At 50.5% G+C, this 116,427-nt stretch overlaps 1 protein-coding gene across 1 annotated transcript; it reads left to right on the forward strand.

Moving 5' to 3' along the window:
• The first annotated feature begins 9,212 nt into the window (after nt 1-9,212).
• On the forward strand, nt 9,213-111,797 carry ABLIM3 (actin binding LIM protein family member 3). The gene is given in 24 exon segments (XM_067566544.1): nt 9,213-9,933; nt 63,290-63,430; nt 68,911-69,094; nt 71,914-72,026; nt 74,506-74,532; nt 78,076-78,202; nt 79,669-79,762; nt 86,033-86,120; nt 89,440-89,498; nt 91,071-91,142; nt 91,641-91,796; nt 94,533-94,562; nt 95,622-95,751; nt 96,739-96,837; nt 98,710-98,760; nt 101,404-101,538; nt 101,874-101,938; nt 102,711-102,858; nt 105,981-106,010; nt 106,927-106,985; nt 107,810-107,870; nt 109,247-109,254; nt 110,637-110,717; nt 111,627-111,797. Coding segments are annotated over 24 exon segments (2,085 nt in total). The 5' UTR covers nt 9,213-9,920; the 3' UTR covers nt 111,741-111,797.
• The last annotated feature ends 4,630 nt before the right edge of the window (nt 111,798-116,427 follow it).

A 116,427-nucleotide genomic window follows, 5' to 3' on the forward strand; every position in this document is an offset into this window, starting at 1 on the left:
CAGAGGAGCCTATATCCTGCAGTATCACAGTCCCACAGCTGGCACTCGGCCGCTGTTATCTGCAAAACTAATAAACAGCCTTGGGACAACCTTTGATTGCAGTTCCCAGCGCTGCTATGCACAAAAAAGACGTTAATGAGTTTTGGAGCACAGCCCCTCGTTGTGTAAGTTCTCCTTGATTTGGGTAACTGAGCAAAGGGTCTTTACTGCAGATCCTTTACATTTCCCCTTAAATTATCCACATGCATTTAGTATTGACTGGCATCACCAGATTGACAGTCCTAGAGGCTGACGTCCTCTGTTTAGCTCCCCAGGGAAGGTACAGCTTGGGCACGGGCTGCCCATTGCTGATGTGTCTGAACCCTGACCTGGATGGACTGCCTCCCCAGCGGAGAGGAGAGTTGTGCCCCTGGCTCTGATCTGCTGACGCTGCCAACACAGGGTGAATTGAGGGGATGCATTCCTTGGGGGACCCCACACAGGTCACATAGCCATAACCATCAAACAGCCTTAGATGCCATCTGCAAGGGACACTGTGAAGGTCCTTGCTGGTGGCCCAGAAAGCTGTGATCTGTAATTTCACCCATGGAGTACTGTGTTTGGAGAGCAGCACTAGTTAGGCAGACAGCCTTGCAGGTGATTGAATGATATGAACACTAGGCTAGGTGCCAGGAGCTCCTGAGTGTCGCTGTGGCCCTTGCTTTGCCCCTCACCTGCAGCTTCCCCATCTGCAGAATAGGGATAACAAGAGTCCCCCAGCCAGGGGGGTTGGAAGATTCATTTGTTAATATCTGTAAAGCTGTTTGGAAGACGAAAAATGCCAAGTGCAAATATTATTACTTTCTCTGAGGCATTCATTGTTCCAGCCAATAGATGGCAGCAACTATTGTGCCAGAAACCTCTCCAGTCTTAACAGAGAGCAAACCAGGATAACGTGGGTACATGCCTCCTATGGTGCATCCCCAGAGACCATAGAAATTAGCCACTCTCCATGTTAGAGCTGGGCTGAGGGCTGGACCACAAGAGAGAAAAGCAGACTGCAGCCCATTAGAGAACAAGGCCTGCCTCAAGGATGAGACAGGGTTATGACTATCAGCTGCCAGCGTGCAGCTACCACAGAGACACAGCCATCCACAGGGAGAGATTGAGGTTTCTGGAATGGAGAAGGGGACCACATACTTTCAAAATTCTGCAGCGAGTGAGCAATCAAAACTGGCCTTTGCCCTTCTCTTGTGCCTTTCTACCCAAGATCTTACCGTGCTTCGCACACATGAATTCAACTAGATCTGGGGGAGCAGCCACTGAGAGGTGGAGGAACTTGTCCAAGATCACACAGCCAGTCAGTGAGAGGCAAGAACCCAGCTCCCAGTCCTTTGCTTTAATAATGAAACCCTGTTCTCTCAGTGTGATCATTCCAAGCCAAAACCAGAGCTGTAATAATACACTAACTGCAAAACACAATTCACCAACCAGCCAGAGCCCTCCCAGTAAACAGCCTTGTAATTCATGCTATGCATCTCAGAAGGGGAAATATTGTGAGATTATCGGTTTGGGGATCCCTGCAGCTGTAAAAATATTTTTAAAAGAGTCAAATTCAGGGAAAGGTTTATGACATAGTGAAATAGTATCCTGAGCTTCCACCTCAGAGCATCTGGCCATGGACACAAGTGAAATTATCTTGGTCTCAGATTAGCCCTGAGAGGACATTTGTTCTTAGTGGACATCCCAGTTCAACATGATGCCTGCTGCAAACACGTGCTAAAAAGCATTTGCTGCTAACTCCCTAAAGTCATTTTCCATACCATGAGATAAGAGTGACCATAAAAATCTAACTCCTTTCCATAGGGTTTGGTGTTTTTATGTCTCTGCTTTAAAAGCACTGCAGGCTGCTAACACACCAGGCAAACATTGCACAAGATTTTTCTGCAAAGATTTGTTCAAATGTTGTCAAAATATTGGAAGGAAAATGGCCAGAAATGTCAATCATTTTCATCCCATAGGTTTGAACAGGAATAATTTTTATATGAAAATTTTCATGAAAATCTTTATAAAAAATGTTCATTTTCAAAATGCTTCATTTTTCCTTATTTTCTTTTCTCCTTTCTCACCTTCTATTTACCTTTCCCCCATGCCTTCCTCTCTGTTCACCTTTGCTTTTTTCATTTTGCTATGGGTGGAAGGGGGGGTGGTGAAAAATGCTAAACTTAAAATCAAAAACAAAAAACCTCAATTTATAATTTTTCAGTTTAATCCAAAAAAAAAAAAAAAAAAAAAGGAAAATTTAGACAAAAACAACTGTTTTCACAAAAATTTCCAATTGTCTACATTTTTGGACTAAACGTTTTTTTTAAATATAGCAACTTAATATGATTGAAGTTTAATTGTGTTAGTGAATTTTAAATCTCATGCTCAAATTGTAACTAGAATCAAATATCATTGTTGCTTTCCATGAGCATTAACATGAGAAATGTAAGAGTGATACTCAGTCAATCAGGGAGCCCAACAACATCACATGACTTATACGATCAATCACACCTGAGAGAGAGAGAGCTCAGATTTCAAAGTTAGAACATCAAGCCGAAAGGAAAAGGAAAGTTCTGAAAAAATTCATTGAATGGTTTTTGCCTAACCAATAATTTTGACAAAACCACCATACCTTTGTGAGCATTCTTCTGGCAGACGAAGAGGCAACATTGGCTGAATAAAGTATTCTTTGTACATGAATTGCTCAGGTCCCGTCGCTAGAATTCTAGGAGGAAATTTGGTTTTTCTGTCCAACTACTGAAATGCAGTGATCTTAATTCTCCTGCACTGGCCACTCAGCTCTGGAGGCCTGAGTTCAACTCCTGCCTTAAGACAAAAGAGTAAATCAGTTCAGTTCTATTGCCTACATACGCCCACATCCCAGAACTATCAAATAGTGTCACAATCTGCTCAGGAGGGGCCTAAATGGAAATAACAGGATGTTGTGAGTCATGACTGAGGTTTACTGACAGAGCTGTGGGGGTATCTGAACTAGAACAGCATGAGGAGGGGATGCTGCAGATCAGGACTGGGTGTATAAGAGGTGAGGGGGGAAAGGAAGGACTAGAATAGCAGGAGGGATGTGCAGGTCACCGCTAAGGTGGGCAGAGCTGGTGGGAGAGGAGGAAAGCTCTGCAGTGCCTTCCAGCCCAGTATTTGGCTAGTGCTAATTGTTCCTCACATTCAGAACTGAAATCCACCCTCAAAATTGCAGGAACCACTTTGAGTTTGAGTTTCCCAGTGAAACAATCTGAGGAACAGAAGGAAAAACATGGACCTGTGATAAAGCCATTCCAGCAACATAAAAGAAGAAATGTTTGCCAAGGCTAAATTGCTCTTACTGTGCTATTCCCTACGGGGGACTGGGAAAGACAAGGGAGAAGAGTCAACAAGCCTCTATGAAAGGAGAGAGTCCTGAGGTTGTTTTACAAGAAACTCTCATGGTTGGTAGGACCATCCATTGATCATGTATTGGGATCCAGACCTCATGGGTGGTGGGAGGGTGCTTGCTTCTTCAATCATTGCTGCAGGGAAAGTTGAAAGGGAAAACAAAAACCAAAGCCAACTTCTGTGAGCCGAATGGCCTGATACACAGTAGGGCTCTTAAAAGCAGATCGGATACTTCAGGGGCCAGAATCTCAGCTGCCATAAATCAGCAGAGCCCCACTGACTTCAGTTCCCCAATGCTGCTTTACAGCTGATGATCTGACCCCAGAACTGTTCTGCTTCAGAGCCTGGCTTTCACAAGGCAGGGTGTGTAACTACACATGCACATTTTTTGCACTGTAAATTGTCCACATAGGCTATGGTGTCTATCACCTGGAGAAACACATGCGTGAGTAAAGTTGCACACACACAAGTAGTGAAAACTCAGGCCCAGAGTGTCTGACCTATGATCCAACTGCTAGGGAGTCCTAGCCTCAGTGCATGCCCCAGCGTGGTGCTGCTCCCAGAAGTCTGTGCTATCAGAGCCGATAGAATTTGGAGCAAGACACCAGAAATGTTTAACAGCTGTGGGGACTCCTGTGAATTCGCAGTGTCACTCCATTGGGTTCAGTGCATTTACCCCAGGAATGACTTAGCCCCTAGTCTTTAACATGGTTAATTTTCTGTCCCATTCTCTCCATTCAAGCACAAGTGGATATTTGTCCCTGCAATAGGTTTATTCCTTTCTTAGGGATTTATGTGAGCTCCCAGCCTGGCCATTCTGAAATGCTGATCATGCAGTGGGCAACCCTAGGGATTGGTCCTGGGCAAGGCTATTAACTCTACCAGAAAGGCTGATGAAAACTAGACACTGAGAGGTGAATTATTTGCTGCTTTGCGCTCTCTCTTCCCCCCAGGCAACCCCATCTAATTAAGCCTCCCAATTCCCTGTTGGGTGGGTCTGTGTTATTAGCCACATCTTAGATACTGGGAAGTGGAAGGACAGAAGTCGTCACCTGGCAAGGCAGCTGTCCTGGCTCCCACTCTCCTGACTTCCTCTTTGGGGAACACTTCCACAGTTTCACAAGAATATTTATGCTGGGATGTTGGAGTGTTTATTAAGATCTGCCTCTCACAACACTGCTCACCTGGGAAATGTGTTCATTCGGGTGGCAAGGCAGCCGGTCAATTTCAAAGCTCTATAGCTCCTTCCCTGATTTGAATTCAATGCATGGAGGCTAAATTCCTTTAGAAGTGCTGTCCCTTTAATCACGTATGTATTCTCTGTGTTGCAGAATGCTCATAAATAGCTGTGCAAAGCTATTGCTCTAGCAAAGTCGCTCAGAACTGAACTCCAGCAATGCTTGGAGCAGGGCCCGCCCACAGCCATTCCAGACAGTTTGAGTATTTTTTCCCGCTAAACACTTAACCAGCACTAAAATTAATGTCTGAAAATGTGAGTTTGCTTGAAAATAATCTATCATTTGATTATCATTTTAATGCACGCAGCCAGAGGAACATCTGCCCCGTCTCTTTGTGTTTTCCTCCTCTCGATGTTGGGAAATGCTGGCAAGGGCTATTATGCTGCCGTGTAGGCTGGAACAAAGCCAGACCACTGGCAAACAACGTATGGGTGCTGCAATTGGGAAATGGGAGTAGGGATTTATGCTGGCTATGCTGCCTGCCTCTACCATAGCTGCCCATGCCCTTGGCTGCTACACTAAACCAAAGCATCTCAGCCATGTTATTCCCCCTTGTCCTGACTGCTAGCTTATCCATGAACTCCAAAGGCCAGTTTCTGATCTCAGTTTCATCTCGAGTGTTCCACTGATCTCAAAGGCGGTGACTCTGGGTTTACACTAGAAAGCAGCCTCTGGACATCGCACATTTTCCAACTGACTTACAAGCAGAGTTTCTCCAAGCTGAAATTCCACCAGCTTTTAACAGGTCAGGACATTTCTCCTTAGCAATTTAGTTCACCCTGCTCTGAAGGCAATGCGGCGGCACAGATGTCACCAAGGGCATCAGATTGATGGTATTTAGATTTACACACACTTCTATTAAGAAAGAGTTCCTATCTCTGCTAACTCCTGGCACCCTGCCCCCTTCCTAGGCCAACACAGCAGCAAAATATGTATTTAATATCTCCCACACAGCTAGGGAACATAAACAGGCCTTGCAGTGTACCTGGAAAGGCAATGAACCAGGGCTAGTATGGACCAAGGGGTGAGAGAGAAAGTTCCAAAGCTGAGGGGCCCTTCTGGAGAACACTCTGGCAAACGCCCCCTATCTCTCACCATAGCTATACACCAAGCAAAGCTATGTGAAAAGGGCTGTTAAGTTTGCCAAGTCAAGCATTCAAACGTTAGCTTTAATTCTGCCATTTCCTATCTGTGCAATCTTAATCTGGTTTAAAAGACTTGCCCAGCATCACACAGGAACTCTGTGGCAGAGACGGGCAGAATTCAGTTCTCCAGGACAGCGTTCAACAGCCTGACCCACAAGACCACCCTTTCTTTTCCTGCAGTCCCCTGCCTCATTCACTACACACTTCCAACTTCTGCACCAAATGAAGCCAGGACAGCCAGCTTCATTTGCTACACAACCCCGATTCATCCCTTGGCACCATCCATGCAGTGCACTGAATGAGGCAGGCGTCTTGTGGGAAAGAAGTGTATGTGATCGTGTAATTAAACATTGTATCATAATGCATAGGCACAAGGGAGCCAAATTAAGGTGTCACAGGCAATCTAATTCCTGGCATTTCCTAACATTTGAGTGCTTGGCTTTGTAACCTTCATGTTCCTTTAATATAGGAAATTACATACAAAAACTCAGGATTTAAAAAGAGCAAACTGAAAAAACAGCAATTCCATTATGTGGAACGATATTGGTGCTCATCATAGGTCATCAACAGTGGGACCTTTAGCTCCACAGTACAGACGTCTGCCACTGGAGCTAATGGAGTAAGTGGTAGCAGTTATCCTCTAAAGGGACCAGTCACTAGAGGGAGATGAGACACCCATTTTGCTAATGGGCTTCCCAAATATTTGCTGTCAACAGAGGAATGTTGAAACTCCGAAATCCTGGACTCTGTTCCAGGCTGTGGAAAGCAGTGCTGTCTAGTGGTTCTGGCTCCATCCCTCTGCAGACTGCACCTATTCCACCCACCCTTGCTCCTCTTCCCAGCATTTGATTCAGGCTGCCAGCTTCCCTGTGATGTACACCTTGTACAGGTTGCAGGACTGCTATTAGCAGGGCAGGCTTCTGTACTCGATGTGGACTGGTTACAGAGATGCTTTCCCAGAGAGACACACCAGATGTGCTCATTATCACAGCCTCTGTGCTATCAGGAATGGCTGCTGCAAGTTCAAGGTATGTTACATAGAGCGCCCCCTACTGACTAAACATTTAGCATAGTAATATATTTTACTACATCCTCCTATTCCTGGTTGCCATTGAGAACACGCCAGAGACGGTCTCCCCTATCTGACACAGCAGCCTGCAGCTGGGGGGAGAAGCAATTGCAAAAAAAGGTTCTACTCATCCCCTCTGCCCTGGGTGGGGCATGCTCAGTACAGATGGAACATTTGGACAATTTAGTTGCCCGCCTCTAACAAACCACTAAATATGCATATGCAAATGGTGAATTTTAGCAGCATGTCACTCAGACAAATCTGAGTGGATTTTCACAAGGACAGTAAAACACACTTCTCTGACCCTCCCTTGCCAAATTTCAAGCAATGTATTTTGCCCTAACCTCATTGTCATAAACAGTTGAGCCATTTTTGCTGAAACTCCTCCTCGTTCAACCTCCCCAAAAAATCAGACCAAACCATAAAATTGGGTTGAAAATTTCAATCCCATTTGGCAAAGTTATAAGTAACTGAAAACAGACTCTTACGAAGGAAGCTATAGGCATAACAACCAGCTCAAAGATCGACAAAGTGCAAGGGACAGAACATAGAGGCAAAGTGGTCAGAGCGGTGATAGACTCCTGGCTTACTAGCTACATTGCTTTCTTGTTTTTAAATTAATCCCTTCTCTCCCCTATGCCAATTTCCAACCTCAGTTCCAGTGTCCTGAACCCCCCTCCCTCTGTGGAAATGAACAGATTGCTCCTAAGATACTCAAACGAAATAGACACAGAGGATTTAGCCAGTTGGTTTGCAGTACAATCATAGGTGCACACATAATTCACACAACCCGCTACCTGTCTTGTCATGTCACCATAAACATCTGCTTCCCCAAATCAAATAGAAAAATGGCCCTGCCTGTGTGGGAGAGATGCAAAGCCTGTCATGCTGCATAAAGAAATCCCTTTCATTAGATGTGAGATCATTGCTTGCTTCTTTGAACCTTGTCTGAGATACTCAGAGTCTCCTTGGGTGGGACTGCCACAGAGCACGTCTTGGTTCATAAATCACAGCTGACTGAACCCCATGAGCAGCTCTGGTGGGTGTCACTTTACTCTGGTAGATACAGAGTTACTAACTAAACAAAGAGTGAATGGCTTTGAAGTCCTTTCCAAAATCCTGATCTGATGCCTGCAAAGATGGCGCCTCTCTGATTTCCAGGGAAGAGCATTCTTTCCACCCGCACAGCCAGGTGTGATATACACATTCCTTCCGTTCCCTTACAGCCTTCTTCCAAATCATTCCCTGACATGCTGATGTCAGCAGAGCTCCCAATTTCCAAATGTGGGACACAGTGGGAGGAAAAGACTTACTACCAAAGGTCAAATCCCGAGGTCCTTAATCCAGCAACTGAAGCTGGAAGGACCAAGACACTAGAAAACTCTGAGTGCGAATCTTAACACAAGAGAAGAGCCATTTCTTTAGCATAAAATAGTATTTTCTATAGCCTCAGTTCCCTGAGCAGCATTTCTGGGGTAGATCACTTACTACAGTGCAGGAGAGATAATACCAGGCACTTTTGTATGGGCCAAAATGGAAAAGCCTCCTTTCTAAGGAATGACAAGCAAGAGGTACAGGGCTAAAGGCAGGATGCTCACATACTTTTGGGAATAGCCAATAGTGACTCCTTTTTCCATTTAAGATTATGCTTGGAAAGATTCGATTTTTACTGGCAAATGTCGAGTTCACCGTACACACACAAACCCAGGAAAATATTTCCATCAATAAAAACTGAAATTTACAGAGAGGCAAAGCAAGAAAAAATGCTGCTTGGGAACCTAGAGTTTGATTTTAAGGATACTTACTTTGTATAGTTTGACATGCAGTGCTGACAATTTGTGTTTTAACAATTGTAAAGCTTTCACTTTTTAAAATGGTCTCCTGTTATTAAATTATCTGTCTGACCCACCCTGTTGTCTGACCCCCCTGTAACTTCCCATAGCTGTGAAAAATTAAATAGATAAAAATAAATAAATGCTTAAAACGCATCATTTTGCACAACAGTGAACATTTAAATCAAGCAAAATGAAAAAAATGCTTAAAAACAAACACTGATGTTCTCCCAGGAGATTGTGAATAGACACAAATCCTATTCTGCCACGGCTATTGAAGAAGAGATTTTGAGGATCTCAGTCAGCCCTCCCTGGCAGTAAATGTAGTGGGGCCGGGATGATCGGGAAAGGTGAAAGTTGGTGGGGTTAGTGAGATGGGGAGGTGTGAAATTTACAAATGGATACACCTGCTGGCTTGCCTGCTTCCTTCAGCTTGCAAACTGAACGCAGTGCATTCAACAAGCATCGGCACAGTTCAGCCAGCAGATGGCAGCTCGAACAGCCCATTCGCTACCAGCCAGGCAAACCCTGCCCAATGTGGCTAATTTCCTCTCTCTTCTCTTCCTTTTCATCACAATTTTCTGTCTCAAACCCAGCCCTGCCTTAATGGAACTCCTCCTGCTGCACTTGGAAGAGGCTTCTGCTGATAAACTTGCCTGAGAGGAGGTGAGCGCTAGGTGGGGTTCCCCTTGGATAGATTCAATAGCGATGTGAACTGTGGGGGGAACAGCTTCTTCTTCTGATAAGCAAGCTCTGTGCGTGTCCCCCTCCCCTTTCTGTGGTCCACACCCCCCTTGAGTTATAAGAAGAGCTTTAGCTGGAACTGGTCTGCATTGCATGACAACACTCTCCATAGAACTCAGCCCTGAGCAGGAGTCAGCCATCTGCCTCTGGGTGCTTCACACCGTGGATCTGTTGCTGGGAGGAGAGCGAGACAGAGTACCCTGCCCTGGTTTATTCCCAGGCTTCTGGCTTCTTTTTTCCCCCCACCCCTGATTTTTATTATCTGCCTGCTCAAGATTAAGAGCAAAGGCAGGCGCCTCGGGAGATAATAACGTGGGACCGCGGAGACTCCTTGGCACGAATTAGATGGGAATCACATGGAAATATTTTTCCTAGGAGCAAAAGGCAAAATCCCACTCCCATATAAAAAGAAAGAAAGGATTGAAAGAACAGCTTTGCCCCCTTTGTTGAATGAGAAGGACAGAACAGGATCAGCAGCATGAGCACTAGCAGTAAGTACGGCTCTTCCTTTCCTTTGCTATGGGAACAGGGGCTTATTTTGCATGGGGTCTGGCAGAGAGGAATAGGAAGAAAAATGTCACATCAGGGTGGACAAGCCCAGTGGGTTGGAAATTATTTTTTCCCTTTTTGCTTCCTGCAAGAAATGATTATGTTAGTCTCTTTTTTTTTTTTTTTTTTTTTTTAAAAGATGACTAATATGCTCAAGCCCCATGTCCACCTCCTTTAATGACTTTTTGGACAGCAGTGCAGGGAATGTATTGTCTGTGTGCAACATGGTTTGAAAGATCTGTGCAGGCACACACACACACTCTGCTGTGCAATAGATCGCTTGTGCCACCGCCTATGTATAAATAGACATGGATCAGATCTAGCTGACAGGAGTGCAGAGTTTGATCAGAATGAAGAGAGATCTAGGAATGACCTAATCAAGCAAAGTGTGTTCAGCACAGAGACATATGTCCCCTCCCCTATCCAGGTTAGTGGGTATCTAGTGTGTGTGTGTGTGAGAGAGACAGACACACACTACGTAAGAATTGCTAAATAAGCAGAGCAGATCTAGCAAATGTGCGGCATAAGATCAGTACAGGCATATACTAGCAGTCTGGATGGCTCCCTATTTGTTTTACTTTGATTTCAAAGTCTTGAGGGATTAATTTTTGTGCTTGCACGTTTTTCTCTATGTTGTTGTTGTTAGCAGAGCTTTGGCCCATACCACTAAACATGTACCCAAGACCATCTGTACCCAAATCAATCAATGCAAAATACCAACTGAGGTTTTGTCTGGTCACCAGACTAGTGCTGGTCTTCCCTCCGGTTGACTTTAGTTCTAAGGGTTCTGTGCATGGAGAACTCCCACTGACAGAGGGAGCAGCAGCCCAGTGACTTCTGGGCTGTATCTCAGCCCTGTATCTTGCCAGCCCTGGGTTTCTCAATACCAGGGGGGGTGGGGTGGCTCCAAGGCAGAGCGTGAGGGAAAATTCCTTGGCATGCTTCAGCTGACAGAACAGGTGATCCCAGATTTATTGGACTGTGTCATAGAGGAGTAAACTTTCCATGTGCCGTCCCTATGAGGCACACCTGGTACATGGGGTGCTTATATGTTGGGGGGGGGGGGGGGATGCTCACAGAGGACACAGCCACTGGCTGGATGCAAGATAACAAAAGGCACCCACCCACTATGCCTTGCTAGGTGATCAACTCCAGGGCTGGCGAATCAATGGCCTGGAGGGATGGGGATTGTACTCTTTTGCTTTGTGGGATTTCAGGGATTAGGGTGATCAACTGAGAATACAAAGGGGCTGGATTCATGCAGGAGAGACTGGGAAGGGATTTTGCCCTGACAAGAATGTTGACAAATGCGTAACAATTCCTCCTGGTTATTTGCTTCCAGCTTTTAGCCACCAGCTCGGGTGCTGATAATCACTGTTTGTGGAATCAGTGGTTTTTAAAGATCCAATTGCGCCACTAAGCTCCCACGTGTGCAGAGGGGCCAGTCAAACCCAAAGAGCAGAATTAGCCCCTCGGTGACTGGGGAGAGAAATGTGCCATGTGGGAGGCAGCAAGATCAAATGGCTAGAGCAGGGGACTAGGAGTCGGGAGCCCTGGGGAGTAGTCCTGATTCTGCCACTGACCTGCTATGTGACCTTGGGCACCTCACCGTGCCGTGCCTCAGTTTCCCCATTTACAGGAGGAAGCTGGGGTAATAATGCTCACTGACCTTGGTAAAGTGCTTTGTGATCATTGGCTGAAAGGGGCCATGTGATGGTATTCTTATTCTATGGATGTTCATGTGGTATAGTTATTATGGTTAATGAAAGTTTGGAAAACCAAACCTATCCAAGTGTTCATCAGTCTATCCTCACCAACGGATTCTGAGCCCCTGACCTGAGCACAAAGGGAATTCTACATGCTATCCATTTTAGTGTATCCTTTGCCATAGTGCTGCTGTTCGTGGTAGCACTGAGAGGCCCCTGCTGTGCTGTGCCAGGCACTGCACAAACACTGAGGAAGAGACCGTCTCTTCCCCAAAGTGTCTACAATTTACTATTAACCTCACAACTCATTTAGGGCCTGAAAGGACTGAGTACGCCTGGGTCTGTTATCGTGGCATGTCGAGGGCTGGAAGTGACAGGGAAGGGTGGGGAAGACGACGACTCTCGTTCAGCTAAATCCATTCATTTAATAGGCTGAGGAGAGGGCAGAAAAGAAGGGGAATTGCCCTTGGTAAATGCTTCCAGTCTAAGCCCTGGGGGTGTCGACTACTGTGTGCCTGGGAAGGGGAGTAATAAAGAAAACACGACTCCTCTAGGCCCTGCATAACTCAGCCATGTGGATCCTGACCATTGCCTGAGATTCCATCGAATTCCACAATCCTCTATCTGACAAACCGGGATCGTGCCCTGGTGTCTTCAGTCCCTTCTCAACCTAGTCCTAAAAATGCTGTCTCTGGATGACCCAGGGTACTTCTGGCCAAGAGCACTGGAAGGGGCTCCATTCAGGAGAGGCTGTCCGTTGAGAGACTCCCCGGTGCCGCTCCTTAACTGGAGAGATGAGTGACGGAGGAGAGCCTCTCCCAGAGGCTGTGTGTGCTGCCTGCTGGCACGCTGCAGCTTTTTGCCCTCCCTTTCCAGCCCCAGTAGTCTCATGGTGTACATGCTAGTGTTGGGGTCAGGCAGGTCAGGGCCCACCGCTCTGAGCAGCTGATCATGGAGAAGTACCCGTGAAGTGTTTCCAGTGCGCATTGTCCAGAAGGGAAGAAAGCTGGGTTACTCCCAGAGCAGTGCAAAGCACTGCCAGCCTGTGGTGGGGAGGGGAACCCAAGTCTTGCACATGGCACTGCAGCGCACTCCCAGCAGGATCAGGAACCGAATGGGGTCTCTCTCATGAGACACACCAGTGTCTCTAACTCGTTGTTCTCCTTCTAAACCGTCCTCCTAACTTTCCTTTGCCAGGAGGCCTACAAAAAACTTGACAATGGTCCTGCTGCTGGTGTGCTGAGACCCTGCCTATCCCGCTGACCAATGTTGTTTCCTTGTACTCCCGTCTGTCGGTATCTCTCTGTTGTCTTATACTTAGATTGGAAGCTGTTTGGGTAGGGACTGTCTTTGTTCTGTGTTTTGCAGAGTGCCTAGTGCGATGGGGTCCTGGGCCATGACGGGGCTCCTGGGTGCTACGAAAATACAAATAACAGATCACTTATGCAGCCCAAAGACATAGGGCCAGAACCTCAGCTAGTGTAAATCAGTGTCGCTCCATTGACTTTAGTGGAATTCTGGCAATTTACACCCATGCAGGAAGTGGCCCGTGATTTTCTATAACTCCCCCTCCCTCCTTCATTTCTAAACGGTGCATGCTAATAACAATAAGATCCTGCCTGACACCAACAAGACGCAAGAAATTCAGAGCTGAGGACAGCTGCATTGTCCCTAACTCATCCTGTTGTACACAGCCATTGAGGAGGTCTCCAGCGAGTTCAGCACAGGATTTTCCATGCTCTGTCCATACATCTGACCTCCACCATACAGGTGCATATCAGCACTAAGCGCGTGGAATTGTACTCCGCCTTCTCAAAGTGCCAGTCGGTGACAGGCTGCAGCGTGGGGAGGGAGGAGTTTTGCCTTGAAATGGAACCTGATTTTAGATGTGCTATACACACCTCTCTCCCTCCCAGCAGAAACAGCCCGGCATGGAAAAGCTGCACCTAGTCCGCTGAGATGAATGAAAGACCCAGAGCTCAGTTACAATTGTGTGTCCTGGCTCTGGGAGGCAGAGATACTGGGGTTTGGGGCCAGAGATTGCTGTTGCATGTGGAAAGGGTCTTTGTTCTTTCCTGGGCAGGATGGGTTCCTGGGGCACACAATGAACATTCAGAGTGTTGGACCAAAGACTGCAGTGTTAATATTTACATTTGTTCAGCTATTTATACCTCTTACTCTAGCTAGCGCCACTAATTGGTTACAAATGGATTCACAGGGTTATAAATAGTTACATCAATGCCTCTGAGCATTTCTATTGAAGCTGGATCGCTTGCTGCAAACCGTTGCCAAAAAGAGCTCTCTCTGTGCAGCTTCTAAAAATCTCTACAGGTTACTGGCCATAAATGCATTCCTAACGTACAGATAGGCTGTGCTCGCGCCCAGGACTGGGGAGTCAGCAGGAGGCAATCACCCCACTTCTGTGGGCAGCCATATGGGAAAGGCCAGTGATCGCATGCATTGTCTTTCTGCTTCGTGAAGGCACAAGGGCCAAGATTGGCCAACTGCCCGGGGGATTTGGACGTACAGTTCTCATTGAAATTAATGGAAGCTGTGTGTCTAACTCCCTTAGGATGCTTTGATAGTCTCAGCCAGCTTTCAGTGCCTAGGGTCTGGGCTGCGGGCTTGGTCTCCAAAGCCAGTAGCATATTGGCTTTCCAGACAGAATGCACGTGAGCTGAAATTCTTACAGCTGGTCTTTCAGACCAGCTCTCTGGGGCAAGAGACCAGATCCTGGTCCCAGTGAGATCTTCAGGGGAACCAGGGTTTGACCCTTGTAATTTAATGCAGTAGCACCAGTGGGAAACACACCTTCAATCTTTTCAGGGGTTCCCAGCTAAGCAACGGTGAAGGTGTCTAGAGATCAGGTCCCCAACCATTTCCGTTGCCCGCTTACTGAGCCTCAAGTGTATTTCAGCCCGGTGAGATGGGAGTACTGTGATGACATGGCGATGAAAATATTGCAATGTCATGCTACAGCTTCCTAGGAGGATTGTTTGTTCCACTTCTCGCAGCTCTGAGTCTAGAGCTGCTAATTCATGGCAAAGCATGATTGTGGGCTGTCCCCATTTTGAACAATGACAGCAGTGAAAATCCTCCTGGAGGAGATTACTCCCATGCTAACGTCCATTGGTGCCTATTGAGCCCAGCTTGTCCTGCTCTGAACCTGGATCGCATCAAGTACAGAACCTTGTGTGGTTTAAGGGTTAGAGCAAAGATTCAAGAGGCTCTAATGCAGGCTGAGCCACTGACTCACAGCATGACCTTGAGCAACATCAACTTCCTTCTGTCTCAGCCAGCCACGCTGAGAGAGACTCAGGGACCTCACTGACAAACAGGTTCTGCCTCTGATCCAAGCTAATCTAGAGGAAACAAAATTGCTGCCCCATTTTTCCCCAAACCCACCAGGACCTAGTTATATTACACAAGACAGCACCTCAGAAAACCTCATGTGCCATAGGGAAGGTCTTTCAAAGTCCATTGACCTGATAGATGAAAAGCTTCCCACAAACACACGGTTATGCCCTCTGTCTCCTGTTAAATATCGCCTCAAATCCTTCAGCTGGCTGAGCTGCCTTGTAAAGCTTGGGAAGAGATGTTGGGAAGTGCTGATCATTGAATTTATTTGGTAAGTCCCATGTAGTGGCAGGAAAGTTTGTATGGTAAGTACCTTGCAGGAGCAGAGGAATTGCATGGTTATTTTGCATGGTTATGTGCCCCTGTGAGTTACAGCACTGCCTTGGAAAAGAGATGTGTAGCAATATTTACAGTCACTCTACAATACACATACCCAATGGGTACCCTACTATCTTGTTACTGCTCCAGTGTCTCACGTAGCTTACAAGAGCAGAGAGCCACATGGAATCAGTCCTAAACCACACTGATGTGCTGAGTCATTGGGTCTCTGCCTATTGAAGAGGCTCAACCTCGCAGACAAGGTGCCAGTCATCAGGATCATGGTGCATCAAGTTCCACTCTTGTCCTCTGCCATGCAGGCAGGCCCTGCCATTTCAGTGCACGCAGTTCGTTGACATCTGTTAGTGTGACATCTGCATGTCTGTCATGAGATGCACTTTCAAGGTGTCTCCATCCACCCTTCGTAGCTCTAACTCTGCAATGTGCACGGAGTAAACTGGGGACAAAAACATCCAGGAGGGGCACACCCAGTGAGGTGAGACATTGCCCGATGTGGCGGTGGTGTCGACACAGTTTCTTTATGTTTTGATGAGATATGATCTGCTATTTGTTTATTGGACACTGCCAGCTGGCTCCTCAATACCTGCCCAGAGGAGCTCACAAGAGCTGTCAGAAAGGAGATCCAGACCCATTTCAGACACATCGTACAACAGACAAGTAGGTGGTGGGGGTTATCTCAAAGTTAGGCTCTTCTTTCTTTAATATGGAAAACCTTCATGGAAGGAGTCCGCTTTAGAGAGGGATCTGAATGTGAGGGAGATTGTGTGATGCACCAGGAGAGAGGAAATGCCAAGCAAGAGGGGTGGTATGAGGGAAAGCTACAAGAGAGGGCATAAGGAGAGAGCTTGAGCGGATTGCAGGCAGCAAGAGGTGACTGTAGTAGTGGGAAAGGAGAGCAGAGATGTAGGCAGCGACAGATTGATATAGGACCTTGGAAGTAAAGAACACCCACCTTTAATCTATGTGTTTAGCATCCAGGGAATGCTCCAGCCGTGAGTTCCATGGCGTAGGGCTATTGACACTAGGGGCAGTCTACATTTGAGCTGGGAGGTGTGCTCCCAGCTCCGATGTATGAGCCCGCACTAGCTCTGCTCCAGCTAGCACCTACAAATAGTAATGTCGGTGGGGCAGCACAGGTGGCAGCTTGGGCTAGCTGCCCCAGCGCGTATTTGTGGGGAGCAGATTTGTACTGGCGGCTAGCGTGAGCGGCCGCCTGTGCTACCCGGCCACACTGCTATTTTTAGGTGCTGGCTTGAGCAGAGCGAGTGTGGGTACATCCATGTGAGCTGGGAATCATGCCTCCCAGCTCGAATGTAGACGTAGCCTGTGGTTTCGCAGGACTCTCCAGCCGCATCTACCTCCCCTTAGTTAATATGCAACCCAGACTCCTTTGTCACAATCACCCTGGCAACAGGTAGTCCTCTAGCATCTTCTGGTGCACGTTCCAAAAGAGACGTCTATTAATTTTTTACACGTGGTGCCAGCTCAGGAGACTTGGATCCCAGTCAGCTACTGTCTACTTTCACGGTGATTGTGCAAATTTCTATCCAATAACGTTTCACCACTCTTCTCAAGCTTCCTCTCAAGCCATTTTGCATGATGGGTTGTGTCTCTGAGGGTGGGAAAACATAAGCCATCTTAACCAGCCTTGAAAGCCCACAAAAAGCCGGCTGTAAAGTCAATTGCACCAACTGAATTCTTCTGAGTGCCTGACATGCTCTCACAAAATAAATAGCAAGTTTGCTAATGATAGAGCTGAGCTCAGTTTAGCCAGATAATTATATTTGTGGTGCCATCAGACTGGGCTAATGATAGACTGTCCTCTTATCAACGAGTAGGCAGCATGGTGCCTGCCATTTCGCTCTGTGATCCAGCGAGTGAGTGGAAAAAATCCCACCAAATTCCTGCTAGACCCTGCAGTCCTATCATGATGGACCCCTAATGATGTGCTTGGAACATCTAATTAGATATTTTTAGAACTAAATCAGTGCCTCTCTACTGAGAGCATTGCAGCACCTCAATGACTGCATCCTGGGGGGAGAGGGGGAATGCTGGCAGGGCAGCGAACAAGAAGTGTGATTGGGAAGATGGGGGTTGCTGCATAAAGAGGTGACTTTGTCAGCCCTGTGGGAGGCAGCATCCTGCTGGAATTCTGGCTGCTGCTAATCCATTCCCACCAAGGCAGCGTGCGATCTGCTCCCAGGCAAGTAGAAGGCATGGCCAAGGCAGAGGGTGCTGCAGCAATGGAGGTGATCTTTGCTTCTTGCCATGGTGAACAAAAGCCAGCCTATCTCCATCCACCTCTCTGCTTTTTGTATTCACAGTTGCACCATAAATCTCTGGAAGTTACAGGAAAGCTTGTAAGCACCATGATACACAGCCCCACTGGCTGCACATTGCTCTCTAGAGAAGGGTTGTCTGAAGAATAACAGTACAGAACTAATCAAATTTCTCCATGAGCTCAGGCACCGGGGGGCATTGCTGGTGTTTCAGGGTGTTTGACAGGTCATAGTTCATCCAGGCATTTTCCCTGTGTCGTCTTGCTCATTTATAAGCTTCATCAATATCAACCATTCTGCCATTTGTCAGGGGTTGGAAAGTGACAAGGAGAGGGAGGATCTATCTTCTTCAGAAGCAGCAGCATGTGATTCAGAATGAACAAGAGCTGACTGGAGCTGTTGCTTTGTCTGGTGCATCCTTTCCGCCACCTCCGCTCTCCCCAGCTCTGCTCTGAGCCCTAAGCAGTACTCGTTTTTCTGTTCCCGATATTTTACCTTTCTCCCACTTTGCAAGGCCCCTTCTTTTGGTTTAAGAGGATGGGACAGGGCTTCCTATGGTCTCTTATGGAAAAGCCCTAAGTAGAACTGAATATGAAACCTTATGGAGCAAGCCCACCAGAGATAACAGGGACTAAATCAATAGGATTCTGCAGTAAAGACTCCAAGAACCTATTTGAATGCAATATGTTTTGAGGGTTTTTGAATCCCCCTATAGAGCTTTGTTTCCCTGCTAATTGCTCAGTTCAGGACAAGAAATAGGGCTCCCTATGGAATGAAGTGCTGCCACTTGGGGAATGGGCTTCCAGGTCACCCTTATTTTTACTAGGCCACATCCTATTGTCCTTACTTGGGCCTGTGGGAGATTTGCCGAAGAAAGAGCTTTAATTTGGACCATTATCACTGGAAAAATCTTTCTCACTTACAAACACAGACATGCACACTCCCTGCCATGAGGAGCTTACAGTCTAAATAAACAACCCCCAGACAAGACCCAGGACCAGATTTTCCAAAGAGTATGGTCCTTTGGACTCAGTAGTTAAGAACACACCATTATAAACATGCTAGCAAAATCCCTGACTGGGAAAGCCACGTTAGCAGTGCCCTGTGCATCACTCCCTCCATGTGTGTTTCACATGAGGATCCCATTCAGTTCTTCAGACTCCTCTTCCACTTGGGATGCATCTTGACATAGGGCTAGGAAACCTTTTGGCTGTTTTGATCTAGGTCTCAGGACAGATTTCAGGAACCAGAGGCTCCTGGGGGCCAGCAGTATGTTGAAAGAGGTTTAGGAACCAACTGGAGTTGGTGGTGGTTTCTTCCCTGGGTTCAAAGGCACTTGTTGGAACATATCAGTTTTCATTGCTGGAATCTCCTGAACGCAGCTGCTCCCAGTGAAGTATGGATTCTCAGAAGAGGGGTGGGGAGCAGGCTGGAAGGAGGAGTGGGATTGAGTTTCAAGCCCTAGTCAAGGGCTTTCCCATGCTGAGACGTTTAACAAGGTTTAAAACAGGTGGGGGGCAAGAGGAGACTGGGAAGGGAGATGTGAAACTTGTCTCTGGCCAGTCCCCTGTCAGTTAGGAAGCTCATGTCCAACTCTGATTGCAAGAGGAACATTGAAGTGCAGGCTTTGTCCTAAATCTAAAGCAAAGACTGAGGGGAGGGAGGGGGGAGAAGTGGGAGGGATGAATTTGCTAGAAGAGATTTCATTTCCCCCTTCCCCATGTGACTGGAACCCTGTCCTCCAAACAGGTGGGTGGCTCATGGACCATTTATCGGTTCTCAGCGCCCCAGCCTAGTCTGTGCCCTTCTAAATAACAGAAAATACTTCCTCCCGTAATAACCCTGCCGCCAACGCAGCCAGAGCTATGGCTAACAATGGCGTTTTCCTGAAGTGCTAGTAGCTTTGCCTTGTCTCTGTGGTGGGCCATGAGGTAGTAAACGGGTCGTCGTCATCATCATCCACTAGTCAGAATTTAACCAAGGAATGAAGATGTGAGATGATGGGTTGCAGCAGCACCACATGCCTCCCGCACATGCCCTGGGAGCGTGGGGAACACGGTGCAAGCAGAGGCCTGATGTTCGAGAATAGCTGGGCTCTCCGACAGATGCAAAATGGCGGGTCACATGCAGCCACCAGCAGGCCCCGTCCTTCATCCTAAGGGCTCGGTCACACCCTTTTCACTGAGAGCTGGCAACCTCCCTCTCCCCACCCACCCGATGACTTTCAAACGGCAACTGAATCTATTTCAAGTTTTCTTGCTGAAACGGGGGGGAAAAGATGAGGGGAGGGAGACAAATTGTCGGTGTGGGTTGGAACTAACCGTTTTGAATGTCGAGTTGAAACAACACTGTGAAATGAAAGGGTAAATCAAGTTGAAGTCGGCTCAAGCTTTCCTTGAGGGAATGTCCTTTCAGTTTGACATTTTTGTAATGGTTCCGTTGGACGTTTTGGAGATTTGGGAGGTTTTCAGCTGAAACTCCTCAAAATGCTTTTTTCAGCGAATTTACTGTTGGCCAAAAAGAAAAACCAATTGCCCATCTCTGCTCTTACCAGCTCCTTGGAATGCATCCCAACCTTCAGCGCTCGCAGGTAAAGCCTGGTAGAGAGGGAGGTCGGATCACACTGATCACCCTCAGGGCACTGTAATCGGTGGGGATCCTGCAGAAGGATTGTGCTGCCAGACTGAGCTGTTCTCTGACAGCTGCTGAGCCTCCGTCGAGCCACTGGGTGACGTGACAGAACTCTAGTGAAATGCTGTTGTTTGGTATTCTCTACAGTGGAGCTGTTTCGTGTAGCCATTTGCCACCCACCCTCTAGGTGAGCCTCTGACCTATTAATCATTTCCTTCCCCAAAAACAGAGGAGCGTGTCTCTGAGTCCTGTTCCTGCTCCCCTCTGTTGTTGGGGTCTTGGATCTCTCTGCCTGGTGCAGTGAAAAGATGGCTGGAGGAGCTAGCAGCCACCGTATATATGGACCAGGAAGCATTAGTCGCCTCAAAGCCTCCTGCACTCAGCGCATGTCCATGGGGGGTAGGTCAGCTGTCTAGTTTAGTTGGAGAGGAAGCCTCCTGTCTGGGGCTTGGACCCTCCCACTGCAGTTTTTTCATGGGAGGACCACTGAGCTCATAGATTTATAGAATTGAAGGACAGAAGGGACCGTTAGGTCATTTAGTCTAAATTTAGTCACAGGCCATAGAACTTAAGCCCAGTTACACCTGCCTTGTGCCCAGTAACTTGTGATTGGCAAAAGCATGTCTTTCAGAAAGGCATCCACTCTTGACTGGAAGACATCAGGAGATGGGAGTCCACCACTGCTCTTTGTAGTTTACTCCAATAGTTAATCACCTTCACTGTTTTCCAAAAAATGGCGTCTAACTGTTAATCTAACTGCTCTCAACACTGCTTCTGCCACAGGAGCTCCCTGCCAGACAGAGCTCCAGGTAACTGTGATGATCTCTCCCTCCCCTCACTGCAGCGCTCTGTACCGTATATTGCAAAATCTCCCTGTGTTGTCTGCTCTGCCCTACACTTTCTGTCTCTGCTAGTATCAAAGCAGCCCCTAGAGTGGGAAAGAGTGCAGGCCTCCTTAGTGTTGCCTATGGAGTCCATGTGGCCTTTCTCTCCCTCTTCAGTCTCTGCTGCTATCAGAACACAAACTGCTCTCCTTTTTATATCTCCATGCTCTGGGAGCAGGAGGGAGAGTGGGGTTGTCCTTTCCTATTTCATTACGAGCTGTCAGCCTTGGCATCCTTAGAGGATGAAGAAGGTAAGGCAAGGCAAGGTGAGATGAGTTCTTTTTAGCTTCTTACGTGCTATAAATATCCTTGCCACCACAGTGTCCTCTGAAAGTGACGTGATCTGGTTGGGGCTCTTCTAGAATTGTGAGCTCGTTTCCAGATGCAGCCAACTTTTTATAATTTGATAGGCTGAAAAGGAACTCCTGCATGCCCTGACTGTGACACTTAAAGTGTCATCACATTAGCATGCTGCAGGACACCTATCAGGTTATGCATAGTGTAACCCCAACCAGCAACAGCTGAGGCAGCCTTCCTATGGCTAGGTCAGTGCGCAAACACATATCTGGCAAAGGGAGACAGATGGATTGCAACAGGGAGCCTTCTGCTACTGTAACAAAGATTTATCAACATTCCAATCCACGGCCTAGAAGGATATTGTATGGAGAGGCCAGCGCAGTCCAGGCACAGAGGTAGCTTTGCCATGCACTTCAGTTCTCCTGCAGGACCCTTTTCCTGGTCAGTCACTGAGCAGCTTTATTATTGGGAAGCTGAGAATAACAGATTGAGGAAAGAGTGAGAAACCAAGACTGGTGATGTTTCTGAAGCTGGTGAGGTGCCTTCATGGTCAGTTTCCTCCAATCTCCAATTTGTTTTGCTCAGCTTTTGCAACAGACTGTTCAAATATTCATCCTCTCAATGGCATTCAGAATCCAGGCTTCATCCACAGAAACCTCACTTTTCCTTCCTTCTCTCTCATTATCTGCATTGTGCCATCTTCACTCGGTCTTAGTACAGCACCCTTGAACTCACACCTTCCTAGCGTTCTGCTCCTCCCAGAGATGGTGTCCCTAGACTAGTGGTCCAGTTAAAAAGAAACCCAGGGCATCTCCGTTCTATTGGCAGGAGCTTCTGGAGGTCTCTGCTCTGTTCATGGAGGAGGTAGGAGCTTGTTCAATTTAGTATGAAAATCTCCCTTGAGTTGTGACCCCGTGGCAATACAGGTCATTGGATAGGTTATGCACACGTAGGCATAACAAAGGCAACACATCTTCTCACTAAAGCCGGCTGCAATGTCTCTGCAGCATGGGCGCACTTGGGTGTAACACCCCAAAGGCCAAGGCAAGTGGCTGACCAAAGGATTTACTGGGACCATGACAAACAGAGCTGCTCTCCTAGTTTAATTGCCGAATGCATGCTGTGGAAACTAAGAACCCAAAGCTAAGTGCAGCCGGTTGCCTTTGTTCCTTCCTTCCTTGGCTCCTGTAGATTAGTAGGACAAGATTTATGGACTATTTCCAGTGTTCTCATCAAATAGCCCTTGTTTATTAGGCCACTGCCCCCAAACATCACACTCTACTGCATGTGACATGCGTACATTGCCAAGACCCTCCACGCATCCTGGGGAGGCATGGTGAGAGAGAGCTTGTGGCTTGGAACTGGTCAGTTCTTCTCTCTGGCATGGGTGTGTGTGAAAATCTCTGGCCTCAGATAAGCAGCTACTGTGAATCCCTGTAAGGAACAGGTTAGATGTGTGTGAGTATCTTTGCTGCAGTGACTTGTAAGTCAAGCAGAGTGCTTGTCTGGGAATGCTGAGTCCCACCTGCCTGTAAATGAACTTGCTAACAGTCAGGTAACTTGCCCGTACCATTAGGTGTATAGTGAGGTCTGCTTGTGCTGGGCTAGCTTTACAATATCCCTGCATTCCTGAGGATGTTACCAGTCAAAAGCTTTTATGGCATTTCTAACATAGCCAACAGTGGAGAGAGGAAGAGAAGATGATGGGTGCATGGGGGGTCCTGACTAAGGAAAGAAGAGGCAAGTGGGCTAGAAGGGTAATGGAAAGATTTCTGTGAAAGCCACGTGAGTGATTACACTAGAGGAATGCTGTCATAGTGTGCTGCTGAGCCATGTGCCCCTAGGTGACTGGAAGCCCTATCAAAAGTCTGGCTCTGATATGTGCTGGCTGCCTGAGCTCAGGAGAGGCGTCGGGTCACTGCCAGCCCAGACGGTCGCTGTTAAAAGCGCTCTCACTGCTCCTGCGAGACAAGTTGTCATTTTCAAAATATCTGCCTGAACCTTGCTTGTTCTCACCTCCCCTGGTGCCCTCTGTGACTATCATTCCCTGAGCTGCAGGGGAAATCTCTAGGCTAGCGTGAGATAAACGTTTTTCATTTCTCACCCACAAATCCTGGGACAGAGATCCCTCTGTGGCTCCACATGCTTACCCCGGAGCTGATGAGGCAAGTTCTCAGCACACAACTGCAGAGGGAAGCTACCCCTCCAGACACAGCCTTCCTGTTCACATGGAACTTGGCTGCTTTTACAGGAGGAATAAGTGCTAAAAGCAAATCATTCACTAAGTGACCCATATAGAATCTGGGTCCTGTGCAGTAATTCTTCGCAGTTTCTGGGCTGTTGTGTTTCCACTGTCTGCCGGTTTGTACCGCCAGAGGTGCAGGACTCAACTGTTCTGGGGGTTTGGTCAGCTGCTTCATGCACTCCTCCATGTAACAGCCTCACATGGATGTTCAAAGCACCTTGAGGGACAAGGCATCAGTCTGTCTGGCAACTTCCATTTTCTCGTGTATTTTTTTAAATAGAATATTCCTTTCTGGTCCCAAAGAGAAGAGTTCTAGAGCCAGTTTTGCCAAACCACAGAGCATCAGGGCACGGTGGCAATCCCACCAGTGGAAGATTTACAAAGTGTATCTGTTACGACTGCTACGGCTGAGATGACTTAGGCTGAGATTTTTGGGAAATGAGTATTCAAATACCTTAGGTGACCTGACAAATCTCCAAATCTTGTAGGCAGCTAGGAAAGTCTAAGCCTGTGTGTGTGTGTGTGTGTGTGTGTGTGTGTGTGTGTGTGTGTGTGTGTGTGTGTGTGTGTGTGTGTGTGTGTGTGTGTGTGTGTGTGTTTTTTTTGGTTTGATTTATTCCTCCTTCTCTTTGAAATTAACAAATCTCTAAAACCTGGGCCCAAACCAAGCCTCTCCAGTCACAACCCCTCCGGACTCCGTGTGAGCTGGAATCCAGATCTGAACATGGCATGGCTGGCAGGGCATGAAGGCACCTGTAACATGTTATCGCATAATGGGTGGCACGATCTATTTCAAGTCACAGGCATCCCTCCCTATATTTGAAATATGATCAGGTCACCATTGAAACACTTGTCCAGGATTTCTTCTTAATCTGTGTGATATTTTACACTTCCATGCAGTGCAGCAGGGACGTGTGTGAATTATCCTGCGAGCTTATGGGGAGTAGGAGCATAGATCTTGGGCGATTTCTGCCAAGAACTCTGTGTGTCAGCCCGCATTGCAGCAGGTGAAAGAGCTAATGACTTTTAACACACATTGATAGCACCGCCCCATCAGGTGATCTCGATTCTGGCTACTCAGCTGGCTACTGTGTATTTTATAAACCATTAGAAGAAACACATAGACAACAGCAGGCCTGTAATATTACAATGGGAACTTACTAGCCCAAGCACAAAATCCACTTGCCAGCCCTGTGTCATGGTTGATAATGGAAAAACAGGAAGATATTTCATTTGCCCATTAAGAAACTGTGCTCCTCCCGCGTGAGAAGAATTTGGCAAGGCTGCTATATAACACAATGCGTCACGTGTTGTAGTGGTAGGGGGCTGGATTGGTGTGTTTTCCAACTTCATCCTTTCCACGTTTCTGCTTGTGCCGCCAACCATTAAAACTTTGCAGAGCCGCCTGCCAGAAACCAGGCTGGCTGAGCTGTGTTTTGTACAGGTTGTAGGGAGGCCCTTTCAGCATCTTCCCAGTGCTGGGAACAGCAGTGAGATCATTGCTAACGAGATTCTCCTGACTCAAACTTGCCAGCCTGTCAAATGCAGGTCGTTGTTCCTGCGCTGTCCTTGGCTTGCTTTGTATTTTTCACATCATTTAGGCAAATAACTGGGGGGGCACGGAGGCTGAATTGGAAAAAGGCTAATGTTACCCAGCTGACGGCAGTAAAACACGGGTGTTGAGACTCATGCATGCATTGGTCTCTCTGGTAAAAGGATGGTGTTCATCTGCATGCCATTGCCCAGAATGCTCTTCCAACTGACCGCTTGGGCTGGGGTCTGAGGACAAACCAGAGCTAGCTTGGAGCATGCCTGAGGTCTTTTCTATTGAGCTCTTTGCTAAACAGTCACCCTCCATACCCTTGTAAAGGGATTAGAGTCCATTACTACCTACCTCTTGCCTTTCCACAAGGTTGCTAAGTCATCTGGTTTCCTGCAAATTTGATTCACTTTTCAGTTGCAGTGAACAGGGCTGCTATATTTGAGGGTTGTGCTCCAGTTCCGTGGGGCTCTTTGGGCTGCAGTTTGGAGTGAAGAGTCAGGTTCACAGCTCCACCTTTTGCTTAAGGCCTTGAAGCTAGGGCCAAGAGGAGCATTGAACCAATATCCACTAGGAAGGGTAAGTTGCATTGGGCATATTTCAGGCCCACAACGCAACCCTTCTCTTTTATTTTTGTCATTTCCTTGTTTCACCCATTTCTCCTGATAGTTCTTCTGCTCTCTTACTCATTAAACCACCTCTCTTGGATCTCTTTTCATTTAGTTAGCTCACGCTGTCCGTGCGTAGGAAACCGTGCCACTGGGCAGAGAGATGGCATTGTTTTGCTCAGGCAACAAGGAGAAGGTAGAGCCCTTCCTATGCTCCCCACAGTATCCTGAGCCTGAGTTTCTCTCCCTTTCCCTGTAAGATGATGCTGCCTTTGCAAGGATAAAGTAAATGCAATCCCCAAATGCAATCTCCAACCAGTGATTTCCCCTGTATAGGTCAGAAAATGGACTATGCTTTTAAAAGGCTAACAAAAGAAATGTTAACCAACCGTGGTTAATCCCCCGTTTCCCCAGAACTCTGCACTGGGTGCTCCTACTCGGCACCATAGTTGCTTAGGTGGCACAAAAGAGTGTGATTAACAAAATCATTTTAAATCCTGCAAATCTCATTTAAACCCAAACCAACAACGAACCACGGGTTGATTTTTTTTTTCTCCTCGTTTTTTCCTTGAAAAGGGACTTGTTCTCTGGAAAATGCCGACTTGGCTGGGCCTGCTGACCACACATTAATTGTTGCTAATGAGGGGATGGAAGCCTCTGTTCCCAGAATCCCCTGGGGATGGAATATCACTTCAATGGGAGAAGAATGCTCCTCAGTGGATTGTGGCTGGTGGCTGGGGGGAGGGAGCTCTGACCTCAGAGCGGACTAGTTTAGCCACATGAATGGATTTGTTATCGGAGACTGCCTCTATTCTTGTACCTACTGTACTCTGAGCCCATGCTTAATTCTGACTCCAATGCAGAGAGTGTGGAGTGTTAAGAGGATCTCCAGTGCTTACTGTACACAGATGGATTTATTATGCATATATTCCAAAGAGATGCGGGGGGAGGGGGACGGACTTATTCTGCCCAGGGAAGGGGGATAAAACCACTGTAGCTCACGTAGTTCTCTGTAGCTGGCCCACACAGTCAGGAGCATGAGGCTGCTGCTGCGTGACAGCAGAACTTGGCCATGGTACTTGGCATTCCACCCAAGGGCCTACCCAGTTAATATTTTTCCCCTGATGCTGATGAAAGGCATGGAGGGCATTTAACAGGAGACTGAACCGTCTGTCTGCTTGCCGCTTCCCACACTGACAACCCCTCTCCTTTGAAGTTGGGCTTCTGGGCGTGTGCAGAAGCCGAAGAGAAAGCAAGTGTGGGAAGGAAGGGGAGAGAGAATTACGTCTTTGCTTGAAAACCCTGCGTAAATTCTGTGGGAGTTCACTGTGCGAGGCAGACTCTGCCATTTGCTTTTCCCGGGTCCTGTCACAACCTTGATATGATCCAAATGCTTTTTCTTCTCCTTTTATTTCTATCCCAATTGAAGGGAGTCGAAGTGGTTGCTTTTAAATGGTGGTGAATAAAGAGGGCAAGAGCTATGGGAGATTACCTCCATGCAGCGTGTTGAGTGCACCCCATTCAGCTGCCCTTGCCACCCCGCTCTGCCGGTGCACGTCCATCCCACAGCCCCCCTAGTCATTCTGAGTCTGGGATTTCCACCCTGCTTTGTCAGTGCACCTGAATTCTGAGGTGCTGCACACCCAGCTCATCTAGTTCTGGGGTCCCCACCCTGCTTCATCAACACTTGTCCAATATGCAGCTCTCCTAGTCATTCTGAACCTGGGATCCCCACCCATCTCTGTCCGCACACCTCATCTCTGACATACTGCACAGCCAGCCTGCCTGGTCCTGGCCTCCCCACCCAACTCGCTCAGTGCATCTCAGCCCTGCCAGCCAACCCATCTGAAACATGCGGTGTGGGTAGGTGCAGACTTGGCTAAGGGCACCAAACTCATTCTGCTTGTGAGGAAAGGACTAGAATAAACAGAGCACTTCTTATCCATCGGTCCAGAAGTGCTTCCAAAGGAGGGCAGGTAGCATTCTCCACATATGATGGGGGGCAGAAAAGGAAGCAGAGTAGGAAAAAGGTTTTGTGGATTTGCACAATGGCCTGGGCCTCAGAAGACCTGGGTTTGATTCCTGTGTGCCCTTGGGTAAGTCATTTAATTGAGGATTATGGGGTGTTCAGAGACTACAGGGCTGAGAGCCACATAAGTAACAAGTTGGAGGGATTTGCCCAAGATCACGCAGAGAACCAGTGACAGAATTGGGAATAGAGCCCAAGAGTCCTCATGCCCTATGCCCTGCGCTAAGCACCTAGCCAGCCCTGCCTGAGCTATGCCACATTCGAACCCAGGCCTCCAGCAGAAGAGGCTAAATGCACTAGCGCCTTGTGACAGCCTGGCCCACTTGTGAGTTACAGGAGTGAGAAAGCATGCCCACTTCCCTTACAGATGCTTTCCTTGTGCTCTGTCGCCTCCCCCTCCTGGCAATTCCCAGGCTGTTAATCTGGAATGCGCACTAATTACTCTTGCTATTTCTCTCTCTCTTCTGTGTATTAAAATGGCTGAGATATTTCACTCAGCAGCTCTTTCCCCCTCCAGTTCTTCAGGGCTGATCCTCCACTCTCTGCACAGCCTAGACTCTCTGGGGCTTTCTCCCAGGCAACCAGCCTCTGCTATGCTCTGCCTTCTGAAGTGTGATCTTTCAGCCTAGACATGCAGCAGGGCTGGAGGCTTCACTGCCTAGGTAGTGTCTGTCTCACTCAGTGCAAGAAGCTGTTTTCCTGTTTAGCATTCAGCTACTGCAAGGGCAAATCAGCACGAGGGGACCTTCCCCTTTGGGACTTGTTATTTCATTAGAATAAACAGCCAAGTGGGATGTTGCTTTCCATTCTAGCTCAGAGAGATTGTAGCTGCTGGTTCCAACCCTAACCCTAACCTCTGTCTTTAATTCTCTTTGCCTTTCACTCCATTTATAATCTTAAAGGGGAAGGGCGGGCGGAGCTTGTTTTGGAAAGGGAAAAGCTCTGCCGTTTTGCATCACAGGGGCTTATGCCAACACTTTCCTGGGTGCATCCCTGGCCCTCACTTGCACTTCAGATTTACGGTTCAAACAAACTCCAGCCACACAGTGTAACGTAGCCAGATCCTAATGCCTTTCCCAGCACACCCATGGTATTGTGTGGTTTGCAAACAAGATTCCAGATGGGCCCAATGTTGGGCCAGGGGGCTGCCCCTTCCAGCAAGCCTGGCTTGAATACTGCATTTGACACCATACCTGAAATGCCTCAAGCTTTGCATGGCTTGGCGCTGTGAGCATTGCACACAGCTTGTTACCAGCATATATGACAGCCAGGGCAGTCCCCTGCAGCGGAGAATGCAGTCAGCTCTGTGCTGCTTTGGGAACCACCAGGACAAACAGCTAGGGCCAGGTCAAATAACAACGGGCATCAGCAAAGTTGCCACATCCACATTTTTCCAAAGTCCAAAGGTATTGGGATTTGATTCACCCTGTCAGTGGGGAGGAGAGGGCCGTGCTGGACCAATCTAGATCTGAACCGGTGGAGGTGGCATAGATTAAGGTTTGGTTCAATCCTCTCTCTAGTAAGAACACAGAGAGAGAGAGTTGAAAACTAGTCAGTGGCACATGGCTAAGAGCACCCTCTGAACCGCTATGTTGTGTCTCTTCTTTGTTGGTCTCTCCTAGAGAGATCTCAAGGGCCTTGGATACATGGGCAGATTCTCTCCTCACAACAGAGACTTCTAGATATCCAGGAGCATCCTCATATTAATGCAAAGGTAGCTTCTCCAGGGGACTCCCAGCACATTCTCAGACTCTAAGTCCAAGACCTGACCTAAAATACTTCTTTCTTCTTCTACAGCACTATTGGTTATTATTAATTATTTATGTTGCGATAGCGTCTAGGGACCCATCATGGACTAGGACCCCGCGGCGCCAGGTGCTGTACAAACTGAACAAAACAATCCCTGATGCAAAGATTTTATAGACTAAGTAATTTAAAGAGTAAATCTAAACTAACCAAAACTACAGCATATCCATGAGATGATCAAAGCCAGGTCACCTCCCTGAAGGTCGTACCAAGCTGACGATCATGGAGGGAGCTGCGAATGTCCCGAAGGCTTTGGAGACGAGAGAGAGGCATGCCTTACATGAGGTTCCATATCAACCCCGCTTTGTGGGCCTCCCCTGACTTTCACTCCATGTCTTTGTGTGAGGAGCTCTTTCCCTTTTTTATCTCATCAGCTTTGTTCGCCCCAGCTGTATCTAGGGGTTGCCATGGCGATTCTGCTGCAGCTCTGCAGTGTTTGTTTCAGGAGGCATCCCTGGGATGTTCCACTCCAGTGGCATGTGCTCGCTGTGTGGGGTGGAAGAGACAGGAGGGGAGGGTGTAGGATGGGGAAGAGAGGCAGGCTCTTGCAAGCTCAGTGGGGGCAAATGGGTTAATCTTGGGGAAGGCTGCTGCTCAGACCACACAATGGAGGCACCCCTGGAGGGTGTCAATTGAAGCCAGATTTATAAAGCTCTCAGGTGTTTCTCCACTCACCCCAGAGCACCTTGTGCCTATAATACCTCTCAGTACCCTGTCTGGGTGTGGCGCCTCCCTGCACAGCCAACTATCAGCAGACCTTCAATGAAGGAGGAGGAGGATAGTGCTTGGAGCTGATGGCAGCTCCCCATTGCCCAGCCCAGCCCAAGGTGTAGCAACACCTTGACACAGTGGAACTAGAGAAGGAGCTGGCACCCATGCAACAAATTTAATTTCATAGGAAGGCTTTGCTGGCCTCTCCCCATTGTGGATGTTAATCTGCAATAAATATGTTTTTAATGAGCAAATAGTATTTGAGTAGCATAAAGTAACTACAGCTGCGAGGGCCGTCGCTGTAGCTTTAACGGGCCCCAGCCACACGTTGGTACACACTAATTTAGAGCCACAGAATACCTTACTGAAACCCCGTTGCAGTCTCGCAGCGTTCTCCTGTCTTTCCTCTCCCCAGCACTAAGCACGTTGACTCCTCAAGGACTCCCCAGTGGAACATCCCTTCCCTATCTAACCAGACCCAGGCAGCCAGGTCTTCATTGGTCACTGATGATGTCGCAATCCATCACCGCACCAGGGCCTGTGATGTCCCAAACTCTGCGTTAGGCCTGAAACAAAACCCAGGATCCAAATAGCCTGGAATCTTTCAGAAAGCCAGAGCCAAACTTTTACCATTGGATTAGTCGCTGATTGTGCCATGAATGAATGAGTCCAGGCAGGACATGGATGAAAAAGCTTCAAAGATCAGCAGCCACAGAATGGCATGTACGGAGGCCTATGTTCTGGAGCTCGATGTGCACACATCACACACACTAAAGTCAGTGGACCAGATCCTCCACTAGTGTGAATTGGTGATGTCAATGGAGCTAAATTGATACCAGCTGAGGATCTGGCCCAGTTGTGTACTGTGTGCGGATATTTGATGGCCGAGCTTGGCTCAGGATTGTTTAGTGAAGTTTTAAGGACCTTAATATATTTTTTTAAATATTTATCGGAGGTGCTGCATCCCTTTAATGAGATAATTAGGATGACATGTTAATAGATGATTAGTGGGATGGGGGGAAACAAATTTACAGAGGATTAACTCTGGAAGTGACATTAATCTCCTGTGTTGTTGCTACACCCCCCATAAATAATTTGTTTTTGATAATCAATTGCTATTGCAAAACCGTGCTAATAAATCCTGATTAAATACACATTTAATTCACGTAAAGCGCTGCCAAATTCTCTTGTGCTTTTCTGTGCTGCTGTTTGCTCTAGGCAGATGTCTGTGTGTGTGCTAACTCAAGTCTGTTTACCAGACAACCCTAAACCAGGCTGCAGTTTGCCAAGGCGGAGTCGCTATAATAATAGAAATAGTTCCCTTGACCAGCGCAGTAACACTGAACATTTCTGTTTCCCCTCACCTGAGGGTATCAAAGTGCTTCACAAACATGACTGCACAGAGTCATTTGGGCATCATTATCTCCATTTTTCAGATGGTGAAACAGGACACAAAGATGCCAAGGCTGAGGTTTTCGAAATGCACTTTAGGGAACGGCGGGCCCAAATCCCTTTCAAATTCAATGGGAGTTATGGTGCTTTGCTAAAGATCACACAGTAGTGTCCGTGGCGGAGCTGGGAATACAATCACTGATGCCCAGTGCTGTGCTCTAACCATAAGACAAACAGCCTTTCCATTTAAAAAAAAAAAAAGAGAGAGAGAGAGAGAGAGAGTCCTGTAGCACTTTAAAGACTAACAAATTTTTGCAGGTATAAGCTTTCATGGGCTGCAACCCACTTCGAAAGCTTATGTCTGCAAAAATTTGTTAGTCTTTAAAGTGCTACAGGACTCTCGTTGTTTTTGCTGTATACAGACTGGCACAGCTACCCCTCTGGAACTTTTCAGCCTTTCCATAGGCAATTGATGTGCCCGCAAGACCTTGACGCAAACTGGTTTTAGCCCAAGCAGCTTATTGGGCTTCAGTTAGTCCCTCATGGTGGCTGTGCTAACCTGAAGCAGCTTTTGAGCCCTAAAACAGCTGTGCCGGTCAGGGTGGGAAGCAGGTAGGGGGGTGGGTGCCCTATGTCAAGAATGCTGCCTGCCTGCATTAGCAGGACAAGTTTTGCCAGATTCCATTCGAGCTGGAGGAGGATTCCAGCCGGGAGGTGGGGCTAGTTGATTTCAGGTGGTATATTTTTAAAAGACAAAAATACACTTTGAATGTCATGGCATGTGTCCTGAAGGGAGAAACGGAGGGTTCAGTGCCCTCAGAGTGCCAGGCAGAGCCCAGGGCCCGTTGCTCATGAATGAGCGAGCCACAGCACTTCCCCAGCCTAGCTGGTGTGGATTCATTCCCTCTTGGAATGGGCACCCTGGATCACGCAGACAGACAATGGCTCCAGAGAGAGCAGCTCCAGTCTCTGTGTGAAACCCTGGCCTCGCTGCAGTTGGTGGCAAAACTTCCATTGACTTCAATGGGGCCAAGCATTTCCCTCCCTGCTTTGGTGTCCCCCATTCCACAGAGCAGGTGGTCATCTGTGCTCTGGTTCCCTAGGCCAGGTCAGACTGTAGCTGACACAAACCCCACAGAGATCTGCTGGTGCACCTGCGCCCTTCTCATTTCTGTACGCCTAGATAGCTGTTTGGAAGAGGGGGTCCAGGTCCATGCTGCTCTCCTCTGCAGAAATAACAGCGATGGCAGCTAGAGGTGTATGATAGGCTGCATAAGTGGAACCTCTGTCTGTGGAGCCATAGAGAAATGGCAAAGCTGTCCAAACTGATGCAAAGAGATCTACTAAGAGCTCAGCCTGGCTGAGTCCCAGCCTGCTAATTTCTTTGGTAGGGGAAATACACAAACATACAGATGGCAAGAAGAACAAAAACTGCTGTCGTTTTATAGTGAAAGCCTTGTTTCCGGCCAAGTGAAACTGACACATGATGGAAAATGAACGGCAACAGCTTTGGACCAGACTAGAGCATTTCCCCAGGCTGCTCAGAAGTCCTGTAAGTCCAGGCAAAGGAAGCCATGGAGGGGCTTTACCCATCTCTGTATAGGTGAGCAGGCACTAGTATTTCCATGGCAGCAGCCTGTGCATGGAGCTAGGAGGCTGGGCTTTAATCATCAATAGCCACACATGCATGCCAGCTAACTAAATGGGTGCAGGGCCAAGGCTGGAACTCACAACCTCTGGCTCTTCCAGCCAGGCCTCTAGCTAAAGCTATGGCTCCAGAGCAGAAGCAACCAATAAACACTTGACCGGGTCCAGCCTTTTCCGTCTAGGGGAGGCTGGTGACTCTCTGACATACACCAGTTTATTACAGTGTCTGTATCTCCAGCCTACATGAACTTTGCATGTTGATTGCAGGGGGGATAATGGGATGTTTGCTTATGAAAAAACTCTGGGATTTGGGAACAGATGCCCACTGTTGTGGCATCTGGGGAAGCAGTGCAGGTGGCAAGCTGTTGTCTGTATAGAGTACAGCAATCCTCATGGGGGGAGGGGTCCAGGAAGTGAGGACTAGAGAGGAGAACTGTAGGTTCAGTATGGAGGAGGACTTAGGCCAGGTCTACACTTAAGATTTAGGTCAACCTAGCACTAGTGAAAAGTTCACATGGCTGAGCAACGGAGTTAGGTCTAGGGAAGATGCTGCAAGTGTAGATGGAGCTACCTCCTCTTGGGGGGACAGAGGGGGATTAACTACAGCGATAGTGAAACTCCTTCCATCGCTGTGGGAAGCAGCTTCACTACAGCAGCACGGCCTGCAGTGACGTAGGTGCACTGCTGTCACACTTGTAGTGTAGACATAGCGTGAGATGCTAAAGGAGTGGAATGCTGAGCCACTGGGTGAGTAAAAGATAGAAGCTCCCATTAGTATCCATTATTTATTATTTGTACATCGGTAGTGCTGCGCGTCCCCATTGTGCTGGGTGCTGAACAAATGCACAGCAGAAGACAGTCTGCCCACGGGGATTTATAACCTAGGTTAAGGCCATGTCTACACTACCAGCACTATAGCAGCACATCTATAGCACTGCAGCTATGCCACTATCGCGCTGGCATGGAGACCCTTCTACCGTGATGGAAGGAGTTTTTCCATTGTTGTAGTTAATCTGCCTCCCTGAGCAGTGGGACCTAGGTTGACAGAAGAATTCTTCCATTGATCTAGCCATGTCTACCCCAGGGCTTAGGTTGGTTTAACTATGGCATTCGGGTGTGGATTTGTCACAGCCCTGAGCACCGTGGCTATTTCAGCCTATCTTTTAAGTGTAGACCAAACGAGAGGAGTGGGAGCCATTCGAGTACCTATCCAGGGTCCTGTATGGGCCAGATTAGTTGCCACCTGTGCTACCATAGCCATTATCATTCTTGGAGCTAGCTAGATCAAAGCTAGCTTTGCTATGTCTACACGTTCTGTACAGTCACCCCTCTGATTGCAGTGTAGATATATCCTGTGCACTCTGATCATGTTGTGCTTCTGTAAAGGGGCAGGGGGCTATCAATTCTGCCTGAGCCCTTCTCCCAACCTCAGTCAGTATTCACTGTGCTGTTAAATGATTTCTGGTCAGTGTGATCTCCCTGCTGTGCTGCCTCGATACCCTTCTCATCCAGCTCACAGGGGAGCATCAGCTCCCAGTTAATATTCCCTCTCCAGAACCTGAGCACATGTTCAAGTGTCTAATTTAAGCTTCACAAGAGGATATGATCTTTTTATGACCAATTAAAGGCTCCAGTTCCTATCTTTAACTTAATTGCAGCAGAAATTACGATAGATTAGGAGAAAAATAAGCATGCACTGTATCTTTCATTATGTGGCGCATTATCCACTGTACGCACACGTAATCAGACCATACACACAACTGCACATGCTCGTACCATACACACAATGACACAAACAGACCTGTCACTGAAAAGCTTAGGCAGGGGGGTTCATTTTTGAATGAATGCTTGCAAGGAAGCCCTTTCCTTGAGCATTTTGGATTGCGAACTGGGAGGCAGTGAGACCTAGTGGATAAAGCACTGGCCTCTGACTCAGCAGACCTGAGTTCTAGTCCTGATTTCTTGCTGGGTGACTACAGACAAGTCACTTTGTCTCTTTCTGCCTCTGCTTCCCATTTGTAAAATTATCCCCTTTGAAAAGCACTTTGAGATCTACTCATGAAAAAAGCAAGGTACCATTCTGCCTTACATTTATACCCACCCAACCTTATTGCCTTCAGTGGGGTTGCATGGCCAGATTCCAGCAGTATGAATCCACTCACTTCCACACTCATTTTTATTATTATTTATTAGCTCCAAGCCTCCAGTTGGCAGCCTGAAAGCACATTGCTGCTCATAGGCAAAACCTCTTTGACTTCCATGGGGCTTCGTGCGGATGCAACAGTCCAGCCCTACGCTCTCAGTTGCAGGAATGGGGACTAAGTTACACAGTGTGCAGACAACAGACACACGAAGTATACACCAGCACAGCTAATTAAATTCCAGATTTTCGTATCCAAAGCTGTGATAGCAAATAATGGAACTGGAAATGTACCCAATAAAGCGCCTACATACTTTTAGACTACAACGGTAACCAGTAACTATCAGCTGAAATCTGATTGGCTATTTCTTGTCTTCTGGCATCTTCTGCTCCTGGGCCATCTGCCTCCCAACCCAGTGAAGGCATTCAGTATTGGCACTGTAACATACATCCCCTGTTGTGTTCTATTTACGGGAGGGTTGCCCCCTGAAAGACGCCAGAGCTCTGTGTGCCAGTTGTCATGTCCAGTCTAAATTCCCATTTCATTGCGTCGAGAGCTACAGACCGTCCCTGGGTAGAGATTTCATTTCAATTCTCCCTGGAGCAGTAAGAGTTAAAATTAGCAAATATTGGGCTTCTCGTTCCCTGGCTATGAGGCAGCTTTCCAGACTGGAATCTCAGTGTGAGAGTGAATGAGATTTAAAATAACACCAAGGAGAGCACTGCGTTTGTTCTGGAGGCTGGGAGATTGGACTGGACAATCCCAGTCTGAAAGAAGTTGAGGTTCAGAAGGAAAAGGAATTTCCAGTCTGCTAATCTGTGCCCATAAGAGGCAAAAATTTCTCTTCCATACATCGGTCATATTTGTTTGATTAAATGTATTACACATATATTGACAGTGCAGCTATTCAAAATAGATGGTATGACACAATAGAGCTTTGGTTACTCTAGTCTCATGCTTCAAGGAATCAGCTAATCACAATAGGGATCAGGAAGGAACGGGCTCAGAGCATCTTGGGGGTTTGACTACGATTCTGAAGCATCAAGTATAGATGACATTAGAAAGCAAGATGCTGAACAACATGATCCCTGTGTGGCAGGAGATGACATACTGGATTTGGAGGACCAGGATATGTCTACACTGGAATAAAAGACCCACGGCACAGCCAAGGCTGGTCTGGGTCAGTTGACTCAGGCTTGCAGGGCTTGGACTGTGGGGCTAAAAATTGCTGTGTAGACAGGTTCAGGCTTGGGCTGGAGCCAAAGATGGGGCTCGGGCTCCAGGCCAAGCTTCAGTATCTACACAGCAATTATACAGCCCCGCAGCCTGAGCCCCACGAGTCAAAGTCAGCTGATCTGAGCCAGCTGTGGTGTTTAATTGCCATATATATGTATCTGTAGTCTCAGCTACATCCTGCTATTCCAGGTTAGCAGACTACATGGACTAATCATCTCATCTGGTATGGCAGGAAGTGGGATGCCAGACTCGATGGACCATTGATCTGATGCAAAGTGTCAGGAGGCAGGACACCAGACTGTATCTGTTGCTTTAGTTGAGGTGGATCATTTTTCTGATCTGGAACGGCTAAATCTCCACCTTTCTCTCACGCTTTCAAATAGTGTCCTAGTTTAAACATCCTGGCTCTCAGCTAGCCTTGTAATATTTTAAATAGAGCATCCTCATTTTTTTTCTTTCATGTATATATCAGACGTTTCACCCAATGTAACCAATCCATGAGGTTCGTGGGTGGAGGGGTGAGAGCTCGGGGGACAGAGTATTTCCATACAGGAAACTACAAAGACAAAGCACGGCAGCAATGAGCCAGAAATACACTTGTTTCTGTCCTGGATGTTTCAGGTGCATTCATGTGCATGCAAGGAACCAGCCTGACTGTTTCTGTTGTGTCAGCTATTGTCCATGGCACCATCTCCGCAGCCTTCTCCAGGGCCCAGCGTGAGATGCCGCTGTGTCACAGACCGTGTGTGTGTAAGAGCTCACTTACCTTTTCCCGTCCTTGGTGCTCGGTCAGCCTTTCCCATTCAGCGCTGATTGACGTTTTCCTCCCGGTAAAGCTTCTGGGAGGCTGTGACATCAGCAGCAGTTGCTCACAGGGGGCAGACAAACTGAGCCCAGGGAGAAAAACTAGGATAAAGGAGCTGAACTTGCTCTCTGCCTAGAGCCCCCTAGAGCAGTTGTACAGGGTAAAGGGATGAAGCAGGGGGCTGCTATCCCAACCAGACTCTATACAGGAATTACAGGACATGGTGGGGATTTGGGGAAAATCCCATAAGAAGAGGGAACTCCATCTCCAGTTGGCACAGGGCTGGGCTGGAGTCCAGACTGGGATTTCCCCCTTTGTTTTGTGGCTGTGTGAAGCCATTTTGCATGCTGTGTCTCTTGCTGTAACCAACCCACTTGAAACACCTCATGAATAAAAGCTGGAGGAGGAGATGTTCCTGGGACTGTGTCTCACTGCTGAGACAGCTGACCCACTCACCAGCTCACAGCCCGCCTCAAAGCTGCTCCTTCCCTCTGCCTGGCAAATGTAATTTTCACCTGGATGCAAAGCAGGTATGGAAATCAGAGCTGCTGTTCAGGTGACAACCTAGCCACAGCACACTCGAGATCCTTTTCCACCTCTCCACTTCCAGTCATGTCTCACTCCCTGCCCCAAAGTTAAGAATGGGACTCCTTTCATTTTAACTTTTGTTGACTCACCTAGTTCCCTGAGGGAGAGTCACCTTGGAGTTGCCACTGAGGTGTCTTGTAAACGCTCTGAGGGCAATTCTTGGGGTATTCAACTGCTACTGGGTGAGCTGACCCTTTAAGAAGGGTTCATAGTCCAGCTTTGTCTTGTGTTTGTGTTCAGTCTAGGAAAGAAGCCTTCTGGGAATTGTAGTTCCCATGGAGTATGGGTACTGTATACCTGGCAGCAAGGCATGCTGGGAAAGGGGGTAAGACTATAAGTACCTTACCTCTATCTCCATCCTAGCTGAGATGGTACGAGGGAAGGAGCTTAGGAAAGGGCTGGGCAGGTTGGATTCCTGAAGAGAAGTAAGTGTTTTTGATTTGATAAAGGACTGCTTGTGAGCCCTGGATTGGGACTTATTTGTTTGAGGACTTTGGTTACCTTGGAAGGAATGGAACTTGGAGTTTGACTAGGGGACTGAACTACCCAGAGAGTGCGGTGAGGCTTCAGGAAGGTGGAATGAGGCAGTGGCCATACCTGGTGAAGAAAGGTAAGCCACTGCTAGGACCAGTTGGGATGTTTCTGCACTGTGTCATTCCCATAGGAACTGGCTTGGTAGCACGAGGCACCACTGCCTTATAGGCAGGGAAATGCCACTGTACTGAGTTGGTAGCATTTTTACACTAGTTTTTTCTCTGGTGTGAATGCCTACAGAAGGTGCACACCAATGGAGACTCCAGCCTGAGCGCTATAGCTGATGATCTACGGGCCTGATCCTGTAAGGTCCTGAGTACATCCTCCTACAAGGTGCTGAATGGCCTGTCTCCATTGAGATCAATGGGAGTTGAGGTTGGCTGGCACCTTACAGGTCTGGGCTTTCATTTCATCTTGGTCTGCTTCCATTTCCCCTTTCCTAAAAATTGGGATAAGCAGTGGGTGGAAGATTCTAATGCAGTTATTCTGGCTGAGTCATGCAGGGCATCATGTCCATTAAAGGATGTGGTTTATGGCCATTACCACTGTGGCTTGGGGTCAGAAACCAGCCACGGATGGGAGACACGTCTCTCTTTGAACTCTCTGTTTGTTTGTTTTTAACCTAGGATTCTTTCCTGGGGTATCTCCAACTCCTGTCCTATGGACTGTGAACCATCAAAAGTTCAAAACACTGCAAGCTACAGAGAAGGGAAACAAAAGATGCAATTCTCCACTCCCTCCCATCCCCTTAATATCATCCATAATTTATTTGTATCTCTAACAGTTTGGGCAAGACTCTTTAAGTCAAAACAGATGTAACAATGAAATTCCATCTTCAGCATCTCAGCAGGGACTCTCCTCAAATGAACCCTTCTGACTCCTAAAATGCTGATCTCAGGACATGTGTTGTGGGGGGGAACAGGAAGGGAGGAAGGATTGGCAGGACTTATGTCAAGAAACTGGTAAGACAAACAACAGTATAATCATGGTGCCATACATGAGGGTCTGGGAATTCTTATAGGGCAGCTCTGCAGAGTGACTGATAAAACAACACTCAGGATGGAGGAGCAGTCATGTTTGTCAGTGCTTAGTTATTTCCAACTCAGATTTAGTTTATTGCAAGTCAAACATGCTAGTCCTGCCAACTTGCCCTCGGCTATGAGTGTCGAGCTGGTTTCTTTCCTTCTCAAAGATCATTGCTGTAAAAAGGCTCTGCAGGACATATGCCTCCTTAACTGATGCCTGGTCAGCCCCACTGTTTTCAACAGGTTTGCTCAGGTGACACTGATTGGAATCCAGAACCAACCAGGAGTAGAAATGCGTGGTTGTCTCAAACACTTGGAGTCCGGACTGCCCATGCACACGGGCAGCAGATCTGTAGAGTCAGAAGCAGATCTGTAGAGTCAGAAGCAGATCTGTAGACTCTGCTTCACAGAGTCACTTTTCTAGCAGAACCACACTAGAGACTCTGAGTGAGACCACTGATGTAAAGTCACCCTCGCAGCAATGTGCTGGTTCCCAGGTGTGCGTGTCACTCCATGCCTGCTTCCTGCCCACGCTGTTCTGGGGCAGGCAGACCATGTGACGGCTAAAAGCCTAGCACACTAGGTTTGTTGTTGGCGTGTCGCCCAGCTGAGATGCAGGGATTTCATTAATGCCCTGACCCAGCTGGGGTGATCACTTAGCAGGAGCTGAGATCTTTCTGGATCTTTAAGGAGTGACTCATGTTCTCCAGTAACGAGGGCAGTCAGGGCTGTGTGTGCGGAACACAATGCCTTAATAGGGTAGGCTTATGATCTAGAGTGGGGTCGCTAAAAGGAGACCATGCATCTTGCTCGGGGACTTTGGCTTGGTTAGACCTACTAACCTTTGAGTGACCCTTCGAACATGCACTGTAATCCCCCAAAATAACCCAGCTCTAGCTCTCTGGGGCCTAATCCAGAATTCTGTTATCTGTCATTCGCAGCTTCCTAGACTGGGGATGTGTGTGCAAGCAAGGGTGTGTGTGTGTGTGTCTGAGCACTTGCTTCCCACAGAGAGGGGAGGTACGTCTATCATCTTGTGTGAGGGTGAGGAGAGAGTGAGGAGACAAATCCTGCCTTCCAGGACACTCAGACACATGAGGACACACAGTCCTTGGCTGGGAAGGGCTGGAATTTGATTTCCCGGTAGTGCTTTGTACAATCCCATGTCATTTTCTCCTTGTGCTCCCCCACATTCCTTCCCTGCCTTCCCAAAAAAGCTTCACCATTCCATTTTCTGGAAAGAAAAGAAAATCAATACCTGCAGCGCAGCACTTGGGAGCAGTCCTATGACAGCAAAGCAGCGTGCCCAGCCCAGCCCCACAAACAGTTCTCTAGCAGCACACCAGGGAACACACTCAGTGCTCATGAGCAACCCTACAATAACAAACAAACAGGCATATCCCAGCATGCAGGAATCCTCCTACAATAATTAACCAGGGTGTGCCTAGCACTCCAGGAACTCTGGAGCCGCCCTACAATAATAAATTAGATCTCAGTGGGAAAAAGTTAGAAGCTTCTGTAGACATATGACAGAGCAATAAGGGCATCCTCGAAAGAAGGCCTGGAGGAAATGGTAAAACCAGCTAAACTGGCATGGGATGAAAATGAACATGACTAAAACCAAGGCTGTGTGGGTCGATAGAGACATCCCAGGGAAATTGGACATAGAGATTAATGGAGTGAGACTAAACCAGACTGACCAGCTCAAGTGCCTCGGTGACTGGGTCACGGAAGATGGCGAGCTTGACTATGAGATACAGTCCAGAGTGGGGAATAAAATGTCAACGGTTGTGTGTGACAAGCGTATGCTGTTGAGACGAAAAGACCAACTGCGTAGAACAGTGGTGCTCCCTGCAGTGCTGCATGGTGCAGAACAGGGCAGGTTCAACACCTACAGATGTTTGAGATGAGCTGTGTGCCATAAGAGGAGTTACTGGATGGACACATTGCTAAATGAAAGTATTAGGGTGGAAGTCAAAGTCCAGGATGTGGCTGACAAAATCCAGGAAACATGACTTTACTGGCTCGAACACGTGCAGATGACGAGTAAAGGGGACCTGGTGAAGATAGCAAGGCAGGAGAGTGTGGTAGGAAAGAGGTGCCAAGGAAGTGATGGATGGATTGCATCCAAGAAGATGGAACGCAAGTGAACTTTAGTGTCACCTCGGACAGATGAAGATGGTGGATGCTTGCACGATGACCCGACCCCCGTTGATGGGATAAGGGGAAGAAGAAGAAGAAACACACCAGAGGGAGTAAGTGGAGAGCAGAGCTAGCTGAACTATTTAGCTGATGAATTAAGACGATAGAATTGCCAGACTGCATGAGACCTGGGCTCCATCTAGGTTAGCATCCTGTCTCTGCCAGGGACATGAGCCAGCTGCTTCAGAGGAAGATGCAAGCATCCCTTGGTAGGCACATGGGTTAGTCTCCCTCCCATGAAGTCTCATCCTAACATTGCAAACAGAGCCCTTCCTTCATCCCAGAACAGATGTTTCTTGGCTAAGTGACTCTTGGTCAACCGGCCAAGGAACAGCTGTGCACACCAGTTGTAGGAGCAAACCTGTGGTCATGTGATTGCTTACCAACAAAACAGCAACCCATTAGCAAAGGGACCTGAACAGGCTGCAGTGAAAACCAGTTTCTAATTCAGTGAGCTGCAAGCAAATGGGTTTTGATGCTATTCGGATGACTCTAGCAGGGGGAAGCATCATTCAGGAGACAGATTTCAGCTGCCACGGAGTGACTTGATAAGAGGGAAGATGTAATGCCTACTGGTAACACTGAGCCTATCCCCCCTGCTTCTGGGAGCCTCTCTGTGATGGGGTGGGGAAGGGCTGCAGAAAATGAGCCCAGCTTCTCCGTTCTGCTCAGGATCGCACTGAGGTTACTCTAAGGTGCAGGAGGCTGCGTGGCCCCTGCAGTTATGTCTGCTTCCTGACTGGAGGAGGCACTTGGCCAGGCAAGGCTCAGGCTGCTGGCTGCAGTATTTGGAGCTGACAGTCGAACTTCTCAGCTCTGTGAGGGCATCCAGGGTTGTGCGAAGTGTGGCATGTTCACACTCAGTGCCCAGACACCCTCCTTCCCCAGAGACTTCTTTTCCCAGAAATCTGCTGCACTGCATCTGGACTCGCTGCGTTTCTCTATGTTTGCTACTTCTGATGCTGCTGTTTGCTCGCTTTCCTCTGGGCTTCTGCCTCTCTGCTCTCTTGCCTTGCTGACTATTCCTTCTGCATCTCCACTGGCAGGTCCTTGGCCTCCCTGCTGCATGTGATCAGGGACTGGCCTGCCATACCCTGCATCCTCCTGGACCCATCCTCAAGGCTTTAACCTGTGAGAGATTCGGGGTCAAGGAGAAATCTTGCTGCCCTAGCTTGGAGCTGAGAGGTTGGTGATGCCTTGGTGAAAGTCTAGGATGAGTGCCTGCCCCGCTCTGTAGAACTCAGCCACCCAGGCCAGTGGCCTGCATGGGATTGTGGAAAGCCTCTACTGTGGTTGTTCCAAAACCCCAGTCCAGAATATGGAACTAGGATCTGTCCAGGATACAACTTCTCCACCCCCTCAGTCATCAGAGCAGTGTGTTAGAGTCCACAGAGCAGCTCAGTTAACTTTCTTCCTCCCTTTCTCCTTCGCGATCCCCTGTGTTTCCAGACAGGGGTTTACAGCTGCACCTGATAAAGGCAGAGAGCAGTGAAACCAGAACAAGCCAGGGCCTTTCTTAACATCTGGGGCAGAGCCGGCTATGCTGGCGGCAGTGCAGAATGTCTTGGCACGCCATCCAGTGCTCAGTGGATTAGGGATGTTGTAGCCACAAGGAAAGTGATGTTACAGTAATCCCTATCATTCTGCAGGTGCACTCAGCCCCACTGGTCCGCATCCCCATCACTGACACTGTGATTCCAGCACGTGTCCGGCTCTCGGTCATGCTGGCTGCGACTGGGGGGAGGAGACACATTCGCTCCCTAGCTATTTGAGCAGGTGACATAGTGCCTGTGACACCCATGAAATGCTTATGTGGGAAAAAGAAGCAGCTGAATAACCTCAGCGAGAGCTTGTCCAGGGGATGACGTGCAGCTGACTTGTTGGCGGAGAGTACTGTCACTTGCTGTGTCCTCCTAGGGAGCTGGACTTCGGTGGAGTCTACCGAAGCATCTCTCCAGTCTGTGCTGCTCAGCCGTTTCTTACCTTCACTCAGAGGACTCTTAAAATCCTATTGTCCCAAACAGCCTGAGAGGGGCTGTCTCGGGAAGGAGAGTGCAGGATCCCTGGTTATTGGGGACTCCTTGATCTGAGCAGCTCCACTGAGCACATCTCATAACCAAGTGCTGCCTTGTCTCTTCCACAATAGGACACCACATGCCCCTAGCCACACCTTGGGACTTGGTTGGGGGGGGGCGGTTCCTGCTTTTGCTGTTCTGAAGCTGCTGCTGTCTCTGGACACAGCAGCTGTTGCTGGGCCCTTTGCCACCCTTCAGATGTCAGCTGCCCCCTGGATTCATGCTCAGGGCGTCTCCCTCTGAAGTGGGGCTATTCTGGGACTCATTCATCAGTCTGATTCCATGTCCGAAGGGGGCGCTGGCTCAGGGCATTAACAAGCAAATGTCTGCACAGCACTTTGGAGCTGAAAGAGGCCCTGGAGGCTCTAATCCGACTCTGGGAGGTGCTGAGCACCCTCCCTTCCAGCTGGTGTTGGTGGAATAAGCAGGTGCTGCTCAGCTGTTCTCATGCGTTCACTCCAAGCTCCTCTGGAGACCAGTGCTGAGAGCATTGTAAATGCCGAGAGAGAGAGAGACTCCCTTTTCGTTTAAATGCTGCCCACTGCCCTGGCTCCCCATCACTCCCCACCCCCTAAGCTATATGTTTTGGCCAGAATTAATTACAACATATTAAATACAGAATTAATACAGAATTAAATACAGAATTAAATACAACTTTGTCCCTCTCCCAATAGCTGCTGAAATAGTCTCTGGCATAATAGGGCACTTACTCTGAAACTTCATCTCTCTAAATGAGGGTAGCTTTTCCTGCCCTTAGAGACTGAGAGGTGCTGTGAGAGTGTAAAAATAAATTCATATGTTCAATACAGTTTAGGGAAACTTGTTAGTTGCTTCATATCGACACCTGTGCTGCATAGTGGCCGTAGCTACATACACATGGTACACGTACCTGGACATCATAAATGCATCACCCATACAGATGTATGGTGCACAGATGTGTGATATAGTCAACGTATGTGGAAATACGCAAGTGCAGACGTATTGTACACGAGACTGTGTGTGGTGGTAAACAGTCCTACACTGGCTGGGTGATATTTTGGGAGCTCTAATAGGCCTTTTCCATCTCGAATCTGTATGTTTCAGTGCTGTGTTCAAGCAGACTAATTTTTATGAAACCATCAATATCACGTGATCTTCTCTTTGGCCGGATGATGTTAGGAAAGTCAGAGTCATAACAGTAGTTTCCTGCTGAGTTTCTTTCTCCCTCGGGAGCCAGGCTGATCCTGGAGGGAAGTTAGCCCTGTCTGTTTCATGACAGAGAACAACAAACAACCACCACACAGGATCAGGAGATTGTGCAGTGATTTTTGCTTGCAGTTCCCAGTGTTTTACGCTGACTTCCTCTGACCAGGAGCAAAGGCAGCGGGAAATCGGAATTGCAAGCTACATTGTGCTAGTTCAAGGTGATACTGTCTATCCTGCTGCTCAAAGAGCATGTCCAGTTATTTCCTCCCTGAAAAACGTGTGTTTTGTCTATCTTTTGCAGCACCGTAGGTGGGGAGACTCTAAGGGTCTGTCTACACAGCAAATAAACACCCACAGCTGGCCCGTGGCAGCTGACTCGGGCTGGCTGCAGGGCTGTAAGATTGCAATGTAAATGTTTGGGCTCAGGCTGGAGCCTGGGCTCTGAGACCCTCCCCTCTTCTGCCTGATGTCTACACTGCAGTTTTACAGCCCTGCAGCTCGAATGCGAAGGCAGCTGGCACGGGCCAGCCACCGGTGTTTCACTGCAGTGTAGACACATCCTTGGAGTCTGGCCTGATGGCTGGACTTTCCACAGCCCTTCTCAAGGACAAGTGAATGAGCTCAACTCTCAGAGGCAAGAAACTTTCAGGAGTTATTTGTGGAGCTTTAAATGAAAGCCAAATGCCAGCCCAGCTACTGTCTAGCTCCAGAGACCGCTCGGGCCCGGCTTGGAGAGAGAAGCAATCGTTTCCTGGAGAAATTGCAACCAGCTGTTGTAAGGTGCTTGTCGTTCCCTTCCCCCCCCCCCCAACCCCCACCAACTCACACACATCATTGCAGGTGCTGGGGAGCTACTGTGCAGGGGCTGCTTACTGATTCTTCACTTTGTTGGAACACACATGCTACCATGCACATAACACAGCTACCGCACTAATACACACCAACACAGATGTGCTCATGCTCATGATTACACAGAAGCAATTTCAGTTCAGTGAGATGTTATTTGTCATGCCAAGCGCACACCCACACACCCTCCCCTCCACACACACACTCTCTCTCTGTTCCAGGCAGAAGTAGATTGTTCCCGGCATGGCCCTCCTGCTGGAAGCTGAAGATATTAACGGTCTCCCAAGAGAAGCTTTTGCCTAGAAGCTGGTCCTGAAATATAGAGCCTGCCAGGTGGCAGGAAGCCCTGTGCCAACGTTACGCTCTCTTTAGACCATTTGCCTCTTCATTTATGTTGTTGTTTTGGTGAGTGAAGGCCAGGCTATTTGATTAAACTTTAAAGTGTGGCTCTGTGCAGGAAAGGGGCTCTGTAAAAATGGCCCCTTCGCACTTTGCCAGGCTGCTTGCTGCATGGATCCGAGTCCGAGTGGCTGCCGTGGGGCCCTGACAAGTTCCTTAATGTGCTGCATCACTGCAGGGCTAGCCGGGCTGGAGGAGAGGCAGTCGCATTCGGCTCGAGAGCTGCTGCCTGACTTCCCAGGGCAAGGCCAGTCCTGCCTTCACGGCCCCCGGCTGCTCTCGGTGGGGTCACACGCGGGACACTGGCAGCAGAATCGGCCCCCACGGAATCTTGGCCCTGGTGCTGATGTGGAAGATGGAATGAACACCCTGTGATACCTGCCCCCATCCCCTGGGGCACAGGCCCTGAGCGCTGAAAATCCATCCGTGGAAATCTGGACCCCGGTGCTGTAGAAAAGGGTGAGCGGGGCAGAAGCTCTGGAATGGAAACCTGAATCCAGATGTTAGGAAGCCGTTCCGTGCAGTGAGCTGATGGCCATGATGGGAGTTCCCCAAGAGAGGTCCTTCCCTGCTGGGAGCAGTGGAGGCAGTCATCCCCCTGGATAGAAAGCAGGGGAGCCCTCCCCACCCCCGCAATGGGGGGGGGTCACCCTGCGGGAATGCTGGGGGGATGGGTGCCACCCCAGATGGAACACAGCGACACCCACAGGCCTGTTGTCTGTGTGCCCACTCTCCAGCAAGCTGGCTCAGAGCACCCTCTCCTTGCTGTGCACAGACACGTGGCAGGCTCCCATGTGCTGGCTTGTCTCCATGGATCCTGGGGATTAAGCAGCTTTCCTGGGGGCCGCACAGGCCCCTGGGCAAGCTTTAGTTGTGCCTAGGCTGCTTTCCCCTGCACCAAGGGCCTCCCCCCGTGACATCTGCTTGGGCCAGCCTCCCTCTCCCTGCATTGTTCGCTCTGCCCCAGCGGGGAGAATATCATAGCAGCTTTGCTCACTAAAAGGGCTGCTTTACTGGAAAGGACTCAGAGGATTTTCACTGGTCCATTTGGTGCTGCTGAACCTGCTTTACCTTCCAGCCATCTCACCCCCTCCATCCCCTCTCAGCACGGCAGGGCAGCTAATCCCCTTACTTATATCCTGAGCAGCTCAGAGCTGAGAGAGACTCTGTGCGGGGCTGTGCCATGGCTCCTGTCCCTTTGACATCCAGGCACTGACGGGGAAGACCGCTCCTCGCTCTCCCAGTACTGTGATGGGGGGAACCTGAGGGAAAATGCTGGAGCCTAGTCAGTCGGGAAAAAGACCCCCTGGAATCCAGTAGGACTCTCAGGGGTGTCCCTAAGAACACCCCCAAATTTAGCAGCGCCTGGAACGTTGCTACAGGATAGCTGAGAATTCAGCCAGCACCTCCTCTTCTCCTGGCATCTGGGGGTGCAGTGTGGCTTTGTGGGCTGCTCTGGCAGCAAGAGGGTCACCTTCCCCGCACCGTTCCCAGCTAGCCTTGGCTGCAGCTGGGACTCGACGGGTAAGTTACAGCAGTCACCCTGGAGAAGCCCCTCGTGATGTTTAGATGCTTTTGATTAAGAGCTAAGATCACCTGCTCATACAAGCAGGGACAGGGGGACAGAATCTCTGTGTTTTAAGCTGTGTTTTAAGGTGCCTTTGCATCTCCTGAACTCTGTGAAAGTTAGAGCAGCCTCAGGGCAGCATGGCTATTCCACAGCCGCTTATCCAGCACTCCCACCATGAGCTCTCTTCTTCAACATGCTCCTGGCATGCCCTGCACTGGGATCTGTGATTGGGCAGAGAGCAGAGCAATTATAGAAGCTCTGTCCCACCTGGTAAATTCTTTTATGGGCCCTGCTCTGCACAATTCTGGCCCTTTGCACTATTGGTACCATATGAAGGGGCCTGATCACACCACCAAATGCACTTCATTGATGTCCACAGAAACTCCCCACACACAGCTCCCCCAGCAGGATACGGGCCCTGGAGTGGCAGCACACTCAGCCAGTGAAACACAAAGAGGAGCATTCTAGCAGCAGAACACACTTTCATTGGCTGATCTGTGTTCCTTAAGGGCCAGGCAGGGTTACCTGGCAACTACTGTGCAGCATATTAACCTTCTGACGGATGACTGTGCTGCTCCACAGCACGAATTGTGCAAGGGGGCTGCAAGTGGGAAAGTCTGTCCCCATATTGCCAGCGCCGCGTGTTCGACAATCAGCATATTTTAAAACCAGTAAATATTGGGCTATTTCCATTTGCCAAGCTTTTCTATACAGTCATCAAAGCTAGAAAAGTCCCCCCCGTCCCCCCGTTTTTTAATGAAAGCTGCTCTTCTCCTGTAATAACATAACTTCAGCAGCTGGAGTGTCAAGAAAACCACCCAATATCGCGCCGAGAGTTGAGAACGTTGCATCCCATGTCCCGTAAAACAATGAGAAAAATCCAAACTCTGTTGTGGGGACGGAACGAGGTGTGCAGTGGGGGGCTGTGACATGTGCCCCCCTCCCCCTCCCCCCAAACAGGATGGGATGCTTGTATCTCGCAGGGTAGCAAATGAAAGGTGGCAGGCTTAGCTGCAGGGCTTGGTGCAGGCTGGAGGGTCAAGAGGTTTCCTTAGGGTACATCTACACTGCAGCTGGGAACAAGCCTCCCAGCCATAGGAGAAAGACTCATGCTAGTAGGGTGTAAGATAGTGTGTTAACAATAGCACTGTCGAGTTCAGCTGACCCCCTAGGCTGGAGAGCCAGAGCTCTAGCCTGAGACACAATGTCCACATTGCTACTTTTAGCACGCTAGCTCGAGCCCCACTAGCGTGAGTCCATCTACCCAGGCTGCGAGGTTTTTTCTCACTTGCAGTGTAGACAGACCTTCGGGTCTTTGGTTTTCCTCCAGTACATTATGGCTCTATAGAGCCTGCCAGAGCCTCAGGAAGTAAACATCCTGCGAGCAGCAAACATGCTATTAAAGCCGCTGGCTGTAGTGCAAGGTAGCTGGGTTATTCAGCGCACGGAGACAATCACCAGTTTCCTTCAGCACTTGAGTTTAGAGTATAATTTCCATAAATCCAGCCAGAAACTAACCAGGCTTTCAGAGAATAAAGGCATTTCTTTATTCCCTGCATCCTATTTTCCTCTCTTTCTCTCTCTCTCCTCTGATTCGCCTTCTTTCTTCATTCTCCTCTTTATGTCTGGTTCTTCTTATCTCTTTCTTTCTCTCTTTGGAGACACGGCAGTGTTACCCGATGGCATGTCCAGCTCCTACCCAAGCACCCTTCACAGCGTGGAATTGACGTGTCCTTGCTGGTAGCGTGGAGCTCTGGCACCACTAACATGTCTTCCCACATCATTGTCCAGTAGCTGCTGCTTCAGAGAATTGTGTGTGTTTGACTCTGACATTTCCCTGCCTTTAGTGGACACAAGCAACTTCTCACAGATTCCCACATAAGAGATTCTTTTACCCCTCATGCCCCTTCTGTATCCTCACTCAGTACAGGGAGAGCTGAGCAGTTGTCAATCTCCCCAAGGGAGACCCAGGACTGGAAGAGCAGGGGGTGCTGTGAGGCAGGAGCAGAGCAGTGGAGGGGTGCTAGGACTGGAACAGTGGGGCAGCTACCTGTCAGTATTGAAGACCATTGATAGAGCTATGCAAAGAAGGATTGCACGGCACTTAGCCACAGCTGGTCTGGCTAGCATTATCCTTTATATTCATGAACATTAAATTGCATTAAATTCCTCCCTACAACTTCACAAAGAAACACAACCCCCCTGTGCATGCCAGTCCCAGCTGAGTGTGTTGCGTCTGTCTGCCTCTAACAATCCTGTCCTGCAGCCATCAGAGATGTGATGTTGTCTGAGTCAGCATCTGCCACTTCGGTTCTGTCTCTGCTCTCCTCCTGAGTGCCCACATCTTGTTTATTTCCCTTGTCGCCCTGAAGGAGGTGATGCAGCTTGCTGGTGATGTCTACGGCGTGTGACAGCGCCAGGCAGGTGGAAGCAATAATTGGTTGTGATCTAATTAGGGGAGCCTGAGGCCAGATTAGGAGCAGTAGCACAGTTTAGACATTTAGCTGTAAACTGCAGATGGCTCTGATAGAAGAGGTGAGAGAAGGAGCCAGCATGGTTTTGCCTAAGACTTATAATCCTTCCAGCATGACACACGGCCCTCGCTAACTCCAGCACTTTCTGAGAGGTGGAAATACCTCAGTCCTGGCCTGCTGTTCAAGGGCTGGGCCTCTAAACAGTCCTGCCCCATCTAATAAATTCCCAGGCTTCAGCCCCGCCCTGCTATTCCAGTGCTGGGTTTCCACGCTCAGCAATGCCAATGCACCTCATTCCTGACCCGCAACACATCTGCTGTTTTCACCCTTTACTGTTGGTGATTTCTTAGAAGCTCGTATCCGTGGCGCCGGGTACATTGACGATAATTAAAACATACAAATATTGAAATAAAATGAAAAATGCAAACCAGTGTCCCAGCCAGGACCACCTGGACTAGAAATTCTCCACTGGAATAGTAAAATACTAGTAAGAGCTGCCTTCCAGCCACCCCCTTATAAAAGTACAGGGGGAAGGGGAAGATGGGCAGCCTGCTTGGAAGATTAACAACTCCAGGCTGTGGGTGGGGGTGGCTGCAGCGTCCAGGACCCTCATGGAGAATGTCCTTCTAGTGCCCTCTCCCTCTTAAATCAGGGAGTGTTACCTTGACCCCTTTCACTGGTGTAACTCTGAAGGCAACCAGGTAGCTAGGTCACAAGGCATTTAGGGGTTTATATTAGAGCTGATCAGAAAATCCACCCATTATCTTTCATGTGAAATTAAAAAAAACCAAAACCAATCTGCAAAGCTTCAGTGCGTCCTCAGAACCTGAAACAAATGTTCAGTTTTTGAACACCACTTTTTGTAAAATGTTGGGGTTTTGGTAAAAGCTTTTGGTTTTCAAAAACCACCATCTGAACGTTTTTACCAAAACCTGAAACCATTAACTGAAAAAATTCTGGGGCTTCACTGAGGAAAATTTTGTCCAAAAAGAAAATGTTCTCTGAAAATTCTCTCTTCAGTCCCAGTGCCTGAATGTCTGTCGCCCAAAGGGTGTTTGATGAAAAAGAGGTTTTCCCATATTCAGTCGAGCTGGCCAGTAACAGCCAGGTACCTGAGCTGCTGGTGCCAAACTGTGCCCAGCCCAAATTCTGATTCCCCCCGCCAGCACACTAGATTTCCACCTAGACCCAATCCCAAGCCTAGCAGTCCTTGGTGGATGCAATTTCTCTGGCATTTTCTCTCACTGTAGAGTATCAGTAAATCAGCCTGGCCTCAGCCAGGTTATCTTGGTACACTGTAATGACAGCTATAAGCGTTTGACCCTTTGTGGTTGTAACTAGCAGCTCTGATGCCAAGGGGAGATAAGGGCAAGGGATGCACGTGTGTGGAAAAGGGAGCGAGAGGGGAAATGAGGGTAGGACAAAGCTGGGGACCAGTGTAGCATCATTTCCTAGCCCAGGGCTGCAGTGATCTCTGGCTTGATGGGCTTCCTACCCAGAAACCAGTTCCTGCACCTGTGTCTCTTGTATTGGGGAGCCTAGAGTAATTCCTGCGCAGCTGAGAGCTGGGCGCTAACTAGCAGGCCTGAGCTTCCAACAGGAAGTCCTGCAGTTTTTATGCCGCTGGAGCCAGCAAGTTTTTCAGGCCAAGCTGTTGGGGGTTTTTCAGCCGGCTACCATGATGAGTGAGTCCTTCCCCTTATGCTTATGCTATCCCTCAGGCCAGGCTGTCAGCTCCTGATGCTCTTCCCCACCTTTGTCTGCCTGGCAGCAGCTTGTAGCATGAGTAAAACATCCAACTTCAGCAGGTGCACGCTCATTCCCATGCAGCCTCTTGGATTGGAGGTTGCCTCCTCAGACCACCAGGGACAACACACAGCTGCTTGCACTGAGGCTGGCAAATGGAAGCCTGGCAGCCTCTGAAAAGGCAAACTTAAAGAGACAGTGCAACTGCTAAAAGGGGTTGGCTTAGCATTCAACGTCCCTATTGCATGGTAGGTTCAGGCAAACTAAATGGGCCATCCCTGCAACCCTCTTTGTGTGAGATTGCACTGAAGTCAATAGAAGTCAATATGCCCAGTACTTCCCATAGTGCATTTCTCTTTGTACCGCCTGCATATCTATCTGACTGTTACGCCTTGCTTCGCACGGGCCCGACTCTGCTCTCAAACACATGTGCAAATCCCAGTGATGGTTGAACCTGTGCATCTTTGGACAGACCAGATCCCTACGGGGCAAGTTTTAGCAAGGCTGAGGCTGGCCTCTTTGTTTGCGGCACAATTTCCATCTGCAAAATTTGTGTTGGCACTGTCATGCCTGCAGAATGAATTTCAAGGGCAGCACTGAGTACTTGACCCTCTAATTAACTGATTCCTCCCCCCACCCCAAGTATCTGAATTAAATCATCAGCTTCTTGAGGCAGGGTGGGACCTTTTACTTCCTTCCAAGTTTGTAAAGTGCCTTGCACACCACTGTGTGCCTTGTACAGTAGACTAGAGCTCTGGGCCCATTAACACGATGTGTTGCAGGATGGGTACAGTGTACTTAGCCTAACGTGATCACAGACCTTTCCAGCTTTCCTCTCACAGACTAGATCACTGTATCCCCTTACAATCTACTGGTATCCTAGCCCCAATTTACACGTAGCCATCCAGTGGGTTTTCACCATCTCAGGCTCTCCCTGCCCAATGCTTCTGCATTATTCTATCATCTCTGCCCCAGCATCTCCTATTTCCCTCTTCCACTACTCTGCCCCTTTGCTTAGTTCACTTCTGTACTAGGAATTTATAAATGACACTGTTTCTCAGATATGGCCACAAATTTTGGGTGTTCCAGTTCTTGGATGCACAAAATTACCAGCCACATCTGAAAATGTTGCCCAAAAAGATGTATATTCTGTTAGGGTGGCAGTGAGATTCTCTCGCTCATTGATTATCTGCTCGTGCCTCCTTTGGTGGGACACACTTATTGATTTATGAGCTTCATCTCTATCAGACAGCCTGGTGAGGACTGTGGGAGAAGGAGAGAGAGGGGGAGATCTCTGCATTCTCCCTCTCACCTGCTAAGGTAGAAAGGTGAATGCTGCAATCAGTGATCATTATATAGTCCTGCCAACTATCTCCCGATCAGGAGCTTTTCTAATGTACCTATCAACAGGACATCAAGGTGCAAGAAATGGTCAAAATCCTACACTTCTCACCCCAGAACAGGATCCGGACTCTAATCTCCATACACTCTGGATCCAAACATCAAACCCACCTCTGTTGGCTACAGAATGGGCTCGTCCATGCACAGGGAAGGCCCGAAGTATTCTGAAATGAGACACGAGCAAAGGGAGGCCTGAAAGATCTGTGATAATAGAGCAGTGACAGTCTAGACTGTGTTCTTAGGTGCCATTGGTGACATGAGGCATGTGACCACGTGCTGTGTAATCTGTGACCTACACATAGCTGGCCATACAGTTAACAAGATTGCCCACTTCTTTTAGTCAACATGGAAAAGATGGGCTTGGTGGATCTTAGAGGAAGGTGCTTATATTACTGGGAACTGGCAAGAGTCACCGTCAGATGGAGAGAGAGGTCAGTACGCCAGGCTAAGAGAGTGCCCTTGGGGAGCTTTCCTACTCCTGGTCTCACTGAATGAATGGATTTCATAGGAAGGTGCATCTCTGTCTTGCAGTAAAACTGCTGTGGTTTGCTTTCTCCCTCCTCTATCTATCAAAGCAGTTCCATGTCTCCACCGTAGTATGGCTTTTCCCACACAACACCTGTAGATAAAGTAGGAGGAATCATTATCCCCATTTTAGAGAGGGAGAAGCCAAGCACAGAATGATTTAAATGGCTCACAAGAAGCCTGTGGCTGAGCTGGGAACAGAATTCAGGACTCCTGAACCACAGTCCACAGCTTTAACCACAAGACTCCACATCCCTAATCCCTGCTTCTACTTACTGGCTGATAAAAGGCTCAGGGGAGGCATTGAGGGTGTGGGGGAAGGGTCAACTAAATCTCCACCTGTCTAGAGTATTTCCCTTTCTCTGACACCACTGGCTTGTCCCTTGCATGAGAAACTACTGGCCTGAATTCCACCCTAGTGAACGGGTTGTCTGAGATATGGGGACGAGCAGCAGCCAGAGCCAGCCTAAAATGCTGTCAGGATACTAAAGGGAGATGATTGCTGCCCCTGCTCTTTTCTTTGCTAGATAAATCAATTCCAGGTTGAGCAAATAGCCCTGTGGGTCAGTGCTGCTGCTGGGATAACAGAGCCAGACAGGTATTTGGGAGTGTCTTTGGGTTCCCTGTTTCGATGGATGTAGTGTTGGCTTTCCCATACTCCCTGGAAGTAACTAAATTTGTGCTCATGAAAAGTGGCTGTTCCTAGACTCTCTCTGCAACTCCCAGGTTTACCCCAGGCAGAATTTGGCTCAGGGTTTTAGAAACTGTTTACTTTGGAGTTTGGGGGTGGGGATTACAGCCAGGTCTGTTCTTCAGTGAACAAGTCCAGAGAGTGATATCTGTGTGTGGGCTTTCCATGCTGGATAACAGAGCCCTGCCTCTCTGCTCCTATCCCAGTGTGGAGCCCAGACCGAAATCTGCCCATACCCTCAGTTGGGAGCTGAGTCCCCTTCTCCTCACCATTTAATCTCCACAGATTTCTCAGTGGATTCTCTCTCCTTTGGGGCACCAAAACATGGGCTCCCAGTCCAGTTATCAGAGCAGGGGTCTGCCTCTGACACCAACCGCTACCCATCTCCCTTCCATGGCTGACAATCTGGCATTTTGCCCCAGCCTCTTTCCATAAAAGAACTCAAGCAAAATTATTTCCTGGCCACTCACTTCCTGAGGGACGTCCCTTGACCTCCCAGTGTCCACCAGCTGGGTGGGCTCAGATCTCGGTGTGAGGCAGGCAGGTACCCCCTTTCTCAGGCCGTCAGTGATGATTGGTTTTCCCTATGCAGGCTGGATTGTTTTCCCTTCCTCTTGCTAAGCTGCAGTCAATACAGGCCAAGGCTCATTGGTAAATCCTTCAGATCAGAAGCCCATCAGCTGCTTTCAGCAGCTGGTTTTCGATACGGGCCCACGGCTGCCATCCCCAGATCCATAGCCCCAGATTGCAGTGCTATGGGTAACTGAGCAGAGAATTGCAGCAGCCACAGGGCGTGGCGTCTCGGGGTGTGCGAAAGCTCCCGGGGACCATTCCATGCAGAGGGGACCCACCTGACCACCACACCCACTTGGGTTTCTGCACTGCTCTCATTGTCGTCCTCCATTTAGGCAGGGACCAGGGTTGTAGTTCCTTTTAGTTTGAGTTTGTCTGCAATTGGGAATCCCATGCTGGGCAGGTCATGCTCAGTTAACCCGTTGTCTGCCCCCCAGGAGGGCTGCAGCTAATGATGGCTAACAAACAAATATAGCAGCTTCAATGTGTGGGACAGTCTTGGATGGATGGGTGTTGAGACCCCCCCGGACATGCCCACTTCGAGATTCAATGGCTAATCCAGTTCCCTCGTTGCAGCAGCATCTCCAGCCATGCCTGGCAGGACACACAGACACTACCTCTATGCAGGGTGTTATCTGCAGGATAACTGGGAAGCAGGGGAAAATCCAAGGTATCCCAGACCCAGGATCCCGAGGTCCAGCTGCTAACAACAGTAGCCACTACTTGGCTATGGGCTATTCTTAAGTCTCCTTTTTAACTTTTTAGGCCCTGATCCAGCAAAGCACTTAAGCACGTGCTTTACTCCAAGGGGTTCTAAATGGGGCTGCTCACCTGCCTAATGCTGAGCATGTGGCTAAGCACTTGCTGGATTGGGGCCTTTGGTATTCATCTCACTGTGCAGGGTTCCCCTTTGCAGCCCCACTGAGGTCAGTGTAGCTGCCCACCCAGCTCTGCCAATGCCCCTCAGTCCTTTCTCGTCACACCATGCCACACCAGGGAGGAGGAGCCGCTCTCTGTAAAACCCACCACACTGTTTATTCCCTGCACTTGGCAAACACCACACAGTGTGGATTTTTCTGAGAGGATGATTTACAGGCCAATTACTGCAGGAAATGTGCAGCGGATTAACGTGATTAATCATTCACTGGCTCCTTCCAGCTCAGGAAGGGAGCAGGACAAGCGGCCGTGGGGCACTTACCTGCATGGGGATGGCTGACCCAGGAACCCGTTCTGTAGAAGAGTTACAGAGACTTCACATGACTCCTTCAGAATGGTGTGTGTTCCTGGACTGCCACTCCCTTCCACACCTAGCACCCCACGTACTAGCACATCCACTGCATAGCCACATACCAACACACCCACCTCACACACCCAGGCACCAACACACCTGTGTTGCACACATCTGCACACCAACGCACACCTGCACACCCACATCGCTCTCCGCTCTTCTACACCTGCACACCCATGTTGCACGCATCAGCACCAGAATACACTTCACACACCAATGCATAATACCGGTACTAGTTAATAATGAATACTTTGCATTTCTGCAATACCCGTCAGCTGTGGCTTTCCAGGCATTGTGCAAACATTAATTACCAGTTGTTAATTATACCAGGCCTTTCCCTGCTACTGTGGGGGAGGTATCTCTCAAATACACTCGTATCAGATGTCACACCGGGACAGGATCTCCAAGTGAGGTGTGACAGCTAACAATTGCATGCTCCTGACTATGAAAATCGGACCCATGGCTTCCACATATCAGACATGTTCTGGAGCACTGAGGGCACACGAGAAGGACAGGGTTATATCAGGTGAGCAAGAGTAAAACAAAAGGCAGTGGCGGCACACTGATAAGTAAGATCTTAGAAATACCCTTTGGTCTCCTGTTCTTCACAGCTTGTATTCCAACTGCTACAAATTTCTGCTGCAGTCCCTGGCCCACGTGCCTCAGCTGCGTCCAGTTTGTGCATCTGGATAGTTTCCTCTTGTTGAGTACATGGATTCAAGCGAGTTTGCACCTGAAACACCCATCCAATCCACTCGGCGCACGCAGGGTTTAACAGGGCACTTGGACACAGGGATTCTGGCTAGTTGATCCAACCTGTTTTCTGAACTTCCAAATCAGATGACTCACTGATTATATCTCATAGCTAAGGCCGTTTATGCCCTGTTTATAGCACACCTTTGAACCATTTTATGCTCTGGTTATTTCACACCTTTCAATCAGGTAATTTGCTGATCACACCCTATCCTTAAGGCAGTCCTGGGTTGCTTACATCACCCCCACAAGCCAGCTGATTCAGTGTTTATATCACCATTTCTGAGCAGCTTCGATCACAGCACCGAGGTGGTCCGTGCACTCTTTATATCGGGTACTTAAGACCCTTTCATGTGCTGTTGAGAACAAGCATTTTAAGCCAGCCAATTGCTCTTGGGGCAGCCAGCAGGGGGCACTGCAAAGCAATATGAGGTGCTTCACACTTTCTCAGCACCTGCTGCTGCTCTGAATCTCTGTTAGCTGAGATCCCGCAGTCCCTGGGACATCTATCATCAGAGTTTCTTATGCATTTAGTATCTAGGCACCAATCACTGTCACTGCAGCACAAGGTGGTGCCCCTAGTCCTGGCTGATGAGTGCAATGTCTGTAGGGGACATGGCTGGTGACAGCAGGTTCTTTAGCCACATGGCAGGTGGCTTCTGCCCTGTTATTTGTGTAGGCTTCACTCCCCTATATTTCTGATGCAGATAATTTCTTTCATCCCAAAGGATCCCAGACTACCTGGGGATTGCTCCCCCTGCCACTCCCGTGAGGAGGAATGCAGCAGCTGTTTGATGGCACAGCAATGCCACGCAGCAATTTAGGACACAGACAGTGTGTGGATAGGACAGGAAGGGAAGAAAAGCAGGTTACCTAATTGAACCTCTGAGGGGGTCTTAGAAAGGAAGTGACTGCCCACGAATACTGGAATGAACATCTTTCTTTGCACAGAATGTGCCCCAGGAGCTCTTCAGTGACTACGTTGTCGTAGGTGGCATCTCAGCTGGTTCCTCCAGTAGCACAGCCCCCCTGGTGCTCTGCTGTGGTTTCTGCTTCAGGACTGACTGCAAAGGAAGAACAACATCTGCAAAGTCAAACAATTGCCGCTGCGGCATCTGCTTTTCCTCTCGTGGTCTCCCATCCCAGGGCAGACGAGGTCCCGCCTTGCTCAGCTTGTAAGATCTGACAAGATCACAGTCCTTGGTGTTGTGGCCACCGGTCCCCAGCTTGTGAAAGTGCCAACATAATGGGGCCCTGATCACTGACTGGAGATGACGAATGCATTGAAAAGAGATACAGCCTAAGCCTGAGAAGCCCTGAGTTCCAGACGGCTTCTCTTCCCTACCCCTACCAATGCATACAGTAAAGTTAGGTAAACAACATCCAGGGAAGGGGCCACATCTAACTCTATAGGCCAAAGCATCCCTGCTGGAGTTAGACAGGGGGGAATCTAGCCCTGTGCGGTCTTTAGTACTGCAGTTGGGAGTTAGTGCATTAACAATTCGGTGAACTTGGCTTAATTTTCTTGCTAAGCAAGCATGTCCATCTCGGGCAGGAGTGAATCAGAGTGCGATTAAGGCATTCCTGAGGCAGCGCCGCTCAGATCCCCACCCCCTTTCCCTGACTTCTGCGTCTCAGCCCGTGAGCCGCCTAATGCTACTTACATTATTACTGGATTATTTTGCTATAATGAGCTTTGCCCCGATTGGCTGTCCCTCTGCTAAGGGGTGTAGCGATGCGTAATACTTCCTGTGCAGGGCCAAGAGGGAACAACCAGCTCCTCAAAAACAAAAGGAGGCAGAGCAAAACAATGCACTAATGTTCAGAGGGGGAAATCCCAGAGCCAGCCGGAGGTGAGGTGAATCGCAGATTAGGGGTGCTTTCCATTTAATGCTGAACAAAGCTAGCATGCAAGAAGGTGACGATTCCCTGGGCCAGATCTTCATCCCACATACTCTGGTGTAAATCTGGAGTGACTCCCTTGATCTCAGGATTTACACTGGTGTAACTGAGTTTAGAAGCTGAACCTCTGGCTTCCATAACCATTGAAGTCTCCTCCATCCCTCTCCTACTCTTTCCTTCTCTCTCTCTGCCTTCCTCTTGCCCATCAGAGTGTTAGATCAGGGGCTTGGTGACAGGTTGCTATGGACACTGAGATGTTCACCCTAGAGACTAAGAAGCCCATAATTGATGGATGAATTTTCCGACACAGATTTTTATTAATGTTTATTTAAACGTTGATTAATTCCTCGACTCACATCCCCAGCTTCTCTGGCCAAGGCCTCTGGAGTGGCGTGGTTTATCCCATGGACTGGCAGAGGAGGTTTGCACTACTGTAACCCTTTCTCTGCTGGCATCCCATACAGAAGATATTGGTATTCACAAGCTATTGCAATATACCATGTATCAGCATTATGTATATCTTTGAGGGGTCCTGACCAGTTGATCCGGGGTCCCTCCTAGACTATGTGACGTTAACAGTTGTGCGCTAAGGTTGCAGAATAGTCTTGGATTTCATGAACTCTCAGAAATATGAAGTGGAAAGGGACTATTAGGCCCCATCCAGTCCATCCTCCCAGAGGCCAATGTGGATTTCTTCCTTGTCAGTGTTTGACCATACTAAGCAAGAGAGCCAAGACAGTGCAGCATTTAAGCTACTTTCCTTCTCCACATATACAGTCCTCTCTCATCAAGCACTTCCTGAGAGAAGAGTTCTCTATGGTCTTAGACATCGCCCTGTACACAGGCATGCTATCACACAGTAATCTCCCGGTTGACAAGCTATCTTTTAGTGCCTGGTTCTGTAGTTTGATCTAGGACCTCAGCGTCATGCACTGTTATTTATTTCCATATGGGTGATGTGTGAGCAAACACATGGATTTGTTGCTGGGCTTTATTAGTTTGTAGTGATGAGCTCTACTGGCAGAACTCGGAGATTCCTATATTGTCACTACTGGAGCCGCCAAATGGGCAGCCCTGCTCATTTCAGATATCTGGAAAATCAGCCCATTTTGGAATAATTTCGTCTGTTGGAACTAGAAGCGAGTCAGAACCAACATTTGGGACCTCGGAGAAGCTCCAGTCCAGAGTCAAGCATTGGAGCTAGTTGCTATCTTTATGATAGGCCAAACCACAGCTCCTGGTTTCAATCCTGCAACTCTCCACCTGCAGAATCTCTGTTGGAGTCACTGGGAGTTCTGTGATTGCAAGATGAAAAGGCCAACAAACCCTGAAAGTTCAGCTCCAGATCTGGGCCTGAGCTTGGGTCTGTCTCTGGATGTGACCTGTATCAAATGCACTGGGGAAAGGGTGCTTTTCTCATGCCTGCCTTTGGGCATCAGGTCTCCATCCTGGGGTCAGGTTTTACAGGTAACCCACTGGGCAGAAGCCTTCCATGTTGAGAATGGGAGAGATGGATTACAGCAGGCTCGTAAATGTCATGAGTTGGTTTAATTGTGGGGGCAGGACTAGGGGCCACACCCTAGAAGTCACTAATTGTGGGCACTGTTATGTACCCAAAGAGCCTGCCTCAGTGTTGGGTAGAAGAGCTCAGATTATCCCTGGCTGGAGGTTTGGCGTGTGAGATGGGATCTGGGCACAAGATATTCTCGCATTTGTTTTGGTTTTTGGCATAAGAACCTACAGTGGGCTGTTCCTTTCTCTTTGTCACAGAAGCTGTGGAATATAGACCCGTTACCACAGCTAATGAGGTGTCTTTTTGCAGAGAGAGCTCTGCCGTTTGATGTCCCTTCACCCAAGTTCTGGGCCATTGTTCATGTATCTGGCTTTCAGTGACCTCAGTTTTCTTTTCCCCCAGATAAGTAGTCTATTGTGGGGTTAGCAAACCTCCTGCCCATTAGCTCAGACCCTCCAACTGCTGAAATTCCAGTGCAGGGCCTTCAGCCTGCCGCCCTTTTCCCACTCATCTCTCCAGCCTCACACACACTTTGAATTCTTACAGTAGTGGCAGCGGGAACAAATACTTTACTGCTTGGGCCGAAAAACTCAGTGACGTGCCCAACAGCTACTCCACACTGCGTGGGGGAGACGCACCTAGAACAAATGACTATGAAATCATAACGGACCGGAGCTGCCCTTTATCCCTCCGTGATGTGTGTGTTCTGAGGGAGAGTTTGCTTATAGAAATCAGAGAGGGAAAGACCTCTTTGGCTGTACTGAGCCAAGGGCAGAGTTCTGCTCCGCTCAGCAGTACTTCTCATGCTGTGGTGTACAGAGCCCTTCCTGGTGGTCTGCAGAGTGAAATGTTTTGCTGAGCAAGCAGTGAGGGAGGCAGATCTGAGGAGAGGAGGTGGAGGATCCACCAGAGGATCTTTTTTCCATTTGTCAGACTGAGGAAGTTGGTGCACCCCTGCCCTGCAGCCTATTCTCCAGGGCTTACTCCAGTTTCATGACTCAAGCAGTGGAGCTTTCACCATTTACCTGGACGGACCACTCCACGGTCTAACAGCCCTGCAAGAGTCTGACCTCCAGTCTGCAGCAGAGAGTCCCTGAGGAATCCCAAGATCTTTCTGGGGAGGCCACACCCATCCAGTGTTTCCATTGCTCCTGTTGGAGCACTTCCAACAAGGGAGCGGTCCCATCTCCCAGACAGTTCTTTCACCTCCAGGGGGCAGGTTTGATCCTAGAATGAAGGTTGTCATCTCCTGACATCTGTTTGGTGGCCAGGGTGAAATATATTAGTGGATCTCACTCCAGTTCCTAATGAAATAGGTATCAAAAGTGTCACAAAAATCTCCTCATGCCCAAAGTTTGGCATTGTTTTTTTGTTGTCTGTCTCAGCAGAGACACCTAGGACTGAATGGGCTGCAGAACATGACTAATGCTCTGCGTCCGGGTCTGTGGTGACACATTGACATGGCAGAGTGAAGTGTAGGAGTGTCCTGCCACTGTCTCTACTGCACCTGGTTTGTGGAGAAAAAAGGGACATCCCTCCCTGGGGATGTCTGGTGGGGACCTTTCCCCCGCCCCAGACTCACCTTAGAAAAAGCAAGCAAGGTGGCTTCCTGCTGACCGAGCGAAAGGGGCGAGGGGCAGCTGTCCTGGGCGGGAAGGGATGGAGCTGTGCTGGCTGGGCTGCGTAAGGAGGAGATGTGGTTTGTGGGGGGGCTTGCTGTTCAGCAGGCTCCTTGGCTGACTCTGCGGCTGGGAAGCAGCTGCTGGAGAGTGGGGCTAGCGTTTGGACTGGACTGTGTTTACTCAGACAGCCGTTCCTGTTCCAGGGCTGGGGAGCAGATGTTTGTGAACTGCAGAGACACTGCCTGGCTGCAGCAGTAAATATACAATCCAAAAGGGAGGGAAGGGGAGACTGACTCCTGTGGGGCTGTACTCCCCCGCACGGCTGCAGGATGCATGTGCTTTCACGTCTCATCTTCCCCAGCTACATTTTTTAACATGGTTGTACCTGTCCAGAAAGGAACCTCAGAAAACCTGTGCCCCATCCCTAAATCCCCACCCCTCAGATGGCAGGTAGCCCTACCTGCCAGTGCAAGACCTGAGGCTCCTTGAGTCTGGGAGAACAGTTCATGTCCCCATGTTTATTGTTAATGTTTATTACCTGAATTGCAGTGGCACCCAGGAGTCATGGATCAGGGCCCCACTGTGCTAGGCGCTGTACAAACACACAGCAAAGACAGAGCTTACTACCTAAATAGCCAGCTTCTGTTGGAATCGTGACTTGCAGCCAGCTAGTGACACTCCATCTCTCTCATGCTAACACACCCTCTCTTTCTCACTGTCTCCTTTTCACCAGCAGTTCCCTATCAACAAAACCCATACAGCTCCGGGGGCAGCTCCACCGTCATCCAGTGCTACCGCTGCGGAGACACATGTAAGGGAGAGGTGGTGCGCGTCCAGAGCAATCACTTCCACATCAGGTGCTTCACCTGCCAAGGTAGGAGGCTACAGCTTTAAGGACTTCTGGGTGTGCTGCCCCACCTGCCTCATCATATCTGCGCAGGAAGCAGAAGGGCCTGTGTGTGACTAATCCAGCCCCCCTGAGTCGTGATGAAACCTACATGGTTCTCACGGGGGACTACTGATTCCATGTGCATGTGACGATTTAGTACTTGTGCAAGGGGGAGACTGAGAGAGCTGGCTAGACCCAGGCTTGGTGTGGGTGGGTGCTGTGCAAACTCCCCTCTCTCCCCTACCCCAGTAGCTCTGTGTGTGCACCTTTATCCCAGGTATGCAAACCCCCTGCTAATCTCGTCCTGGCATCCTGCACGTCTCTTCCTGAATCCTGCCCTCCAGCCCCCCCTAGCCTTTCTAGTTCTGAACCTGTGCACAGCCCCACTCAGCACCATGATCCTGATGGGCATCCATGGCCTTGCGGTCTGCCTCAGCCATTACCCTAGTCCTCCTGCCCCAGAGAGATGGGAAAAGAAAGTAGCTTTTCTGAGCTGTGCTGCTGCCCCCAGGCTTCCTTGCAGTAAGCTGGCCTCAGCTGGGAGGGAGAAACTGAGAGCTGCTGGTGGCAGGGTCGTGGACTGGTAATTGACTAATTTCACAATAATGCAGTGGACTGATATGAAATGAGGATGAAATCAATGCACTCCAGGTACTGCAGCTCGGACTAAACTCTCTCAGGGGACCCCTGGGGGACGGTGCATTTGATCCAGAGGTGCTTTCACACATGCTGATCAAAGGAGAAACTCCCAGCACATCCCCAAACTCCCCGCTGGCCATGTGGTGCTGCAGGGCTTCAAAGACACTCTTACACTCATTTAATAAGGCAAATCTGTGAAGATGCCAAGTCTGGATGTTAAGCCTGGCCCCAGCGCCTCTCATGGGGGAACTGGGATGGGAAACGCACCTGGCCCCATCTGTATCTGCAAAGCCCCGAGTACGTTTACTGTGCTGGATAAACGAATGGCTAATCACAGCTAGTTAATTTTACAAGGCCCACCAACCCGTGCAGAAGAAATGTGGGCTTCTTTCTTTCTAATTTCAACCAGACCCTGGGACTTGCCTCGTTTTGGGAATGAGCCAACTGGGGTAGGTGGGCGGTGGTTGGCTGTCATGGTGGTTTGTGTATTGTGGGCACCAGTCCACTAGGAACTGCCCTGAGAGCCACCGACTCTTCACGCAGGGCCCATCAAATTCCCAACAGATGGCGAGGCCTTCCTGGCACAGTGCCCTGAGCTGCATTGCAACCTGCCTCCGCTCGTCCCACCCACCACTGTGTATGGCACATGCACACCAGGGCCGCTTGCAGAGATTGCTGAGAGCAAGGTGGGCCAATTAGGCTCCTCCTCAGGTCCTGTGGATGGGCTTAAGGGGAGCAGAGCTGAGAAGCCATTAAAGCTAATGGCTTTGAACAGATGCTAAAGGGCTCCTTAGTCCATTTATTAAAAAGAGCTGCTCTGACGAGGGCTGAAACTCGGATCTATACATTGTAAAGCACAGAATTAGCAGGGCTTATTAAAAACCTCTGCTCCAGCCAGTTCCCATCGCCTCACGCTAACCCGGGCACAGATCACCTGCACTTAGCGACTCCCTCATGCACGGGCAGTGGGGAGGGTGTCTCTCTCCAGGGTATTTTCAGTTCCTCCCACAGGCAGAGCCACCCCCAGACACACACCATCTCTCTCTCTCTCGGTGTGTGTGTGTGTGTGTGTGTGTCTATCTTGCACGCACGCACAGCCCCATGTGCACACAAGAATCTCCAAATAATACAGCCAGCCTCAAATTCCCAGGTGCCCCCCGCCGCCCCTCTCTGGACCCAGGCTGCTCTCGGTGCAGGCTCCAGGTGCTCAGAGCTCTGCTGAAGAAATCCCTCCCCCCCGCGTTATCTGTGCGAAACAGACACCTCTTCCACCAGACAAAGAGCTCAGACTGGCTCCAGCTTCAAAGGGGACGTGGAGCCACCGGGGAGAGCTTGGCCGTGTGGCTGCCCGCTGATTTCAAAGTGAAAAGGAATAAATAACGAGAGGAAACCCTCCTCCCGCACCTGCCCCTCCCTACTCCCTCCCCACCCAGCCTCACCTTCCACCAGCCCCTGTGCTGGCCTCCTCCCTTTCAGCCCTGCTCCCCCAGGCTTCTCACATCCCCCCCCGCCCCCGGACCCAGGGCACTCAACAGCCATTGCCCAATGGTTAGTGCCAACGTGTTTCAGGCCCTGGGGCAGATGGGGCCAAAACCTGCCTCTGCAGCTCTTGTCTCTGTCTGGGCCTGCGCTGAGTCTAATAGAGCTGGTCCGTCTGTCCGTCCATCCTGATCACTGCAGTATCTGGTACCTGGAGGGTCCAGCAGGAGGATTGAGGAGGCACCTGCTTTTGTTCTGCCCGATGGCTGCTTGCGAGCAAAGCGGCAGCGCTGTCTGTTCTGCGTGTCTCCATCCCCCAAGGGCCTGTGCCAGCTCCTGCCAGAGGAGAGCCAAGTGTTACCAAAGGCTGACTCCCGGGGCAGTGTCCCCATCTGTGCAGAGGTGGGAGAAGCACAGCACTGCAAACAGCTGGTTGGAGGCTATAGGGGGTTGCCTGCTGTTTCTGCAGCTCTGGGGGCGTTCCAGCTGCTTTCTGAACTGGGGGGGGTGGGGGGGGAGGCTGGAGGCAGTGAGAAGAGGGGTTGGCCTGAGAAGCTCCCTTTGCAGACTGACTAGGGACCCCATGGCCAGCGTTCCTGGCAGAGCGTAAGGCTGAGGGGGCAGGGGTGACATCTTCTCCCACACCAGCGATGCCTTGGTAAAGTGCACTGGCAACCTCTGCAGAGCGTGGTTGGCCGGACGCTGAGCCGCTCGGCTTAGCACAACCCCAAGGGGTTGCTGGCATTCTGGTGAATGTTCCAGTCTCTCAAAGCACAAGTCCCCCCTCCGAATGCAGACCAACCCCCCCCAAATGTAAGCTGGAGACCCCACACAGCTCAGCTGTTCTATTCTGCAACTCAGTGCTCAGGGAGGGAGCATGTCTAGGGGTTAGAGCCAGGAACTAAGGGCCAGATTCATCCCAGTGTGGTGGCAGGTGCAGACTTTCTGTGTGACCCTGGAGCACCAAGTGAGTACCCTGTGCTGTGACTCAGTTTCCCCATTTGTAAAATAGGGCTAATGATACTGCTCTATGGCACAGAGGGACATTGGTGCCAGTAAAGCACTCTGAGGTAATCTTGGCACTTTCCCTTGCCTCATTCCTGGGTGCCCAGTACCTGCTGCTGAGCTTGGGGAAGGGGAGGGAGTACAGGAGAGCCTGAAGCGCCAGTTTGCTCTCCCTGGCTGATGCAGAGATGTTAAATCACACACACCCTGCCAGGGCTTTGGTGCCCATCCATTTCCAGAGCAGAATTAGCTCTTTGACAGCCCCATCAAGCATGCAGCACCCTGAGTCACTCAGCTTTCAACAGTATTTTCCTGCATCGTTCAGCCATGCCACCTGCATGGCAGTTCTGAAGGCAGCCTCCTTCTCCTGGAGAAGTGAATGGGCTGAAAGCAGTCCTGGTCCTGTCTCCAGCCTCAGCAGCCCTATGCTTCCCTCCCATTGTTACTTTCCAGGGCCGGGAGGGTCAGGAGCAACAGCTGAACCCTGGTGGTTCTTGATTTCTTTATAAAGACACAAACTGAAGGGGCACCTGTCACACGTGGGAGCTCTGTGGGGTGGTTTGAAAGCTCCTGGTAACAGTCCCAAGTTATGGGCAAAGCTAAGAGAGCAGAAGAGCCACAGTCCAGGCTGCATGGGTTGTGCCACTGAATGCTCAGTTGCCGGCTCTGCTGCTCTCTGCAGTCGCCCCCCACCCCCCTGCTTGCAACAGAGCTCCCTGGCTGAAGAGGGGATTTCGTTGGAAGACTCTCAGTTCTGTACCCTGCTCAGAGGGCAATCCCTGGAGTGTGGGGTGCTGCATTGCTACCGGAAGAGATGCAGCGTCTCCCAGGGGATTTGGCTGCCTAACTCCTGAGCAGTCTGGCCCTGGGGCATCATCAGCGACGGGAAGGGAAACGAGTTTTGTGGATCCCTGTCTGCCTCACAAACCAACGTCACAGCTGCCTTGTCCTGTGGGCAGAGAGGTCAAGAGGAGAATTCCCCGCTGCCCCACACGGGCCCCCCAGGTCAGGGCTGAGGGATGTGTTCAGGTCAGTGTGGGGAGAGCTTGCACGGAGAGGAGTAAAAGCAGACTTGTAATCATGAAACACGCCGCATGCTGGTGCCACTGTAACTTGGTGCCTTGGCCCCAAACCTGGCACAGCGGCTCTGACGGCCTGGGGGCCAGGCTTACGCATCAGAGTCATTGGACAGCTACTGCCGCTGCGTGGCCTCTTTCCTAGCCTAGCCTGCAGGGAGAGCGTCCCAGTTGGTGCTGGTGGAGGATGCTTACGTGGCACCTGCCCCAGCATGCCTAGCTCTCGCTAGTACTACCTGGCCCTCAATCCCACAAGGCACTAAGTCAATTAAATTAAAAAAAACCCCACCCTCTTTTATTTGTAAAGGCACAATGCAGAGGGAAGGAGGATGTGCCTGACCCTGGTTAGGGGCTATCAGGTCTGGTGAGCAGTGTGAGGGGATAACTCAGCTCTTGCATTAGCCCATGCACATCTGTTCTTGCCAGGCTGCTCTGCACTGGAAGCATCTTGCTGGCCAGATCCATTGACACGCTAAGGGTGCGGCCTACAGTTTCCTCTCAGCAGGGCCCGTCCCTTCCAAATCCAGGCGGCTTCATCCTGGGCCGTGCCAGCAGCCCAACAGTGACATCTTGTGGGGCTGAAGGAGGTGCCCACCAACCCCTCAGCAGCATTTCAGAGCTGGAGAATGGCCAGCTGTGGGAAGGAAGGAACCATCTGAAATGTCTGCAGTGCCCAGGCCAGACCCCACCCCCAGGCTCCTATCAGGTCTTTGGATCAATCACATCCAAGAGACAATCCCAGAAGAATTGGTGCTAGGTTTTCCCTGAGACCCATCCAGTGGGCACTGGGATGTGGCTGGTGACTTCTCTGGAGAAGTTCAGCCCGGCAGGCTATGATGCTCAAAGCAGCTAGTGCGTCATCTTAATGCTTATTCTCTGAAGATTAATTCAAGATCCCATATTCATAGGCCAAGTTGCAACCATTTTTTTAAAAAAAGGTTGGGCTGTGGAGAAGGGAGGAATGTGGAAACCAGGCGTGAAGATACAGGGGCACTGAGGGGACATAAGTAAAGTGATGGAGGGAGCACATGGCCTCATTCCCTGTGTGCCCCCAGCTGTTGTCCCGCTGGGATTGGGATGCAGTGTGCTTTGCTGACATGCTGTGACCACACCAGCCCAGACCAACCCCCCAGTGACGTCACCTGGGTTCAGGAAGGTCCCACCTGGGGGCACCTCTCGGAAGCTCTTGGAGGAAATGTGCCCAGCTTGTGAAGCTGCTCACTGGGCTGACTCTTCTCCCCTCGGGGGTGTTTTCTCCCTCTCTAGTGTGCGGTTGTGACCTGGCCCAGTCGGGCTTCTTCTTTAAGAACGGGGAGTACATCTGTACCCAGGACTACCAGCAGCTCTATGGGACCCGCTGTGACAGCTGCCGGGACTTCATCACAGGAGAGGTCATTTCTGCCCTGGGCAGGACATACCACCCCAAGTGCTTTGTCTGCAGCATGTGCAGGTGAGTTGGACGTGCAACTGCAGGGTACCACAGCCCCGCCCCAGGGGCAGGCCAACGCCTGAGGCTGGGAAGGCACTGCTGGTTTTCAGACCAGCTCTGGGGCAAAGGGATCCCTCTCAGCAGTGCCCTAAATGTATTTTGTAGCTTGGTGTAATGGGTACTGTCAGACATAGCAAACATGCCATTCCCACCAGGGACATTGCAGTGAAGGGGGGAGGGGTGACATAAATGAATTCCTTGGACCTTCTCTCCTCACCTCACTTCTCCCAAAGTCTGGCACCCCAGTAAACAAGTCTTCCATCTCCTGCCTTATTCAAAGCCCCGGAGAAGCAGTGAAGCAAGCCAGAACACTCCTCTTTCACCCCTGGAGAGCTGGGTTCCAATCCTGTCTTAGTTTACTAGTGAAAGTGGCTTTGGTGAATTCCCAACCAGACCCACTGGCTTTGCATAATCCCCACCATGGCCAAATTGAGACAATCTGTTCATCACACAGGACTGGAATAGCAGGGTGTGAAAGGCAGGGCTGAGGTGCATTGACAGAGCTGTGGGAGAAGCTTACACTGGCCTTCCCATTCAGAGACACAGCATACAAATGTGGTTTTGAAAGGGCAGAAAGAAGACGCGGGAGAGGCGGTGCTGAGGACTTCATGGCCATATGTCCCTCCGAGCCAGCATGTGCACGAGAGTGAGCTGACAGCTGCTGCTCTTCCCTTTCGCACTGGTGGTAATTACTGCCGAGGCGCATTAGCTGGGCTAAGCATGTCAGGAAAAGGGAGGTGAATGTGCTGATCTGACACTCTAGTACAAAGGTGGCTAAATGTTGCTGAGGATGCTGAGGGGCTCTGGCATTTTGGGGTTCGACCCAACCAGTAAAGGGTTGTATCACCACCTGCCCTGCAGCACTGGGTGCCTTAAACGCATGCTCTGCTGCTTTGTCTCACAGCCCAGACACCCAGGGCCAGCACACACTCGTGCAGGTCACACCCTGGCTTCCCCCGCTGCGTTACTGTTTGCTGCAGAATGACACCAACACTCTCTCCCCTCCATCCCAACTATTCCGAAATGTGTCTCCCTGCAGTGTCCAGCCCTCTCCCGGAGCGCTCCCAGGAGGTATTACGTTCGCTGCTCCTTTAAGGAGACAGAAGGAGCAGCCTATTCCCTCGACGGGCGCTAACAATCACTTCAGTTCAATCACAGTGCTGGGTTGGTTTAGGTAGGAAGTAGAACAAGTTTATTTCATCCAAAAAAAGAGATTTTAAGTGAGTTCAGGCATAAGGGACAAAGGCAGAAAGAGTTACAAGCAAACACCCAGAAGTAAGAATCCCACTTTTAATGGATAACACCTAGCTTAACAGCTACAGTCTTTGTTCAAGGGAGTTTCCTCACCAATCTTCCCCCTCCAGCAATGGCTGACTACCTGTTAGTCAGACTCCCCAGCGCTGGTTTTCCTTGTCTCCTCAGGGGAAGGCTAACATAGGAGTTTGCGCCCCCTCTCTTGATAGCCCAGTAACCCTTTGAAATGTGTTCTCCTTGGCGTAGTGAAAGGATGTGCCCTACAGGCATGAGACAGTGGGGCTGAAACTCTCTGGGCAGGGAACTACGTTGGGTATGTGGCTCACCCTGATTAGAACGATGATGGGCTCTGTATTCTGGCACCCAAGCATTGCAGCTCCCCTGTCCCACCACCAGCACCTTAAATTGATACATTGAAGAGGGATTCAGGGAGGAGCCACGAGAATGATTAAAGGATTAGAAAAGCTACCTGATAGTGACACACTCAAGGAGCTCAACCTATTTAGCTTACCAAAGAGAAGGTTACGGGTGACTTGATTACAGTCTGTAAGTACCTACGTGGGGTATATTTGATAGTGGGCTCTTCCGTCTAACGGAGAGAGGTGTAACACAGTCCGATGGCTGGAAGTTGAAGCTAGACAAATTCAGACTGGAAATAAGGTGTAAGTTTTTAACAGTGAGGGTAACTAATCACTGGACCAATTTATCAAGCGTCGTGGTGGATTCTCCATCACTCACCATTTTTAAATTGAGATAGGATTTTTTCTAAGAGATCTGCTCTAGGAATTATTTTGGTAAAGTTCTCTGGCTTGTGTGAAGCCAAGAGGTCAGACTAGATGATCACTGTGGTCCCTTCTGCCATTGGACTCTATGAATGGTTGTGCACGTGTCTCTGGATGTTTGCACCCATATCCCTGGGATGGGCACATGTCTCTGTGTATGGTTGTGTTGGGTGTGTGTGTTCTTCAGGGGGAAGTGGATCTCTGTGTGTGTGGCTGCAGTTGGATGTAGGTGTGTACACTTTCCTGGGTGCATGTCTCACTGTGTGGTTGATGGTAGGTGTGTGCAGTCATCGAGGTGTGTGTGCATGCCCATGTGTACATTTCCTACACCACTGTTTTTCATCAGGGGAAGCAAGCAATCAGTTGTCTTGCTCCAGTCCTCCCCCGTTGCTTTGTAAATCCCTGCGTGGCTGACACCCTGCTTGCTCTGCCCCTTAGACCCTTTCTTTTTCCAAGATCTTCCCCACACCTGCTCCATCTTTCCCCTGGACAGCCTGATCTCACCAGGGGAGAAACTAGGGAAGAGATTGGTGCAGCTCAGCTCTTTGCAATCACTCCTGAGTGAGGCCAACACTGCTGCTCCTGGTGCCCCTGCCCAGGCTGCCCCATGAGGGGATATAAGCAGAGGCCCATGGATGGGATCAGAAGGACAGCCTGACCCAGGGAGCTGCCACAAAGCCTAGGGGGAGCTCTGAGCAGGGGAGGTGTGTGTCTCATGCTTTCCTGCTTTCTCCATGGCTGCAGGAAGCCGTTCCCCATTGGAGACAAAGTGACGTTCAGCGGGAAAGACTGCGTCTGCCAAGCCTGTTCCCATTCGCTGATCAGCACCAAACCCATCAAGATTCACGGGCCGAGCCGTAAGTTGGATAGATTTGATCTCGCTCTCTCATGTGTAATGTCTGCAAAGGGTTAATGAATGGTGCTCCTGTGGGTTCTGCTCACAGGTGCTATTATGTGACCTGGCAGAGAGTGGCTATCCTGGAGGCATTGCTCTGTGCTAAGTCATTCTGGCTGTGATAGCCTTGCCTTGAAGAGACCCAGCAGTAGCAGGTACCAGGAAGAGAAGCAGGCAGCTGGATCCATCTGTGGTGCAGCAATGTGATCAGTTTGCGCCCTGGCTATGAGGACAGTTGTACAGTGTTCCCTAACACAGTTACATACCCATGCTTTCCCACCCTCACAAGCAGTCAGAGGCGGTATTAGAGAACGGATGCTCAGCCAGGGCAGAGGACGCTCCCACTGCAAGGTTCCTCTTGCGGTACATGTGCCCCCTGCCAGATTTCTCTCGTGCTGGCACCGGAGATAATGGGAAGGCCCCAGTGTCGGGTTAGAGTGGAGCACTGGCGAGGCTGGCATTGCTAGAGTTCATTTGTGGAGTAGGCAAGGGAGGCATCTCAAGCAGGGCATCTCCCAGTTCCCCCTGGGATTTTCCCATGGCTGTCCCAGGTCACCACTGGTGTCTGAAAATCCCATGGTCTATTAGTGACCAGGGAGGGCTTGCTAGCAAGTCTGATGTGATCTGCAGTGGGATTTCTGAAGACAGCACTAGGTTGTTGGGACAATACCCAGACCCAAATTCTGCAGCGAGGGGAGGCAGGGCAAGGCATTGCGGTCCCTCCCTCCCTCCCTTCCTCTGTCTCCTGAGCGTAGCTGCCTGTGTGAATGTAAAGCCTTTCCTTGCCGCTCTGGGGGCTGGCTAGGTGCCATCTTGCTTTGCCTGCAGCCAGGATGCTTTGCCGAATACCCAATATATCACAACGGGGTCTCGAGAGTAGCCCTGGAACTTCATGCTGGCGATGAGCCATTCACAGAGGGAGCAGGCTGAGGCTCTTGTCGAAGGAAGGGGATTGCAGTGAGTTAATAACTGGCCCATCCTTTGCTGGTCCCCATGTATACAGTGCATGCTGCCATCCAAGTCATGGGGGAACTGCATCAGCATAATTCTTGCGCAGATGGCAGAAGCGAGAGATAAATGGGAGTCATGCCATGCCCTGCTGACCAAACTCCTGTCATGTCAGCTGAACCAAGCTGCTGAGTGCCTGGGGCACAAGCCCACTGTGGCACCACTAAGGGACACCACTGAGACCAGCAGGAGTTTCCTCATTATGCTGGCCAGGAGAGCACAGCAGTGCAAGCTGGTGGGTGTCAGGCAGTGCCAAGCCTGCATTTGTGGAGAAGTTTGCAGATGCATTTGCCAGAGAGGGCAGCAGGTGACCGCGCCAATGGAGGTGGGTTCGGCCTCTCAAGAAAACAATGCCCATTTTTAGAAACTTCCACGGAAAGCTGCTTTCCTTCTCTTTCTCTTTGTTTTTAATGGGATTTTAATGCACAGAAGCCTGTGATCATAATGTGAAAGTCACAGCACTGACCAGCCTAGAGACAGAACCCGCAGCGCTGGCTGGTCCACACTCACATCACTGGGCAGGGAAAGGACTGACTGATTGCTTTCCCACCCAAGACCTAAGGCCAAGGTGTGGGCCCCTGAACTGTGGAGTTTCCCATCGTGGGCCCCATTTGCATCCCAGCCATAGCTCTACGGGGCTCAGGGAGCTCTTGGATTGGAGGTGTGGGGGGAAGCAGAGAAGGGGAAAAACTCAATTTATTATTTAAATAAAATTCATTTTAATTTCAATTTGACTTAAACGGGTCTGGTCCCCTCTGATCTTGGGAGCCTCTAAATGGTAGGTCTCCCACTTCTCTCTCTCACATGTCCACTCCATCGCATTGACCCCCACCAACTGAGCGGAGGCTACAGTTACATTGGACAGGATTTTAAAATATAGCTGGGCTATAACCCCTCCTGCTTCAGGGCATGAGCCAGCCACTAGCTAATAGGGTCAGGGAGAAACATGCCCTCCAGGCAGGTTATCCCATTACTGTCTTGTGTCGTTCCGCCCCTGCGATATGGTTTGTAGCTGTGTCAGACCAATTCCTCACTCCTGGGCCCTAACTTACCCTGCTTTGCTGTGTGAACCACCCACTCCTGAATTGGCCCACGCCCAGCCTCCTGCATGTAATCAGTCCCTGACCTAGTGAACAAATGCTTCTGGCCAGCCATTCATGGGATAGACCCCCAGCAAACACCCCCAGTCCCAGATGCAACCCTGGGAACTGCCATCTTGCAGGGTTCACGCTGTACCCTGCACCCTGAAAGCTCATTTACATTTGTCCATCAATTTATCAAAGAAATTTAATATGCAACAGCTCTGTCACTCTAAATGAGGTCTCTGCACACACTCAATCCACATGCACTGTTTTAGATAAAACAAACAAATACGTTTATTGTCTACAGCCAGATTTTAAGTGATTCCAAGTCAGATTAATATAAACCAAAAGATTAATAAATGAGTCAAGGAGTTAATGGTTAACATGATTAACTAAAAGATAACTCGCATCTTAACCTCAGACTAATATTTCAGTCTGTATTCACCTTACCACACAGGCTGGTTGCGATGCCTCTTGCAACCAGGCCCCCCCTCCCTGTGGGTAGATTCTCAGTCTTTGGTGTTGCTTAGAAGATGGATTCCAGGGGAGAGCCACAAGACAAGGACACCTCAGCTTTTAACAAGTTTCCCCAACAGCCCCTGGGGTCAGGTGATCGGCCCTGTCCGGCAATGGGCATGATTTCTTTCACTTCAGCCAAAGTGCTCACAGGTGCTTAGGGCAGTCCATTGTTCCTGTATGCATGCCTCTGCTGCGCGTGGAAACACAGCTTTGTGTTCTTATTCAAGCCACGTGAGACACGCATTTGGGGATATGACACAGCAGAGTTTCATATCTAGACACATGTACGACATTGCAGGAAACATGCTACCATAACAATAATGTTCAGGATGTCATGAGCTTTCCAAAAACACCTTACATGGCATATGCTGCATCAGACAATGCACAGTTACACTGCAAGAGTGAACAGAAGTGATACACAAATCACACCATAAGGGTGTGCGTGGGGTACAGTGTGTCACATGTCCATTACAGGGCTTCTTCTGAAGCATTTGGTACTGGCTACCGTCAGAGACGAGGAGCCGGCCTGGAGAGACCACTGCTCTGATCTGGTGTGAACCTAGCTCAGGGGTCTGGCCTGGGCACCCTGTTACAATACGCTCCAGTCGGCCCAGACAGGAGCGGCCAGTGACACCCCCCCACCCCACCCCAGCAGGAACACACCTGACGGAGTCGGACATGACAGGCACCAGATGGTGGTGATGAAAGCAGCAAGACCAAGTCTATCTGAACCAGAGCAGACAAGCAATGAGTCAGGTTCTTTGTTTTTTTCCTCCTTTCCCCCGGTGTCCATTAGGAGGCTCTTGGCTGAGGGGAAGGGAAGGGGAGCCACGTGTGTTATCTATTCCCCCCACCCACTTCCACGTCCTCTCCCAGTCAGGTGCCCTGGAGACCACAGCCTCTGAAATCCACTCTCAGACACTCTTCTCCTAGGCTGCAGAGCTGAGGTTACCCGAGGGCACAATGGATTATTCATATCTAGCTGCAGGCAGCATCCAGGATGTGCATGAGCCAAGACAGCTTCCCTTGCTGCTCCTGGCCTGCACCCTTATCACCTCCATGGCACTGCAGCCAGATGGGGACTGCAGAGCCTCGCATCCCTGGGGGAGCGAGGGAAGTACCACTGTGGCCTAGTAGCAAAAGCAAGGGTTAGTTCTCCAGCGAAGACATCCCCGAAGAAGGGCTGCAGGCTGCTTCAGTGAGTCTTCTCTAAGACCCCCTGACTGCCAGGAGCACCAGGAGCAAACCTGAAAGTAACAGGAGCAAACCTGAAAGGCAGGTGAGCAGCAAACCCTGGGGAGTGGTACACATAGGGGCAGGTGCCAGAGCACAGCAGAGAATGATTCACAGCTAGAAGGAGTTAATTGAGCTGCTGTTGCTGCTGCTCTGTGCGCCAGGTATATGGGGTCAAAATGCCCCTCCAGTGCTGCCCAGTGGGGCAGATGCATGAGGGTAAAATGCAACTGCAAGGCTGCTTTAAGGAGTGCTGGGTAAAACACTGCCTCGGTGCTGCCCAGATTACCACTCAGTTGGCTTGCAGTACACCATATTTGCTGCATTCGTGTAGCACAGGGGACTGAAATCTCCCTGGAGACTGGCAGCAAAGAGGTTAAAAAGAAACACCTTGTCCATTTATCACACAGACTCCTGAAATCCTAGAGAGCCCCTGATGAGGGAGAGTGAGAAGGGCAGAGAGGAGTCAAGGCCGGGGCTCTCAGGCCCATATGCTTCCTGCTTCCAGCCTTGATGGGAGCCAAGGGAAATGGGAAAGGAAGGAAGGCTGGTAAATACTGCAGTGGGCTGATGTAGAGACAGCTTAGAGAACAGCCCTGCCCCTTCCTACACTCGGCTTGCTGCCAGACACTTCCCACCATCACTACCCATGGGGGGAGCCGTGCTGGGACCACTAGTACAGATGGGATTCAAGGCGGCTGCCAGTATTTTAACCCCAGGGATGGGTCACTTCTCTCATGACCTGGTGGGTAAACCCTGCTCAGCCTGGGGCTCCCGCTTGTGGAGCTGAACTGCTGCTAGTAACACTGGGAAAATTTTGGCAGAGAGACCATGCCTACCCCAGACTGCTGCATCCCCAGTCACCGCCGCCCCTCCCACTCAAGCTAGGACATGACTGTCTCTGGTATTTATTCCCCTTCCAAACACAACTTCCTGCCAGCATTTGCTCTGAAAAGGATCTTGGAAAAGCAGCTCGAAAACCAGGGCAAAGCAAGCAGGTTGGCTGCACCCTGACGCCCACCAAGTGAGCCCGTCTGCTTTGGGCGAGGCTGCGGCGCCTGTTTCTCTGTAGAAGCATGGCATGTTCCCAGTGCATTTTGACCATGTGCTGTCTGGCCCCTCTGTACTCCTGGCCACACCACCCAGGTTTCCTCTGAGAAGCCCGGCTCTTCTTTAGAATGACTGTGGAAGCTTGCTACACAACATGCAGGACGCTGGGATTCGTTAGGGAACGTGCTGAAGATGCATATTCCCACTGGAATTAAAATGTATTGTGTGTTGGGATAACTATCATTGGAGGCCCCTCTCCCAGCATCCAGATCGGAGGGTGAAAAGGTGTCTGATTCTGGCAGAGAACAGGGAGTGAGTGGTCTAATTCTCTGTATGTGCACACACGCGCAAACTTCTTTCTGTTTGATCCTGTGTACGGGAATTCGTACATATCTGTGGGTATGTCTACACAGCAGGCTTGAGTCGAGCAAGCATGGCTAAAAATAGCAGTGAAGATACAGCACTGTGGGCTAGCAATACACGTGCGTACTCAGGATTCTGGGCAAGCCTGTAAAAGCAGGGCTGGGGTCCATGCTGCAATGTCTACTCTTTGCTGCCATTTTTAGCTGTCCTAGCTCAAATAAAGGTATGCCCACTGAGCTGCAGTCACACCGTCGAATGCCTTGCAGACATACCTTGGTCGTGTAGGGTGACCAGATGTCCCGATTTTATAGGGACAGTCCCAATATTCAGGGCTTTGGCTTAAATAGGCACCTGTTACCCTCCACCTCCTCTCCCAATTTTTCACACTTGCTATCTGGTCACCCTACCTCCGTGTGAGTCGGTGTGTGTATCTGTGTGCATTTCCTATGCATTTGATTCTCTCTGTGGGCACATGATGCAGCCCCTGCTCCCAAGACTGTAGGAAATGATGGCACAAGTCAAAATTGTCTCAATATGTCCCCGCTAGCGTGGGCAGAGTTTGAAATATGAGAGTCACAGTGCCTTACTCTAAAGGAAAGTGGGATGACGGCCGGGCTTCCAGGGAAGCGTGTTGCTATCTCTTGTGATTTCACCATGCGTGGGTTTCCTAGCTGTGCCTTAGCCAGGCCACAGAGTGCCCCCCCAGGCAGGGAGCTGTGGTGATTTCATGCTCTGCTCTGTCCCTCGTCTCCCTAGACTGTGCGGGCTGCAAGGAGGAGATCAAGCATGGCCAGTCACTCCTGGCCCTGGAGAAGCAGTGGCACGTCAGCTGCTTCAAGTGCCAAACCTGTGGGATCATCCTGACTGGCGAATACATCAGCAAGTGAGTGTCTCCTTGTCCCTACCCATCATCCTTCGCTGCTCAATGGGGAGGGAGCAAAGAGGTCGAGGGCTAGTGTATATCCCGGGGGTCTCACAAGTCCCCTCAGACCGCAGGGGCTGCACAAGCACATGCCACAGAAAAGGATTCTGGTTGGGAAGTCAGCTGGTCACCTATCTCTACACGCACCCCACCGCTGGCTGAGGAGGATGCATCTTGGAAGTGCTAGACACATCTCTGAGGAGGCTTAGGGAAGGGGCTAACCATGATGGTGAGGGGCTTCGGGAAATCCCTCCAAGATGTGCTACTGCCCAGGGAACGGGCTGGCTAGTGAATGTGCGGCACACGTGCCCTCTTCTGAATGGAACCACACACCTGCTCAAGTATGTGTCATAGGCCTTGGACCTGCTCCTTCTGGGGCAGAATCTCCGTTGGCTTGAGTGGCCCGTGTGCTTCTGGCCCAAGAGGGCTGTCAGCGTGTGTGTTTGGGACTGTCTGAGGCTGAGAGCAGGCGGCAGGGAAAGGGTTTCTTCTCTGTATGCTGGCTGGCTGCCGGGTTTCTCGAAGGAGCCTTAGCTCATGAAGCATGACCGCCGTCAGGCTTGTACAGGCTAAGTTAGATGGCCCCTAGGTGGCCGCAGGCGCATTCAGTCACATTAGCAGGCAAGAGCAACTCTGTTGTATCCTTGTACCGCTCCTCAGACTCCAGAGCATGGCTTGGCTGCCCCAGGAGCCCCACTCCTCCTCTTCTCTGAAGCCGGTCGAGGGCCAGCAGCTCCTAATAATTGCTGTGGTCTGTGCAGATGTGGTGGGTCTGAGACACCACGGGCAGTGTGGGGCCCTCTGACTGGCAGCCCTGGGGCCCTGAATCCCCTCCTGGGGGTGGAGGGGCTGCATAAGCCTGGCCTGGCTGGGGGGGGGGGAAATCAGGCACCTGGGCTGCAGGAAGACATCCCCTTGCTTGAAACTGCTCTCCTGCTGCTGTCTGCGAGAAGCACTGAGGCGTGAAGGTGAAGCCTGTATTATAATCCTTGCCCTGCCCCTTTGGAGTGAGCAATGAGCAGGAGCCTGCAGGGGGAACCGAGCTGGCAAAGGGAGGGGAGCCCGAGGTGGAGAATCTGGAGAGGAGCAGTGGGTGGGGGGAAGAATAAGGGGGAGAGGGTGGGGAGGGCTGGGGGAGGTGAGGAGAGCCTGTGGGGGTAGAAGGTGGGGAGGGATGATGACTGAAGGAGAAGCTGCCCTATTGGTTCGCCATCAAGCTTCCAATGGTTGCTTGCTCCCTTGACAGCAGAAGAGCTGCCCAGCAAACGCCCTTCTGGGAAGGTCCTTCTAGTACAGGCCATGTGTCGATTGAGCCATTTGATGCAGTAAAAGCCATGTAGCATGTGTGGGGTGGGGGTGGGAGGCCTGTCAGTTGCCCTGTGCCCTCCCCACTCCTCTCACCTCCTGTCTCCCTCTCTTCTCCAAAGGGACGGCGTTCCATACTGCGAATCTGACTACCATGCCCAGTTCGGCATTAAGTGTGAGACCTGTGACCGGTACATCAGTGGCAGAGTTCTGGAGGTGAGTGGGGCAGGCAGAGGACTGCTAGCTTCCTTCCAGCGGCAGGGGGCTGGGACAAGTGAATCTGACCCGCAGTGCAGAGGAACCATCTAGCCAGCCCTTTGCAGAGGGTTTTGTCACTGTCATGAGCCATTTTAATGGGTGTTCTCTAAATCCCATTCTCTACAACCTGCACCCCTCCGGTCATAAACTCGGGCAATGCAAATGACTGAAAGGTAGTGAGACCTACTGGCTGGAGCAGGGCACTGCAAGTCCTCCCTTCCGTTCCTGGCTCTGCCACTGATTCCCTGTGTGCCTGTGGGTGAGTCCTTTGCCAGCTCTGGGCCCCAGTTTCCTCATCTATAAAATGGAGGCATGGACACTGACTGACCTCAATATCCTGTGTGTGGAAATGGCTGGCTCCCAGGGTTTGGGGTCGGACAGAGGGCACTGGTCTCTGCAATTGGAGTCATTGCTGCAGAAACCGCAGCACCACTTTGCAGGGCCAGGTGGTCCAGGGGACTGCAATAGTGGAAATGGCTGGCTGGTGTGGCACAGGTGACGGGTACGTACAAGAGCCTGCAACTTACTCGAAGCTAAGGCAGTTATTCCTTTAGCACCACAAGTGGCCGAGTGAAAGAGGATCCCCCTGATTCAGTCCTCCCAGATGGCAGGTGCCTGCATGTGTATGTAGCTAGGGTTCCTAATAGGTGTTTTACTAGAGATCTGTGGGGGTTCTAATATGGCACCATGCCCATCACCATAATACCTGTGCACCTGGGGTGGACGGATGGGCAGAGGCAGTCTGGTATTTGTCCACAGAGTGCCCAACATCTGAGCTGGAATTCAGTGCCTCTTCAAAGGGTCCCCCCCCTTCCCCAATCCTAGCCACCTTCCCCAGTCACAGGAAGCCAGGTGCTTTGCCAACACCTCTGACTTCCCAGGTACGGCATGGGCATGGCTGAGCACCCGCAATAGCCCATCAATTACTGCACCTGCTCTCCTGGTGACACTGGCACATGTTTTTGGATGCAGTCACCTAGGAGCCTGCTTATAGCCAGACTCCACTCCCCTACCAGTTGCCATGGCAACACATCCAACAGGCAGCTAGTCATGTGGCTGTGCACTAGCAGGGGAAAGGAGCCGCAGAGGTGCAGAGCTGTCTGCAAAGGGAAGCGGCAGGCCCAAGCCAAGCCCTCGAGCCACCCCCTTTTAGGCTGGTAGAATGAGCCAGCTGGGAGGTGCAAGCACCCAAGGGAGACAGGCTGGTCTAGAGGAGGAGCCGGGGTTTGCGTGAATGGCATTGGTGAGCCCAAGCAGCCTTGTATTGGTCTTTTAACAGGATTCAGCACAAAGGCTTTTCTGGTGTCTGCATCCCAGCAGGGTTTTAGGTGTGGTGCTTTAGTGGCTCACTCCGTCCCATTAATGGAGTTCCTTCTAAGTGCTGGTAGTCTGGGAGGGCGCCGCGAGGGAGATATCTCAGGTTCCTCATGGTTCCCAGGTCTAGTTAAGTCCTAGGCAGAAGGCCTGGAGGGTTTTTTCTAACTCAGACACCCTTAGGGGCACAAGGGGACCCTGAAATCCAGAGGGGCCAGCAGAATGATCCTGCAGGCCGCTGCTCTCACTGCGCTTGGCTATTTTTTAAAAGAAAAATTTCAAGTGAATTTAGTGGTAGGTTGAGGGTCCTGGAAAGTGGGGTCCTGCGTGTACTCCCACGAGGTATGGGCAGCTGCAGGGGCGTGTGTGTCATCGCTGCCCTCAAGGGAGCAGGTTGTAGTCACCATGCCTTCCCTGCTGAGCTGGCCAGCAGCTGTGGCTATAGCCTGCTCACTGACAGCTGGGCTGAGGCCACTCACTCCTTCTGTGTAAGGGCTATCAAAGAGCCGTGAGATGTAGCTGCTTTTTGGTCCCTGCTGACTTGGGCTGTCTCCAAAGCAGTGACTTTGAGGCGAAAGTCTCAGGACCCCTGTACTCAGCCCCCTGAGCCATCCAGCCCCTTCCCCACCCCTTCGGAAACGAGGGCTGACAAGTGGCTGAAGCTGAGGCCTGAGTGCTGTGCACTCTTGAGCTCTAATCCTGGCTCTGACACTGACTCCCTTTGTGATCTCAGCCAAGTCACCTCACCTCTTTGGAGCCATTCAGAGGTGAGTAAATGGGGAGTGTCAGTGGGTGTCATTACGTGCTGAGGGAGCAGAAAGGCGGAGTGACTCTGGGGGTGGGGGAGAATAGAGTGGGAGGAGCTGCCTTGCCTTCCACCTTCTTACCCCACCGTTACCCACACACTCTAGGGCACTCCACCATTTCCCAGTCCATAGGGCTCCAGGTGTAACCTGGTTAATCTAGGCAGCCCTACCCTTTCCCAATCCATAGGGTTCCAGGCAAAATGTACCTATTCTTACCCAATTCGTAAGGCTCAACGTATAACTAACCTGGTTAATTTAAGTACTCACACCCTTTCCCAATTCGTAGGGCTCCGGGTGTATACTTCTGCGGGTTTGCAGAACCTTTTACCAGTGAAAGAGCCTTACCCAGAAATATCCTTAACCTCTATTTATTAATTACCAAGCATAATACCCAGGCTAAGCGTACAATGCTATACTCACCAATCCTGATCAAGCAGGCGGGCTTTCCCTGTTGGCCAGGCAAGGTCAGTCTCATCTGGGTTCTGGTTACTGCACGTCACGGTCGTTCAGAGAATCCTAGCAGCTCTGAACTTGGGCTGTGTCTTGGAGGTGAAATCTTCTTCTTTCAGGTCTTCCATTCTTCTTTTTCTTCTTTCTTCCCGCTGATCTCCCTCTTGGATCTCAGTTTATATAGTGAAACTTGAGTCCTGCTCAGGTGTACCTTATCTAATCATTTTGTGGAAATATTACAAAATAATTCTTTGACCAATCCTAACATATTGTGAAATGATTCTTTAACCAACTATTAAATATTGCACAATTAGTTATGCCACAGACAAAAACAATCAAAGGACCGGACAGAAATCATTCAGATAATCAACAGACAAGTGGGAACCATAAGGACCAAAACAATAAGGAGATGTAGATTTTACAACCACAGCTGTTGATAAGTGATTCCTTGCCAGCCAGAATGCTATCGAAGTTCCTTTAAACATGGTGAGATCTGTTTCTTTATCTGGTGGTGGCAGGTACTATTAGGACAGTAGCACCTTCTTACCAGCCCGATATTACATTGTCTTGATGTAATTGATCTGGAATGTAGGATGTGACTTACCTGCTGCTTAGCTCTTGGCTGCTGACTCGCCTAATGTGACTGCAGCTGCTTAGCCAAAGAACAAGGCCTCGGACCTTACACCACCCAGGGGCTGTTCTTCATGCTGCTGCGCTGCTCTTCTGCCTCCTCGGTATCCACGTTGTCCCACCTCATCAGCTTGTCACTGACACCACCGTTCGCATCCACCCCTGTCCTAGGTCCCTGCCTCAGCCTCCCCACCTGCAATATGGAGATAACGATCCTTTCCTGGCCCGCTGTGGGAAGAAATGGTTCATGTCTGTGCAGCATTCTGAACATCAGCCATGTCCCGTTAGTTGAGATCTCTGCTGTGACAGGCAGGTGGGACTCCCTGAGCCTAAGCAAGGGAACTGCCAATGGCAATCATGAACCAGTCACTAAGCTGGGCTGGGACACCCAGGGCTTCAAGCTGAATTATTTTCCTTAAAGCAATAGGCTTTCGTTGTCTTGTCTGGCAGAGCTCAAAATAGAAGGGGCTCCTTTAAATAATTTTTGGCCTTGATGAGCTTTCTTGTGCTATCCCTTGACCCTCTGGGTTTTCCAAATGACTGTGAATTGTGCAGTCAGCCTTGAATGATTAATGAGTCTTTAAGGGAGCCCAAGTAATAATGAGCGGGTCTCTTCACTCACAGCTTCCATCAGGCTTTTACAATGGCTGTAATTTTAATCAATATAAAATAAACAAGACAGTTGCATTCTGCTTTGAAGTGTAATCACTTCTCCTTGCAGAGAGACTGTTGTGTTTTAAATTTGAGATGTTTGTTTCAGAGTTTGTGATTAAAGGGAAAGACGGGCCTGAATTGCGGTGTACTGCGCTCTGTATAGCCCAACTAGTTCATCTCAGACCAGCAGCGCCCCATCCTATTTAAGGGAAGGCCTGTGTCCCCACACAGCTCAGCCAATACATCTAAGCCCTGACCTGCAGCATCCCTTGCTATTCCAGTCATGGAGTACACCTCCCCAAAGCGTCTGGAATAAAAATAGCCAAGCCTTTCTGAACAATGGGAAATATAGAGCAGGCTCCTGACAAATGCAAGGGGGGTTGATTTGGATTTTTAGTGACAGGGCAGGTTTAGGATTTGTACAATCTGGAAACAATTGAACAGATTATTTCAAATATGCAATATATTTAAAAGAAAGATATGGTCCAAAAGCATTCTGGATGGGGGAGACTGATCCACTTGTCCTTGTTACTTGTCCTTGTTCATTTAGAGACTGAGCTAACCCCCAGTGAAGGCAATGGAAAGTCTCTGGACTTCAGTGAGAATTGGATCAGGCACTTAGTTCTTCTGCCTCTGCACTAGTGTCAGATCCTCCTCCACAGCTAGTGCCACAAGTGACTTTTCTGATTTTCATCCTTTCTCTTGGACGTGAATTTGGCACTAGTGAAGTGTGAATGCTGGGCGTGCAGCCCTAGCCACTGAGCTCCTGTGCTTGTGCACCCAACAGGGACTGTGCAGGCAGCAGTAGAGTGACCTTCCCTCCCACGCTGGCCCTGCTGATGTACCTGGTGAGGGGAGTTCAGTCTCTATGGCCCGTGCTCCTTGGCCTCTCTGATGAAGCAGCCAGTTCATGTCAGTCGAGCGGGAGCATTTTGTCACGTCGACACCTGCTGCTGAGACCCATCCACTCATGTCATACACAAGCTGCAGAAGAGCCACAGCACAGTAACATTTCCATCTAAACCAGTCTGGATCAAACTGAAACCAAGAATAAGGTGGTGAAAAGCTCTGCATATGATTCTCAGTGCCCCACTGATAATCTAGTAAGAACCTTTCTCATGAGAGAGCACTGGCTGATCCCCTCTTAGTAAATTATCCCGTTCTCTTATTGACCCTCATTGTTTCCTGACTTAACTGTTTCTCTTGTAAGTCACAACAATCCTTCCTCCTTCTTTCATTCCCTTACCAGCCTTTAATAGTCCTTCCTCCTTCTTATGTTATTATAAAATGTCCCTAGTGGGTTATTCTCTATACAGCACAGACCAGGTTTCAGCCCTGAGCCAACTGCTGACTCTGAGCTTGGGAGCCCAGCAAATGGGTCTATAAGTGAAATTCTACAGACATTTGAGTGGAAGCAAGCTACCAATTAAACCCATTATCCTTGTCAAAATGCAGGGAGAACAGCCCAGCTCCATCACAACTGGGAAAATTGCAGGTTGTTGTTTCTAAAGTTTGGGCATCATTTGCACTGAAAGCAACAGAAAAGTTTCTAGAGAGTCCCAAGAAATCAGGGCTGGGGAACAAATAATAAAGCAGGAATCATTTTGGCTTTCACTTCTTTGGAATGGGCTACAAAATGAAACCTAGTGTGTGTCCCTCTCCCAAGATGGTAAAAATCCCAGTGACAGTTTGCCCAATGTGCCATTGCTATGATATTTCACAGCTGTGACCCCCCTGGGTCAAAGCTGGCATCCTACCCAACTCCATGGAGTTGCTTGGGGTGGGACCTGGTGAAGAATACAGCTCCAGAGCCGAACCATAGGACACTTCTGAGCTACAGTTACAGAGTCCTGAAGGCAAATGCAGAAATTGATCCTGTAAGTCCTTGCTCACATAAGTAATCCTGTTCACTTTGAGGAGTACTTGTGCGTGTCCAAGTTTGCAGGATTTGGTCCTTAGTTTGTTGGTTTGGGGCTGCCTGGGCCTGAGTCTCTGCTGCCGTGCATGTTGGGTAGTCATTTACCCCACTGCCAGGTGAGTGTGAAAGGCTGCCATTCTGAGCTGGTAACGTTGTATATCCACCTTGCACTCTGTTTGCTTGCAGGAAATGGGAAACTGAACATGGGTTCTCTTCATGCATCGTGGCAAGGATATTAGCCTCCTCGTGTGTCTAGTGCTGGTCCACCATCTGTGGTTCCTTGTTGGGGGCCTCAGCTCTCCTTTGCTAGACTCTTCCATCTTTCTTTCTATTTTGCACCGCAAGCAAAAGGATTGTGGAGGGGACTGGGCAGCTCACACTCAGGGGAATAGAGGAAAAAGTGGATCAGCATTTCCTGCTCGCTTAGGAGCCATTTTTCTCTGCTTGTTCTTGTAGGCAGGAGGGAAGCACTACCACCCAACCTGTGCCAGATGCATCCGCTGCCACCAGATGTTCACGGAAGGGGAGGAGATGTACCTCACAGGTATGAACACCCTAGCCATGGAGAGAAAGCTCAGGCTGTGTGGGACGGGCAGATTAACACCTCCTCTGTGCCCCACAGATCACTGAACTCTGCCTGTAATGCAATCTGTCGATCCCAGCAAACATCAGGAGCATGGCCTTGTGCAAATCTCCCCCACCAGACGGTGACTACTGTCGCTTTCTGAACCAGCAACGCAGGGATGCACTGAACTGGGAGCAGGGTTACCCCAATGCAGCAGGCAGATGGGAATTGACAGGTGAACTAGTAGTCAAAATCCCAGTGGTGTCTAGCCCAGTCACTATCACTTTAGGCCCAGTCCTTGCTGGCTTATGCAACCAGATCCCCAGAGCTGTGGTGAATTTTTGGTTAGTGCAGGTTTGCTGTGTTCCGGTGGTGTCAGAGAATCTCCCACTGGATCCCTTTGGGGACTAGTCCTATTTCTCCGACAAGCCCAAGCTCCTGTCTTCTCATTGTGGGCTGCACAGGGATGTGGCTCTCTCCAGCTGCTTTCATCAGCCACACTGGGAAACACAACTTAGCAGTCATCTCTTTATGTGGAATGTTCTTCTTGGTGGAGGGAGGGAGTGACCATCCATGCCCTGCCAGAGCCCTCAGCCTTGCAATCGCCCCATTTTTCCCTGCCTCTCAGGTTCCCACTCAGAGAGTCGGGAAATGCTCTAGATTCCAAGACCAGGAGGGACCACTGTGATCATCTAATGAGTCTGACCTGTATAATACGGGCCACAGAACTTCCACAGAATAATTCCTAGCCAGAGCATATCTTTTAGAGCTGAGGAGGGAGGTCTCAGGGGCCTGGAGGAGAAACTGTCCCTCCTGGGCAGTTCTTCTCTCACTCAGAGTCACCTTCAGTAACACATGTGTGCACAACAGATTAACTTCATCAGCACTGCTGGTGTGCCCTTGACCAGCACCCATTGGAACATACAAGACCTGGGGCCAGGTGGGGGATTCCAGCCATGGCTAAAGAACCACCTATCTAGGATCTTCTGTGGCCTCCAGCACTGTAGTGTCTAGCATTTCAGACTGTTCAGAGGTTAGCCCTCACTGTCCCCTGGGAGGTAAGGAACTGCCTCCTTGTTCCCATTTCACAGCGGGGAAGGCTGAGGCACAGAGAGAACAGGATTAGCATTTTCAAAAATGGCCACCGGTTTTGGGTGCCCAACTTGAGAAACAGACACACAAAATCAGTGGCCACTTTTGGTTGAAGGGACGTGTTCAAGATCTCACAGTGAGCCTGGGAATTGAATCCAGATCTCCCAGGTCCCACTCCAGTGCCTTAAGCACTCTGTTTCCAGGTTCTGCTGAGTGCAGCACTGAAGGGGTTAAGCCATGCAATATGTTTGGCTGGGTTGACTGGTTTCAGCAAGAACGAAATAATCGGGTTTTTTGAGACGTTCAGCCCTCGCCCTAAAGCTGCCTTTGGGGCTATTTCCAGCTCTGAGGGAGGACGTGTTTTCTCTTTGGTAACCTGCAGCTGCCTGTCGCCCTGAGTCATTAATTACCCCTGTAGGTCTGTGGGGTAATTGCAGGGCTGTGTCCCTCCTGCCCTCGCACTGCAGGATTTGTGGCAGGAGCCCTCCGCTGGGGTTGACTGACTCCTCCATGAGACGCTAATTGTGTTGGCGTGAACGCGGGGGAGCAGCTATGCCATTAGTGTCATGCTGGAATGTCAGCCAGCCCACTCCCAGCAGAGTGCCCCTTGTTCGGCAGGGAGGGTGGGCGTTGTCTGAAAGCTCTGCACTGGCTCTCACCCCTAATGTGTGGCCTCCAGGGGCCCAAAATGTGACACCTAAAAATGGGTGGAGGGAGGGTAGGGAGAGAAGGGGGCTGGTTTTCTGGCATTGCTAATTTATGATCCAGGATTGGGAGGTGAATAGCAGATGGATTGCGTTGGGTGCATGCTCAGTCTGGGGTTATTAGAGCCACATTCTCACCTTGACTCTGACCCTGAATTCCTTTGGGGGCTGTTTCCTGGTCTTACAGGTGACCTTCAAATGTTACCAGCCAAGACTTGAGTTCAAGATTCCGTGTTCCCCCAGGAACAGCTGATTGTAACCTGGCCACCAAGAGCAGGGATGGGGCAGGACAATGCTCCGCTGTATCCAGGAGAAATGCAGAATCCTGAACTCAGGTCTTGATAGGTAGGTAAAAGAGAAATGGACCTTCCAGTCGAGGATTGTTGCTTCTCTCAGTTTTCTACCTGCAAGTTCCCTTTATTCTGTTTGCAAGTTTTTTTATTTTTAAATAATCAGTTCCTTCACCTCTGAGGTGAGTTATATCCCTACAGAGTTGTCTGGCATTTGGCTCATGGTGTCTTTGTGTGGATGGGTAGATAGAAAACTATCAGATTCAACAGTGGCTTGTGTGGCCAAGAGAACAGAGGGTCTGTGAGCTTACTCTGACCTTTACCAGCCAATAATCACCGGCTTTGGGAACTAGAGAGGCTGCAGTGGTTTGGAAAGGGTGATTGTTTCGAGGCACAAAGGATCATGTTACAGCACTGGTGCGCAGTACCTCTGCCCTGCCCTCCTATACATCAGCCCCAGTCCAAGGACATTCCTGCAGCCACACTAATGTAAAAGGTGTCAAGGAAAGTCAATAAACCTGACAAATCAAGGACTAGCAAAGACGTCGCTGGGCCTGGATGCCTGTCGTTTTCCTCCCATCCAGCAGAAACTGTGCAGCTATGCAGTCTAAATTTTACTCAGCAATGCATTCCACCAGTGAGTGCTCCATTGGCATGTCTTGCTGATTTGATGCAGACTCCCACCATTTAGACCCACAGGTGTAGGAGGGGAATGTTGCACTGGCCTGTTATCTGTGGAGACCTGGATTCAAGTTCAAGTTTACATCACAAATGAAAGGCGTTTGCTGGTCTCCTCCTAGTTCTGCAGGAACGTTATCATCCCTGTTCATTGTTTGCTATGTGCTGATAATGTGCTTGGTGCTATACAAGATTCAAATCTCAAAATAGCCCCAAAGAGTTGACAATCTAAAAGACACATATGAATTGCAGTCTTTGCTTCCAACTGGAACACCAGGAGGTACTGCAGGTGAGGACTAGGAATTCACAACACAATTGTAGGGGTGCAGGATTAGAATAGTGGGGGCAATTTTAGGGCAGGATTGAGGTGCATCAGCAGAGCTGCATGCAGATCCAGGACTAAGCTAGCTGGCTGTGCTGCTGGTCAGGATGGAGGGGGTACTATAACACCTGGTTCTGACTGAGAGTGGAAATTGGGTCTCTCCAGTGGAGAGTTGAAAGGCTCCGATCCTCTGCTGTTCTCCTGGCTTTCAGGTTCTGAAGTGTGGCATCCAATCTGCAAACAGGCAGCAAGAGCGGAGAAGAAATTGAAGGTAAGCTGGAGCATCAGAGGTTCATGCTGGAGTTTCTGTGACAGGTGGACAGAAACACGCTGTAGTGTGCCTCCAAGACAAGCAGACATCTCTGAAAGTGCCCCTCAGAGCTCTGGTCCCTGGCTGGAAATGAGTTATGGTGAGGATGCCCAATCTGAGGGGGACCTGCCATATCAAAAACTCTGCAAGACCTTGGCACATTCTCAGCCTCCTGCTTTCCAAAGGGTCCTCTGCAAACCAGAACTTTGAGGATCCCCCTCCTGCCTCAGATGTTTTTCATTGCCACCATCTTCCTTCTAGCCATGGGGAGTCATGGGCAGGACTCCAGGTGGAGATCAGATACAGCTCTGTAAATGTCTGCAGGGGGTTGAGCCGTGTGAGGAGGCATCATTCCCCATACTCCATATGTCACTTCCTCCTCCCTGCAAAGAGATGCTCCCAGCCCACAGAGTCAGAGACTGGCCAGACTCTCTGTGCTTTGGTAGGTGGGTGAGTGTTTGTTCCTATTGTTAAATTGCAGATAGACACAAACCCAAGAATGTCCCAGGGCCAGAAGAGCAGTCACCATATGGTCCATCAGAGCTGCCTGCCCTTGCACTCTTCATAAGATAGAGAGAAGCCAGATCAGCCCCTTGCTTCCCCGCTGTCTCAATGACGGTTTGGTAGCCACACTGCAGGATGCAAGCTGCTGTAAAGCGCCTTTCCATCCTGCTGGAAAGTCTGATGACTTGGCCTGCTCAACCTCCTTGCTGTGCCGTCCAGAAGAAGCAGTAAGCACTGGGAGGCCTTTTTCCATGTCCCATGGTCTCTGGTGAGGCTGCGGGCCATCCTCACAGTCCTCAGGTGCACATTTAACATGCATTGTCGGTGGTCGTGCAAGATGCCAGAGAAATGCCTGCCTATTGATTGACAGGCCGTTGTGGGTGGGCTGAAGGAATGAAGTCATCATTAGAAACAAACTTTATGGAAGCAAACCCACAGATTGTAACAGTCCTCCACCCTCTTGCCTCTTCTCCCTTCCAAGCCCTTCCCCAAGTTCCCCCTAGTGTTCTCTAGCCTGTATTGCACTTACTCACTGCTGCTCTGTTCAGTTGGCATTAGATACAATTAACAGCTGCATGTGTGTCTGCAACCAGTGGACAGCATGTTACCTGTCTTTCAAAATCATTTGATTTTAATGTGCAGGGCCTGTCTTGCTGGAGCTGAATCTGGCCACTAAAGTGGACTGGACATTTTGGACTATGCAAGCCCAGACAGAATGCCAATATACAACCACCTTAGCGACTAGCAGTGGCTGGGCGGGAATACAAAGGGTATTGCTGGGCAGTTTCACACATTATAGTCTGCTGCTGAGGGGGGGGAGTTTCGCAGAGGGGGACTTTGAGGGTGCTGTCCTTGTCCTGGAGTTAGACAGTGGGGAAAATTCAGCCCTGATATAAGCAAGTGAAACTCTATTGACGTCAATTGCGTTGTGTCTACTTACGCCATGGCTGGATTTGGCCCCTCATCTTCAGGATTTGAATGAAGGCCAGTTGAAGTTCTGATCCAGTGTGTGGTTTTCTGTCCCCACAGCACAGAAGAACATCAGAAACCTCCATCTCGCCCCCAGGTTCCAGTATCGGTTCCCCAAATCGAGTCATTTGTGTAAGTACAGTTCTGCTGCTGGAGAGAGTACATGGTGGCTGTGAGTGTCTGATGAGATGGGGGAAGGGTGCTCCATATGTCCCAGCGGGGACAAGCGGAGGAGATCTCTCTGCACAGATCAGGTTCCTGTTCAGGACAAGACCAGCCTTGAGATAGGGAAGGGGTCTTGGTGGGTAAGTCCAAACTGAGTGTCTACCAGCCTTGACCTCTGCAGGCCCTCTGTGATGGCCATCAGACAGGAGATCTCGGACGAGTATTGCCAAGGCAGTGCAACACCATAACCCATCCAGCCCTTTCCCCACCGCTGCCTCTTCTATCCTGGGAGAATGTGGTGCCTCTCAGGAGGACATCTCCTTCCCTTTTCCCTTTCCTGTGGTAACAAACTTGTTCTGTTTGCTCTGATGGGAGCTTCATACTGTATATTCCAGCCTCCCCTTCCCTTTCTCCTCATCTTTCTGTCTGTCTCTATCTCTCTGCCTCTGTCTCTCCCTCTCCTAGGCTAAAGTGGATAATGAGATTCTTAATTACAAAGACCTGGCAGCTCTTCCCAAGATTAAAGCCATCTACGAGGTGCAGCGTCCCGACCTCATTTCCTATGAGCCCTATCACAGATACACATCAGATGAGACGCTGGAGAGATATAGCTATGGGGAGGTACTGAGTCTTGGCATTTTCAAACAGGGTCTGATGAGGGTTACTGGGGGGACACAGATTCTAATTACAGTTCTTGGGTGCAAGTCCTGAATAACTCCATTGACTTTAGTGAGGTTACTTCAGTTTTACAAAGGGGGGAACCAAGAACAGAATCTTGGCCTAGAATATCTCCACGGAGGATTTTTGTCTGTCATCTGGAAATCCAGGATGGGCCTGGACAGAAGAACCTTGGCGCCAGCCTCCTCCATGGTGGGCCACAAGAAAGAGAGTCAGAAAACTGCTACAGCATCAGTTAGCTACAATCCACGACTCTGCCCAGGCTGATGGAGGCCCCTGGTGCTGAATGCACCCTGTAATCTGAAGGAAGTGTTTGGGAGAGAAAGGTCGCCCCAAGGAGTAGCTCCTCTGGGGAATATCCTCCAGTGCATCTGAGATCATGGAAGGGGGAATCCCAGCAGCGACCACCACCCTCAGCCCCAGCAAGAATGTAAGGACAAATCTCCAGGGGGCCACTCTGCATGCCTCTGAACTGCTCACATGCCAGATGGTGCTGTTGAAAATCTGGTCCTTAATCGCAGCTATTTACCATGCAGCCCATTTTCCAAAGAGCACCCTCCATGCTTAGACAGGGTGCAGGGCAGGCTCCCCAGGGACTGTAGAGCAAGACAGCCCTTATCTAGCGCTGACTCCAATGGATGGGGGTGGGAAGGGAGAGGGGGAGTTGAATGGTTGTCCATGGGGTTATTAGAAAGTGCTGTGTGGAATGAAACCGACACAGCCCTTGGCATGGGACTTCCCCTGCCCTGCTCCTGGGGCAGGCTGGGACTGCTGGACAATTTCACCCATTTAAATGGGAAGGAGATGAGTGGTTGGGTTCCACCTGGAAGGAAGCACTCAGTTGTCTATGCCCTGAGTACCAAGGAGTGACACGTACTTTGTGTGCAGTGTGTTGGAGCTGTATGGGGCTCTCACCAGCCCATGAAGCACAGCTCAGTACAGAGGCTGCTGTGTTGTATTAAGTCTCCTGTTGGCCTCAGATCAGGGCCGTGGGGCACTGAGGGCCTGATTCTTCTCTCCCTACACCTGTGTAAATTGAGATTTAGTCCATGGAGGTAACTGACATTCCGCGGTGTAAAACTGGTGTAGACAAGAGGAGAATCAGGGCCTGGATTCTGGAAAGCACCCTACAGGGGAAGCTAAGAAAACACCCCTGCTGGCTTCCTTGCACCTCTGCTTTTCCACAGTGGGGTCTTTGTCCCAGGTCTAAGGGTGACCGACATGTGAGCCAGCTAAAGCAACTGCCCCTCGAGGTGCTCTGCAGCCTTTGCTCCAGGTGAACTGCAAATGATCTCTTGATAAAGCAGAGCATGCAGGTTGCCATGTCAGGGCCTCTTGTGGACAGCGACGTGGCCTATGACACAGCCAGGGATGCCATGCAATGGCACAGACCTCCAACACCAGGGGCCAGTGCAACTGAGATGGCAACAGAAAGGTAGCCAGGGAAGCTGCTCTGTGTCAGATGGTTCACCAACATGCTCTTACCCAGGGCTTCTTAGGCAGTGGGGCAGGGCTTGGAGCCTTTTGCTTTGGGTGCGTCTCGCTGTCCTCGCTGCACTCTGGTGTAAACCCCTGAGTTGATGCAATTTCAGTCTTGTACAGGCAGCCTGGTCCTGCTCCTGAGGCACCTTCTGAGCCCTCTATGTGCCTGGTAGGTCACGTATTTCACATATTTCATAATGGGATAGTGTCTCCTGTGAGCACATCTACCTCGCTTGGCCCCCATCTCTTTTCATCCTCCCCACTGAGTTGGTTGCTGCTGTTTCACCAGCTGCCAGGGAAGCAACTGTGAGGAGCTTTCATAGCCAGACATTAGCATCCCCAGAACCTCCTGGAGCTTCGCAGGAGCCCGTCCTTTCTCATCCTCTGAGGGCATTTCGCCTCACCTCCCCGTCTGTGCAGCTGCTGTGATGCCGCTATTTGTATATGAAACTAGGGATGAAACTCGGAGAGGCAGGAGAGAGGAGAAAATCCGCTCTGAACCCTAAGGCTCTGGGTTGATAAGAGCAGGACGCTCTTCGACTTAACGTTGTATCTGAAGTGTTGATACAAGCATGCAGAGCGGGTGCTCTGTGAACAGGCCAGATTCCCTGGACACGATGTGAAGGGAAGGGGTTGATATAGGGGCTCCAAGGGCTGGTTGTTTCAATTGTTTCCAAACTGGGAAAGCCAAGCGTGGACGGCTTCACTCCCTCCCATGCACTCGCAGTCACTGCGTATCCCAGCACAAGGGAAACCCCAGCACGGCCATGGGAGAGCCTGCCTGCTGGCTCCAGTGAAGGGGAAAGGAGATGGAGGATATTCTGCACCAACTGAAAGAAGCTGAAGAATTCCCTCAAAGTCCTTCTCTCTTCCCCAGGAGATGGGGGGGAAAAAGGGGTTGCTCCCATGAGTTCCTCCACTTGGAGCACGGGCTGGTTGGTATCAAGGCAGCCCCTCTGCTGCTCCAGCCTGGGCGCTGAGTGGCTGAGGTGGAGGGACAGGCTGCTATTTGTTTCCCATTGATGGAGCCGTCTCTCCCACAGGCTTCTCTCAGTGCCTGATCATTTTAATGAGGCTGTCGTTTCGCTAAGAGGACTGTCATTTTAGGCAGATGAAGTGCTCTGAGGCCTGGGTCAGTCACGATGCCCATTAATCATGTCCCTTCTCCCTCTCTTCTCTCCCTCCTGCCACCTCCAGTCCCTTGGAACGCTGTCTCCATATTCTCAGGTAAGTACACTGTGCTCCAGATCCTCTGGGACCGGGGGGCGGGACCTGCATGGAGTTATAACTGGAGGATTCGGCTGGACCGAGGGGACCCTTCATGCCTGCCAATGGGGGGATTTGAATGGATACAGCTGTGGGGCTGAATTCCCTTCTTGGTGTAACTCCATGGAAGTCAGTGGAATTACACCGGGAGTGAATCTGGCTTGTGATGCTAAAGCAGTCATTACACTGGAAGTCACTTCCTTCAAGTTAGGGCTGTAGTGCCATCCGCACCGTCCTGCCATGGAGCAGGGAACGGGGCCAGTGTGCTCTGCTCTGGTGTAAGGGGGGGGCGAGATCTTCGTTTCACACAGGTGGCCCCAGCACTTGCATCTTGGAGCAATGTTGACAGGCTCTGGAGAGAGCTGTATCCAGCCCTCCTTGGCCAAAGTAGTGGGAGGGGGGGTGTCTCTTTCTGGGGACATTGTGTGGGGAGCAAAACCAGGAATTCTCCAGGCACCCAGAGAGACAAACCCGCCAGGGAATGGAGATTTGGGGTTTCTCAGTGGCTCTCCTTGCAAAGATCCATTCCAGGGGGCCCACCACTCCAGTCAGCTATTGCTGGTGAGCCCCATGCATGCTGAGAGGAACAGGGCTCATATGGGCCATGTGTGACTTCTTGTCTCTATGTGCCAGATGGCTGCTTTGCACTAGACACCCATTCCACAGCCACACACGCCTGTGCACGAGCCAGCCCACCACACCCACTGCGCCTTTACATCCCAAAGGTTTGATGCTGTCCCAGCTGAGAAGAGCCAGTGTCCCTGTCAGCCGTGCCAGGCACGCACAGGGCTTGGGGGGAAAGGGGCATTTCCCTGAAGGAAAGAGAAGACCCTGAACTAGACTCCTTTGTCCTCCTGTGAAAGCGATGACTGTGCCCATACAAATACCTCCCTCCCCCGCTCTGTGACTCCTATGTGAGGCACACACCCTCCAATGCCTTGTCTCCATGCCCCAGAGCCTGAGGCGCATGCACCTTCGCCGACCCATTCCCTTTATTCACATCTCCTTTCACCCATCCAGGATATCTATGAAAGTATTGACATACGGCAGAGACGGGCCTCCAGCCCGGGCTACATTGACTCCCCCACCTACAGTCGCCAGGGCATGTCTCCCACCATCCCACGCTCCCCACATCATTACTACCGCTCAGGTAAGGACACCGGCTCCCCCGCCAGGCCTGGCCCAGGTTAAAGCAGCCAGCGGAGAGCAGCCGAGCAGCGTGCTGGCTGGGATCACAAGGACATGCACGCCGCTGCCCAGCAGTTCCTTTGGCAGCAGCACAGGTCGTGTTGGGAAATCCTGACTCCAGACAAGGAGGAGTGAAAGCCAAATTCGACAGCACTTGCAGGATGCTGGGAGAGGGATGCTGAGGGTTGTGTGCCCTAGATAGAAGAGTGACCTTGCTTTGGCTGCCCCATGCACAGTCCAGTTCAGCTAATTCTGCTCCCCTAGGCCCTCCTCCTGTCTCCTAACCCAGCTCAGCCACAGCATTGCCCCATCACCACAGAAACTCCAAGATGGTGGCTCCGTGCTGGTGCTGGAACTGGAGGTGCAGATGACTTGCTTCTTAGCCTGGGAAGTAAGGGATGCGTCAGATTGCATGTACCCATCAGCACTGGGAGTGAATGCCTCACACACACACCCCCTCCGGGCTAGCACATCTGGGGGTGAGGAAACCTGGGGCTGGGGGGCGGTGGGGGAATGGGCAGGAAAACCCAGAGAGAAATGAGTCTGGCAAACTTGACCTCTGCTGGGTTTCCCCCCATGTTATTCAGTAAGGCTCCCTGTAGATAAAGCTTTTAGCACAGACTCCATCAAAGACTTTGCCATACTAGTGAGAATGACAGGGAAATCCTGGCCGGACAGGAGTTTGGGGCCCTTGGAATGGGTTCTGGGCCTGGCCTCTGGCATGCACCTGTAGATTTTCCTCTGTTTCCATCTATCCGTCTGTAAACCCTGAGATCCTCCCTCACGACGGTGTGAAGGAAATGACCCCCCCACATTCATTCATCCCTCCCCAGCCATTGACTCAGAGATGGTTTGCTGCTCTTCTAACACGGCTGCATTTAACACCGGTTTTCTTCTGCCTCTTGTTCTCTCTCAATCCCTGTCACTCCCTCCGATCCGCGCTTCTCAGGCACAGAGAGTGGGCGCAGCTCCCCCTACTATAGCCAGTTAGATGTGAGGTCTTCTACTCCAACCTCATACCAAGCTCCCAAGCATTTCCACATTCCAGGTAGGCTCTGGAGACCTCCGGCCTGTGGGGAGCACTGTGTCTATCGCATGCATGCATGTGCTGTACCTGTGTATCGCATGAGTAGCACCACTGCCTGCCTAGAGCCAGCTAGCAGCAGCAGGACATGTCCCATGGTAGAGGCCATCCATAAACAAGACCTGCAGCTTTAACCCCATCTAAACTTCCCATCTTCCAGAGTCTGCTTTACCCTCCCCTGCCATTTCCCACTTCCCCCCCAACAAAGTAAAATTCCCTGCAAGGATCCTGCCCTTCCTTCCCTAGAGGATCACAAGGCAAAGCTTTTATGATTAGAAGCTTTTCTATACCCATTCTTTACAGATGATTTATTTTATACTCCTCCTACTCCCCCTAGGGCCCGGTGCACCCTTCCCCCAGAGTCGTCTAGGCTTGCCAGATGGCTGCTCCCCTCCAGCAGGGACTCCAGGGGGCCACCAGGTAAGGCCCACTGCCCCCTCAATCCATCCACAGATCTTTGGGCGGGTTGGGAGGGAAACAAGCACCTGTCCCACTTCTTCAGGATACACAACAAGGCAGCAAGAAGGCACTCACTCCCCCTCCCAGCTGCAGTCACGGACCATTCGTCAGTTCCAGAACGCAGCCCATGGAAAGCAAACCCACACTCACAGGTTCAAGAGATCTTTGACCTGTCCCCACTCTCAAGTTCACCTTTGAGATGGGCCTGAACCAAGCCCCCAGACGTGTGTGGGGGGGTGCAGATTGCGAACCCAGAATCCTTATTTTGCAGTTAGCTTTTGTCTCTGGAGTGGGCCGAGCTGGCAACCTGGGACCAAAGGCACCCAGATTAAGCATCTCCCAAGGCAAGTAGCGAGGGTCTGGACTGGAGCTGTAGCCTCACAGTCGTCTCCTCACGCTTACCCATGTAACCAGTCCATGGCCACAGCCATCACCTCTATGCACGTAACTTTGCCCGTGTAACCAATCCATGGCCACAGTGACCGGCTCCACGTACACCTGCAGGGCCCCATGCTCCCTGCAGTGGCTCTCTCTCAACCCTCTCCCTGTCCTGCTACTCCACCACCACAGCTATGTGCGCTGACCAGAGCTCCCCTGCCCCCTTGCTGATGTCTTTTATGGATGGCCCCCTCCCGGCTGCACCAGCTCAGCTGATAGGCCCTCGTGCTGGTTGGATAGCTAGCGGCACACTCCCCAGGTAGCTTCCCCCTCCCAGCTAGCTCTGTTTCTCCCTTGCTGAAAGAGACTTTGGCTGATGTTGGTTTGCTCTCAGGTGGATCATGGATAGTTCTTCTAGACCCCTGCACTCCCAAGAAATGATCTCCCTCCTGAAAATCCATCAGTAATGGCCCAGCCCATGGGACTGACTGACAGGGAGGGACCCCCAGATCCTGGGTCTCCAGGTGTCCCATCTCCCTCTTCCCCTCCAAGACACCTTTGTCTGAGAAGAGCCAACAGTGGTGGCAGGAAGGAGAAGCATCTGCCGTTCTGTCAGTGCATGTTGTTCACACTGAGCATGCTCACTGCATGTCCTTTAGCGCACACACTACCTCTCTACCCTAGGGTTTTCTGTAGCACCATCACCATAGTATCTGGGTGCTCAGCTTCCAAAATAGATGTAATCCTCTTTCTCCCTCACCTCATAAACCAAACCAGACCCTGACCCATCTTTGATGAAATCCCTTGGAACTAGGTTGCATTTTTTCACTTAAAGATCCATGGAGGTGAAAAACATTGAACATAACAGATGAGTGACTGGGAGTTTGCATCTCCTCCTCCAGGTCCTTTCCATATCCTCTGCTCCCAGCAAACATACACTGACCTCCATCTCCTTTTCTTTTCTTTTCTTTTCTTTTTCTTTTTTCTTTTCTCCTTCAGCTGCCGGAGAGAGTAACATCTACCGGAAACCCCCCATCTATAAACGACACGGTATAGTCTGAGTGTTGCTTTGGGGTGATTGTCAATTATTTAATAGTCCTGGCATTGGAAGGGCCAGGCAGAAATTAGGGACCAGTTACACTGCTAAATAACTCCATGGACTGGAACAGGGTTACTCCAGATGAACACCAGTGTGAGGCCAAGATTAGATTAATCTAGAACAGAGGGGAATGGCATCTATAGGCAGAGAGTCAGGTCATGGGGCTGCCCGAGTGGGAGCGGGAGAGAACAGCAAGAAAGGCCGGACACGTTGGCAACGGTTGTGGCTGCACTTCCTCAAGAATGGGACTCAGCGCAGGCGCAAAGCGGTGAGGTTTCATATTGTCTTCAGCAAAGAGCCCAGGAGATGGATTGAGAAGTTTGGTGGCACAGGAGAGCTATCCGCTTACTTGTCACTGGGGGGTCAGTCCCCCCTCAAATATAACACCAGGTTGGGGATATGTCTCCAGTGCTCAGCAATTGCCAAAGACGGGAAAGAAGGTGCTGTAGGTCAGGACTGAGGGATGGTATTGTGGGGGAGGGCAAGACTGCAATAGCAGGGGATGAGAGGCGCTGCAGGTCAAGAGACCGAAGGGCATTGGCAGCAGAGCACAAGGCAGGGCTGGAATAGCAGGAGTGCTGCAGGTCAGGGTTGGGGAGCCCTGGAAGAGCTGTGGGAGGCAGGGAGGAGTTAATAGTATGTGCTTTTTAACACTAGGAATAATATAAATTACCTGGAAAAAACTAAAAAGGAAATCCCAACTTCACGAAAACCTCTGACCATCCCAGATGGACATTCCAGATTGAAAGAGAGTATTGTTTACCTGAAAAGAGGGATCCGGCGAGTGCTGGGGCTGTGTCGGTGGGCGGGTGAAGTGGAGGGAAGTCTAGGGAGGTGGCACAGGAGCGCCTGGCCCCAGCCTGGCCTTGTTGAGGCGGAATTGTTGTGTGCTCACCAACTTGCTTCCATTCGTAGAGGTGTAGCAGCTTTCCCTGTGAAACCATAACTCTGTCTCTCCTTTCTCTCTCCGTGCGTCTCCTCTGTCCTGTCTGCCTAACACCCCTAACGTCCCCCGCTGGCCGGCTGCACCCCTCTGCGTTGTAAGTAGCTGCCTTTGCCGTCTTCTCTGGAGTGACCCCCGGCATGTTACTGGGGGCTCTGAGTACTCTTAGCTGGCCAGGCCGGGAGCACAGCACTGCTCTCCAGGCTCACCAAAAGCCAAGGTGGCAGCCTTCCTGCAGGGCTGCTCTCTGCCCCTTGCGTGCTTGCTGGAGAAGAGATTAGTTCTGAAGAGGCAGCCATTTTGTTTTCTTCATGGTGGAGAAAGAGCCAACCTAGCGTCCTTGTGTGCAGGGGCATGACCCCATCCCACTGCTGCTGCGGGCTGTAGCTCTCCAGGCACAGGAGCCATGGGCCTTGTATTCATGGCTCTAACTAGAGCCAAGACGTTGTGCATGGGGCTCCCCTCCCACACACACTGCCCACCACATCCCCTCCTCACAGCCTGTGACTTGGCAAAGTCACCTCCCCACATCCCTCAAACATGCCCTCTGAGAAGCTCACTCCTTCCCTCTGCCCCATCCTGGGCTGTGCCCCTTGCCCTCTGGGTCTCTGCTCAGACTCCCAGGTCCACAGGGCACTTTTGCTGCCCTTTTCTGGTGATCACATTGCATTCCTGAGGCGAGGATACCGCCTGCCTAGGGATGGAGGAGCAGCTGGTCTAATAGCCCTTGTGTTTTCCTGCTCCCTTGGTTGGTGCAGCAACCTAGGAAGAGTGAGAAATTGGTACCAACCAACGTCACAGTGGGCTGTGAATCAGCACTATCCTGGCTGCTACCCTGGTAACTTGGCCCTGGCAGCCAAAGGCGTTGCATCCGGATGTCATAGCATTTGCACCTCAATGCCGCGAACTCTGAGCAAGATGCAAGGCTGGCGTGGAGAGCAGGGGACAGAGCCCTTACAATCAGTGACCTTGGACGGGTACCTTCCCCTCTCTGTGCTTCCGCTTCGCCATCCGTAGACTGGGGCGATGCTACCAAACTCCAGGGGGTGTGAGGTTTGACCAGTTAACGTTTATCCAGCACTTTGACCATGAACTATTACCAGTCAAGACAGGAGAACTCCCAGCCTGGAAGAGAGTGGAGCAGGGGGATGTGCCATGCCCCCAGGTCGATCTCCAGGTCTGGCGAGTGACTCTGATCATGCGTGTGACTAGGTCTTAAATTCAGCTGGAGCCATCCAGAGTGGAGCTCCGGTAAATATTTTCAAACCTACTGGAGCCCCGGCGCCTCCCATGGGACAGAATCACTGAGCCCCAGCGTGTCCCATCCCCGGCACCTCTCACGGGGCTGAATCTCTGAGCCCCAAAGGCTCTGGGAAATACTCGGGGAGAATTTAAGCCCTGCGTGTAATGCATCCATTGGTGGCCCTCTGCTTGGGGGACATATTGGGGCACTCAGGCTTTGAGGAGAATCTGCATTTTACCTAGCACCGCCATAACTGTTATCTCCAAATGGAAGCCCATCTGGGGGTTCCCAGTTACTGGAGCTGGGAGGCACTTAATTGTCTGTGTGGGACAGCCGTGCAAAAGCTGACAGCGTCTCCTCCAGAGCTTGAGTTTCCTTCCTAAATCTCACTCTCTGTTGCTTTTGCAGACAATCCACCTGCAGCTACAAAAAGCAAAACCAGCGAAGACATTGCACAGTCCTCCAAATACAGCCCAGCCTATTCCCCGGATCCGTACTACCACTCAGAGTCTGAGTACTGGCTTTTCCATGGTTCGCCCAAAGGTAATGCAAGGAGCCAAGACCTGCTCCGGGTATGGCCGAGGCCACAGGAAGCCCGGTAACGACCTCAGCATGTGTCATTTTCTGGGAGGAGTGGGCTTGGATCCCTTACTCCCCAGGCACAGCATGGTTCTGAGGGCATGTAAGTTAAAAGGAGGGTGATGGAAGATGATGATACATCTAAAACCCTGGACCTGAAGTTCCCCCAGCCTTTGGGTTATTCACCATGCAGATCCACCTTTGGGCCCGTCGCTAGCAATACTGCCCGGGTGTCTGTCTGCTGTTTGTATTTGTCCAGGCTGTGCATTTGAATGGCCCTGTCCCGTGTCTCCTTGCAGCACCACGAGCTCGCAGATTCTCATCAGGGGGAGAAGAGGATGGGTTTGACCGGGGGATGCACAAGGTGAGTGGCTGTCTCCATCCCTTCCACACCTCCCCACTGGCATCTCCTCTCAACTTCCCCGCTCCCTGAGAGAGAAATGCAACAGAGGAGACTAGAGGAAAGCTGGCAGCAAGGTTGGAGGCCACACGCCCTGGCAGGGATCACAGCAGAGAGCCAGGAAAGACTATCTTGGGCCAGTCTCCTTGTTTGGAGATCACAGCTGCTGTAAGTCTGTGGCACCTGCCTTTCCCAGATCCTTCTGCCCCAGGAGTGGGTCTTGTGCCATCCACACGCTGCAGGGAAGAGTCCCTGCTGTGCCCCTCCATTCCCGGCTCAGACTGTCCCAGGGGAAGTTGACACACTAGGCCGCTCAGGCCCCATTGCTCCTTGGTGCCTTCCCTCCTTTCATGGACCCCACAGATGTAATGATTTTGGCCAAGAACCCTCACCTCTGAAATGTGACCGGGGGAGCGTGGCAGGTGGAGCTGCCTTATGGGGCAGGTGTTGCTTGGGGAGGGGAGGGAGCCATTGTGTTCACCAAGGGGCACCGAGCCATCTCTGCTGGCTGAGTGTGGGTGCTGGGTTGGATGGGAGAGCCATAGGGAGGGTTGGCATTACCTGCTCTGAGTGCAGGACCAGGAGAGTCCAACAGTAGCGGCATTGTGCGCTGACACCGCGGCACGTTGGCACTGCCATGGAAGTGTCAGCGGCAGTGCTGCCCCTGCTGGGTGGGAGAGAATTTCCTGCCCGTGTCTGAAGCATATTCCTTTCCTTCTCCCCTCATGGTGCCTAGATCCAGAGCGGCATCGGTAGGTTGATCCTGAAGGAAGAGATGAAGGCACGATCCAATTCCTACGCCGACCCCTGGACGCCGCCCCGCAGCTCAGCCGGCAGCAGAGAGGCCCTGCACACAGCCGGCTATGAGAGCTCGCTGAATGGCTGTAAGGAAGCTTGCCAGCGGGAGGTGGGCTTTTCGGGTCACACAAGACAAAGAGCTGGTGGTTTCTAATTTGCTGGGAGCTGGCTGACATTTAGGGTTGTGAATGAGATAAACATTTTCCCCCCGAAGCCCAGATCTACACAGGCTGGGTCGGATCCAGCCGTGTGGGCATGAAAGGATGCACGGGGCTGGCCAGTAATCTCTCCCAGGTGTTGGCTTGGTGGTGAAGGAAAGACACCTGAACCAGGGGCTTTCAACAAGGCTGGGGAGGTTGGATGTTTGTGAGGGACATCGTTTGCCCCAAGAAATTAGCCTTGGAAAATTCTTTCCCTGATGGCTGCATGAGAGAATCATCTGTCCTTTACACACGTGTCCCTGGGCAGCATGGAGGGCTCAGTGTTTGGGTCTGTGCTTCAGGTATTTGGTACTTGTGTTTGGTTTTTTGAATGCCTCAGGGAGCCAGAATAACATCAGATCTTCTGTCAGGGTGTTTGAGTTCCTAGATGGTGGAGAAGCCTTGAGGAGGCCAGAGCTCATGTTAGTTTGGCCCCATAACTCTATCCATGCGGCAAAGAAATGCCCATGACAAACATAAAGACAAATACAGCTCCCAAGATTGTTGGGGTTGTCTGAATTTCTCTCATTATTGTGTGTTAGGGTTGCACATGCGCACACCCTGGCTCACACTCAAGCTACAGCACCCGTTGGGCTCCCTAACATCCTGAGCCTGAAGCAGTCTTTCATTAATTTTCACTGAGCTGCCACGCAGTCCCACCGTCATTTTCTGTGGATTGGGGAATTTGGGCCTACAAAGGAATTATACATCTGCAATTGCACAGGCTGGTCACTGGATGGCGCCATTGACAACTCACCAGCTCACCCTCCATTTGGCCTCTTGGTTGGATTGAGTTCATCTGAAGGAGTTTGCTGGCTGCTCTATGGGGTCTCAGCAGTGCCAGTCTCAGAAAACAGGGATATTTCAGGGCTACCTGGAGGCAGTCCGCCAGGGGATATAAGGCACAGGGGAGGGGGAGGTGCCAGCCCATGCACAAGCCCTGCCACTCTGGCTGAGGTCCCATAATAGCATCAACCATCTGGCGGAGAGGGAGATGCAAAGGCAGAACCTGCTGCCACTATGAACCATGGAGTTAGGAGCTCTCCATATGGCCAGAGTAACTGTGGCCTTAAAAGGCAGCTCTGAGCTGCCCAAGACTGCAGTATCCTCAAGGCTTTAGATGCAGTCTCCCCTCTGCAGATGGGCAGTGCCACCTCCGTTAACCCCAGTGGCCAAGCCTGCAAGATGCTGCAGGAGCTGCTAACAGTGATACAGAGGATAAGCCCTCCTGCACTCAGGCCTTTGTAGAGAGGGAGCATGTCTAGTGGTTAGAGCAGGGATCTAGGCATCAGAAACTCTGAGTTCTAGTCCCCATTCTGCCACTAACTTACTGTGTGGCCCTTTCTTGCTATGCAACTCAGTTTACCCCTCTGTAAAATGAGGGCCAGTAATCCTTACGGAGGGGAGGGCTTGTATTAATTTAGATGAAATAAAGGGGCACAAAGAGTCAAAGGTGTTAACATGACCTGGTCTCTGTCCAACATTAAACAGTGTTAAAGAAAGTTTGGGGTTTGCTATACAGAGACCTCAGTCAGCCTTCTTAGTACCCTGTTCAAAATCCTTAATAACCTGCTATTCAAGATCCCGAAAAAGATGGAAAGCTAGTATAAGTATTTGAAATGTCACGTATTAAATTAGGGTTTCATGTTAGTAGCAACCCTTGTTCCCTTTCGCTAGAGAGTTTTAGAAGGAAAATCCCCTTTGTTTGACAGTCTTTTAGGTGGTATGAACGATCGTAACAACTGTCCTTTCTGGGGAAAAGAGAAGAAATTAGTTGTGATGGGCTAGAGCTGTTGTTGTTAAAATCCAATCTCGTTTTCTAAGAAGACAACAAAAAACAAACACAAAAGGGAGAGAAAAGAACACCAAAGACCGAAAATGCAGCTTCCATCTCTGGTGCTGACTTTCACTTGCAACTTCTCTGCTGGAGAAACACAGGCACAGCACATGGTCTTACCAGACACTCCGAGACCTGGCAAACTCATACCAGCATTGGGCTATTGAGGGCATTACTTCTAGCTGCCTCTTTCTGGTCACAGTCTTACAATAGTGTTGGAAAATACACAGTCTTGGCCAGCTAAGCCAGACTCTTATTAGACAGAGGGAAAAAAGGAGAGGGTTAGGAAAGAGAAGAAATAAGGTGGACAAGGAAGAGGATATATGCCAGGAGGAGAGAGAGAGAGAAAGTCTCACATCCCATGTAGTATATGGGATTTAGTTGGAGCTGGTGAAAGTTGCAGTGTCATCTGGGTCCCTCTTTCTGGCCTGGTCTGGTCAGGACATCTCTCAGGATTAGGACAAAGATGATCCAGGAGATGGTGGGGTTGGCAGCCATAATGGTGAAGTTCTCTCCAGCAGTTAATATTTCCCCAACGTCTCTTTCATTATGGACTCTAAAAGGGAATAATGGGTGGAATAGCCCATCCCTTCATTATTTTGTCCACCAATTAGGCCTACACTCTACTTTCTACGCCAATTTTGGTTCACTGCTTTCTGGTTCTACGCTTCTCTTGTTTATCGAGCATGCATGAGCTTAACCCAGCCCTTGAGTTATATCAGTAGGTCTTTGTGTCTGGACTAGTTCAGTCTTTCTGTCTCCCTGTCAGACCTGTTCCCGTCAAGGTTTGTTGTTACAGGTCATGGTGACCTTTTAGAAACTCCCACTCACTTGTTACAGCTGAGCTCACGGTTAGGGTAAATCTCCAGGCCCAGTTCCCACCACAGGCTGGAAGGCTCAGCTCACCAGTAGTGTAGAGCACTTTGAGATCCACACCTGGAAGGTGCTGTGAAGGGAAAGGGTAAGCGTCGTGGCGATGAAAGCGGAGGGAGGATGGGGTAGTGCTGGGAGATTCTGAGAATGCTGTGAAGTGAGGTTGCACTTGACCATGGAAGCGAGATGGGAAATGCTGGTCTCTGCAACCCAGACCCTCTTGCCTGGTAGGGCTTTTTATCACAGTAAATGCCTCTGCCATTGATGTGCTGACTTCCTACTTTGTCTCTCATTGCAGCTCCCCGGACACATTACCTGGCTGACAGCGGTACGTATACCTTCCTCCACCCTTCCATTTTGTGCTCCTCCATCTGCAGGCCTTGTGACAGTGGAGGAGTGATGGGGGCACAAGTCCATTGCGGGCAGAGAGGGCCAGCATGGCTTTTCCTTTAGGAAGAAGTGTAGTCTGGTGGTTAGAGCATGGGAGTGGAAGTCAGGACTCCTGGGTTCCATTCTCTCTGTTGCATCTGATTTGCCATGACCTTGGGTAAGTCTCTTCTCTCTGAGTCTGTTCCCCCCATGGAACATGGTGATATTCCCATGTACCCAGCTCCTAGAGGGGATGGGAGGCCTCTTTCATTAGTGTCTGTCACCTCATGTGGAGGGGCAGAGTGTATATTGCAACATCTTCTAGGTCCTGAGAGGCCCCTCCTGACCTGCTGCCTGCACCCAAGGGGACTCAGCGCTCAGGGCTTTGAGTCTCCATCCTGGTCTTTCACTCCCCAGGGAGACAGCCCACTCAGCCACTGGTGGGCGCTCCACTCTACGCCTTCCAGCTGCTGAGAGCAGAGTCCAAGGGCTCAGAGGGGCCTCCAGCCCTCAGCTGGGAGGGAAGTGATTGGGACAGGGGCCTGCAAGCTCAGACCCAGCAATATAAAATGCAGAGGATCCCTCCCCCCATCAGTGTAACAGGCAAAGAGTCCAATGGGCTCCTGCGTGAGCCCTGTTCGCCTGCAGAAGGGGCCAGCTGTGGATCTGCAGTTCTCCTTTCTCTGATGCACCTGCCAGTGTTGTTGCTGTGCGTCACCTGGGCTAGACCCTGCAGGCGTCCTCCTTCATAGTTAAACCTGGGCTGTGTTTGGGGACCAGACACCTTGGCCTTGGCTCGGTAGCTGCGGGTTTCCCAGGCACATGAGGCCAGCCCCTGTTCTTGGGGTTATGCAGATTGTTTTTTCTCTTTGCAGATCCCCTCATTTCGAAATCTGCCTCCCTCCCTGCCTACAGACGGAACGGGCTGCACAGGGTGAGTGTCACTCGCTACCCGTGATCTGCCACCAGGTGGCAGTGTTTCAGAATGTTACTCCTGGGGGCGTGGCTGCCCAGGTGGGGCACACCCACCTCCTGTGGAATGTGGGGTGGGGAGGGAGCAGTTCTAGGGCAGTGTCCCCAGAGCCATTAAAACCTCTTTGTGCCAGGGTTCGGAATCCTCAATCTGGGGATCAGGATCCTCCGAATTGGGGGTCTTCTTTCTGGAGGTACCTGCGTTCCCAGAACAGAGGCACCCTTGCCATAGCACCTGCCTCCAGGCCCTGCACCCTCTGCTAAGACACATCCAGAGATTCCCAAGTGTATTTTGTGTGGAATCCAAGTAGGATCTAGAGAGCAGAAAAGCCTCACCCAGTACTGGGAATCTAGGAGTGGCAAGTGCCCTCCCCTGAATGTATAATCTCTTCCAGATTCCTGGAGTTCAGATGCAGGGGAACAGAGCTCTGCTTCAGAGGGTGGGGTGTGCTTTCCAGATTGATGTCTTTGCTGTGTAACTTTGAGCAACAAGGACTTAAGAAATGGTCCCATGATTGATGCACTGGGCTGGGAGTCAGGAGACCTGGGTTGTATTCCTGACTCTGACACTAACTCGCTATGCAACCTTGGGCAAGTCATTTCACCTCCCTGGGCCTCAGTTTCCCCCTCTGTAAAATGAAGGGAATGACTCTGACCTTGGGGTGGATTAATTATAACACGCGTAAAATGTTTTGAGATCCCCAGATGGAAGGTGCTATAGAAGGGCTGAGCATTTATATAGGCTCCCCTCATGCTGATTGCTCTGTGTGCTCATTTCTCTTACAGCCTCCCAGCGCTGAGCTCTTCCACTACGACAGCACAAACGCTGTCAACTGGGGGATGCGAGGTAAGCAGGGCAGAGTGCCTGGGATGCCTTAACAGTCCTAAAGTAGGTGCTGCTAGAGCCTGTAGCAAAGGGACGCTGCCATTCTGCTGAGGGACCCAGTGTGGCCCCTTTTATTGGCGTGGGAGCTTACTAGATATTCTCCTCCAAATCCTGTACATCAGACAAAGTCAGCTTTGAGCTCTGACCACGACAGCCTGCAGAGCCTGCGCAAGAGACTCTCTTTTGTGCTCTTTCCTAGAGCCCCTGGGAGGCCCCGCAGAAGCAGCTAAGGGATACCCTCACATGGCTAATGCTGTGTTACTGATGGCACCCGACGCTGTAGAACTGCAAAAGCCATCAATGTATTTGCCACTGTTCCTGCTATTTGCTTTTTGCATTTCTGCCAGCTCGGGGAATGAAAATAGACTAGTCAGTTTCTTGCTTTGTTACTCTCCAGTCCCAGTTAGTTTTTCTTTCCAGCTCACATTCCCTAGCAGCATTGGGGTTGCAAACACAGCAGGGGAAGGGTTAAAGTTAAACCACAGCACTGTTGTCTTTGAAACGTAAAAATACTGTAAATGAAACTATTCCTATGAATATCGGGCCTAATTCGTCTCTACATCAAGGGGCTGCAGTGACGGTGGATCCATCGTCCAGGGAATTCTTATGACAGAGGTTTTCCCTCTGGCTGGCAGGGAGCCAGCATAGCCGGCTCTGGAGCACCCCCAGCACATGGAGTAGATGAGGGGCATTTCATGCCCCTTCATTGAACTCTGCGCCCCGGCTATTTCTGCCACCCACAATGGCCCTCAGGGGCCGTTAACAGCAGAGTCAGGTTAGTTGGTGTAGATTCACCCTTCGCCTTCCTTCTCCCTGCCCTGTGCTGAGTCCAGCCCCAGTGCAGGGATGAATCATGATGTTGTGAAAAACCTTTTAAAAACCTATCAAAAGCAACAGGAACCTTTGGGGCCTAAAGCACTTGGCAGCGTCTCTCATAGCGCCCGGGCTGCAGGGAGCTGCGCACCCTCTGCCCCAGTGAAGTCAGTGCTGCAGAAGGGCTCTGAGCACCCCACAGGATCAGGCCCTGACTTCCCCCGCCCTCTCAGGGGAGCTATGCTGAGCTGTTGTCAGTGTGTCGGTTCCTTCTGAGTAGTGCTAGAAACAGCAAGTGAGGCGCCAGGTGTAGGGTGGCAGCGGGGATGGTATGAGCCGTGTGAGTCAGAGACAGCAGCCTGGACGCTGTAACCCCAGGGCAACTCCCTGGGAGCAGCTGCCAAAGGCAGAACAGACACAGGAGGGGGGGACACAAATGGGGCCGTGTCTCCTGTGGGGAGGCAGGGCTCTCGCTGCTGACTGACTCCTTTCTTGTCTCTTTCCTCCTCTTTCTCTCCCTACAGAATACAAGGTAAGACAGAGCTTGGGCCTGCTCTCCTCGGAGTGGGGAGAAGCTGCCATCCAGTCTCCAACGATGCCCTCTAATGTTCAAATGCCACCAGGGCGCGGTCCCAGGGGATCGTCCTTCCATCTCCTGCGTCCTGGGGTGGTCTCCAGAGCCCTTGTTTGAACTGAGGCCTTTTCAGAACCTTGCCTTCCCTCGCACGTGCCCTGGATTCACTTTCCCTCAGTCCCAGCAGCCCTGTCCCTCCTGCTGTTATCATTCCCAACAGGCCAGGACTGCAGTCGAGCGTGGCTTATGTCACGGGTGTCCCAAAACGCTTTGCCTAGCAGAGAGTCACGTGCTGGGGAGAGAACTGATGAGGTGGGTGACCACAGCTGTCGTGCTGGGCTCATCAGCAATAGCTCCCGCCCAGCTCTGGATGCTGGACCTAGATGGGGAGAGGGGATGACTGGTAGGATGCCAGGTCATCGCCTACGCCAGTGTTTCCCAAACGCTGGGTCCCGACCCACCAGTGGGTCCCAGGAAGGCCCTCGCTGGGTCACTACATCCAGAACCAGATTAACGCATCACTGGGCGCTGGCCTAGGCAAACACACACTTCTCCCAGCCTGCTGCAGAGGGGAGACCCTGGAGGGGGTGGTGAGTTGGATTGAGAGCCTGCTGCGCACTCCCCCCCCCCAGCGATGGCACCTGTCCTGCAGGGGTGGGCCCAGTTCCACACTCCAGATGTTGCGACCCGGTCCATGGAGTTGCAGCAGCACCAGCTGGGCCAAACCTGAGGGGTGCTGCAATCCCATGCGCCAGGTCGCAACGCCCAGAGCAGGGGGCTAGTCCCAGCCCCACGGGACAGAGCCACCACGGTGGGGTGAATGCTGGGCAGGCTCATTTCCCACCCAACCCCCTCCCACTCCACCCCACCCCCGCCTCTCCTCTGCATTGGCCAGGGTTAGGGTTGAGGCCAGGGCAGAGGCCGCACAACAGTACGTACGCAGTGCTGGGATGCAAAACCAGACAAAAGGTAGTTGGTGGGTTGCCTGAGTAGAAAGTTTGGGGACCACTGGCCTGCTCTGTCACGAGCCAGGAGGCCTTCAGCTTCCGCCTGCAGATAGACAGACGGAGCGCTGGGTTAGTGTCACCCCTAAGCTCGGCCTCTCCATCAGAGCAGCACCCCCTTGCCTTGCAGTGTCCACTGGAGCTCAAAGTCCTGCTGCGGGAGTTGGGCCTGCACCTTTCTGGACCCCGGGGAAGCAGCGCCCCTGAGCCAGCCTGAACAGGCCCAAGGACTAGCCGCTGTGTTGTGCTGTGGGTTCCCGCTAGCTGTACCCACCGGGGCTGCTCACAGGCCAGAGAGCCGCCCCTCCCAAAGCGTTTCTTCCTCTCTTTCTGCAGATATACCCCTACGAGCTGCTCATGGTGACCACCAGGGGGAGGAACCAGCTGCCCAAGGATGTGGACAGGACTAGGTTAGAGGTAAGCACAGCCTTCCGCGCTGGGGATAATGTCACTGGGACACTGACAGTGCAGTAGGGCTGGGGCAGGAGGTGCAAAAGGAGCAAGGGTAGCTGCCCTCCTGCCCGTTAGGCATCATCTCCCAGCATGGAGACCTGATGCGTTTCGGAGCTGAGATCCCAGCAGATGGAGCAGGGGTTAATGCCGTCTGCGTGGCCAGCACCCTGTGGAGTGCAGCATCGCTGACGCTTTCACTCCTCCACACCCTGTAGAGATCTGGGACAATTCAGAGGGGATCCCGCCCCCTCCCCACTGGGTGTTTCCCAAGCTGTCCTCATTTGAAAAGCTCAGGCTAGAAGGTCACTAATCCATTGTGGGGGCTGGCTGGCTGAAGCCACCAGAAGAAGCCCCCGTTGTTGGGTGAGAGTGAGAGGTCACCAGCGCTGTGTTCGGGGTGGAAATCTGTACCCCAATCGCCGGCCGAGGAAGGGGTCATTTATGCACACACTGGCGCATGGTCATGCTCTCACCGAGCCCCAGTCACAGATACTCACGCACAGTTACACTCACACACAGCCACAGTCATACACATCACACTCACACACAGCCACCATCGCACACACACAGCTTGCCACAGCCACAGTGCCTCTCACACACTCACACTCGTGTGTGCAGTCACAATTGCACCTGGTCACACTTACAATTGCACATACACAGATACACACAGAGCTGCACGCTCAATAACACTTGAGTAGTCACAATCACATGCGCGCACACACACTTACAGACAGTGCCTTGCATGTGCTCACACGGAGTCACAACTGCATCTACACAGGCACTCTCAGCTATGAGCCGTGGGAGCCATACTCTCTCCCGTGCTGTCACAGACACACAGACCCAGCCTCATGCCCCTCTCTGCCGTCTCTCCAGCGCCACCTGTCACAGGACGAGTTCTATCAGATCTTCGGCATGACCATTGCAGAGTTCGACCGCCTGGCCCTGTGGAAGAGGAACGAGCTGAAGAAGCAGGCGCGGCTGTTTTAAATGCAGTGCACTATAAATATATACATACCTATAAATATATATATAGAAAGATCTCTATATTGAAGCTCTGTATAACTCTCTATTGTACAATAGGAGGCGTGGCCGCTCTCTTTGGAACCCTGTAGAGTGAATTGAGGGCTCTCAGATATTTTTATGCTCTTTGTTTCCTTTCTGTTCTTTTTTTATTCTAAATGCGATTGGGTGCCGGGGTGGGATACTGTTTGTGTATTGAACCTCCTCTTCCTTCTGAAGTCTCAGGCCATCTCAGACCCCCACCTCAGCTGCAGCTGCACCAGCCATGTGTGTAAATCCCAGCCCAGTGGAGGAGGGCATCTGCAGCACATGGTCAGTGAAAGCTTGGCCTCGGTGTTACCGTTTTCCCTCCCCTGGCCCTTCACACCATTGGGCTTCTGGCCCAGTATCACCCACTCACGCTGCACAGCCAGGTGCCTTCAGGAGCCGGAGGAAGAGGTTCCCTCCCTCCCACGAAAGTTCCCGCAACTCCCAGCAGGGATGGCCCTGCCATCTGAGTCAGCCATTGTTAGTGGGAGGGTTCCTGGTATGGCCTCTCTTCTCACTGCTTGGGGAAGGAGGCTGCAGTCTCCCTCCCCCTTCCTCAGCCCCACCAGCTGGGTTTATACTGATAGAGGAAAGTGAATGGAACTGGCCAGGACCACCTCACCCCTTGCTAGCATAGATTCCCTCCCTACAGGCCTAATCTGTGTTGGAACCTGATGGAAATGACATGGCCCATGGCCCCAATTTGACAGCGCCACAGTTTTGTTCTCTCACTCCCCTGCTTTCCCGTCCCAGCTGCCAGGGGAGAATGCACCTGCGTTGGAGCTCAGGGGCTGCAGAACCCCACAGGGCATTGCCGATGCAAATCATTACAAGATGTGTCAGATCTGTGTCATCTGCAATATTTGCAGGGCCCAGAGCTGAGAGACTGGGACATGCTCCACCTCTCACTCATGAGGGCTCACTGATGAGCCAATCATCCCCCTGTCCCTATCTAAAGAGCCACCCACCTGACATGGCAAACTATGCAAAGCTTTCTCCAGGGGGACAATCCTGCTGAGAGACCCTATCTTCCCTGCATCTCCCATCACCTGTTCTCGGTTTAATTACTGGGGACATTTGCATGCAAACAGGATCTCATCCCGTCAGGGTCTTACTTTTCCTTGCTGCTTATTCCTTTCCCCTCTACAAAAGTACTCATCTGCTTCTGTCATCACTTCTCTCCCCACAGAACCATCTGTGATGTCACAAGCAGATGATTATGACTTCAGAGGGAGGAATAGTGAATAAGCAGCAACAGAAACTTCCAAGAGACGTGTTCCCCCACTGCCTGAAAACAGTTCCCAGGAATTAAAGCACAGGGGAAAGGAAATAGAGACAGTAGAAGCAGAACTGTCTCTGGGTGGAGTGTGTGTCATTAGTTTCCCAAATGCTGGTGGTGACTCTTTAATAAAAGAGGCCATTGCAGAGAGATTTGACATTGATCACAGGATTTGTTCTGTTAGCATTGTGCTATGAAACAGGTTTCCCAACCTTCCAATTTCCAAACCACAGTATCCCAGCAACACAAAGCTCCTTCCACCCAGACCTGCAAATGTCAGTAAAACAATTTCACCTACAGTGATTTGTCCTCATCAGAGTCCCCCTCTTCCCATATCCAAGGCCACTGTTATTAATTTTACACCAGTGTAACAGATCCAAGCCCTTTACAAAGTGCAATGCATAAAGCCCAAGCTCCAGGTTGGATATGGCCCTATCAGCACCCCTGCAGAGCAGTTTTGTGGCTGTAAGGATTCGAAGTGGGCCTGAACCAAAACCCCAGATCTAACCAGGCCTGGACTTTGGGGAAGTTGGGATGCTGCTCTAACTTTGAACTCTAGCTTAGGCCCTGTCTCTCTGGTTAGGAATTGTCCTGCAGTAGTAGCAGCTGGTTTGGAGTCTACTCATGCGATTTTAAGTGGGTGTGGAAGTAGCTGGTTGTGGGAGCTGTAGGGAAAGGAGGAAGGAGGCATGCTAGACTGTTGTTAGAAACTGAATCAGCTGCATCTTCCCTTTTTATTTTGTTTACTAGAGTTTTCCTGATTCAGTCATTAATAATGTACCATGTCCCAGATCAAATTGCTAGAGCAGCCTCTTGGAGGGGGGTAATAAAGACATTTGCAAGGACTCTCTAAAACTCTGGGGGAAATTGTAGAGTTTTGTTGCTTGTTTGTTTTTTTACTAATATGCTATTTCAACACAAATGCATTTGCCTATTGTCTTGTATGTTTCTCTGCTTTTCTGTTTGCGCTTTCTTGAGTGAATGTTCAGGCAGGTTGCAGGACTGCCCACCCCATGCTGTCCAGTCCTGCCCTGCAGAGCAAGCTCACTCTCCAGTATCTGAGCAGTTGATACGTTCTCTCTTGTGGGAGTGGAGGATAATGTTCTGCTCTGGCAAAGGGGAAGGACTCCATGGCCTATTAGGCCTGTTCCAGCTCTGTCTCCAATCTTTAAAACCTGTATAGGGAATTTTCCATGCCAGTTTCTATTATCTACTGGGTTTCATCCCCTGACACCACCACTGAGGCCAGCTGCACATTAATTCTTCCCAGGGAGAACCAGTCTCTTTCTGCTGATTGTGTTGCATTTGCCTCATGTTACTTTCTAGGCTGAGGCCACCAAACTCATTAAACAAAAAATTGCATCAGGTTCCCAATGTGTGATAGGGGAACTACCCACGCTGGCCCATTGCCTTTCTGCCCTGCTGTGCTGGTACATGGCACCACTGCATATCCCCCTGCCTAGCACCATGAGACTGGAGCAGCAGCAAGAAAAATCCGTCTTCAGCAAGCTGCAATGGGTCTTTAAGCTTTTACATCAGCACGGAATGGACTGTGGAATGAAGTGAAGATTGTAATATTGTGCTAGTAATTGCTTCTGTCTACTTTAGCACAGCAGTAAGTGCAGCCAATTGTATTTATAGCCATTTCACCCACATAAAACTGCATCTCCCTACATCAAGCTCAGCTATTTGAGGCTATGAGAAACCTCAGTCTCCAGCAGCAGCTCCGATGCTAATCCCTTGAAGATCCAGAGCTTCAACCAATAATGCTGATAATGCTTAGCACTCACAGAGTGCTTTTCATTTTCAAAACACTTTGTAACTATTAACTAAATATTCTTCACATCCCACTGATGGGAGAGGTGTGGTTATCCCTGTTGTATAAGAGGAGAAACTGAGGCACAGAGTGGTTAAGAGACTTATCCAAGGTCATGCAGTGTGTCAGGCAGAGCTTGTTTTAGAAATCCCGGGCTCCCAGCCCTGTGATCAGTCCACTAGTTCACAGTGGCGGAATATAATTGCTGAGCCCTACTCCTGGCAGGTATTTTTCGTATTTATTTGAGGGGCACAATAATAAACTGTTTCATGAGGGGAGGCAGGGTTTTCCTCCAAGTTTTTGATCTTCCAGGGGAAACCTGCCAGGAAACACCTGTCAAAATGGAAGAAGTTTGCAGCTGTAACTGTTTGTCTTCATTATGTTTCAGACTCAATTGAAGTGCCGGTTGTGGGGATTTTAAGAAAGATGCAGGACTGCCATCTGTTAGGTGCTGGGGTTGGGTGTTATCACTTATTAATATTGTACCTCTGTGCTGTGCCCTGGGGCATCTGCCCTGTAGACAGCCCCAGTGCGACCCTTCAGGAGGATGGGCAGAAGGGAAGAGCTGAATCCCTCATCCTGCCACCCACCCCTTGTCATTTGTTCCAGTGTATTGTCATTGTAGTGCATGCAGCATGAGCCCTCTGGCCTAGGCATGTCTGCTCCACCATCCATGGCAAGGGAGACAAAAGGCCCTATTCTCCCACACAGGCCTTCATCTTTAGAGGAGTTGGAACTGGAAGCCATAGCTTCCATAGGGGGAGACACAGATTTTAGCCAGCATGCCAAAGGGCCCAAGATGATGGCGGCAAAGCACCTGTCTTCACTTACGTAACCCCATCCACTCAGTCTCACCCAACAGCAAAATGCCTGTGAGTACTGGGGGGGGGGGCAAACCAGTTCTGACTGAAATCAGCAGCAAAACTCCTGTTGGGTGCAGGAGAGACTGACAGGAAAGGACATTCAGTAGAAACATATAATGAAAGTACAAAGGACAAATGGAGGCAGCTGCTCTCGAAAAACAAAGGAAGGTGCAAAGGGTCTGGCAGGGCTGCTCGGGGCTTTGATAAGCAGGTGCTCTCTAAAGGAACCAGATGATTTACCAAACACACTGGGAGCAATTTCTGGAGGTGGAGGAATGGAATATGCTGCTAGCAGACGCATGGTGTTCCTGGATATACCTTAAGGGGGCAGCAGACAGGGCTGTCTCTGTCACCTTTGTGTATGGCCTGTGTTCCCCCAAGGTCTTTAGTACCTGGGCTACATTCACACCAGGTCATGTCTCCAGGTAGGCAGCCTACTGAACTCATAAAGAGCCAGTCCCTGCAGCAAGCAGTGTTTGCCCCTATGCTCTGCTCCTCCAGGGGCTCAGCCACCACAAGGAAAGGGGTGTGGTGGGGGCATTAAAACCTTTCCACAAAGATCATTGTTCTAGCTGGTTCTAATGTGCTAATTTTAGTGCTTTGCAGGCCACAACCACAAGCCCCTCTGGGCCCAGCTGGCCATTTTGAGAATTGGTTTGAAGGCTGTGG

This window comes from Emydura macquarii, unplaced genomic scaffold (assembly GCF_026122565.2).
Source record: "Emydura macquarii macquarii isolate MOO-44397 ecotype Brisbane River unplaced genomic scaffold, CSIRO-AGI_Emac_v2 contig_2768, whole genome shotgun sequence".
NCBI classification, from domain to species: domain Eukaryota; kingdom Metazoa; phylum Chordata; order Testudines; family Chelidae; genus Emydura; species Emydura macquarii.